Raw genomic sequence first — 121896 nt, 5'->3', positions numbered from 1 at the left:
CACTAGAAAAAGGGTGGCTCTGACCCTGACTGGTGTCCAGGTGTACAGACCAATCATGGGGGGGGGTAGGGCTTTGTGGGTAAAGGACAAGCCTCGGTTTTCCTCCTGCTCTGAGAACCAATGCAGTGTGGATTCCACTAGGAGGCATCTCTGTGGTCTCCCAAACACTGAACTCCGGGATAGAGGCAGGGAACGTTCCAGGCCCGAGACACAAGATGGCAGTATGCACTGCTCTATGGCGAGGGCCACGGGCTCGTGGGGGGAAAGAAAAAGGCAAGCCGGAGGGGGGTGGGGAGTGCCAATTGAAACTGTGAAAATTGAACATCCCGAATATTTTGAATCATTTTTTCCCCCCAGGAACCTATAATCATCGAATCCTGCACATTCCGTAATGGTCTGAGCCTCCCATTCCCGAGCCACCCGGTGAAAGCCCACCACTTGCGCACCCGGCGGGTCCTCGCATTTCACAAAGCCGGGGTAGGACCGGAGGAACCAGCCTGCTTTGCTCTCGGCGGGTCTGACCTTTCACCTTTCCTCAGCCCCAGAACCACCCTCTCCGCGGAGCCGAAGCACCCCGTGCCGCCCGCAGTTTCACGCCATCCCCCGTGTATGAGTTCCCTCACCACAGCTCTTGAGAGGGTGAGGGCCGACACCGACGAAAGTGGCAGGCGGGGACCTGGATAAGGGGGGAAGCAAGCTTGGGAAAGTAGAGGACGATAAACGACGTGAGGGGTAAAGGGATAGACCCGACGAGAGAGCGTTAGGGGAGTGTATGGGGGTGTGGAGGCCAGGGGCAGCGCGGAGGGTAAGAATAGAATGGGGTAGAATGCAAGGAAGGGGAAAAGAAAACGAGGGAAAAGGAGAAGGGATGGGGGAGAAGGCGGGGGAAACGAGGAAATGAAGAGGAGAAAAATAAATAAGGGAAGATGGGGGGGCAAGAAAGAAATGGAAGAGGGGCGGAAACGGGTCACAAAAGAAATACGTTAAAGAAGGAAAATGAAAGAAAGGGAAAAGAGTGGAGAAGTGCCGAGAGAGACAGAGACACACACACACAGAGACGGTAGGGCAAATGGAAAAGCGAGCCCAGGGAGGGAAGGGGCAAGGCAGCGGCAAGCCGGCCGGGGAGCTGGCATTCCCGGAAGCCAGGGCAGAGATCGTCTCCGATGGGGTTCAGGGAAGAGAGGCGAGAGCGAGTGGGGGGGAGAGGGCGAGATCAGTGAGAAGGGGACAGCCCCGAGGCGAGTTTGAGCGTGCTTCCGTGAGTTTTGTTGAAGGCATTCCCCGGGCGCTCCTAGAGCGTGCCCGGCACTCTCGGACTCCCTGCGGGGGGCAACCGTTCTCTCCGCATACCGCCCCCCACCCCCAGCCGAAACCCGCTTGTAGACGGGCGGCGGTTTGAGGCAGCCACGAGACGGGCTCACGCGGGCAGCGTCTCTCCTGCAGGGGACCCGTCCTCCGTGGGACGCGCAACATCTGCCCTCCCGCGGAGCTTGGAGAGCAGGGAGCGGTAGCGTCCCCCCGGCCCGCCGCGGGTAGATTTCTGACGGCGAATGCACCCGGAGCGGCCAGAGAGCCCAAGCGGAGGCTCGTGGCGCGCGGACGGGAGGGGGAGAGCCGGGTCCGGCTCCCGGGAGCGCGGGCGAGGAGGGTGCGAGGGGCGGTGCGGGTGCGAGGGCTCGAGAGTTCTGAGGGGGAGGGGCGGCGGTGGGGGTGGGGGCAGGACCCAACCCGCAGCGGGAGCCGGCGGCCGCCTGGGGAGCTGCGGGGGAGCGGCCCCCTGGGGTAATTTACATGCTGTCACAGCCCCGTGCTGACTCCTGGGCGTGCAGCTAGCTCCCTCGCTCACTCGCTCTCGGCTCCTGCCACCGCGCAGCCGGCACAGCCCAGGGGAGCCCGAGAGCGGGAGAGCTAGCGAGCCGGAGAGGGAGGGAGCAAAGGAGTGAGGGAGCGAGGGCGCGTCCGGGCTCTCCCTCTGCCCTGCTGCCCGCTCTTCCCTCTGCCACAGGTCCGCAGAGCCCCACTGACACTTGGGAAACTTGGAACTGCGCTAGAGCCGCGTGTGGCACCTACGGGCCGGGGGGGGGGGGGCGGGGTGGGCAGCCCCAGCCTCTAGAGGAGGAGGAGGAAGTGAGCCCGAAGGATCCGCTCAGAGCTGTTTGTCCAGCTGTTTCTATTCGCACCCAGAGCAGCCCAGCCAGGAGGGGCCAAGCCGAGGGTGGCTGGCTTTAGGCACTAATTTTCAACTCTTCTCACAGCTTGTGTTTTCCAGACACCCTGGAGTCCCCTCAGGCCAGCCCGGCAGGCGCGCACCTGCCAGCCGACCCTGACCTGGAGGGCCAAGGGGCCCCTGAGCCAGTGAAGATGGATCAGCCCAAGACCGACTGCCGCTCACCTGTTGGCCTCGACTGCTGTAACTGCTGCCTGGACCTGGCCCACAAGAGCGGGCTCCAGCGCGAGAGCAGCGGAGAGAACAACAACCCAGGCAGCCCTACCGTGAGCAACTTTCGGCAGCTGCAGGAGAAGCTCATCTTCGAGAACCTCAACACCGACAAGCTCAACAGCATAATGCGGCAGGATTCGCTAGAGCCGGTGCTGCGGGACCCCTGCTACCTGATCAATGAGGGCATCTGCAATCGCAACATCGACCAGACCATGCTCTCAATCCTGCTCTTCTTCCACAGGTGGGTGCCTGGGCAGATGGGTGGGCACGCCTTCCCAGCTGGCGCCGTCTTCTGCCGGACCCTCACCTCTGACCGGATGGGCGACCGGGATGTTCACCGGGTGGAGGTAGGGGGTGGGCATTGAGGAGGCGGGGCTCCTGGCTGCCGCTGCGACCTGACTCAGATCCTTAGGCTACCTGGAGTCTGATGGGGCTGAGGATGGTCCGGCAGGTGGCAGCCCTATTTTGAAGGGTCCCCGTGGAGACTTGCCTAGGGGAGTGCTGGAGGGAGGTGGACAGAGCCCTAGATCAGTTTGGCCATAGCCGGCGACGCCCCCTCGTCAAATAACCACGTTTCCACCGCCGTTTTGGAGATTCTGACGCGGGATGCTCCCAGGATCCGTCCCACCCTTCTCAGAAGCTCATTTCTAAAATGCAAACTCGGGTTGAAATTGCAAGGGCTTTTAAATTACTGAGTGGCCCCGACTGACATCGATGGCAAGCAAACTGTCAAGACAAATTAAGCTGCTGTTGGTGTGGGGGAGGGTGAAGAATAAGAAAAATTAGGCATCTGTGAGACTTTTTTGCGACTCTGGATGGGGATACACCCCCACCTCCGTGGATCGCAGCCTTCAATTTCCAGTGATGACTAAAGGCAGCCCCAGAGGGAGCATCCTAACACAGGTGGGTAATTGAACACATGTCCGCACAGGCCTGTGTTGAAGTGCAGGTCAGACTTTTTTAGAAATCCTGCTGAAGAGCAAGGAAGGGAGGTGGAGAGGAGAACCAATGGGAAGACCCAGGGTGGCTGCTGTCCTCCAGTCTGAGACACTCTGGTAAGAGCCAGTCCTGGTAGCAGAGAGACAACTGAGGCAGTTTTGAGGCAGCGGAAGCAGGAAACCCAGCCCTGGGCTTGGTGTTCTTAGAACCATCACCACAGGACACTGGATGGAGTATGGGGGATGTGCATGTGTCTATGCCCCTGTGTGTAAGCACACGTATATAGGGGTGGATCTTATTCTCGCTCAACAACAAAGGTTATGTAAGAGAAGGAGAACCCCGCTGTGGGAGACCAGGGTTGTGGTACAAGATATGGCTCTACCTCAGTGTGTGAACCTGAGCAAGTTCCCTGATCTCTCTGGTCTCTTGAGGTTCCTTGTAGTTTTGAGAGTCCAGATCTTGGGCAGGTGGTGTGTTGAGCCAAGGTAATGAGAAATTTTGAGCACCCACAGAATATTGAATCATTGAGTGGCTTTTCAGTGGAGCACACCTAAGAAATTTTCAAAGCAATCCTATTGGCAGGAACTACCCTCCCTTGGTGCTAAGACCCTTGCCTCCTCAGCTGCAAGCAGTGCTGCAGACTTGGTTAGTATTGTCATAACAAGTTGTATTTCTCAGGCATTTTCCAGGCCATCAGAGCCCTTTCTTTTATTGTTTCACATGAGGCATCAATTGTCTGCAAGAAACCAGGCCATACGGAACAGGTTTCGAGGGAATCTTCGTTTCTGGTGAAAGATTACTGCAAGTGTATTCACACCACAGGCGCCCCACAGCCCTGCCCAGTTAAAGCTCTAACAGGCTCTTAATAATCCTCTGCTGCTCCATAGGAGAGTGGTGGTGGGGGAGGGAAACACCAGGAAAGAGCACCTGTAGGTTTTGGACTCTTTCAACTGGGAGAAAGGCTGCCCCCGAAATTGGCCTTACTAAAGTATAAGAGGGGATGTTTCCTGGGCCCTGGCTCCTAGGTTCAGAGCCTAGGAGGGTCAGACCTAGATGAGTGAGGTGTAAGGCTGAGAGCCTGAGATCAGTGTTGCCTTGTGCCATGCCTTGGAATGCTTTCTGGTTGTCTGGGTTTCTGGAATGGAAAAACCTCCTTTGTCGCATAGTCCATGGACTCCTGTCTGTTGACGCTTGGTTCTTGGGAAAGCCTGGAAATGCTATGGGTTGGGCTTGGAGGTGCTGAGGGAGCCAGGAAAATGGTTGAGGAGGTGTACCTGTGTACCATGCCTCCTGGAAGGAGAGCGACTCAGTGTCCCAAACAGCTGAGCATCAAACCTGTAAGCCCTCAGACTTCCGTGAGGCTGGAGAGTGACAGGGTCCTGTGGTCACAGCCCTAGAGTTCTAGCAGGATGAAGCATTTTCTCATTTGCCTTGACCTTTCCTGGGCCCTTAGAGGTTGGAGATTCTGAATGTGGTTTAGGTTTTGCCCAGAATGACATGCTCCTTAGCAAAGTAAGAGACAATTAATGCTGGTCATGGGATTTCTCCAGTATCTGAGCTGGACAGCCTTCTCCAAAGTGAAGATTTCTTCTTCCTTACTTCATTTATTCCCTGGGCATCTGTCTTCAAAACTCAGCCATCATTTTTTTTTTTAACTTCTGTTCCATTTAATTATTGGACCTTTCAAATTCCCGCCTGGACATCTTTTCCTTTAGTTTGGCTACTTTCAAGGCTGCCTCTCCTTCTGCAGCCCACTCCCCAGCTTCCAGGGCTCCTATATCCTGGGGAGGAAGGGCGGGGCACATTACTCACATTTACCTGGTTTGTCTGCTTTGATTGGCCCCTGATTCCTGGCTTACCTCTTGGAATCCTTGGAACACAAGAGTGTAAGCGATTTGAGGGTAGGACCTGTGTTACACTCACTTGGTTTTCCCTGGGCTTCTTGTTATACAGCCAGTCCTCAATAACTGTTTATTATTATTATTAAACCGGATGACTGTTTAATTATTGGTGTGGTCCTCTATAAAGATTTTACAACTTTAACCTAATCTTGGAAAATCCTTATTAATATTTAAGTGTGATTTCTGTTGTTTGAACCACATGCATTTTACTCAGTCCGGTAGAAGTCCTGATGGACAGTGTTGTGTATATACCTATGAATCGGTGGTAATGAGCAAGCAGCTTGTTGGTATGTAAAGGTGCCTCTAAAATACTGGGTGAGGGGAAGATACCATCCCTTCAATCTTGTGTTAGGCAGCTAATAGCAACTATAGATTAATAGCTAACATGTATTGAACTTTTACAGTATGTACTAGCATTCTATCTGCATAACCTCACTTGATACTCACACCAACCCAATGAAATGGGTAATGTTGTTACCCTTCTTTATTTTATAATAAAGGAAATTGAGGCTTGGGAAAATTAAGTAATTTGCCTGATGCCTCACAACAAAGGGTAAAGCCAAAACTCCACCCAAAATCAGACACTAAAGAATTGTCTGCGAAGAAAGAGTTGTTAAACAGAGGTAAATATTAGCCCAGAAACTAATCAAATGGTTAAAATGTCCTTACTAGGTAGGGTGACCAACCCTCCAGCTTGAGGAAACAAGACTTTCAATGCTCAAACCAGGACAGTCCCAGGGAAACTGGGATGGTTGGTCACCCTTTCATTTTATTTTATTTTTTTAAAGATTTTATTTATTCATGAGAGACATAGAGAGAGAGGCCGAGGCATGGGCAGAGGGAGAAGCAGGCTCCTGGCAGGGAGCCCAATGCAGAACTTGATTCCAGGACCCCAGGATCACAACCTGAGCCAAAGGCAGATGCTCAGCTGCTGAGCCACCCAGGTGCCCCCAGTTGGTCACCCTTTTATTAAAGGAACTCTGCCTTATCATTTGAATATGCTTCTAAAATTGGAAAACTTAGGAGGCAGATAGAATATACTGGGCAAACAGCTAAAACTTCCCATTTAAATGTGGCTTCTGAGGGGCACCTGGCTGGCTCTGCTGGTACAACATGTGACTCCTGATCTCAGGATTGTGAGTTCAAGCCCCACACTTGGTGTGGAGCCTACTTAAAAAAACAAAAACAAAAAAACAACTGTTGGGAGGCTCGGGTGGCTCAGCGGTTTAGCGCCGCCTTCAGCCCAGGGTTTGATCTGGAGACCCGGGATCGAGTTCCACGTCGGGCTCCCTGCATGGAGCCTGCTTCTCCCTCTGCCTGCGTCTCTGCCTCTTTCTCTCTCTGTGTCTCTCATGAATGAATAAATAAAATCTTTTAAAAAAAACTGTAAAAAAGTAAAATAAAATATGGGGTGCCTGGATGACTCAGTCAGTTAAGCTTTCGACTCTTGATTTCAGCTCAGGTCATGATCCCAGGGTCCTGAGATCAAGCCCCATTTTGGGCTCTGTGCTGGGGCCTGGAGTCTGCTTGAGATTCTGTCTCTGTCCCTCCACCCCTCCTCCTGTTCATGATCTCTCTCTCAAATAAGTAAATATTTTTAAAAATTAAAATAAAATAAATGTAGCCTATGGAAAAAACCTTGCAAATTTGACATTGAGGGGCCTTAATTCTCTGATCAGTGAGGTGTAGCAAGCTGGAAGGGAAGCTTTTGCCACATTCTGTTATCGTTACAAATGTTGTAACCTCAAATTTATTTCTAAGGTTTTATCCAAAGCTTCTCAGTCAACTCTGTTCTGTCTTTGGCCCTCAAGCACACCTGTCCATTGTGGCCTGAGACCCTCTGAATCTGATTTTGCTTCTAGCTCTAAAAGTCCTAGTTGTCTATCTTTCAGTTCCTAGCTGGCAACAACTGGTTCCCACACTTAGATGCTCAGAAAATAATAATAGCCAAAGACGTTAAATTGCTTTGCATGTGCTAATGACTTTAACTCTCCCTATTAAGTTGATATATAGCAGCAAGGGGGAAAGATAGAGATTCACAGATCAGGTTTCCAAGAAAAATTCACATATAAATTATTTGTGCTTCTCTAAGTGAATCGTAGCACAAATGATTTCATAAGTGTATGTTGTTGGATTTGACCTCTGAGGGTGGAGCTGCTTACGTGGTATGATTTGAGGGGCAAAACAACTCCTGACTCCTACCTGCCTGCTATAGTGTCTAAATTCCTAGTCCAAGATTCAGTTGTGGCCATATACCACCTAAAACCCCTCCTCCATGGTCCCAGTGGTATGCAGACTACACCCTGAGAAACCTCGAATTCAAGATTGTAACCCTTTGTCAACTAATTTGCCATTTGATTTTAAGGATGGAGGGGGGATTTTTCTGGTTTTTTTTTTTGTTTTTGTTTTTGTTTTTTACTGTAGTGAGGTTTTGGGTTTCCCTGTGGTTAAGCCTGTCATTCTTTGCCTTTGTGACGTTTTTTGCTTTTGGTATCAAGCTTTGAAAGACCTTCCCTGGCTGAAAGTAATTTAAGAGAACTATTTCCTGAGTACCTGGTAGTGGTCTGACAAAGAAGGGGCACTCTTGGATTAAGGCCCACACCCGGGGATCCCTGGGTGGCTCAGCGGTTTGGCGCCTGCCTTTGGCCCAGGGCGCAATCCTGGAGTCCTGGGATCGAGTCCCACGTCAGGCTCCCTGCATGGAGCCTGCTTCTCCTTCTGCCTCTCTCTCTCTCTCTCTCTCTGTCTATCATGAATAAATAATAAATAAGACCTTAAAAAAAAAAGGCCCACACCCTGTTAAACACACAAATGCATCTGCAAACTTAACATTCATGGTTTGGGTGCCTCATGAGAATCTTCAACATGTAAGAAAATTCTCTTTTTCTTGAGGCACAGGTGTGAATTCTATGTGATAAGAGGCTTTTGCTGATGTAGGTATATGATATAGTGTATGTATATGTATGTGTTTTATGTGTGTATATAAGGTACATTAGTAATATATACATATATAGCAGTAAAATAGATATAACATAAAATTTGCCATTTTAACCACTTTAAAGTAGACAATTCGGTGGTGTTGGATACATTCATGACCTGGTGCAACCATTATCACCATCCATCTCCAGAACTCTGTCATCACCCCAACAGCAACTCTACCTGTTAAACACTAACTCCCCACTCTTACTTCCCCCCAGCCCCTCTTAAACTCTATTCTTAACTTTCTGTCTCTATGAATGCGCCGGCTTTAGGTATTTTATATAAGTGGAAGCGTACACTACGTGGTGTTTGGGTCTGGCTTCTTTACTTAGCTTAATGTTTCCAAGGTTCACCCATGTTGTGGCATGTGACAGCACTTCATTCCTTCTTAATGACTGAATAATATTCCATTGTATGGATAAACTGCATTTTTGTTTAACCATTCATCCATCCACACACACTTGGGTTGCCTCCACCAGTTGGCTATGGTGAAAAATGCTTCTGTGAATGCTAGCATTCAGGTATTTTTTTTTTTTGAGGCCCTGTCTCTCTGGGGAGAACACCCCCTCCCTGAGTCAGCTGCTAGGACTAGTGGTTACAATGAAAAGAAAGCTAAAAAGTTTAATGAAGCAGTGGAAATAGAAGTTTTGTAGGGGAAATGGTGGGCTTTCAGGATGCTTATGAATTAGAGGACTGGCAGAAGTTTTAGGGCAAACAGCATTCATGTCCTTTCATGAATGGACAGGGACTACCATACCTTCTAAAAGTCACAGGTGACATCATTACTGATCATTGACTACCTTGTGTGAATTTATTGATCAGACCTTCTTTCAGGGAGGCCACTCACTGGGAATAGGGTTCTATGGAAATGACACGTGGGAAAGCCAAGTTTGGAAAAGAGAGATAAAAAGACAAGGCTGGTGTCCATGGAAGACCTGCTGTAGCATGGAGCTCTGAGCAGTATGGGAGCTGGAGAAGTGAGTGTAGCTGGAAGGTTTGTGTTCTTAAAGAAAACTGGCAGGGGGACACCTGGGTGGCTCAGCTGGTTAAGCATCTGTCTTCAGCTCAGATCATGATCTCAGGGTCCTGGGATTGAGCCTCAAGTGGGGCTCCCTGCTCAGTGGGGAGTCTACTTCTCCCTCTGCCCCTTCCCCCCTGCTTGTGCTCTCTCTCTCTCAAATAAGTAAATAAACAAGATCTTTAAAAAAAGAAATAAAATGTTAAGAACAGAGAATGAATTTCACCCACTGCTCCAGTTTGCCAGGAACTGGACCCATGTGAGCCCACAGCACAGAAAATAACTCTTTCCAGGGTGACCTTAATTTCCCCCCTGCCTGAAGAGAAGGTTAACACTCATGTTTGTATTTGTACTTCCAGATAAACTAACACATTCTCAATTCTAGGTTGAGTGTTGGCTTCTTTCCAGGACAGGTCTTGAAGGCTAGGTAGTCTGGATAAATGGAGATAAATGTGTCTGGCCAAGGCTGCCAGGGTCTTCTGTCCTCTGAGTGATAGAGCCCAGAAGAGCGCTTACCCCCATCTTGTGAGCTGGTTGAGGGGAGTGAGGCCATCCCTGTCTGCACCTGGTGGTGGCCGTTGTGCTATGTTTGCTCATTGCGATGCTGCTCCTACCTGAACTTTCTCCTCTTATGTAAGGCATCCCTCAAGATAACTACAAAGCCATAATCTGCCACGGCTGGCTGGGTTTACATAATAAATTGGTTGGTGTCATGCAATAGCCTCTCGAGCCCTGGAGAAGCCAACGTGCTGCGTAGGACTGAAGCTTGGGCCCATTTAGTAGAGCACTCTGTGTGCTTGGTGCACTCAAGGGAAGGCATTCCATGACCACAGGGGTCAAAAAGACGAAATTTCCCTTTTAGATGAAGACGGCAATAATGGCTCAGGACATGTTGTGCTGTCCTGGTGCCTGCAATAATGGGACAAGGGTTAGGACCTCACTGTAAGACCACAGCTTTGGCAGAGCAGGCCCTCCAAAGAACCCTGTGGGCTGATGGAAGCCCCATGGAGTCCAGAAGGCTAGATCCTAGGCTCAAAGCAGGTTTCATGAGAAATCATGGCAGGGGCTTAGGGAGGCCACTGGCTGCTGTGCCAGTTTCATCTGGGCTAAGGAGTTGGACTGGGAATAAGATAGAGGCCTGTGAAAGTAGAAAGCAAGCTTTTTCCAAATGCTAATCCAGGCAGGAAGGAACCTTATCAGTGGGCAAAGCAAATTCACCTGTACCTTCCAGCTGGAAAGCCCTGCTGCAAAGCAGCTATTGCCTTTTTGGAAACAGTATGAGAGGAATGAGATCCCAGCCGGCATGGGAGACCTACTGGGAAGCTTCCCATGGTACACATAGTAGACCAAGGAGAAACAAGAGATAGAAGCAGGCTTGGTCAGTGATGCCCCAAGGCACACCATCAGCCTTCCTCTCCTGTGAGCCACTTTCCTCCAATAGGCCCAGCCTAAAAATAATAGGCCCTGCCTGTGGACAGAGCCCCACAGGGACCTTTCCCATCCTTCCTTGAAGGAAGAATTTATTCATGAAATAGTCTTGGGTATTCAACCCACTTCCTCTTGTCCTCTCTTCAGGGGAGGTGGAGAGCAGCTGCTCACAGCTTAGCGGTCTGGCCATGATTCCCATCAGAGCCGTTTAGGCCATTGGTTGGCTAGGCCTGCCATCCCTGAGGAAGAAGGGGATGAGAAGAAGGGAAGTGGTTCCAGTGGCTCCTTCCTAGCTTACCAGCCAAGCACCACCGCTACCAGCACCCTCTCTCACCTTGCTTAGCCTTACTTCCAGGACTAGGCTGGGCCTTGGCCAGCCTGAGGGCCCTGACTCATATCTCACATAGTGCCTTATGTAACAGGGCCAGGGTACTGAGGCATCAAGCTTCTGCTTGCTCAATGGCAGGCTTCCCTGGGGCCAGGCATTCAGAAGCCTGTTGGGTAGGGGTCTACAGAGTTCATCATGTTTCCAAAGGAAAAGCCTACTCCTCTCCCTCTAGTGTCTGGCAAGCAGTCTGCTCAGAAGCAAGGACCAGGTTGTAAAGGTGATTCCCCACCACCACCACCACCCCACCGCCACCGGGCCCCCACACTCAGCAGCAGATGTAAGCAGGCAGGTGAGCTGCTATGGGCTTAGCGTAGTTTGGGGCATTTGGTGGGGGCAGGGAGGGTGACTTCTTTTAGCACCTGACCCTACACCACTAAACAGACAGCCTCTAGTGTGCCTAGAGGGGCCCCAGGACCAGTCTCAGAAGTCCCTCTTCCCTTTGTATCTGCTTATTGGTTCAGGGACTGCTCTGGGAGCCCACACAGAAGGGTTTACAACAAGCCAGAAGAGCCCTTTAAAAGAACACCAATTCCCAGCCCATTCTCCATGAAGCCTCCCAAGTCCCCAGACTGGTCTGAATTCACAATATCTCTTAGCTCTCTCACTGGCCTATTGAGAGAATTATACTACCAGCTTGGCGCATCCGAGCCCCCAGCACAGTAATACTGGATTCTCTGACATGTTTGTCTCTCTCATAAGCTCATTTGACTATCTACAACACAGAACAGGCCAATCAATCAGGTATTCCCTTGCTGCCAAGTTTGTGCCTAAACTAAGAGTTCCTCTTCTTCTCTTCCCTCATCTTTGCCTGAGCCCATCCCACTGTGCTGCCTGGGCGAGTGGCTCCTAGGCTGGGGGTAGTTGGGGACACTCTTCCTCTTTTTCTCTAACCAAAGAGCAGTGGAAACAAAGTAAAAAGAAAAGTGTGGAAATAACCAGCGGACATGGGTGGGTCCTAAGCTCAGATTCAGGAATCCCCAGACAAGCTCAAGACCATCATCTCGGGGCACAGGAGATATGGGCCCCTGAAGTCCCCCAGATCACACCCAGAAGCCAGTCAATATTGGGGAGCCAGAGGAGTTGGTGCAGAATTTCCCTTTCTTGAGACCTCTCCCGGGCTGTGAACCCCTTGTTTCTCCTTATCCCCCCACCCTTCCCATTCAGAGTCTGTTGCTGTAAACAAAAACAAAACAAAAAACAGAAAAAGAAAGAAAGAAAGACAAAGAGCCCTGCTCTGTTTGACAGCAACATACTCTGCCTGCCCAGGTACCCGGAGACATGAATGATGGCAGCACCTCATTCGGCCTTGTACCAAGTGACCAAGCATTTCAGGCAATCAATTCATCATTTATTGACTGAGATCCCACTGTTGATCCAGAACCCACTGTGGATTTCTTTAGCACCTACTCTGTTTAGCACTGAAGAAGGCAGGCAAGGTGGCAGAGGCTAGGATGGGGCCTGGAGAACTAAGAGTGTAGCTGGGGGAGTGGAGTAGCTGTACCCGAGGCCAGTGGGGATCAAAGCAGTTCCACTAGAGCAACTGCAGACCGAATAGGGACTTCCCTTGAGGGAAAGGCCTGAGGCTTGCTGCACCCTGGGTCCACAGGTCTGGAGCTTAGGTGGTACCAAAGCCCAACTAGGAAGGGAGAATCTTTCTGGCTGCAGCTTCCAGCAGGGCCTTAAGAGTGGGTTGGCTTTGGCATGTGGGAAGCAGCTGCAGGGCACTCTGGTTGGGACAGAGGAGGGAATTCTTTCCAGTGGAGCAGGGATCAAAGGTAGGAAGGGGCTGGCCTGGAGTGGGGACAGCAGCCAAGAACACTTTCTCTTCTTTCTAAACTGAAACGCAGAGTCACCAAGTTTCAGGGGCTAGAGGAAGGCCCACTCTGGCCCTCCTCTCATGGCTCCTCTTTGACTCTGACTGAGCTGGCCCCTAGTCCCCTCTCCTCAGGAACCTGGGCTCACCCTGGGTAGGTGCTGGGGCCTGGGAGCAAGAAGGCACCTCTCTTTTCTGCCTGGAGAGAGCTCATTGGGACCAGGTGAGTTGAGCTTCAGATTGCAGTCGAAGGTGGGCACCAGGAGAGCCTGAGGGGTATGGCTTCATACCTCAGCACCCCTTGCCTTGATCTACCCCAGACCCTTCTGAGGTAGGTGACAGAACCAGAGACTAGTCACAGTGTGGCCAAGAGAATATATACACTATCTGCCCCAGTGTCTTTGAACAGATGTTGCTGGCAGCCCCACAGGAGGCCATTTTAGCTCTGCACCTGGATCAAATAAATCCTTCTTTCCCATATGTCGTACCAGGGAAGACCCCGGAGCAAGGCAAAGGAAGGAGGACAACATCAAGCTGATAGGAAAGGCAGGTGAGGGAGCTACGGTAGTGAAAGGAGGCAGCCTCAGGTCGCCTATGGAAGGGAGGGGTGCTGCTTAGGGTCAGCACTCTTGCTTTCTGGGACCATCTCCTCCAGCTAAGATGCCAGGTGCTCACACTCCTAGCCTTTCCCACCAGTGCTCTGGAGAATTCACATTTAAATTCATCAACAGACTCAGTCAAGAAAAAATATTTCTTGCACACCGTCCCCTGTGCCAGGCTCAGTGTTAGGCACTGGGAAACTCACAAGAGACATGGGTCACAGCCATCACGGAATAATCAGATGAGTGGGAGAGAGAGACATTAACCAAATGGTCACACTAATGAACGCACAATTACAAACGGAGTAAGTGCCAAGAGGGAAAAAGGAACAAGGCTCTATCAGGGAGTTGTTGTTTTTTTTTCTAAGATTTTATTTATTTATTGAGAGACACACAGAGGCAGAGACATAGGCAGAGGGAGAGGCTTTGGCCCAGCGCAGGGGAGCCCAGCGCAGGACTCAATCCCAGAACCCTGGGATCACGACCTGAGCCAAAGGCAGACACTCAACCACTGAACCACCTAGGTGCCTGTCAGAGAGTTTAATGAGGAATGATCAGACAAGGCTACCTGAAGCAGGGATACTTGAGCTAAAGAAATGAATCTCTAATACTGAAATCATCAGCCCTGATCTAATTCTCATCAGCAGACCCAGGCCAAAGGAGACATTTTTAGGCAGAGGACTTTTAGTAAGGAGCTAGAGGAGCTAAGGAGCCCCTAAAATTGTACAATTAGGTAGCGCCTTACACTCTTGGAAATATCTCTAGGCTGTGAGTGGCTGTCAGGTCCAAAAGAGGAAGACTAACAACATTCTGACAAGAGGAAGAGATGAGTTTGAAGCCCATGGGGCGACTAGTACTTAATGTCATCCTTTGCTAAAAATAGCCCATGACAGTATGGAAATGTGTAAAGGCTGGTCCTGGGGACCGGTGATAAAGTGGGTATAGCCTGTGGGGAGGAAAATTTGGTTTTGTAAATTATTTACTGTAAAGAAAAAAAGGAAAGGGGGAGGGTCGTCTGGGTTTTCTTTTCTCCTTGCAGGGCTCCTTCTGAGTTATGAATGCTTCTCATTGTACAGAGGCAGTGGGACACAGAGCTCCAGGCTGCACTCCTTTCAGGAGCCCGAGGTGTAAATTTTCTGGGCTGCAAATGTCAGATATTCATCCAGGCTGAAAAACAACCTGAATGCAGAAGGGGAGGGAGGCTATACTGTGCAAAGGGGCAAAGAGGTTGATCGAGGGGCTCCAGGGAGCTTTCATTTGAGAGATGTGGGTCCCATCATAATGGCAAGGTGCGTGACAGCTGAGAGCTCACTGTGATCTAAGGGATTCGAGTTGGGAGGGGTCCAGATAAGGCCAAAAAGACTTATTTAGCCAACAGGAGGTAAACCTTGGACTTCCGGGGGCTTGTGGGGCTGGGCTAAAGGAACAAAGATGATGGCTCTAAGAGAGTTTGAGGATGGAGTGGATGGAGGCTGGTGAAGAGAGAGAAGAGAGGTTGAACTTCAAATATAAGACAAGTCACAACTCAGGGATGGTAGCTAGCTGCTTCCAAACCACACCAGGAACAGGCCTCTCTTGTAGCGTGAAGAACTGAGATTAGATAATTGGAAGAACTTCCTGACGAGCTAAATGAGGGTACCACGGGCTGCCCTACTGATGTGTAAATGTGGGGAAGGTAGTGACGGTAATAATAAAGAACTGGATAAGAGGGCCGGTTATAAGGAAGGGGACAGAGGGAGACAGACAGGCAAAGAAGGCAGACGCAGGTGCTCCTAAGTTAGAACAAAGTGCGTGTGTGATATGTGGAAGTGTTTCTCATGAGAATACTTTCATAACAAAAATGCCTGTGAGATGTCCGTTGGATATCAGTCATTAAAGCTAGCACACACTCTCCTGGGCCTGGAATGTCTGAGGGGAATGGACTGGAACTATTAGGGTACCTCCCCAAGTCCTCTGGCCTTCTCAGATTAGCCTCAGTGGGGCACCCATCTTCCACTGGCTGAGAATTTGGGGGAGCACTCCTGTGCTGGAGGCCCACCCCACCTACTTGTGGAGGAAGAGGATTCCTCCATCCACACACACAAGGAAGACTAGACACGAGGGATGCAGTGGCAGTCAACAAGCCAGGCAGGATCCCAGTGGCAGGAAACTTACAATCTAGTGGCAGAGACAGAGATTAAATAATAGACAAATAACTGTATCATTGCAATTAATCAGAATGAAGGAAAGGTGCAGAAAGCCATGAGAACACAAGCTAAGGTGGTTCTCCCTAGGATTAGGAGATCTGCAAAAAAGAAGTCACCTTGTTAAGACCATGGGCACTGCATGTACCCCTTTGTGAGTGATTCTTGTCCCATATCAGTAGCGAGGAAAGGCAGAATGACCTCAAGTCACTAAGATGTGGATTGTAAAGTTCCTCTGGCTCACTGAGGCCTTCATGTAGAAGCAAACCCTCAAAGACACTTTCTCGTTGCTGAGATCAAGCAGCCTTGATTTAGGTAGAATGATTCTCCAAGGGCCTTAATAGACTATCATCTGAAAATCAGGATCAGGAAGACTTTGAAGAGCTCACTTGCCAGATGAACAGGATGAAGGGCAGTGAAGAGAATAAAGAACTAATGCACTGAAAATCATACTTGATATTGGCCCCTAGAAATACCAGGTCCCCAAAACGCTGTCTTTACTCTCCTATTCAAACATGGGAGACTTTGCTAGTATATTCTAATATTCACTGCAAGGTGTGCCCAGGGCCGTCAAGTCCCAGGAAACCAAGATTCTAGAGACGCAGGGTCCTCCTCTGCTTTTCCATGTTCTTCTACCAGAGGAGTGGGAGGTGCTGGCCCTGGTAGGCAGCTGAGATGGGCTTCCTTCTTTCTCCACCCACGAAAGACCCTGGAGGGGCCACCAAGAGGCAGAAAAAGACATTAGCCACTGTGTGTGCTCATAAAGCACGGGGGCTTCACATCTGATAAACTACCACTGACAGACTCTGTGACCTTGACAAGTGACTTCCCTGGACCTCAGTTTTCTCATCTAAAAAATGGCAGAGGGAGAGTGTGGTTGGAAAGGTTAAGTGAGAGGATGCTCTAGGAAGCCTTCAGTCAAGAAAAGCCAGCCTTCCTTTCCTTAGGCATGTCTTAAATGGAACCAGAATAAAATCTTCTCTGACTTTCCTTGCCTTCCTCTCTTACCAGTCCCCTCTGTCCCCTCACTGACCCCTCCCCTGGCTCCAGCAGTCACACACCCTCTCCTGCCCAGAGCCAGCTAACACCTGCAACACAGCCTGGCAGGCTCTCTCCCTGTCAAGGCTTGCTCTCTGAACCTTCTTCATTCACATTCATTCAGGTATAAATGACTGAGAAGGCGTTTGGCCTTCCTCCTTCTGAGTGGGGCGAGGGGGGCGGGGCGGGCAGTGTGGGTAAGCAGGGCAGGCTGCCGGGACATTTGAAATTTTTACCAGAGATCAAAACTTACAGGAGTATGAGGGCACTCTACCGGCATTGCTAGCAAACGAAGAAGGATTTCAGAGGGCAGTGAAGCTGGGGACCACCTCTTCCAGTTCCCGAGTCTCCCCATTCCCAGGGTGGGGGGGCAGCTCCTCTCACTTCCACACACATCTTAGAGCCCCAGAGGCTCAGATCTAGGAGGACTTTCATGGCCATTTGGCCCCATCCCCTCCCATTACAGATCAGGAAGCTGAGGTCCAGAATAGGCTGTGTACCTGCCCCAAAACAAACAGCCAATTAGAGACCAGCTGAAAAGAGAAACCATGTCTCCTGATTCTCTGACTCAATGGTCTTCCAACTTCTTGTCTCTGGACGGCTGTGTCCATCCCATCCCAGTAGATACACAATACCTCCATGCCAGGAGACAAGCTTTCGGTCCACGTGATGCCAAAAACAGTGTTTTTTAATTTGGTTTTATTTAATAGAATTGACCAGTGGTTTGGGTGTTATGGAGCCTCGGCCCTAGAATCCTGCTTCTGCTCAGGCGGGGGCTGTGTGCCACAGCCACAGTCATGCAAGGGGGACAGAAAGCCCTGCTGTTCGGGTTGGAAAAGAAATCAGTTGCTGAAACATTGGTCTTTTTGAAAGTTCCAACCACAGGGGCTGGCTGGCAGAGCTGCTGTCTGGGCTCCCCCAGAGGATCCGGCCCTCCCCTTCAGTCTGGGAGTTAGTTTAGGAAGCTGGCCTGGCCTTGGCCTCAGCAGAAGATCCGGAGGGCAACACTCACCCCTGGAGCTCCAGCCTTCTCTCAGAGCCCAGGAGCCCCTGAGGCACTCAGGGCCAAGAACTTCCTCTTGCCTCCACAGCCCAGCCAGCCCAGGCTGGCCCTCAGACTCTCTGAGCACTTTGCTTTTGAGCCTGAGAAAGAGTTCCCAGTTGCTCCTGCCCTAGCTCGGCAGCTACAGAGAGAGCAATTGAGAGATTCCAGAGGAAAGGGAGAGAGGGAGGGGAGGGAGGGAGGGAGAGAGGGAAGGAGAGAGAGAGAGAGAAAACCAACCTAAGCCAGGCAATCGAGGCTTTCCTGGGCAGTGATGAAATGAAGGGGGAAAGGCTAGAGGAGCCCCAGCTCGTGGAGGAGCCCCAGCTTGGGGAGGACCCTGAGCTCATGGAGGAGGCACAGTTCCTGGAGGAGCTACAGCTCGAGGTGGTGGAAAGTGGGTCAGATTTAGATCCAGAAGATCTGGGTTCCAGTCCTGACTTTGCCACCAATCTGATGCTTGAGCTTGAGTAAGTAACTCCGTGCTTTTCTGGGGGGCTGCTTTTCCTACTAACAGAATGGGGGAGGGGAGAACCAAGGTGGTCTATAGAGTCTCCTCCAACTCCGATATTCCGGAAAACACCTCGAAAATCCTGCTGTGTGTGGTTGGGATGCACAGATGCTTTGAATAAGTCATTGGACTCCTAAATGTTGGAATGCTGTGGTTGGGGAGAAGGGGTTCACAGGAACAAGAAAAGGGAAGGAGAAGGTGGTAAATGTGCACAGAGCCTTGACCTCAAGAGGGAGTCCAGGCTGAATAGAACATTGGGGTCAATTTTCAAAACTCAAAGGATGATGGGCTTGGAATGAGCTAGTAAGGAGAACTAGGATGTTTGGGGGTGTGGTCAGTGCGTGGTTGCTAAGGAGCCTCTCTGCTAAATGTCTCCCAGTGGCTCCTTGAGCCCCCAAATTCAGGTACTCAACCCAGAATGCATTTCTTGAGTTCTTCCTATGTGTCTTTGTGGAAATTCTCAATTGAATTAGGAGTATTTTCAGGTCTTGGATGTTCACATCCAGATCTAAAAGAGAGCCTACGAAGAGAGACTAAACTGACCCCTTGTCTTAGAAACCTGTTTTCTCGGTAAACCCTCCACTTTTACCAGACCCACTGCTGCATGACCCAGCACAGGGCCCTTTGAGAATTTAACAACCACTATATATATAGCTACTCTCTCCCCCCACTAATGCACAGATGAGACACCAGAAACCAATCTACTTGGTGTAGAGTATTGGTATTTAGTACATTGCACTGCATTCGGATTCCCTCAAAGTCGGCTGTCCCTCCCCGGATTATATGGTGAAGGTCTGTAAGCCATAGTTGATGACATTTCACTAACCAGAGAGTTCCTTCTGGGGCCAGACATGAGAGTGCAGGGCTCCCCATATGGCAGGTCATCTCCAACATCCTCTGCCAACTGTGCCCCCATCAGCACCTCCACTGCCGGGGAAGCTGCAGTAGGGAAAGTGAGTAGAAGAGGAACACCCCCCCTACACAGACACCTGTCCAGACACCTGCCCTAGTGCCCGCATCCGCGCCACCCCACACTATGCTTCTTTCGACTAGTCCTCATCCTTCTTGACTCGGCACCTTCAACAACCGTTTCTTGCTACTCCATTAATCAATCACAGATTCCTAAGGTTGGAAGGGATCTTGGAATTCTGCAGGAAATAGTGCTGCACTGTCTAGAGCCCTATGGTCTTCCTTGGCGCCTTAGGAGCTGCCCCAAGGGTAGAAGAAGAAAGGGAAGAGAGAGAGGAGGGGAGGGGAGGGAGGCCAGGTAGGAGGTGAATTCGAGAGAGGGAAAGGGAAGAGGAAAGAGTTTAGAGGACAGAAAAAGAAAGAGGGGAGGTATATTGTATCACCACCTGGCCAAATAGAGGTTAACACCTTCGAACACACAAGGTCACAAATAAGAATCTATGCGTGTCCCTTAAAGCTGTAGGGTTTGGGTCCTCATCTGGCTTGATTTTCCTCACCACAGGGTTTTCAAGCTGGGCTCCCCTGAATTAAATAAGAATCTATGCTTGTCCCTTAAAGCTGTAGGGTTTGGGTCCTCATCTGGCTTGATTTTCCTCACCACAGGGTTTTCAAGCTGGGGTCCCCTGAATTCATCCCATGGGTGATGGAAGTTAGGGGGCTCTGGACAACCCTGGCCCTGCCCATGAGCCCAGGGGGCAGAGTTTCCAGTCTCAGAACAGTTCTGCTGCTCTAATGACTTTATATCCAGAGACACTGAGAGCATCCAGCTTCCATTGGGGGTGGGGGTGGCGAGGGATGGGGGATGATTATCTGTTGAACAGCAACAACAAAAGTTGTAAGTCACCAAAGGACCTGAACACTCCAGCCAAAACAGGATCTTTTGTAAAGCATGGGAGGGGAGCACATTGCCTGGACCCTAAGACATCTTAACCCTGATTGTTAGAAAGTCCTGGGGTTTAGCTAATAGCGGCACACCTCTTTTTGGCCAGGAGAATACTTGGCCTTTCAGGTTCCTGCTGCTGGACAAGTTCCTGCTTCGGGCCTGCTTTGTCTCCTGATGACCACCCGAGGAGTAGGCTCTGGAGAGGGAGGGTAGCTGACTTCCCAGGGAAGACAGTGTTCCCAACTAGGGGCACCACATGTTGGGGTGGGGGGGAGTTGGCCAGCCAGAGGTGTCTGTGGCCTTGTGTGAGCGCCTGGCTGGCCAGGCAGTCTACTGATGTGGGCTTGGGGCACTCCAGCCAATACAGCCCCTGGGGCCGAGGCTGAAGAAGTCCACTCCAGAGAGGACACTGTCCAAGTTAAGTGAGATCTAGTGTGGAATTCTCAGCCAGAGGGAAGGAGCACTTGACTGGGAATAAGGGCTCTGTGTTCTGCTGCAAACTCCAGCCTTGGCTGGGGCTGGCACCTGAAAGTAGAAAAATAATAAGGGCCCAGGTCCTGGCCCTGAGAGGAAGGCATGAGGGAGGCAGGCCCAGAAACAGTATTCAGGGCCAGGCGGGCATTCTCAAGCCCTGCCGGCTTTACATTGGAGGAGAAGGATATAAAGCCTTGCTTGTTGGTGGTGGGGACCATCTGCATGCGCTATACAGAGAGTACTGTTTCCCCGAAGTGTGGTAAACATATACTGGTGGTATGCAAGAGGATTTTAGGTGCTCCGTAGACTAACTTTGTTTTTCTATTTTTATAGCTGTTTATTTATTGGACAGGTAGTAGGGGGAGAATGTGTCTAACACATGCACCTTGTGATTTCAAAAATATTCCTAAGATGGGGGTATTTTTAAGAAGTGAATCTACTTAAAGTTATTATTTTAAGATTTATTTATTTATTTATTTGAGAGAGAGAGAGAGCGTGCGCAGTAGGGAGAGGCAGAAAGAGAGAGAGGGAAAGAGTCCCAAGTGGACTCCATGCTGAGTGCAGGACCTGAGGCGGGGCTCCATCTCACCATTTCAAGGTTATGACCTGAGCCAAAATTAAGAGTCGGTCTCTTAACCAACTGTACCACCCAGGCACCCCTAAGGACAATACTGGTGGTACTGAGATGTGGCTAATATCCTGACAGTGGTAAGCATTCCAGGCCGTACTGCCACACTGTGTTAGCAGAGGCGGGCAAGAGGAGACAGAGGATAATAGGGGCCATCCAGTATGATTTGAGATCATCTCATCCATGTACACCTAGCTTGAAGGCCTCCTCTGACAGCCCTATTCCAAGCGTAAGAACACTCTGCTATTTTTATATCCATGGTGTCCTGCTCTGCCCCATGACACTCAACACTCCAGATTACCAACCAGCAGGCCTTTCCCTTGCCCCAGGGCACTGTCTTACCACACTCCAGAACACACAGGGGTGGGGGTGTGGGGGTGGGGGAGCTGCAGGAAAGTTGGTGGGGCTGCCCTCACCAGCTTCCACTGATTTCTTCTCAGCATTGTTCATTGGCAAATTCAGCTCAGATGTAAGGAGGTATTTCCAGGAAGCAGGTCAAAGAAGTTACAATCTTTCTCTGAATGCACAAAACCACAGTAGGACAGGAAGTATGTGACGGTGGCAATTTACATGGACTAGAGCTGATTTCCGGACAGATTTGGACAAGATGTGGTGGGAAATTTGTATAAAATCAAACTGGAGAACAGGGTTCCCATTTCTGCTAGGAGTGTGTGATGAGCTCTGTCTGTGTAAATAAGTTCTGTCCACTTCCTCCTTCCCTTGCCTAGAGATAGGGAACTTGATTCTTAGCCTTGCTTCCTCCCAGAGCTCACCTTGCAGATTATGGGGATGAACCCTGGGGAAGAAGCAGAAAAGTGGTAGTATTATGGGCCTGGTCTCCTGCCTCCCAGCTGGGCTGCACCTCAAGAGCCTTATATCTCTTTCCTCTGTTGTTTGGTCCCTGGAACCATCTTTAGCAAAAGGCCCAGGCAGAGACAGTTGAGCAGCAGACACCTCTAGGAAAGGGAATACCACAATATCCTCTGGTGGTACATTCCAGTGTTTAACAACCTTTGCCCTTGGAGACCGTTCCTCCTAAATTCTGTCCTCCAGCTTTCTTATACACCACTTAATGTGCTTCAGTGGTGGTTATTCCACTCCTTGCCAGCCCCTTTGCCAGATCAGTTTTATCTATTTAAAAAAAAAGACTTTGAACCAGCTTGTATTTCTCCATCCTTTAGACAATGTCCAAATTTTCCATCTGATATTTCATTCTGTCCTCTAACAGGTGAGAATGTAACAGGCACACCTTTGCCTTTAGCCAAACACCCCCCCACACACTCCTGCCCGCTGTTAATCTCTTCTCTGACCAGTGACACACATTTGGAAGATGGCAAGGTAGGAAGGGAGCAAAATTAACTGGACCTCGGAGGACCCAACCACCTGCCCTAACCCCCTGAGCTAGCTGTCCAATAGGAGACGGGAGCAGTATAGAATTTCATTAGTGGACGATGGCCATGGAGTAGAGAAGGAAGATGAACTCAGAGTTCCTACATGTTTCTTTCCTATTTAGAGCATCCAGGATCATGCTTGTTCCTTAATGATACTAAACTGTGTGCCAGTGATTCATTGCAGCCTCTGCCTTTAGCTGCCCTACCCACATAGCCCCATTATTTTATCTAGGTAGAGTTACACTTTGATTATTCCTATATTCAATATCCAGTTTGTGGAATATCCATAGCAGTCACTGAATCTCATGTTGTCCCCGCCCCCCACCTTCTAGCAAGTCTCTGGGTGCTCAGACATGTGGGGTCACTTTGACACCAGTCTATGTTGAGCATAAATAAAGAAGGCTCTTGTGAAAATAAGTTATCCACTCCTGCATGGATTCCAAATACAATCATAGTGGAATTCCATGTGGCTGGGGTAACATCAAATATGGGTATAGATAGTCTAAAATAAAAGGTAATCTGTAAAAAAATTTAAAAATCACGTGTAGCTCACTTTGAAATTGTGCTGTGGGTCTAGTTGTTGTTTTTTTTCCAGTAGTTCTGCCTTCCTCATAACTTGGGCTGATACAAAAATGAGCTTGCATTCCTGGAGTGTGCAGGAACGGGGAGGAGAAGGTGGATGAGGGGAAAGCTGAGGTGAGACCACATATTGCCATGGACATTGTGCAAAGTACACGAAGACACCTAGAAAGACTTGGGAGTTGGCTTTGGGTCACCCAGAAGTCTTTTCTGTGTGGCTTTCGAATGTGTCCTGTGGTGGTTTATGCTGTGGATTTGTCCAGGAAATTCCCAGGGGCCTGTCCCTGGGTACCTGGTTTGACCTGGGGAGACACGGGGTCAAGGCACTAACCAGGAAATCATAAGCCCCTTCTCCCTCTTCACTTCACCATAGCCTGATGGCTGTATTCCTGTGCCTGGTCTGGTCGTCTGACCCATGTGAGTCTGAAGGAGGTGGTGCAATTCATCTGAGGAAAATCATGTCCGAGACAGGAAGGGGCACGGCAGCCTCTTCAGCAACGGATTTATGTATCTGTCATGGGAGGGAAGTGTGAGCTGAGAAATGACTCCCAGAAGTGCTAGAATTGGAGGAGGCAGCACTGCTACCTTTCCCAGTCTATAGCATATTCGTCCGGGATCTCTGCCGTCTCAGGGAGGCCCCACATCCTGGCCCTTCCTCCTGTGCTCTCTCTGGCTCAGCACACACTTGGGCAAAGAGGGCAGACCTGGCCAGGTGTGCCCTGCCAGTGGCCGAGCTGGAGCTGAAGGCTAAGAGCAGAAGCAGGTGCTGCTCTCTATGTATCAGTTAGAGACCAAGTGTCTTGAAGCAACCACAGCAGTGTGCAGCCGCCGCAGCTGGCCTGGTGGCAGTGTGGGTGGATGGGGTTCCTCGGTCCCTGGAGCCCACAGAGGCCAGGGAGGACTCTGTCGGCCGAGAGCTAGACTTCATGCTTGCTGTCTTTGCAAGAATTGATTTTTGCATTTTTGGCCTGCCCTGCATATCTTGGCCATGGGCCTCTGTTGAGCCTGGGACCGTGTCTTTGCTCTGCGTCCCTTCCCCTGATGCGACGCTGCCAGACACGCTCCCTTGGCAACCTCATTAGGCTCCTGTGGTGTCTCTGGAGAATATAAACTGGGCAGCAGTGTTCCATCTTTAGGGCTTTACTTGTCCAGAAGGCTTCTAACCTCTCCAGTGCAAAGGGACCCTGGCACATTCCAGCCCTGCTGTCTTTGGGGGCACCCACTCCACTCAGGTCTGTGCCCAGCACTAGTGGAGACAGACTCCTGGCTTCCACATGCAGGACTTCATGCATTCCTTCTTTATTCTTTGTCTCTAGGGCAGGGGCTTGGCCAACGGAGCACATATCACCCCCTGCCACTCCCCCAGCCATGACGAAGAACTAATGACTGTTTTCATTGCTCCTTAGAGAGCAAGGGGTGGCTCATGCCAAGCCTTGGAGCCCAGTAGGGAAGGTGAATGGCACCCCGGCTCCAGAACTCACCAGCACATGGTTCCTGCATTAGGTGGGCAGAGATGCATATGAATTCTGGGGAAATGCCTCTGTCTGGAGAAGAGCTTGCATCTCCCTTGTTGTGAACCTAGCTGCCAAAATCTGAAACATTTTCAGCCTGGGTAGAGGAAGCAGGCACATCTTTCAGGAAAATGGTGAACTGGGTAGGATTTTTCTCTCATCCTCTTCTTATCTTCCCCTTATCTTTGACACTCTCTCTTCTGCCCTAGACTCCCTTCCAGCACAAGCTCCCTCCAACTACCCTCATCTGCTCAGGGCTCTCAGCTGCATATTCCAGAACTTTCCTGACCCCCTGACCTCTCAGTTGTCCATCCCTCCCTGGGGGAGACCTGCTTTCTGCTACTTCAAAGGGGACACAGAGACTCCAGCTAAGGTATAAACAGCTGGCAGTAGCTGAATGTGCTTCCCTTCCCAAGTCACAATTCTGCTTAAACATGGACCCTCCAAAGGAGCAAGCAAAGTGAGAACTGTGGCCTCAGCTGCAGGCTGCTGGAGCTGACCTTTCTGGGCAAGACTGTTCTGACTTTTAGCCTCTCAAGTCATGCTAAGCAGGCAGCCACCCCTCTCCACCCACGTGTAAGGCCATGTAAGGCAATCCCTGGAGATGCACTCTCCTTTCCCAGAGGTAACTGGGAGAGCCCTGGCTGTGCCCCCTCTACCCACCCAAAAGCCCAGACATAAGGGGCTAGGTATCAGGGTGAAGGCCGGAGCTTAGCCTGAAGATCAGAATTGGGGCCGCTAGGCCTCTGTGCCCTCCCCGCAGCCAGCCAGGCAGGCACTTTTGAAAGATGCAGGGAAGAAACTGGAAACACCCCCATCTCTTGCAAATGTACCTGACTCAGTTAACTTTTTAAGTATCTGAGAAAGCAGGAGTAGTGAGGCAATTGTGCATAATAGCAAAACCATTCTGGCTTGAAGGGAAGGGCTCTAACTGCTTACAGAGCAAGGGTTACAGTCATTCGGAGGGGTCTGTTGTGAAGCTATTTTTGGCTCATTCGCTCTTCTTTTCCTCCTTGAGTTCTGTTCCTCTCAGGCCCCTCCGGAGCCCCCCTTTCCACCTCCTTCCCCGGGTCTGTACTCATACAGGCTTATGCAGGGGAAGTAACCCCTCGCCAAGTGATTCTCTCATCCAACATATTTTCTGAGATGGTCCCACTGCTCCCTTCCAGAAAAGCAAGGACAAAGACTGTCTGGACCCATGTAACGACCTCTTCCCTTCCGCCCAGGCACACCGGAATTCCAAATGTTCTCGTTTCCTTCAAGCACAAATGGCTTTTGCTGCTGATCCTCTGCTCTGGGTTACCCATTTCCTGCTCAGCCCTGGCACAGCAAACATGTCTCTGTAGCAGCTACCTCAGGGTAATTTGAGAAGGAGCTCCAGGCCACCACATGTGGAAAAGGAATCAGGGGAAGACACATGTGGAATAAGAATCTCCTCGAGAAAAGATGTTGGGCTTTTTGGAAAGGGCCTGAATGATGTAGAAATACCAGTACCGGATGTTTCTAGGATACCAGCATCACTTACTCTAAGGTGATTTTGGGTGATGATGGGGATGATGATATCCTCCCCACTGCAGTGACCTCATTGAGAGCCCTGACACCATTCCATCTGCCTCCCGAGTCAGCAACCACCCATGCCCTGCCTGTGCAAAAGTCCTGGGTGTGTATACCCCTATCCAGCCTGGATCCTTCTGCTTTTGCCTGCAGTATCTCATCGGTTTCTGCCTAGTCAGTCAGCTTTGCCTTGTTGCCGAGCCTGTTTGGGTGGGGAGGGTGGGAAAATGGAGCAAATGTGCCAGGAGGGGACTGTTCTCCGCCTCCCTGACCCCTGACTCTCCAGCTGTCTTTGTATTGTGACTCTGCTTGTGGGCTCCCATCCTGACCAGTCCCAAGAGCCCACCCCCCGCAGCCCCGCACCTGGATTGCTGGGTCCCAAGTTGTACACACCAGCAGCACTTCCAACCCTCCTCCCCCTGCTCACCTCCTGGCTGGTGGCTGGTGGCTGGTTTCTGTCTGCCTGGCTGGCCACTGACCCCACCTAAAGATGTCTGGCCAGTCCCTTCTGGCCTTTTCCTCCTCACCATGCCAGGGATGCTAGTTCATGGTGGGGCCACAAGTTAGAAGGAGCTACCACAGTGGATTCCCATGCCCCACCCCCGCCCCCACCCCAGGGAGCAACTCCCCCCCCCCCAGAGCTAAATGAGAAAACAGGAGCACTGTTCAGTCATTTGGCCTGGGCCTTGTTATACCCATTTCTAGATCCGTTTTTTTCATAGGCCTTCCAGCACTGATGGCCAAAGCAGCGACCCCATTCTAGGGTAACCCATGAACACAGGCCTTAGGCAAGGCTGATGAGTACACAAAAAGTGTTGTACCCAACTCTGTCTGCCTTTCTATAGCATTCTCTAACCACCACCTCCTGCTCTCTGCCCTATACCCCTATCCCCCCAGTGCCCAGGCTCTGGCTGTCATCTGGATGCTCAGAGCACTGGGCACCAGACATGAACTCCTGCTCTACACTTTTTAGTTTTCCAGTGTGTTCCTTTGGAACCCTAGGAACCCACCAGAGTGATCTTAAAGGCAAGCAGAGGACCCAGCCAGTGGGGCTCCAATGCCTCCCACCCCAACCTCAACTACTCAACAACTCCGGCAGCTCTGCTTTTTATTCTTTTAATAAATTGGTTTTCCCTTGAGACTCCATTTGAGAGAAAGGGTCTAACTTTAAAAATTATTTAAATTGCTACCCTAGACCTTTCTCTTCTCAATGCCCAAATTAACTCACTCCTTCCTTGTCCTCGTTCCTCTGGTCCTGAACTCTGCTAGGGGAAATGGCAGGGGAACACCAACCAAAAAGCCATTCTGCTGATGCCACAGGGTTGCTAGCAGTGCCAGTGTCTTCACACAGCTAAGATGGTGAGGAGAGCAGGCAAGTTGGCATGCTGCTCCTTTGCATCATGTGGCTGCCTCCTCCACCCATCATTAATAATAATCCCTCGCATTTGCATAGCACTTGACAATTTCCAAAGCACATTCACAGACTTTATCTTATTTGATCCTTTGGAAATCCCGTGAAGGCCGCCAGGGCAGGGGCTGTTATTTACATTTTACGGACTTGGGAGGCTCTCAAGACCATTTAATCGTTGGCGTCTCTGAAGAGCTCGCTAAAGGGAACTAGTTGGTATGAGCTAAAGGGCTGGTTAAAATGAACAAGAGTTGGAACAAAGGTTATACGAGGAGTGACAGGAGAAGGATATGACACAGAAGGGAACAGCAGAGCCCATGCTGTCTCCAGTCCATCAGGCTGGTTTGTGAACCATCTGGGAAGTAGTATGGAACTTGGGCAGGGCAGACCCAAGGAGGCAGGGAATTTCTCCTTCCCTGTGATGAGTGACTGTTCGGGTTCCTGAGCCAGCCACTGCCCCTACCTTGTCTCATTCCCATTTTACAAACCTGACCTGATCACACAGCTCCTTGGAGGCTCAGGAAGCTGAGCATCAAGTCCCAGAACTAGAAAGGCCATAGAGATCTAGTCCCACCCTCATTTTATAAGCAAGGAAGCAGGAGCCCATAGACAAGAACAGTGTTGCCCAAGGTCACACGGAGAAGCAGGGACAGAGCTGGTTGACACCAAGATCTCCTGACTTGCAGTCCAGAATGCTTTCTACTGTAACCCCCTGCTGCCACTGTGTGTGTGTGTGTGTGTGTGTGTGTGTGTGTGTGTGTAGGGGAATATGTATAGAGATGTGAAGGAAGGCTATGTGCAGTGCCTGAATGCCTGTCTGGTGAACTTCTGTGACCTGGACTTTGTACCCACGTGCAATGACTGGAGGTTAAAGCCATTTATGGGGCCTGGGGTATGGTAGGGTATGAGAAAGACAGGGTTTAGGGTTTCTCTCCCAAGGGGATTCACCCATATAAACTGCTCCAGGTAATTAAGATCCCCAAAGAATTGGCAGCTGCTTGCTGAACAAATTAGACTCTGCCTTTATGGGCATGTTCTGTGCTGGAGATCAGAGGGCCCTCCCTGATGTTTGGTTCATTAGTCATTGTTCCCTGTCAGAGCAAGCACTCAGAAAATTGGACGTCTGGCAACAGCCTGTATTCAGAAATTCAATAGCAGGAGCAGAGACGGCAAGAGCTGAGTGTCTGGGACAGTGCTTCATGCACAGTAGGTGCTTGGAAAATGCTTGTTAGCTAACTAATGAACTAAGTAAAGAAAGCTTTTAGTCCTCCATGCTATTCAGAATGAAACAGTGTCAATAGCAGATCCGATTGCTTTTTAGCCGAGCCACATTTGAACTTTCTAATGGGCGGGCTGGAAGGACTTGGATAAAAACTCACTGGACCCCAGATTTCCTATGCAGATGGCACTACATAGATCACACTGCCCACCCCTTGGACCTTAGAACTAGTAGACTCCAAGTTTGCCCATGACCTCTTTTGAGTCAAATCCAAACACCTTTCTCAAGTCCCAGTCTTCTTTGGCTAGAACAGAGTAAGCCTGGCAGGGTACAAGATGAGGACCCAGGACAGGTGGGCTTTAAAATGAACTTTTCCTTCCTCACCATCTCGCCACAGGCCAGGCCTGCTAGGTAAATTTGGACAGACACTTTAGTATTGTTCTTAAATGTCAGGGAAAGATGTTGTTTTTGTTTTGTTTTGTTTTGTTTTATATCTTCTACTGAATGTCGCTAGTTCAAAATACCCAGGATTCCTTGCAAAGGTCAGCTAGCATAGCAGGACTAACAGAGTCTTAGAAGCTTTTGGCAGTCGCTAAAGGTTACCGCTGGTGTCTTGTCTATAGGCCAAGGGAGTGAACTCTGTGAGGGATTTCAAATGTCCTTGATGGACTTTTCCACCATACTAAGAGCCATTATAATAAGTACTTTTCAGATTCACCTAGCTATCTAGTTACTCCTTCAGATCCCCTCTACCAAGGAAGAAAGCACTAGATTTTACTGAGCACGGCCTTCTTTTGCCTTTGTTGGGGAGGAGGATGTGCATGTGTGTCCATGTGTAACTGTGTACGTGTGTCTAGACTTGAGTGTGTGGAGGGGATTTGGGTAGTAACGTGGACATGCATAAAAAATAGGTTTAAGGTACATGCAAAAGAGGTATGAAAAAAATATATGGTAAATATAATTATGTGGGGCAGGGGGAGAAGGATACCTGTGTTTGTGAAGGGACAGCTGGAAGGTTAGTGTCTGGTGGGAAGGTTGGTGTTCTTGTGTGTGTGACATATGTGTGTAACTCCATCTGAATCTGTTCCTATATATGGAACTTGAGAGTCATGGTAAAGAAGGATATGTAAAAGAGGGGTGTGTGTGTGCACGCACGCGTATGTGTGTCTGGTGAGGGTTTGTGAAGGTGTATGTCTGGATTACCCTCAAGTCTTGGGCTTGCCTGGGAGAACCATCTTGGCCTCTATTCCTTATTCTCTACCCCAGACCTCCTTGAATTCTCTGCCTCTGCTTCCTCCTCCTTAGGGAGATACTTTCTACCATGAATCCCCCCACCTCTCTGCTTCATGATCTCTAGTACTGCCCACCCCCACAGTCTCCTCTCCCTGGCCACCTGCAGTTTCTACCAACAAAGTGGGGGTGACTGCACGGTTGAGAAGGGCAGCACTTAATGACTGGGAAACAATCTCTGAGCCAATGAAATGTCTGCCTAAAGATTGTTCTTGGATCAATGGGAATCCTGTGGGTCACCCTTGGACAGATTAACATCATTAGGAAATGTAATATAGATATTCAATCCTAGAATTTGGTGAATTAATTAAATCCTTGTTTTTAGTTCTGTTGAGAAGGAAAATCATTTATTATCTTTAGTCTGACCCTGTGCCTTCAAGAGAACTCTTATTCTGTGAAAATAAGGGCTGAGGTAGGCAATTCACACATACTCGTGAAATCTAAGCAGATTATCTCACCAGTGGCTATACTGTAATAAACTAAAGTGACCTTGGTTTAAACAAACAGATGTTTGGGGCTGATAATTGAAGTGCAAACATGACCCTAATTAATGACTTGGTTAATAGTAAGTAGTTCTTTGGAGATACTAGCTAAATTCTCAGTCTTAGCTATAATACAGGTCTCTGGACAATGTTTGTATTCTTCATGTTGGAAATGAGAGATTTCTAGCTACTTAGTCTGTGAAGCCACTTATGAAACAGGAGAGAAGGAAAACCAGACACAGTTCTGATGGGAATGAGTATTTTAGGAAAAGTATTGATAAATATACATCTCTAAATGTACTCCCACCATCAAAAACCAGTCCCCTTATATCTTCTCCTAGGTGAACCTACAAACAAGGTGTATGTGAATACCCACAAATGAATAAACATGTTCTCTAAAGTCAATAATTTCCTATCAATAACTCACTCTGGCTCTGATGCAGTCATGTGGCTCAATTCAGGGAGACTGCCACTTCTGAAAATGAACCTAGAAAGCAGCCTAACACCCTGTTGCCAAAGAGATGGATGAAACAGAGTAGAGGATGCTGGGAAATAGAATGTATGCAGCTTCTGGGCTTAATGGCCACTTGGTGTGAGGCACCCCACCCTTCTCCCAACTGCTTATTTGTTATTTAATGAAGAGGACAGGGAGGCAGGTGGTTAAGTCAACTGATGTGTTGGATTTGGGTGGCCCTCCCCTCAAGAATAGCACTTTCTTTGCTGCAACGGATACATCCAGCTGCAGATTTCCATCATCACTGAATACAGATGAATTCAGAAATTATACTGGCCTCCTCAATTGTTGCTACTGAGTTGAACAAGCACTATTGGGACTATCTTCTTGGCCACACCACTGTCCTGAATGCCACAGGGGGAGGGAAAAGGGGAGGAAAATAAAAAAACACCTAAGACCTTGGGGGGTGGAATACGTGCAAAGAACTAACTCAAGCATGCCCTGAAGACATACATCCACAAATGCAAAAGAACACATACCAAAACATCTCATAAAATGATGGGCTCTATAAAATGATAGGTGGAATTAAGTGGTGGCTGCAACTGTCTGGAATCTTGGTGCAGAACCTCATGAGTGGAAAGTCAAAAAGGACCTTGTTCTGTTGCTTGTACACCACAGTCCTCAGGAAGAACAAGAGCAGTGGAAGTGGTTAGAGTAGCTTCCAAAGTGTGTGTTTAAGTATTAAAAGTAGTGGGCATGATTGTCTTCCGTGCTGAGCTCTTTGTTTTAATGGAGCTGCTCCCAGATATCCAGGCCACCCTGTCTCAGAAAACAGCATGTGCTATTTCCATGCTGGCCATAGTAAAGCGTTAGCAGCTTCTAGTATTGCAGGGGTGGCCATGTCAGAAAGGGCAGGGCCAACACAGCTTCAGCCCCAGCCCAGGGCTTGAGCACAGACACAATCGATATAATTTTGGCCTAAGCATGCCAGGGTCAGCCTTATGGACTTTGACATTTGCCTACAGTCTGGCCCCTGAGGTGGCTCAAAGTTGAGGAAGCTATCCATGGCTTAAAGCTGGTAAGTACTCCCACCCACCCACTTCCTCTACTGTGTTCACAATTGGCATATTACATCTGGGCTAGGCAAGAGCAGGTGGGCTTTGAATTCCCAAGGATTCATATATCTGGGTTTGCCTCCCTCCAACTCCACCCCCACTCCCACCAGTGGAAAAATTAGGGCTGGGCTTCCACCTCGTTACAGACTTTGAAGCCTCAGTATAAAGAATATTCCAGGAAGGGTAAAGGCAGGGAAGAGCGGGGGTTCCCAGCCCAACTCAGGCTTAACATTGAGCCCCAGGTATGATGCCCAGCTGGCCCAGCAGTGCCAACAGGCAGGACTATTTATCAATAGTAGGGGGTGCTCATAGCCCCTTATGGCCAATAATAGGGGTGCTCACAGCCCCTTATGGCCACCCTCAGTTCATCAGACTACATTGCCCACTTAGGTCTGGGTCTGTAGCTTCCAGGTCCCAAAATGTCTGCTTGTGCCTCAGGTTGGGATATCTTCTTTCAGCCATGGCCAGGACCCAGAAGTCTTTGGGACAGTGCCCTAACTTCCAATGCCAGTTGTTCTGCTAGCTAGCAGAACTCTCTGCCTCACTCTGGGCCTCAGTTTCCCCATATGTAAGATGAAGTGGTGGGACCAGATGATTCCTAAAGTGCCTTCTGGCTCTGATGTCCTGTGACTCTAAATGCCCTCCCTTATTTTCAGGGGGTAAATGCTTTTTAGAGGGGGTGAGTGAGGGCCAGGGGATGCTTGAGGACCTTCAGCGTGGAAGCTGCTCCAAAGTTCCCAGGCTTCATTCTTTTCTGTTTCTCCCATTGCAAAGGGCCCAGGGCCACTCTGGTTTGGGCCACAGGCACGGTGGTTCACGGTCACCCTGAGCGCTACTTCCAGTGGGGCGGCCGCCTCCCCCCGGGGCTGCAGAGGAGGTGCTGTGGCTCCCACTGGACTGGACTGGGCAGGGCCCCCTCCCCTGGGTGGAAGCCTTGCAACCGAGCCCAAGAGGTACCCTCAGAGACCTGGCCTCTAGGGCCCCCCCTCAGGGCTGGCTGAGTGTGGGAGTGGGCTCTGTGCTTGGGTCTCCCAGGGAGCAGGGACTTCTGGGGACCACATGAAGAGCCTGTGCAGGTCCCTGGGTCAGATAAAGTTGCCCTGGCGGATCTGGGAAACCGGGGAGTCCGGTGGAGGCCCTGCGGGGGCTGGCAACAGTAGAAGCAATTTGTCATTAGGCTGTAAATGAGCCTGGCGGGGGCTCAGTGACACTCCATGCTCCGGTTCCTCCATAAGGAACCCAAGAGGCCTTCAAGCCCAGCTCCTCACTTCACCAGGGAGGAAGGAGACAGGCTTCCATGAAGACACAGGACCAGGGATTAGAGGGAGGGCTTGTTATTCCATATGATCATGTGACCCCGGGGACTTCCCCTGTTTTCCCAGTCCTTTCCCGGGAGACTTTAGGGAGCTGGGACCAGCCTAGGCGGGGAAAACAGTGATGACATGCCACACAGAAGGCAGTGTTGGCCACAACAAACGAGCACAGCCTCTCAGACAAACACAAACACACACAGTCTCTCTCTCTCTCTCTCTCTCTCTCTCTCTCATTCTCTGTCACACACACACACACAGACACACACACACACACACCATGCATGTGCACCAGGGCCTCACTGCACACCCATCTCAGGTGCTCCATTGTGGCACTGGCTTTCTGTGAAGACATGCCGGTGGCCCAGCCCACATCACCTGCCAGGACAACTTCACTTTGCCTGGGTGTGAGGAGGGGCGAGGTTCCTTGGAAGGGGAGGGGCATTTTGCAAAGCGAAAGAAAGAGAAAGAAAGAAAGAAAGAGAGAGAGAGAGAGAGAGAGAGAAGAAAAGAAAAAGAAAGAAAGAAAGAAGAAAGAAAGAGAAGAAAGAAAGAAGAAAGAAAGAAAGAAAGAAAGAAAGAAAAGAAAAGAAAAGAAAAAAACAAAGCAAGGCTGAAGTCCTCCCACAGGCAGGCTCATGCTCTGGGTGTGCTTTCGCAGGCCAGAAACTACAGAACTGGGAGTACTGCCAAGTGCTTTATCAAAGGAAACAGCCCGCCCAACAGCTGGAGATGGGCTCCTGCCAGCTGTGTGTGTCTCTCCGTCTCTCCTTCTCCTTTTCTCTCCCCTTCTCCTATCTCCATCCAGACATCTCCTGCAGCCTTGCACTTTGCGTCAGGGAGGCCCACAGATGGAATTCCTTGGACCGCAGAGTACCCTTGATGCTGAGTAACTGAGCATATTGCAGCCCCAGGTGGAGGCAGGGGAGGGCTGTCATTGAAAGGGGACGGGCTGCCCCACTGAGGTCTCCTGGCATTGGGCACAGGCCTGCTGGGTGGCAGGCACTGCTGCTGCAGCTGGAGCCTTGGGGAGACATAGTAAAGTAGTCCCTCTGTGGCCTCTGCTTTGCCCACGGTGGGAGGCGGGTGCCTGGCTGGGCTGTGTGTGTTGGCGGCAACAGGGTGCTTTCCAGCAACCTCAGCAACTTTGCCATCCATATTCATTAATTAGTTAATTACTTGGATTCATTTCTCTAAGCCTTGGGCTTCCCAGGGAGGGAGGAGACAATATGCTGGTGGGGGAGAGCTCCAAAGAAGGGTGCTCTGGTGGTGTGCATGGTGGGGGTGGGGGGTCCACTGGCAGACACTGGGGAGAGTGAGGGCAAGGATAACCTCCTGTGGTTTCACTCCTTCTTCCAGCCCTCACCCATTTCAGTCTCTTGCTTTGCCAGTTAAAGTGCCCAGGACTGTCCTAAAAGATGGCTCTGAGCTGCCTCTGTAGAAGCCACCCAATAAAGAATGGTTCTAGTGGGGCTGCCTCACTCTTGACAGTGGAGCTGAAGGCAATGGCCCCATCCCCGGGGAGGCCCAGGGGCTTAGAATGTACACAGCCTGCCCCCCCTCACCACAATTGACCCCTTGAGGTGACTCAAGGCAAATCTAACATTTCCCTGGCCAGCCTGGCTGCATCTCAAGGCTAGGGTCCCTATTGTGGTCATCTCTTTGTTCCCAATGCCCACCACACGCTGGGGGCTTAAGTAATGCCTGGTGACCCAGCTTCTGGGGAAGCCACTTTAAAGCTTGGGTTTTGAGATGCCTAGGTGTCTCAGTGGTTGAGCATCTGCCTTTGGCTCAGGTTGTGATCCCAGGGTCCTGGGATCGAGTCCCACACCAGGCTCCCCACAGGGAGCCTGCTTTTCCCTCTGCCTATGTCTCTGCTTCTCTCTGTGTCTCTCATGAATAAATAAATAAAATCTTTAAAAAAAATAAAAATAAAGCTGAGTCTTATCGAGTGGGAGGCAGCAACTTGGTCTGTATGTATTCCCCCAAGGTTGCCAAGTGGGCTTATTTTTTATATTCTCTGGCCGTTTTACTGAGTGAGTACCAGTGTCATGGCAGGGCATCACGTGGAGCCCTGTGTCACCAAGAAGCATAAGGCTGCAGACTTAGATGATCTTAGCTCTAGTATCTGGTGGGCATTCTGTGGCCCACCCTCCCTCTTTCTCATCGTCACCCCACCAGCTCTTCCATTGTTGTGGTGCAAAGTAGGCACTCAACAAATGTTTATTGCTAGTGTTCATTACTACTGCAGTGTGTACATGTGTGTGTATGTATGTGTGTATGTGTGTGTGTATTGAAGGTGTTTATCACACAAAGCTGGCCTGATAGGGGTGACTACTTGCTAAACCACTGACAAACCAGAGGCCCTGACCAGGTTGCTCAGAAGATACCCTAGCAGTTTGTTTGTCCAGCCCTGGCAACCACAATCCTGGGTGGAAGTCAAGAGCCTGAGGCAGACTTTAACCCCTTATCCTTGATTCTGTCCTTCCCAAATAGGGCTTGCCCTCAGGCCATAGGCCAGAGGAGACTGGCTCCTGGGCATTGATTGGGTCAAATTCTTCTGAAAAATTTTGCCTTCCCCCACAAATTCGCTGGACTCTGGCTCCCCAACTCCATTTGGGATCTTCTTTGTCTCATGGGTTCACCCCACCCTGCGCTCTAACACATAAATCCTTGGTACATTCTCCCCAGCCTGTTGTCAGCCCTCAGTATATCTGAAAGGACCAGGACAGGACTAGAAAGGAGTCATTTTATCATGGCCTGTTGATGACCATCTCCTTCAGGGTATGGGTGTGAGTGTGTGTGTGTGTGTGTGTGTGTGTGTGTGTGTGTAGAGCCTGCAGACTTGGGGTACCAGCTTCTCTGCAAATCTAGACCTTGTGGCATTAAGATTTCTCCTTCCTACTCCAAATACTGACTGCCTGACCTTCCAGCAGCAGCAGCCTTGGGGAGCTGGGCAGGCAGACAACAGGGTACTGACGTGGGCTTGTACACGAGATCTAGGCCTGCGCGAATGGAGGCTTGTGGGGCTTGCCCCCTCCAGTTCCCTCACAGGGGCACTTCCGATGGTTGGCACCACCAGCACGTCAGCTGCAGGGAGCAAATGGTGCAAGGGAAGAGATTCCAGGTCTCCTTTGGCTACGGCTGATTCCTTATTTCCTCTCCTTTCCCAGTTCGGGAGCATTTGTTGCCGTCTGAAGGGCCGGGCAGTGCCAAGACCACAATAAACAGCTTGTCCAGTACACACAAGCTCTTTGGACACTGAAATGTCAGCTGGCCAACTGGCTCACAGCTAGACCCTGCTGCGTGCCGTTTGCATCCGGCCCCTACAATGCCGCTCAGCACTTGTAGAACCGTGTGTCATAGCAACAAGCCTGGGGAGTGGGGGGCCCCCCCACCATGACCCGGTCCTAGCTCTGAGACACCAAATTTAGGAGCTGCACTAGGGTCCCTGGTGAAAAAAAAATGACTGGCTTAGGGACCCAGGCTCTGCAGATCTCAGAGCAGCAAAGTGGCCTGGCCTTCTCCCCGCCAGGCCTGGCCCCAGGGACAGCCAACCGCCAGATTCCCTATGCCCCATATAGCTGAACCACTGAGTGGTATTAGGCAAGAACATCTCACCCAGTGAATGCTAGTGGAGTGCAGGGCACACGCCTCCAGAGGATGTAGACAGAGTACAAATGGCAAGAGATGAGAGGGAGAGGTAGCGGGGTCTGGTGGCAAAAGTGCCAGGCCAGGATCCAGGAAATCTGGGCTCTGCTCCCAGCCCCTGCCACCAACTCCCTTGGCATCCTTGAGCAAGATCACCCAGAGGGCAGGGTTGGGGGAGCAGGCGCAGGGCCAAGGCCTTGTCTAGGAGAAGGTGAGCTGTGAAACTTGGTTCAGGCATTGGGGGATTGGGGGTGGGGTGTTTAACCAGGAAAACTTTCCACTGAGAGAGGCACCTAGTTGTCTTCAGATGCCTTGGATAGATCTTGACCAGCAAAAGAGCCAAACGTAGTGCCCCGAGGACATATCAGGAGAGAGAGAGAACCACTTCTTCCAAAATGTCCTGTCCTTTGCCTTGCTTGGGAAGACAACAGGCAAGGAACCCTACTGTGAGGACTGAGGGCAGAGGGCACAGTTGTGCTCTGTGATCGTCCTTACGTCTGCCTCTTACAGCCACCCATAATGACTTCTCTGGGGGCGTGTTTGTCCCTGGTCCTCCACGTTTGTATGGAAGAGGCGTCTCCCACTTCACCACCCTATGTGCCCATGCCCCAATGTCTCTAGTGTCCAGAGACCCACACACTAACTCTCAGGACCTGCTTTCATATCTCATCCCTAAGTTTCTTTTGTCTGGGAGCAAAAAATGTGCTGTTTCATCTGGCCCTCAGTGCTCAGAGGGAAGTCATGAGGCACAATAGTCTTCAATAGCACAATACACGGTTGATAGAAGCTACCAGTGTCTGACCCAGGCTAGGTGCTCGATAAATATTTGCCAAACGAATCCAGGCAGGAATAAACTCACAATATTTTCCTATAAAGGACTGCATGTGATAGTGGAAATTTGAGGCTTCGTGGTAGGACCAGTTTAGGGATAGGAGGAAGAAGCCTGTTTGTGACCATGCAAATAACAGCACAGGGGCAGCCACCCTCTGTGTGCAAGGAGGGAAGGTAGGATACACCCGCTGGAGGTGGGGGCAGGATGTCTGGGAAGAGGGCCAACATCCACTCTAGTCTGAGGGCCTCAGACACTTCCCAGGGCAGGAAGGCCCCATGGTGTTGTCTAATTGGCTTTCTGATTGTTCTCTTCTTTAGTGAAGGCCCAGTGTGGTAAACCGGTGTAGGGCTGAGCTTCCAGAATCTCTACTGGAGTTCTGAGCAGCTTCTGGTTATTCCCAACCAGGAGTCAGTTGCCCAGGAAGGCCTTGGATCTTATTAACATCACCTGAGGGAGCCAGGAGGGTCTTGGGGGGAGGGTCTTCACAAACCATTCAGACCTTAACATGCCCCCTCTCTCCCTTAGGTTCAGGGGCTCTGGGAGGTGGGAGCCGGCCTTTGCAGATTCCTGGCTTCACTTGCCAGATTCCTGGCTTCGCTTGCCAGATTCCTGTGTTGTCTGTGCCTTCACAGCAGGGTGGGTGAGAAAGAGCAGCTCAGGAGGAAAACACAAACAGAGGAAAGGTCTCTAGGTCTGTTGACGTTATAAGTGCTATTGATTTTACAAGATTTTTCCATTGGGAGGACAGTGAACTGACCTCGTTTTGCAGCCGGCTCGCGCTTTGACGCCACCGTCTAGGCCATGAACTGAGAATCCAAGAGGCTATGGCTTTATGTCAACACATATTTGATAGTCTCCGCTCTTGGCAAGGCCAGGCAGGGCCTCTAGGGGTGAGATATGGGGATATGGGAGTGGTTGCTGGCCTCTCTGCTCCTTCCACCTTTCACCAGGGACACTGTAGGACCCTGGACCCAAGCATTCTCAGATCCTACTGGATCTGGATGGCAGGGGAGGAGATTGGAATCTTCAAGGAAGGACTCTGGACTTAAAGCTCAGACAGGAAGAGGATAGTTGAAAGAGCACCGAACTTGGCAGTTGGGGACCCAGGCCTTCATCCCAGCTGGGCCCCCAATTAGCTATCCCAATTTCAAGCCAATGACTTCCCATCTCCTGTTGTCAGTCTTCTCCTTTGTTAAGTGATCAGTGGAACTAAATGATCCCTGAGGTCCCGTCCAGCTCTGAAATCTGTCAGGTTTGCAAGAAAGGCAGAAGTTAGGAAGGAGGAGAAGATAAAGGGGAGAGGAAGAGGCAAGAAAGGAAATTTCAGCAGAGTACAGAAGGAGGAGATGAGAAAGCAGCAGAGGTGCACTGCTTCATGATGAGTAGAAGTGGCTAGGAGGCCCAGATCCTGTTCCCAGGTCTCCCACTAATGAGCTGTATGACCTTAAGCAGGTCATTTCCCCGCTTTGTGCCTTATTCAGGTAGGAAGGATTAGTTGGCTCCCTGCCCCCAGACCACTTTTCTGTTGGGAAACCTAGATATATACATGGAAGGCCACCAGGGAATAGAATCAGTGGCGAGTGGTGAGACATGGACAATAGGTACATTTGGAGATGGGGAGAGAAGTGGCTGGTAAGCCAAGGCCTTACCTAAAGGACAGAGAGAATAAGAGCAGTGGCTGCCAAATCAGGCAGACCTGGATGAAGTATTGGCCCTTCCCCCTGCCTAGCTGTATTACCCTGGGCAAGTCATTTGCTCTAGCCCAAATTTCACTTTCCTCCCCCATCAAAGGAGGGAATGGAACTCATTGATCCTCAAGGTTCCTTCCATCTCTCTGAATATGTAGGAAAACAAAAATGCAACAAAAAGAGGCCAGAAATGCCAAATAGGCCAAAGGGGAGGATTGCACATTTAAGGAGGAAGCCAGCTGGTGTGCACAGACTTGTTTGCCAGGAGAAAAGAAGGATGGTGCTCCCAGAGCAATAGTGGGCTGCTGGTGAGGGGTGGTAGGAAAGGAGAGGAAGAAAAAGAGGAAAAGGCAAGTCAAGGTCATCTCAAAGTAGTGATTGGGAAGGTTAGACACCGATGCATGTTCAAGGAGAGAGGGCTTAGTGGGTAAGGAGCCACCTCCTGGCATGGCGGTACCAAGCGGCTCCCAGACCATGTTGAGGGTGGTGGTGAGTGTTACAACAGACTCACCAAAGGGTAAGCCCTGAGTGGACAGTGGGGAGTTGGAACACTTTCAAACCCATGGGGCTTCTTCCATGGAGGCAAGCATGGACAGAGGCCCATCACTAAGAATTTGATAGTCTTAGATCTTATGCATTACTGACCTCTGCCTGGGACCAGAGAAAAAAGTCTGGGCAGGTTATGGAACTGAGGGCCTAAAAGGGGATTCAGCCTGCATGGGATCATGTGACCATGTCATGGCAGGACCAAGAGCAAAAGTTGGTCTCCTTCCCGATTTAAAGCATCGGCCTGTGGTGTGCCCCCTGTCCCATCCATCGGATGCTCTTAAAAGAACCCCTGATTGAAATTGTTGGGCTTTTCAGTGGGGGTGTGTGTAAAAAGTGAGGTGAAAAAACGTCAGTTCCAGGTAAATGAGGTTCTTGGGTCGTTGTGAGGCCCAGACACATTGGAGGGTAGCTGGTGGGCCCTTTGGCCACCAGGGTCATGCTTGGGGCAGGAGCAGTGACAGCTGGCTTAGGGGTGAAGAGTGTTCCAGAGTCAACGAGGTCCTTAAGTACCAGTGCTAGGTGTGTGATATTGGGCTGGTCACAAACTCCCTGAACTGCCATTCCCTCATGTATCATCTGTGAAAACAGAACAAAACAAAATTACATAGGGTTGTTGTGAGAAATCAAGAAAATAATGCATGAAATGCACTTGGCACAGTGCCTGGTACCTAATAACCTCTCAATAAGTAGTAGCTATTATCATCATCATTCTTTCCATTACTGGTTTAACAAATGTGAGATTTGGTGATCTTTCTTACCAACCTCCCACTGCCACCGAAGACCCAGACTCTATGTGGTGGACTCCCCTCTTCCTTCATTTACCTGAGTCCTGCCACTGATTCAGCTGCTTCACCTTTGGGCCTCTGAGACCACCTTTGCCATCTCTATTATGGGACCAGCCTTCTTGGTGGCCTGTAGGGAATCCCACCTCCCCCAGACCTGCCTGCCAACATGGGGGCCTGGCAACAGGCAGAGGCAGGGAGGGCGGCAGGTGGCCAGGGCCAACAGAATGAGGCCATGCTTTGCCACCTTGTCACCAGTCCCTGGCAAGGCCTGGTAAGGTCACCTTTTGCTTCTGATTTCCTCCTGGGAAGGGCAGGTTGAAAGGAAACCCTGAGGGAGCATTCAGAGGAAGGCAAGGGCTTTGCCCCCACAATCTGGGGAGAAACCTTCTTTCCAGTGTTTGCCAGACCAAAAGACATTCCAGCCAAGGGGACTGCCATGGCCCTAGTACAGGAGCAGAGCAAATACATCTGTGCCAAACTGTGGTGGGCATCACTCTCTAGCCTCTAGGAAAAGCTCAGGAGCTCCTGATTTGGGGCAGTGGTGGTGGGGGGAATCCCAGATTTTCTTAGGTAAAGAGACTCATGGGTGAGGTCCTTCAGAGGGAACTGATTGCTTATTCTGGGAAATTCAGAGGTTGCCCCAAACTGCTCCCAGCCTCTCATCCCTGGTGGGGGAGGGGGGGTTCACCAGAGAAACTGTGGCACTAGGCCAGGGAGGCCCGAGATCCCATTCTAGTGTGCAGGTCCTAGAGATCAAAGAGCCCAGCCCACTATGGGGGTTGAGAGGTAAAGGGGAAGATCAGAGGGAAAAGCAGGCAGGCAGAGCCTGGCGAATCTAGAGGTGGAGCAGGCAGTTGCCTATCTGGCTTGATTTCAGGAGGCTCAAAACAGACTCCACCCCCAAAGCTCCACCCCGCCCCCCCACCCCCACATAGCCAAACAATGGTATATTTTTTGAGCACATGCTGGGTGTTCTGTTCTGTGTTCAGCCTCTGTAGCAAATGGTCAAGTTCAATCATTCCCAGCCCCAACCCCCACCCTAGAGTCCTTCCTTTTAAAAGCTTTTGATGGGGATGACTGAGGTCAGGGCTAAAAGAGTGGTCATTCGGCACACGGATGGCTGGAGAGGGAGAGAGAATGACTAGAGGCCCTTGGATGGCAAAGGAAGGCCTACTGGTACATGATGGGTGGTGAAGAGGACAGGGGCAGGGCAGGAGATGTTCTTAAAGTGGAGCGGAGGTGCACAGACCAGACGTGGCTTAGGGCCAAACCCTAGAGGAGAGACAGGACAGGAGAGAGGAAAGGTTCCAGAGGCGCACTGGCATCTTTTATAAGGAGGGCCCTACAGTCCAACCTGAATGAGCCCTTCAAGCATAACAGAAGGGAGACATAATAATTCCTTTTATTTGTCCAGGACCTTGCCATTTAAAAAGCTCGCTCTCTTTCTCCCCCCCCCCCCACACACATTCTCTCTCTCTCTCTCTCTCTCTCTCTCTCTCTCTCTCTCTCTTCTTTCGTCTTTATAGCTCTGTCAAGGTGGGTAGGGCATGGAGTGATTGACGCCCATTTGACAGATGAAGAAATTAAAACTCTGAGAGATGAAATGACTTGCCCAGAGTCACACAGACCGTTTTAATGGGATTGATGGAATCAAAACTTTGGTCTCCCAACTCCCCAAGGAAAGCAAATGCCAGAATCAGCCTAATGAGCATTCAGAGCAGAGTGTGGAGGTAAGCACCTCCATAGTGTTATCTTGGGAATTCTGGGAAGGGCCCCCCACCCCATAGATACAAGTGAGCCGAGTGAGGCTCACTTGTACCTGAAGTGTCACTCTTAAGAGATTCATTCTTTTGGATTGAAACTGTGGCCCCTGTTACAATGTGATGGGTGCTGGAGGAAAGGGTGGGGCCATGGGAGAAAATCTTAGCACCTCTGAATAATGCCCAAGATTCCTCCTAGGAGAAGGCCCTGGCCACAGAGTGGGGGAGAGGACACGGCGGGGGGGGGGGGGGATGTTAGGAGGGGAGAGGAGGCTGTGCAGGCAAACCTCCCCCTTTTGTGTAAGAAGGGGAGGAGTTGCGTCAGAGTGTAAATGAGGGCAACACTGAGAAGGGGGGCAGGTCTGCCCAGAAGTGGGCCTCTGAGAGCTCTGATGGGTGACTGCACCAGAGTCCTTGGAGGGAGGCTGGGGGGGAGGGGGATTCCACATGGCTCTGTAGGGAGGACAGTGGGGCCGCCTGGACAAGGAAGCAGGATAGCCTAAGAAACTGGAATTGTGGAGGGGTGGGTGGGGGTGGGGGAACTATTCAGGGAGCTGGCCTGAAGCCGGGGGCAGTCCCAAGGGGGTGAGCTGAGGCTTGAGAGCTCCAGGCCCCGTTCCAGCTCCTGACCTTGAGTCACCATGCAACTCGGCACTTTTCCTACCTCAGCCCAGACACCCATCAGGTCTCTGTTATCTCGGCTTCCTGTTTTACAGAAAACTGTGTAAAAGTGACTCTCCTGACTCCTCCTGACCCACCCTGCCCTTCCTACAGCCCTTACCACCCTCCCATCCAGCATCCTGCAGGCCTCCTGGAAGCTCTTGCCTGCTACTTAGGGTCCTGAAGGCTGCCCCTGCACCCCACGGTCCTCAGCACAAGGGCCTGAAGGCTTCACCCAGCCCTTGGCCTGGGCCTCTCCACTCAGAGGCATGGCTGCATCTGATGAAGTCAAGGCTGAGAGATGATTAGAACCAGCAGCAACCTCAGAAGTCACTTTTGCCATTCAGTCATTTAGTTCGTTCATTCATTCTATTATTCCATTTGTTGAGCGTTGCTATGTGCCAGACACTGCTCTAAACCTGTGGCGTATGGCTTCATGAAGCCCCCAGTCTAAAGAGGGGTATCATTCACCAAGTAAGCACCCAAGTCAATATAAATTTGCAGCCCTGATCCTGTCTTTTTACATACAGGGGAAACTGAGGCCCAGAATGGTTACAGGACTTTTCCAGGGTTGTTCTGGTAGTCAGGGACAAAACAGGACCAGAACCCAGGTCTCCTGATTACTATTGCAGTGCTCTTTCCACCATGTTCTAGAAATAATAAAGCATCAGTATAAGGACATGGTATTTATCCTTCTCTGTAGAGCCAGGCTTACCTATAGTCAGAGTAGCCTGTGGCCTACTTGGCAAGATTTGAAGATCCCTGAAAAACAATATCCCCCCCTCCCATGGTCATCCTCCCCCCACAGTTCTTTCCCTTTCCATCCCAAGAAGCCCCACCCATGCCTAAAATACCACTGACTGAAATCTATGGGTTAAAGCCCCTGTGGTAGGCCTGAGGAGAACCTATGAGCCATTACCTATCATTGACACAAATACAGTTCTCTGATTTGTCCTTTAGGATTGGCTCCCAAACCAGGTATGTTGCATTTGGTGGAGGGAGACTGAGTCTCCCTTAAAGTGGACACTTCTAGGGAGGGTGGGGCATCCCAGATGGTAGTAAGGGGGGGCCCACGAAACTCCCAGCAGCAGGAGGACGGACACAGGTCACCTGAGGGGACAGGCAGGAGGAAGGTACCTGAAAAAGGAAGCAGGAAGGTTCTGGAGGCAGACACCTGCTTCACAGTTTGGCCCCGGGGGCCAGCCCTATGCCTACAGCATGATCCATGACATTTTGTTTTAAAATACATGTTTACATTTGGTCTTTCCTTATACTAGATTATACTAAGTCTTTTGTCCCTTCTGCAGCCTGGCGTCTGAGTGGTTTGTACGTGCAGTTCCTGAGGGGCCTTCCCTGAGTCTGGTCAAGCAGTTGCCCTTAAATGGACCTCCAGTCCCTGAGTTGATCTGTCTCATCCTGACCTGCCGGGGGGCTCCCCTCTCTTGGGACTACAATGGGAATCAACCAGCCTGCACCCTAGGGCTCCCCACCCAGACCCTGCTGAGGTTTCCAGTTCTCCTGCAGCTGTGATGGTGGAGGTTTCAGTGGGAAGGAACATCTGTGCCTAGAAGGTAGCCTCCACTGGAAATCTCAAAACAAAGCAAAATGCCTAGCTGGAGCCGACCCAGAGCTTTAGAATCAGGGGTTCACGTTTGGCCTCTGCCACTTACTAGCTGGGTGATCCAAGGCAAGTCACTTAACCTCTCTGGGCCTCTGTTTCGTCATCCACAGAATGGACCTAATGACAATATGATACCCACCCCCTCCTGTCAACTACCTCAACTGTTGACAAGGTTCCAAAGGCTAATGTATATAAGGCTCTTCGCACAGTGCCTGCTGAGCTATCAGTACTCAAGAGCTGCTGCTGTTCTTACTCAGACCAGATGTGGCTTTGAGGTCTCCCGGTGATAGGTCAAGACCTAACAGCTGTCCATCACTGCCCCCTTGTTGAAGCGAGGCTTTTATAAGACAGGTTTGCATAAAGTGAGGCCCACCTGTAGGGCATTCTCCCCGTGCTGGTGATTCATGGGTGGGATGCATTCCACCCACCTAATTTAAGCCATTCTACATTTTCTTCCCCCTGACACAGACGTGTTTACAGGAGGACAGTCCCATTCAAAACAAGATGAAAATACACTGCTGGCCCGGAGCCCCAGGCTAACTGGTTTCAGGTCCTCTCCCAGCTGTCAGCACCTCACAACAGGGCCATGGGGTGGGGGTGGGGGCTGCCCGGCCCTATTCCCCTGTCTCCCTCCCTCCACCCAACCTGGCTCCACCTGGTGTGAGGCAGTTAGCCATCACCTGGTTAAGCCAGAGCGGGGGGCTTCAGGGCTGAGGTTCTGCCAGCGTTTTTACAAAAGCAGGAAGGAGGGGTATCAAGGGGCAAGGGCCACCGGCCACCCTGGCGAGCTCTGGTGTGAGGATTGTGCCTGCTGCCAGGGTGGCCCAGTGCAAAGTCAGAGAGGAGGACTGCCAATGGAAATGGCCAAAGAGAGCTCCCCCAGCAACCTGCCTTTCTGCCTGGCACTCCCCTCCCCCACCAACCAGACTCATTCCTTTGGGTTTATAAAGGAGGCTCTGGGTATAAAGAAGTGACTTCATGGGGAGGGGGAACCCAGCGACCCCTTATCAGCCACAGAGCCCACCTGAGAGTCCCCTTCTCACCCATGCCGCTTATAAGCAAGTAAGTAGAGGAGGGTATATGCAGGGAGGATGCCCGAAGAACAAGCAAATGAGATCCCCTGGACAGGGAACGCTGAAGGTCAGTGTTGCATAGTAAGGCTCTGGTATATCCCTGCTCCTCACAGCTTCTTCAGAGCCCATTCCCGAGAAGAGCAGGAGGAGATGATCTCCTTTGTCATAAACTCCCCTGCTCTTTGAGCTGCCTGCTCAGGCACTTTGGTCACATTGAGAGCGAGCCCAGGAATATGTGGGTATATCTGCCTGTACCCCTGAGAGCCCAAAGACCCAGTTAGCCAGGAGCTGTTGTGAGGCTCCTTCGCAGGCAGCACTCCACCCGTCTATACTTAGCCAGCCCCAGGGCAGTTCCCCCAGGAGCCCCCTACTATTCAGACCGCACTAGGCAGGCCACGGTGTTCCTTCCCAGAGAACTGAACAGTGCCCCTCCCAAGAAAGTCTTTTCATTTTAACAGGGATCCTCAACACTTCAAACCCATGGTGACATTAACAGTGAGAATTTCCTTTACCTTGGCCGGTATTGGTTATTTTTGGTCAGGACGGGGTTGTTGTTGTTTTTGCCTGACCCTCCCCCACCTCACCCCCCCCCACACACACACACAGCATTCCAGTTATATGGCTGTCACTCGCTCAGAATCAGGCCTGCTAGCCCCAAATCCCTCTTTGATGTTGCTGCCAGCCGAGACTTGGCTGCCCTGGTCCCGGGCTTCATCACCCTCCACTGCTCCCTGTGGGTGCCCTGTTCCCAACTGACCCAGCCCCTCCAGCTAAAGATGGAAACTGACCAAAGTCCCAGCATTAGTAGAAAACCATAAACGGGTGCACATGCACATGCACACGCACACGCGCACACACACACACACACACGGGTGAATTATCCCTTTTATTGAAGAGGTCGAGCCGTGGTTCCAGGTTGTTAGTGGCTACTTAATTAAATTGTACTTGGGTTAGGTTTCCCAAGTATGTTTGATTTTCACTAGTCTTTCATGTTTTTTAACTGCAGAATTGCTCTCAGACAGTGATTGTCTCCAAATCACAGTGTTAACAGAAGGCGAATTCATGAATTTGCCTATATAGTTCTTCCCTACAGAGGCTATTAGCAAAGTTCTAACACTTGTCCGAACCTTTTAGTTATTCATTAAGCATATATTTACCATCTTGAGACTGTGTGCCAGGCACAGGTCCAGAATCTGGGGGCACAGTGGTGAATAGGATAAACCTCTATGCCTGCAGAACTTGTATTCTCAGTCTAGGAAGCCAGTCCATGCTCGCTGAAGATCTTGTGTGTTGCCCACTTCCAGTCATGGTCTTATCTGGCTGTGCCTTTGGTCCTGCTTGAAAGACTTGAGGTCCTGCCGATTACTGATTGCTTGTGCCATCCAAGAGGCCCTTGAGGCCAAAATGTTATGCAAGTTCAAGTCCTGTGTACTGGGACAGATTGCTAAAGAACTTCAAGAGACTGAATTTACTTTTTTAAAGATTTTGTTCATTTATCTGACACACACAGAGAGAGAGCAAGCACACAAGCAGAAGAGAGAGAGGGGCTTTGACATGGATGGAACTGGAGGCTATTATGCTGAGTGAAATAAGTCAAACGGAGGACAAACATTACATGGTCTCATTCATTTGGGGAATATAAAAAATCGTGAAAGGGAATAAAGGGGAAAGGAGAGAAAATGAGTGAAAATATCAGTAAGGGTGACGAAACATGAGAGATACCTAACTCTGGGAAACGAACAAGGGGTAGTGGAAAGGGAGGTGGGCGGGGGGTTGGGGTGACTGGGTGACGGGCACTGAGGGAGGCACTTGGCAGGATGAGCACTGGGTGTTATGCTATATGTTGGCAAATTGAACTCCAATGAAAAAGAATAAAGCCATTTAAGTATTAAAGATATATATAAAAAAAGAAGAGAGAGGGAGAAACAGACTTCCCACTGAGCAGGGAGCCCAATATGGGGCTCGATCCCAGGACTCCGGTATCATGACCTGAGCCACAGGCAGATGCTTAACTGACAGAGCCACCCAGACGCCCTTCAAGAGACTGAATTTAAATGTTGATTCCACTTTGATACCAGTCCCTCATGTTACCCCCGCCCCCAAGCAGTACTGGTGACTTGTGACACAATGGAAACAAAACTTGGAACCTGGACAAAAAGTTAGAAATGCCAGACTTTGAAATAGCATTGATAGGGCTGCTCACCCAGTGAGCCGTTGTGTCAGCAGTGTTTGGGGACCAGGACCCTTACTCATCGTGGAGCAGTGTTTGGGGACCGGGACCTTTACTCATCATGGTCACACCCTTGTTACTTTCCAAAAAACATGGCTATGCCACCTACAGGATGTCCACCAAGTCTGGAACCATAGGCAGATATATGTCCATGTTGTTGTCAAGACATCGTCAGTCTGCAAAAAAGAATACAATGATATTATCTCTGTTTCCAGACTTTGGGGTGTCTGTACACATATCCACCTTGTGTGGTGTATATGTCAGGGAGAGAAGCATCATTCCTATGTCATGAATAAGCAGATGGCAGCACAGGGGGTTTAGAGCCTTCTAAGCAGTCCACCAGCTGTCTAATGGCCAAGGTGGAGAAAGAACTCTGACCTCCTGATGTACTTTCTTCCTGCTTGACCAAGTTCATATAGAATGGGTGCTAAAGCCAAGTTTCTCAGGGAGCACCTCCCCTGGCATAGGTACTAGGGCAGTCCCTCTCGATTCTTACCATTATTCTCTAAGAGCTCAGGAACCAGCTCAGTGGGCCAAGTCCATTATTGCAGTAGCCTGCTGGAGAAAAATCACCCAGTGACAGGACCAATGCCTCTGGATTATCTCCCAACTGTGCTCGGGCCCCAGTGCCCCAAGATACCCAGGGACTATCTGTGAAACTCCTTTCTTCTCAACTGCTGAGCTAGGAACTGTCTATACTTGGCCATTCCTCAGTTTCCATATTTACTTTAGCTCTTCTACGGATCTGTCAACAAACTCCATGGTATTACTAGTTTTAGCAAATAACAGGATGTCAGAACTGTTGACCAGGACTTGTTACTTTGCTATTGGAGCTGTATCCTGGGACATAGGGGCCAGTGTTCCTCTTATTTTCTAAGATGTCTGAGCTTTGGCAGGAAACCTTTTCCGGGCAGGCCCACCACACTCTGCCCATGCTACAGGCCCTGGAAGGCTACTCCACCCACAAAGACCTGGGCCCTTTGTCCTTGCTCAGTGGTACAGAGATGTCCGAAGGTAGATTCCCCCACCCACCCAAAAAAAATCAATACAAATGTTTTTGAATTTTCCAGTTTGGTGCTTTACCCTTAGACTTCTGCTATGGCCTTTAAAACAAATCTGTACTTGGTAAGATGGTGTTGGGACTTAACACTCATGTTGTAGAGAAGGGTGGGGGAGAAGGGTGATATTTTAAGCTGGCACTAAGAATTTCCAGGCTTTGGCCCCAAAATATCTTTCTCTTCTAACCCCACCCCCCTGCACTGCCTGTCTCAAGGAGCGAGAGGGGAGGTTAAAAGGGTCACTGTTGCTGACAGGCAACCAGGAAGTCCAAGCCTTGGGGGAAGCATAGCCTTTGTTTATTTAAGCCCCAAACCTAGCAGGCAGTGTAAATTAAACATAAAAATAAAATAAAATACCAAAACACAGGCCGGATGCATGCCACAGAGAGCATCGAATTCCCCTTCGGCCCTCCCTTGGGAGAGAGGAGTTGGCTGAGCAGTGGGGGCAAACCTTCTTGCTAGGGAGGAGCTCACAAGCCATGGGAGGGGTGAGGATGGTAGGGGCAGGGGAGCTGAGGTTTGGATCAGGGTGGGGATGAGCATGTTTGCAGAAATCCTGGTGACTCTTTGTAGTCAGCCCCAGCAGGCTTCTGGGCAGGGTGGGGGTGGTGGGGAATTAGTCACACCCCTCCAGCCAATCTCAGAATGGACCCATGTTTGACCTGGTGGTGATAGCCACAAGGCGAGCAAGAGCTGGCTTTTGTGGAAGGGAGGCAGGGCTGGGTTAATTGACCAAACTGCGCTATTAGAAAAAAATCAGCCCTTCCCTGTTCTCTCCCTCCCCCCAGGGTTCTTCTCCTTCTCCATTCTGGGATGCCCACCTTCTGTCCTCAAACTCCCAGGCCAAGAGTTCCCGCCACTGACAGCTGTGAAGTGTCTTAGAAGCAATCCGTTCCTCCTAACAGGCAAAATTTGGCAGAGGTTGATTTATAAATAAGAGCAGGTTTGGGTTATCCTTCTAATAGCATCTCTCATTCATGTTCTGATCAAGTGTTCAGGAGTGAAAGGGAAAGAGAGCGAAAGGCAAACAGACATTAGACCTGGAATGTGCTGAACCCTATCATTGTGTATCATCCAAAGTAGATCTTGGTGACCTTTCCAAAGAACATGGCTATGCCACCTACAGGATGTCCACCAAGTCTGGAACCATAGGCAAATATATGTCCATGTTGTTGTCAAGACATCGTCAGTCACTCTGGGGGCTCTTTGGGTAGACCTTTTTTTGGCCGTCCCCTTTAGGCCAGCGGTTCTCAAAAGCAGTTCCATGGAGTAGAGACAGAGAGTTGCATCCGACCCATCGGAAAACACCCTTCCCAAGCCACACACTATTCCACTGGATCTTCTAGGGCTGGAGTCCAGCCATAAGTTCCCTCTAGGAGATCCTGATGTTAAGAACCCCATGAGGACCCATCCGTTTCCTTCTGCAGCCCACCAGCAAGGTGTACCTGCTGTGTGTCTGGTTGCCTTCCAGTGCTGATCTGCCACTGACCACTCTGTTGAAAGTAATAGGAAAATTGAGTTCATACTTGAGTACTCGTCACTGATAATAGCAGACCATGGCCCTTTCCCAGGGCTTTTGGCAGGAAGAATAAACATTCCTAGTTCCTTGAATTATAAAGCGGTCCTGGAATGATCATTAGAATCCAAGGTTCTGATTTGGATGGTGACGTTTGTAGACACTACAGTAGTCTGGTCGGGCAAAGGACTGAGAGGACTTTTGCTCAGTGCCCTTCAAATCAGACTTCTCAGGTAGCCGGTCACATGTGGCATCTGTGCCAGGGCTGGCTCTAGTTAGAACTGTCCTCATGGGGAGCCTGGGAGAGCCATTTCTTAGGCATTCATATGATTGATTGTGTACACGTAATGCTTGGGGTTTGTTTTTTAAAGGTTTCAATTATTTATTCATGAGATACAAGAGAGAGAGAGAGGCAGAGGGAGAAGCAGGCTTTCCACAGAGCAGGGAGCCCGCCTTAGGACTCAATGCCAGAACCCTGGGCTGATGACCTGAGCCGAAGGCAGATGCTTAACCAACTGAGCCACCCAGGCACCCCACGTAGCACTTGTTTTTTATTTCCCCTTTATTTTAATGTGTGATTGACATCTTTGAAACCTGTGGACCTAGAGGCACCAGGGATTCCTGTTCCTGGTGTACAGGGTGAGGCTTCAGCTGGCTCCCCCTGTACCCCCTCTAAGCTTCCCCTAAGACCCCATCACCTAGGATGTCTGCACAGCACGTGGCCAGCTCTGGATGTTGGAGAGAGCCAGGGCTATGTCTTTTGATACTCTGGCTTGGTCTAGAGTGTCCTCCTGCTTTGCCATATTGCCCTGTCCTATTGCTTTACTGCTTCTTTTGCATCAGGAGGAAGCTGGCAACAGCAAGAGACACACAGAGACAGGGAGGCAGAGGGGGAGGATCTGCATGATGCCCTTCTTCTGCCTATATCTGTGAACTGGACTTGGTGAAAAGCTGAGAGAATGTTTACATAAATGTGTGTGTGTGTGCTTCTGTGCTTCTTTTTCCCTCCTGGTGAGGTGTGTATTCCTTGTCAGCAATTCTCAAACCAGGCCAGGAGGCTTTCCTTAACTCTCCCAACACTCCTTTGAGTTCCCTGGCACTGTTCCCATGGCTGAGGTTGGGGGGAAAGGTGGCCTGCCCAGGAAGGAGCTTGCCTCATTTTTCTTCTTCTTTCCGTTTGGCCAGTATCGTGTCCCCTGCCCTTCCCAGCACTGCCTCACTCCAGGGAGGCTGCCTTCCTTCCATCCAGGAAGCTCTGGGGTGAGGGTAGGTGGCCAGAGAGTAGGAAGCCCTTTTCAGAGCCCCTTTTCACCATCCAGAGTCCTACCACAGAGGATCAGGGAGCTACCTCAAGTGAGCCCTTGGTGAATAGCTCTGCTGTGAGGTAAGCGACGGCCTGAGTCATACAATGCAAGAGCCCTGGGAGGCTCCTCATGCTTCCCCATCATGGCCCAGGAGCCCAGGTGCCTAAAGAGGCTGGCATTATTACCATCATTTTGTTCCCCAGGAAACCTGCACCACTACAAAGGTCACCCATTCTATATAGTAGGACCCACGATGGAGCCAGGTGCTCCACCTTGGCTTCTTCATGGGCCTCTTGTCTGCTGGCTCCACATCCCCAATAGGATCCTCCTCATTCTCATCTTCCAAAAGCATTGCCAATAGCCCTAAGTCTTCCACATACCACTCAAAGTAACCTTGACAACTGCCAGAAAAAAAAATGGGTTGGAATTTCAGGGTTGCTTCAGAGAGCAGCAGGGATGGAGAGAGCCCCTGCCAGTGTCTCCTTGGCTCACATAGGCTGGTGGAGGGCTGGTGCAAACAGGAAGAGCAGCCATGTTCTTGCTGCTTTCTTTCCCTGCCCCTGGAGTGGGCTGTGACCAGGGGTAGAGTGAGGAGTCTGCCTGCCTGAAGATGGCGCAGGTCTGGGAGGGTGAAGTGGAGCAGAGGTGAAGACCAAGAGGAGCTGATCGAAGAAGGAAGACCAAGAAATTGTCAGGTAGAGGTGACCCCCCCACACACCCTTGACACTGTCCATCTCAGAAGGAAGGGACGGGTAGACCAGAGAGAGCAGATCTATGCTTTGTTTCCAAGCAAAGTTTACAAACCCCTCGGTTTACAAACCCTGGGGGTTAAGGAAGAGAATCAGAGTGAGAGGCCCTGGCACTGTTGGCTACCATGTCGGGGAGCCTTTGGTCCCACATAGAAACTCCGAGCCTTGTGGCTGCTGTGTTCTCCCCAAAGGCTAGGGTGAGGAGAAGAAGATCACAGCCAATTCTGAGGAATGAAGTGATGCCCAGGCATGGCAGTGGTGTGGTCCTCCTGAACCCCAAGCTACCCTTCAACCCACCCTCAAGCCCTAGGCTTTCCCCACCTCCCGAAGCAAACATTTCACTGAGATGGAACCAAGTAGGAGCCTCCTGATTTTACCACAGGCCCAGGATATTCTGGAAGGAAGCATGATTTTTAACTTGTACTACCAGTTGGTTGGTAGGTTTGTTTGAATTTCCCCAAAATGGGCCTTGCACTTTGAATGGGCATTCAATCAATTTTGAACTGAATCGAGTGGAACCGACTTAAACTGAATGATTAGGGTGATGTGGAGAGGGAAGAGGAGGAGGAGAAGGAGGCGATGCCATTCACCAAGGTTAATTTTGTAGTCTGTTCTTCAGGAATATCTATTTCTGGCCCAGGGCTGGGTCATGGGAAGGGTGGAAAAAAAGAGGGCTTGGAAAAAGTATGGAGGTAGATTTTCCCAGCTGCGAGGCATAAAGTGAAGGGAGACAGGCATAAATATTGACACAAGGTTCATGAGATTTAAGATCCACCGAGCCAAACAGCATTCCTGGATCATGCTGCCAACGCTTCCAGTCTTGCAGAGGCACCAGGACAAACCGCCTCCCCCCGCCCATGAGTAGCTATCAAAGTTGGGGTGACAAAGATGGTTCCAACAAGGGCCTTTTTTGTACCTCTCTGAATGAGGGGGAGTGGGCGGGCTGCCCTGTCAGAATGGGGTTTGGTTCTGCCTGTCATCCATCGTGTCACTCAGAGATTGTCTGTGAAGCTCACATGGGACCCTGTCCGCGAGGGAGCTGAAAGGCACGATTCATGGCTCCTGTCGTCATTGGTGTCAGGATTTGGCCCAAATTGGTTGTCAGAGCTGCTTCTCCAAGACAGTGTCCATCTTCACTGGGGCTCTCCTCGGGGTCCCTCCCACGCTGGCCTTCTGCTTCTGTGTCTGCATCCTCCTCTCCTGTTTCCTGCTGCCCAGAGTCAGTGTTCTGAGCCTTGGCCATGCAGGGCAGTTCACATGACCCACAGAGGACAAGGCGCTTTCTCTGTCACTGTCTTTCTTTCTTGCTTCCCTCCTTCTGGACTTTGGGGATTTTCCATGAAGCCAAAGTAACCATGTAAGTGACAGTGGCCTTCCTGTCTCTAGTCCTCCACGCTGGAGGGGAATCAGAGGGGAAGAGAGAAGATAAGACAGACGCAAGGACAAATTTAAACGATGGCATTTCAGCCTCCTTATTCCCCCAGCCTCTTCAGAAAAAGGGACACGTAAGTAATTAGAAGGAGACAGAGCTTCAGCCGGAAGGGGGCTTGGGGTGGAGGAGTCAGTGGGGAGGGCTGTTTTTCAGCCATCCCATTAACTGTGCTAACGTTCCAGTGCTCAATATCCTTTTTGATTTCCTTTTCCAGCTCCTAACCCTGTGTTTGCTTTGTGGCTTGTCCCACACCTCTCCCATCGCGTCTTTTTCCGCTTCTCCTGACACAAGGCCTTGTGTTTTGCTGGCAGCATTGCTGAATCTTTGGGTGGAACACTGCCTGTAGAAAATAAGGAAGACTTGCCTATAAAGAGTTTCCTCTGGGCTGCATGGTACACAATGCTTCAAGTGTGACAAAAGGGGAAGTGAGATGTTCCCCCTCGCCACCACCCCCAAACCTACCGCACCCACCCCTCAGCAGCAGCATGCCGAGATCCGGCCCATGGCTTCTGCAGCCCAGACTACCCAGTCTCTGTCCCTCTGCCCCGTGGGAGCCCCAAGGAGGAAGCACTCTTGTCCTAAAGAGTCTGGCTTTTGAAATGGAACAGACCTGTGAGAATGCTGAGACATTTCTCCCAGCTTAAACAGGTCAACTTCCAGGGCCTCCTGAAATGGAGAGGGTTGGCCCTGTCCTCATGATACCACTCTCCGTCTAAAAAGGTCCACCGTGAGAGTGAGGGAGTGGCAACTGCGTCTAACTGCCGAATCCAGTAGCCTGAGGGCTAGACCTGAAAGCCAGCAAAGGATCTGGCTCATTGGCTGGGCGCTGTTGCTGGGCCGGCTCTGGGTGCAGGATGGAAGAAAGGGAATTTAGACACATTCACACAAGGCTGCTGGGCTGTGGATTCCCTGGCGCACTGTTTCCTGCCTGGGTCCCACCTCCGCAGGACATAAGGATGCAGAGAGCCCTGAGGATCAGCAGTTTGCTCAGAAAAGTTAGGTCAGATCATAGATATCTTGTACAGCATAAACTTGCACTGGCTGCAAGGTTTTGCGCAGATATTCTGGGCAGAGGAATTTTCTAGAGTGCCTGGGGTTAAGCAGAAAATCTTTTGGATTCCTCCTCCTTCTTCCCCTCTCCCCCTCCTCTTTGCCCTTGTTCAAAAAATCCCTCTACAAGGACATTTATATGCATTGTCTTGCCTTAGCGAGCTCTGGGATCTGGGGATTCAGCCATCGTTTCGTTTGCTAGTGGTGGAGCCTAAGGCCTCAAGGTGGCTGGCCACTTCTCACTTGGCTATCAGCTGGCAAACTAGAAGTGTAGACAGCATGAGAGATGGACTGAGTGTGGGCTGAACCTGGGACATCCTTTTAAAGTTGTTTTTTAAAACCAAATCCCTGATAGGAGATTGTTTTCTTGTGGTTGGCTTCATTCTCCTAAAAGCTGAGCACAGCAGGAATATGGCATGGGGGGGGGGCAGTTAATTAAGGATGCCAGTTAGTGGGGCCCTAGAAACTGAAGGTTTGATAGGACTACGATTATTATTCTCAGAATGCTTCCCTTATTTGGGGTATCGTATACCACAGGACGAAATATTTCCATTGTGGGAACCCCCAGTTAGATCAGTATCTCCTATTTCCTAGATGGAGTGAGCTTTCTTTGAGGACTGTGTGGCTGCCTTTTGAAATCATGTGGGCCCAGCCAGCACTCCCATAAGGTTCACTTGGACTCTTTGGATATGCTTCTAGTCCCTGATGCTGCTCTTCCCTGCCACAAGGGTCAGAAAAGCCAAGTGTGCTGACAGTCGGCCTCTGGACCACTTGTTCTGCCACTCAGCCTTTCTTCCTCCTCACTGCTTTCCTTGGCACCTCCCACCCAGCCCCCCCACCGCATAGATTTATTTACTCCACACCAACTCCCTACCCCACTACTAAGTGTGGTAGGAACAGACTTGGTCTTGAGGTCAGGGAGACAGACCTGGGTTGGAGTCCCAGATCCATAATTTCTTAGCTATGGTGCCTTGGACAAGGTAGCCTCTCAGACCCTTGGTTTCTTCATCTGTAAAATGATGGTGACAGTGCCACCACCACAGGCCTTGTGGTGCATCTGGCCCAAATGTCTGGCCCATAGCTGATGCTCACTTAGTGGTAGCCATGATTGTCAGTGAGTCTCAAGCTAAGCTTTTTTTTTTTTTTTCAAGATTTCATTTAGTTGAGAGAGGCAAGGAAGGGGAGGAGCAGAGGGGGAGTGAGAAAAACTTCAGCAGACTCTGTACTGAGTGCAGAGCCCAGATGAGCCCATGGGGCTCAACCTGGGGCTTGATGTGGGGCTCAATCTCACGACCCTGAGATCAGGACCTGAGCTGAAACTGAGAGTCGGACGCTTCACCGATGAAGTAACCCAGGTGCCCCATAAAACCCAGCTTATTTTTAATTGAAGTATCATTAACTTAAAGTTCAAACACAGCCTTGCTAGCAGACACAACTTCTTTTCCTTTCCTTTCCTGAACTACCTTGATTTCTCTGCCTCTGAGTCCATATAAGGGAGTTACCCTGGAGAAGGAGCTATGTTTCCTTCAGTCCTGTTCCTCGCCTCCCTAGTGGTGTTTTTTTCTCTGCCAACCCAGTTTATTTCTCCCTCCCTTTTTCTTGTCATAGTCTCCCTTGGAAGTTTGGGGGTGGGTAGCAATAGTTAGTTTGTGAGAACCATTTACAAGCCAGGGAGAGGTCTGAGGCTCTTCCTGGGGCCAAAGAAGCTCTATGTGGTACAGAGGGCAGATTAATATATCAGGGAATTCCAGTAGAGGTGAAGCTTCTGATTTAAGAAAGCTTTTTTTCCCCCTCCCTCAGCTAATGTCCTTAATGACCTATAAACAGAGTCTGCACTCTGTTCTGCTTACCACACACAGCTCCGTGCAAACACTTTGTGGGGAGGGCTTGTGACCTAAAGGTAACATAATATCTTGAGATTGGGATGGTTTCCCGCCTCACCTAGGGTGAAGAAAAACACCATCTTGGGCTCCTGGGTGGGTTTGCTTAGATACTTCTATTGTCAGCCCTTTTCAGGTAGGATGACCTTTGTACATTTGTTACTACCTATGGGACCCAGTAGGAGCCCTGTGTCACAGCAGCCAATGTTGGCTATTTGGTGGTGTAACTGCACTGGCAGTCTGGTGAAAAGCAAGGCCTTAAGACTGGGCTTAACTGGGGCCTTGGCCAGGGTGTCAGTGCCAGGCACCTGGTTAGAAGAAATATCCTGAGGCAAATAATAATTACCTCCTTTGCTGATAAGAGGCCCTAGTACTTTTCCAGTAGCCTGATTACATTAGGGTATTTCTTTGGACCACAGCCTGAGTCACAAACTGATCCATGGGCACTGGCCCTAGCTCCATCCAGACTATTGTATATGTGGTGTCCAATGTTCCCCTTCTGGTCCTGAGTTGGTGTAAATAATACTAGCAGTTGCATCATCACCTGTGCCTTCAGGTTCGGCGGCCCCCTCTGGCTGCAATTCTGCCTCTGTCCACCAGGTGGCCTCACTTAGGAGAGAGTAGGAGCAAAGCACCTCCAGCCTCTGCTGCCGCCTTTTATTTTTTAAGCTTGAAGCTGAAAAGAAGAAAAGTGTATTTTGATGGAAACATATGTAGCTTTTAGTTGTCAACATTATCCTTGTAACTGGGAATCTGTTCGTTCCCAAAGTAGCCTCTTCACCCTACCTATGGCTGGCCCCATCACAGAGCAGGTGTTTCCCTGGGATGGTTTGTAAATAGCCTTGGTTTGTAGTTTTGTTGTCATTTGCTGTTTATAGAAAAGTAACAAGATCTTGTTTTTAAAAACACAGACGTGAAATCCCGGATAATGTTGCATGTATTTTCTCTGCAGAGTAGGGTGTGGAGACCAAAGGAAAGGGGCTGGCATCTTGTGGTTGCTCCAGTGCTCATCCCCCTGCTGCCTCCCCCACCTCTGCCCACCTCCTCTGTCACTCACTTGGCTCCCAGCTTCCCCCTTGTACGTGTTCCCCCACTCGTCTGAGTTCTCAGGAAATTCTCTTCTCCCTCCATGCGCACTGGCACTCACAGAGTAGAGTAGTCCAGCCCTGTGCTCAGGTACTGAGCATGTCACAGATCTGTGCATGTGTCAGCACCCATCCAGAGGAGGAAGTAAGTGGGTATGTGCTGGGGTTGGGGGCAGACCAGCGGGCCAGCTGGCTGAGTGATAGGACATGCAAGTGGCAAAGTATGTGTGCAGAAGAGAGTTTGAGAGGGCAGGCGGCAGGAAGGAGGTGAGCCTCCTGATGATCAGAGTGGGTACAGGGCATGTGGTATGTAATGGCGTTGCAAAGCCATGGGGGTATGCTGGCTGACACCTGGAGAAGAGCTTTGAAAACCAGCGCCCCCCTTTACTGAATGCTCTCTGCTCTGGTTAGGGCATTCGTACTTCTCTAAGAATCCGCTCCAGTTCGGTTTTTACCAATCTCCGGAACCCTCTTTGGAGATGCCAGTTGGCACAAGAAAGTGCTGAACTGTTTACAGCCCTAGCCTAAGGTTCAGGGAGGGGATGTGGTTTAACTGGACCACAAAGCCTGGTATAGGACTCATTTGCATGGCCCCTGACGCCATGTGACGCAGCCGGCTCCTCCTATATAAAGAAGCAGGAGCCGAAATATCTCTGAGTCTGGGTTGGACTGGCGGCTGTGGAGTTTGTGACACACAAGGTGACACCCCTCGAGTCACTTCCCTTCAACTCTGAAGCGTCTGCCTGGCTTCGGGTCCAATCGGCAGCCTTCGCCCCCCTCCTAGCCCCCCGGGCAGGACTTGCGGAGCCCAGACCCGTGCAGCGCGCCAGCAGCCCGCAGCCACCCAGCCCGCCCAGCCCCGCCAGAGCTCCGCGGCCTCCCAAGCCATGAACGCCGAGATGTATCAGACCCCCATGGAGGTGGCGGTCTATCAGCTGCACAATTTCAACATCTCTTTCTTCTCTTCCCTGCTTGGAGGGGATGTGGTGTCCGTTAAGCTGGATAACAGGTAACCGCGGGCCGCAGCTCCTGAGCCCAGGCGCCGGCGGGGACTGGGCTGAGAGCGGGATCTCCGAGTGAGCCGCGCGCTGCTGGTCCCGTTCCCCAGCGGTGCAGCATCCTGGGAAGGGGCGGGGGTGGGGGACGCAGGGAGGAGGGTCACCGCCGCCGTCGGAGCGTCCCTGTGGCCGCTGCGCCGTGAGAAGGAGCTGCTGCAGCCCGAGGCAGAGGGGCGGCGGGGCGGGCTGGGCTGGGCAGGCCTGGGCAGGGGGCTGGCCGCGCGCTGTGCGTCGCCGGGGAGCAGGCCGGAAGCTTCCGAGCCAGGAAGGAATTCCTAGCTAGCTTCGGAGCCCGGTAGGTGCCCCCCGCCCACCGCGCGCGCCCCAGGGGTGGGGAGGCTTTTGGGCCGGCGCGGGGTTGAGCCGCGGGCGGGGGACTCCGTGGGCCATGAGCCCCCATTGTTTGCCCGTCACCCGGGGCGGCTGAGCAGGCCACCCTCGCCTGCGCGCCCCGGGACCCGCGCGCTGCTTCACGCGGAGCTCTGTCTGGGCTGCTGCGGCAGGAGCCAGCCCGGTTGGGGAGGTGCAGGCGGCTTGCTGCAGAGGCCCCAGGGGACAAAGTGCCTGGGACTCCGGGCCAGGGAGGCGGGAGAGGAGGAAGAACCAGGGCAGAGGGAGGACTTTGGCCACAACCGCCAGGTGCTCAGAGTGGAACTGAGTGGGTAACGCGGTGGCTTTGCTTTTTGTCTTGGCAGTGCCTCTGGAGCCAGCGTGGTGGCCATAGACAACAAGATCGAGCAGGCCATGGTGAGTGGCATCACTGCGTCATTCCCCATACCCAGACTGAGCTGCTGCTTATGTAACTTGGGGCAGGAATAAGGGGGTGGGTGTAAAGGCCTTTTGCCAAGAGCCTGAGGAAGCTGCCGGCCTGCTTCTTATCCAATTGGAGGCCCTAGGTAGCCTCCCATCAGAGTGGCACCTTCTAGGGCATTTGCAATCTGCCCTTCCTGGACTCCCTCCTTTCCTCCACCCTCTCTTTGCAACAGCCTCTGGCTCCCTCCTTGGGCAGTGTGCAGGGCAGGGAGCTCAGACACTTGAATTTGTCTGCATCCCTCATTTGGCAGGGGCCAGAGCTCATTGGATGCAACCACACTGCAGTACCTCTGCAGAGTCTGGGCTAGGGTCAGGAGTTGAGAGGAAACAGGAAGCAAAGCACCCTACCCCTTCTCCCTCTCCTTTACCAGGTAGAAGTCATACTCCACTGAGCAGCCAAAATAGCTGCTGGGGGTTGGGGCATCCAGCAGTTAGTCACCACTTATTTATGCCTTGGTGCCCAGTGACCCAGCTCCCTGCCTCCAGTGCAGTACTGAGATTCAAGAGAGGATGCAGCAGTCCTGGCACCTTCTCCTAGGGCCGGTGTCCTCTTGGGCCAGGTGGCACCGCTGGTGCAACTCAGTGTGCCAGGGCATGTGGAGAGGAGGAGACCCCCAAAATGACCAGTTTTGTTCTCTTGGGGGAAGATGTATAGAGCAGATAAATCAAATGGAGTGCCCTGCAGGTCCCTCTTGCAAGGTGGGCCAGCAGCAGGACCTTGTGTGGCATTGGGGACAGAGCTGAATACCAGCAACCAGCAGAGGTCTCGCCCAGAGGCTCCTAAGTGGCCAGCTTTGAAAGTCACTAGAAACTCACAGAAGAATCCTCTGCAGCTAGGAGGGCTCCCAACTCAGGCATGGCCCCCAACTCGAGCATGGCCCAGTCATATAGTGCTCCCAAGTGAAGCTGAAGCACTGTGGAGGGGGGTGCGTGGGGGGATAGGGCCTCGGGGCCAGCGTGCTGAGGGAAGACCCCAGGGGGGTGGTGGCGGCACAAGGCACAGCGCAGGCACCCTGTTGGCAGGTGCTTCAGTGGGCCAACAACGGCTCCTGGACAGCTTGTGATTCCTGCCCCACCCCCCTTCATGGCAGGATCTGGTGAAGAATCATCTGATGTATGCAGTCAGAGAGGAGGTAGAGATCCTGAAGGAGCAGATCCGAGAGCTGGTGGAGAAGAACTCCCAGCTGGAGCGTGAGAACACCCTCTTGAAGACCCTGGCCAGCCCAGAGCAGCTGGAGAAGTTCCAGTCCCGTCTGAGCCCTGAGGAACCAGTGCCTGAAAGCCCACGAGCACCCGAGGCCCCTGATGGTTCTGCAGTGTAAGTGGCTCTGTCCTCAGGGTGGGCAGAGCCACTAAACTTGTTCTACCTAGTTCTTTCCAGTTTGTTTTTGGTTCCCCAAGCATCATCTCACGTGGAGAACTTTACACCTAGCATAGCTGGTGCAAAGAGATGTCCTAAGGACATGGCCACCTGGGTCCACTCCAGTGACAGACCCCTGACAAAGAGCAGGTCTCTGGAGGCTGAGTTGCATGGGGGCCTCATCACCTCCCCCACCAGCCAGTGAGCCTCTAATGCCACGCTCCCAGGGCCTGGGCAACTTAGCTGCAACTGGCAAAGGAGAAAGTAGCATGAGGTGTGATGCCAGTTTACTCCAGAAAGCATAAGGGGTCTGTTTTTTCATTTCCATGGACATCTTCAGCAGCTTCACCTGACGACTGTTCCTTCGGAAGAAGCCACTTGTGTTTTTAGGCAGAGGCAACCTCTCTCTCCTCCCCTGCCTGGCCAAGGCGGGGCCACGGAAAGGAGAGATTGAGCCAAGTCAGCCTTCTGTTGGTTAATATGGTCTAATGCATGGCTTTGTGCACAGCCCAGTGTGGGATTACAGCTTTGGGATGACCGCTTACAAAGTTCTGTTTGGTTAGCATTGGCATAGATTTTCTATATAGCCACACGTGCGTATATATACCCATAGGGCTAGATCTATATCTTAGTGTAGCGATGTATACATAGACACATACACCTCTGTGTTGAAGGGCCTAACGGGTTTTGGGAGTATCAACTGGTCCCTTATCTCTTAAGGCGAATTCTTTGAACGCTGTTCATTTACCAAGTTGATCCAGTGTGTCCTTTCTGTTAAGTAAGACTAAAGAGTAAAGGCGGGGAGGGGGCCAGCCTCCAAATGCAGCCACGGATGTCTTGCTGCTGCAGCCCTTGCCCCATCTGTCCCCTGCAGACAGGTGAGGTCCTCTTTCGAATGCCAAAACCCACCATTCACTGGTGCTGATGACATAGAATGGGGTTGAGAGAAGATCAGCGGGGACTTCACATTGTCATTCAAAACCTTGTGTTTTTTTATGTTTGTGGAAAACCTTCAAGTGAATGGAATGATTGCCTTGCTGGTGTCCCTTTGTGGACCAGGGGTGGGAAGAGGGGATAACTTTGACCCTGATGGTGCCTGGGTGATGTGCTCAGGGAAGCTTGTCTCTGGGGGTTCTGTGGCAGTGAACACTTTCCACTCTCTGACACTTTATCCTGATTTATGTCTCCAGGATTTGGATTTTGATTTTTCAAACGTAGCTTGAAATTTCAATAAACTTTGCTCTTTTTGTTTTCTAAAAATAAACCTGGCATCTGAGTATAAATTGGGTAAGTGGTGGGAGCCCCTCGCATTGCTGGGGGCACTGTTTCCTGGGCTCACTGAACCTGTGTGAGCACCTCCTAAGTAACAGGCCAGCACTATATCCATCCGTGATCCTGCATAACTTGTCAAAATACCCTCATTATATGGGTGAAGAGGCTGGGGCGTGGCCAGTGTAAGTGACTTGCCCAAAGTCACACAGCTTTTATGGCAGATTGGGACCCAACCCCACGTCTCCCTCTGTCTTGCTCCTGCTCTCGTATGATAGCTTCGCAGCAAGTGGCCAGGTGACAAGTAACACATAGGTTCAACTTTATGGGCTGATGTGGGAGGAAGGATACCCCAAGGAGACCCAGAAGGAAAGGGGAGGGTATCCATGTGAAGGAACCAAATAAGTATGAGTGGCCTTCTTCCCCCTTCTGAAAACATCAGGATCCTTTTGCGCATCCTCCTTAATACCAATCCACACGAGACCCTTGACTTTGGCAAAGGAGCTAAGAGGACCCTTATGAGAAAAGGACACAGAATGTATGTGGTGCCCACACCAAATCACCCTCACCCAAGGTAAGATGCTCTGGATCCCTGATGTTGTACTTGTCACTGCTGAAAGTTGACTCACAAAACCCATCCGCTATGTGGGCCTGGCTGGGTCTAAGGATCCTGACTCTACTTCCTTCCCCTGGCTCTCCTTAGGGGCTGTTCTCACCCATCACCCTGGCCCTGGCCCCAAGTCTCTGGCATCTAGAGTCCTGCCATTTTTCTTGATTCGGTCCTCTCCTCTACCACACCCTCACCTGCAGCCACCACAGATCCTAAGCTGTTCACAGCCCTGCCGCATTCCCAGGAGGATGATCCGATTCAATCTCAGCTTCCTCTGGCACCTACGCCTATCCCTTTGCCCCTTGAAATTCAGCAGAACTCCCTGATTTTTCTGAGCCACAAACCTCAAGGACCCAAGAGATCTCAGCTCCCCTCCTTTGTGCCAATTGCTGCCCAAATACATTGAAAAAGCTGAGCCTTCATCATGGTAGAGGTCAGATATGACGGCCTGGTTCCTTTCCAATTGCCAGGACTCTTTCTGCGGAATGTGACCAACCCCGGCTTGCTGGCCTCTCAAGTCCCAATTTCCCCCACCTTCTAACCTCTCTACTCCCGATGTCAAGGTCCTTGTCTACACTGGCGGCGTGCACACATTTCCCAGCTGCCCTCGGCCCATGCAGTCGCCTGGGACCCAAACACCAAACACAGCTCTCCCCACTTCCCGAGCCCCTCCCCGTTTCAAAGAAGTGCTGAGGGACTTTCTGACTCTTCAGTTCATCTGGAGACTTCCCACACTTTGCAGCCAAACAAGAACCCACAGTTGAAAAAAAAAAAACCACAAACAAACAAAAAACCACCATAAAAAACAAAAAACAAACCCAGAAGATGGCTCAGCAAATGCTTGGCTCTCTCTGGTCGTCCAGCTCTTCCCTACAAGAAAGGGGAAAAAACTGGCCCAGTGGTCCCATAGTGGGAAAGAAAACAACCCTGTTTCCTAGGCAACCCCGACTAAACAGAGACAAACACTACAGCTTCTGAGGCCACAGCAGTCGCTGGACTAGATAAGAGGAACTTGCTGGCTGTTTAGTCACATCCAGGAGCAGCTCTTTGTTGTTCCTCAGAAAACCAAGTAGGGGTGTGGCGTGGAGAAGCAAAAGAACACAGGGCTTATAAACCTTCCGGGGCTTGGGGTTCTGGGATTGGCTGGTCCAGCTGGACCCAGAACAAGGGAAAGAACCAGAGGAACAGCAGCGCCAAGGCTCTCCTGCCTGGGCATGCCTCTTCCTCCTGGAACACTCCTACCTCTTATCTCACCCGAGCCCCACTGCAGCCCTCCCCACACATCCCTCAGAATCACAAGCACACCGCTATGTGCCTCTGCTCGTGAATGCAGTACATTCTATTTCTTGACCTTAGAAAAAGGGGTGGTTATGGTTTACCTCAATCTGACAAGACAGGGAAACTGAGAGCCAGAGCATTTAGGGCTCTTCCTATGGTTCCCACATACCCCACAGGGCAGTGGTTCTGGGCCTTGGTGACAGCAAGGGACCCTTCTGAAATATCAAAAGTACGCTCAAACGTTCCCCTCCCCCCAACCCAAGAGTACTTGAACTTTCAGTGTTCACTGAGCCAGGGAACTCATCGTGACAAACAGTGCCTGAATTCTATGGCACTTTTTTTTTTAAGATTATTTATTTATTTACTTACTTACTTACTTACTTATTTGAGACACACAGAGAGACAGAGACATAGGCAGAGGGAGCAGCAGGCTCCCAACAGGGAGCCCAATGCGGGACTTGATCCCAGGACCATGGGACCATGACCTGAGCCAAAGGCAGACACTCAACCACTGAGCCACCCACTTGCCCCTCCGTGGCATTTTTAAAGGAACTCATTGAGTTTGCCACAAAAGCATAGAGGTGGGTTTGAGAAGTAGGGCAGAAATGTGGGCGTAGATTATCTGCAGACAAGGATGACTGGGGTGCAAGGTGCAAAGCTCTTGGGCTGGAAGCTACCACCAAGAAAGGCTTTCCTGGTTGGGCTCCCAGAAGGAACCCAGGGGAATGGGGGAGATGGTGGCAAGCAGATCTGGAAGCTGGGTGTTGGGACTGGGGTATAGGAAGAAGGATTCTAGAAAGATCCTAGGAAAGAAGGCACACAGCCTGTTGTCCCTTTGGGGGTGTTCTGAAGTTGTCATAACCTCATCGTAGGGATTCTGGGAAAATCTTGCTTTCAAATCTCACCCCTTCTCCTCCTAGTTGGCTGGAAATTAATAAACATAATTAGAGCTTTGTAGAAGCCCAGTTACTCAGGTTGTTTCCTGCAAAGAAGCTCACTAGAACCCAAACACTTAATATTTAACCACCTCTGCTAGATCAGGCAAGGTTTGACAGAGGACTCCTTCAGTCAGCCGTTCCAAGCGGAAGCGGTTTCCAAGGAGAAGCTGGTTGGAAGGGGTCGTAATCACAATAATTAGGAATAATAGCTAACACTTCCATGGCACGCACTTTGAGCCAGACACTGTTCTGAGTAAGCCCTTTCCCGTTATATTGCCTATTGGAATCATTTCCACAAGCCCATGAGGATATACCATTAAGATCCCCATTTTGCAGATGGGAAAATGAAAACACCAACACGGCTCAAAAAGTTGAAGCTGGCCCCCAGCCACATGAATCAAGATAGGATCTAACAGGTCTGAGGGAGCCAGGGTAGGCTTAAATGATGTGATGCCAAAGATATTTGCAAATAGATGGGTGCTGGCAGCTGGAGAGGCTAGAGCAGAGAAAGGCTTGCTGAAGGCTGGCCAGCTGTCACTGTAATCCAGGTGTGAGGTGATGAGGGCCAGCCGGGGGACAGGGACAAGAGTCGTTGAAAGGAGACAAAGGGACAAAACTGAGAGACACCGAAAGGGAATGCTTCTCCCAGTGTGGTCTGTGGTGCATGCAGGGGGCAGGGGAGTTCCTTTAAGTACAGCTTCCAAGGCTCGGCTCTCAGACTAAAGAGAGGATCCAGGCTTGGAAACTGATCACTCTAACAAGCAGTCCTGGTAATGCTGGAGGATATGAAAACTTGAAGCGTGAAGTGAAGAAGCAACATGATCTGGTAACAGGGTGAGTCTGGGAGGAGGGAGTGAAGGAGCCCTGAGCTAAGGATCACTTGAGAGGTTTTTGGGGGTTTTATTTTTATGTTTTGGTTTGGTTCTGTTGTTTTTAATCGTGGTAAACCACATATAACATAAGTTAGCACTGTAGGTGTACAGTGTAGTGGCATTCAGCACATTCATATTGTAGTGTCACGATCACCACCATCCATCTCTGGAAACTTCTCAGCTTCCCGGACAGAAACTCTGGCCCCGTTAAACACTGAGTTCCCCCATTCTCACCTCCCCACCCCCAGCCTCTGGTGACCTGATTGATTTGAGTCTGGAGGACTGAGGATTCCAATTCCTGGTTCTGTTCATCCTCATGTTGAGCGCTCTGTCTGATCAGGTTGCTGGAGAAATATCCACCTTTAAAAATCAGCCCCTGGCAGGGCACCTGGCTGGCTCAGTTGGTAAAGCATGTGACTCTTGAACGCAGGGTCTGGAGTTAAAGCCCCACCTGGGGCATGGGGGCCTACTTGAAAAAAATTGCGGGGGCAGCCCGGGTGGCTCAGTGGTTTAGCGCCGCCTTCAGCCCAGGGCATGATCCTAGAAACCTGGGATCGAGTTCCACGTCGGGCTCCTTGTGTGGAGCCTGCTTCTCCCTCTGCCTGTGTCTCTGCCTCTCTCTGTGTGTCTCTCATTAATAAATAGATAAAATATTTTTAAAAAATTGTAAAAGTCAAACCATGCTCAGCACCCCAATACCCCATGTAGTTTTGTAGAGGCAGAAATCATCTACAACTTTATCCCAGCCTTTCTCATTTCTCAAAGCACTTCTGATTGACTGTATTGTGACAACACATAAACTCCGAGTCACCAAACTCAAATGGCAGAGGGTGGGCAAGCTGCGCGGGGGACATCTTTGGATCAGCCAAGGAATAGGGTTGCCTTTGAAAGACTTGTGTCTGATACAGATAACTGGAGTGGGCAGGAAGGGCAGGAAAAAGAGATAAGTCAGACGGGGTGGGCAAAAGAAGACAAGAAACTAGAAGAAGAGGAATGTGAACAAACAAAAAAGGTGACCCCAGCACATTGGACCTTCCTCAGTGGGGCTCCTCTGCTGCTCTGCTCTTGCTCCCACTGATGAGCTTCCTGCGGCCACCACCTAAGAGAAAACAGAATAAATTCCCTACCAAAGACTGGCTCTGTGAGTCCTGACCTGTCCTAAACATCTCTTCTCTGCTGCCTCTTGCCATCCAGAACCGAGTCATTTCAAATGCGAAACTAACCTAATTGTCAGGCAGAAGGCCCAAGTGATGTCCCTGGGAATTCAGGAACACAGGGATAAGAGACTAGAAGTCTGGAGGGGGCTGTCCCAACCTCCTCACTCCAGGAGAGGACCTGGAAGCCCATATAGAGAAACAGGCTTGTCCCAGCTACTCACATGGTCAGCAACAGGGCCAGGATGAGCCCCTTAGTGTTACAGATGGACCCTCTTGCTCTGGGCTTCAGTGTCCCCATCTATAAAATGAACAATTGAACCAGAGCAAAATTCTTTTTTTTTAAGATTTTATTTATTTATTTATTCATAAGAAACACACAGAGAGAGAGACAGAGACCTAGGCAGAGGGAGAAGCAGGCTCCCTGCGGGAAGCCTGATGATATACTTGATCCCAGGACCCCAGGACCACGACCTGAGCCAAAGGCAGATGTTCAGCCACTGAGCCACCCAGGTGCTCCCAAAATTCTTTTTTTAAAGATTTTTAAAATTTATTTTAGAGAGAGAGAGAGAGCACAAGCCAGAGGGGCAGAGAGAGAGGGAGGGAGAATTTCAAGCAGAGTCCCTGCTGAGTGCAGAGCCCTATATGAGGCTCAATCCCATGAGATCCAGTGACCATGAGATCATGACCTGGGCCAAAACCAAGAGTCAGGTGCTTAACCAACTGTACCACTCAGGCACCCCATCAGAGCAAAATAGCTCTTACCCTTGACTGCACGTTGGAGTCACCTAGAAAGAGTTTAATGCAACCTAATGCCTCAACCTCATCCCCAGAAAAGTTGAGAAAATCGGTCTGGGATTAGAACTTGGACATAGGCAATTTAAAGCTCCCCAGGTGACTCTTGGATGATCTGGAAAGATTGTTTCAAGCTTGACATCTGGACCCATTCATTCAACAAACATTGGTACCTACTGTGTGCCAGGTACTCTGTTGGGCACAGACCAGGTCAGACATGGACTCTGTGCTACTGAAGCCCATTTCATGTTTCCCTATGGAAAGAGCCAATGAAACAGCCTGCTTTATGATTAATAATGGCAATATTCTTCTCTTCTGTCTGATGTGTGTGTGTGTGTCGACTGATTCTGACTGCAGGCAGAAGAGAAGGGGTGCTATTCACCAGCCTCCTTAAACTCTAAAACATTCTGTAGGGGATGATGGGCAGCATACGAATAATCCTATCACCCCTTCTCAATCACCTCCACATGCCTCTCCTCCTCTAACTGTTGGAGTGCCTCTGGGCTCCACTCTGCCCCCTCTGCACTCTCTCTGTCTGGTCGGGTCCATCCATTTCCAAGGTCTTAAACAACATCATCTTGCTAGTGACTCCCACATTTACACCTCCAGTGCTAAGCATCTCCTTGAGCTCCAGCCTCAAATATCCAACGGTCTCCTGCAAGCCCCATTTGTCTGTTTCACAAGTGTATCAGGATCTACTGGATCAAAGTCAGCCTTAACTCCCACCTCCCGAGTGCACCCACCTCAGTGTGGGGCCCATCATCTATACAGCTGTTCAAACCAGAACCTTGATTCCTCTTTCCCCCTCAGCTCCCATATTCAGCCCATTGCCCAGCTGGTACACTCCATCTTCAACACGCACCCCCAAATCCCTCGTTTCTCTCCAGCCCTGTCGTCACTCCCTGATCTACACCACCCTCATCTCTCACATGGGCTCCCTGTCTCACGTGGGGAAAAGGCTCACACCTTGGGCTCCCTGCTTGCCTACCGGATCTTGTCCAATTCCACAGAGCAGCAAGAGTGGATTTCTTTCTTTTTTTTTTTTTTTAAGAGTGGCTTTCTTAATGCAAAATCAGATCCTGGTGTTCCCTTGCTTGAAGCTTATCAAAGGCTTATCATGGCACTTAGGATAAAGTCCAAACTCCCTCCCACGGCCGACAAGTGTCTATGTGATCTGGCCTCTGCTGACCTCTCTAGCCTTTTGACATGTCACTCCCCTGCTCTTCCCAAGATCCAACCCCACTGAGTTTCTTTCATTCCTCCAACACCCCACTCTCTGCCCGGCAGTTTCTTTCTATCCTTCGGAGCTCTCCCTTCTTCTGAGAGGTTTTTGCCCATAACCCTGTCTAAAGAAGTTTATTTCATTATTGTTTCTTTTTTTTAAGATTTTATTTATTTATTCATAGACACAGAGAATGAGAGAGAGAGAGAGAGAGAGAGAGAATGAGGCAGAGACACAGGCAGAGGGAGAAGCAGGCTCCATGCAGGGAGCCCGATGTGGGACTGGATCCCAGGTCTCCAGGATCACACCCTGAGGCAAAGGCAGGCACCAAACCACTGAGCCACCCAGGGATCCCCCTCATTATTGTTTCTTTCAGTGCATTTATCCCAGATTGTAATGACCAATTTACATATTTTTGTTTGTTGCCTCTACCTCACCACACTGGAAGCTCCCCAAGGGCAGGAGCCACACCAGTTTTGCTCAACACTACAACCCCAGGATCGGGCACAGCACCTGACACAAACTGACAAATAAATGTATATGAGTTTCAGATACTGTGGCAGGTGATGGTGAGTCAGGGAAGAAATGTGTGGAGGGGGTGGGCAGTGCGGAGCTTTCCCAAAGTCTTTCAAAGCATACAAGTAAATGGTCCGTTGATTGCGTCAATTATGAAAGCAATGAATTATTTCTTCTTTTAATATTTTTAAACTGAATTTGTCCTACGTGGCAGGCAATTCGGTTAGTAAGCACTGAGACGTGAATCTGAGAGATGTGATGTGGGTTCTCATGGGGTTTATTGTGAAGGGGAACTGCATACAGCCCAGTGGTGTTTCCATGCCTCTTGATGAAGAAAATCCCAACTGTTGGGGCACGTGAAGCATCCAACTCTTGATTTCGGCTCAGGTCATGAGATGGAGCACCCCTCCCCCAAGTCAGGCTCTGCACTCAGCACAGGGTCTGCTTGAGATTCGTTCCTTCTCTCTCCCTCAGCCCCTTCCCCCACCGCGCATGTGCACTCTCTCTCTCTCTCTCTCAAAAGAAAGAGTTCTCACTGTTTTCCTTTAAGATATTCTATATGCTCACACTTCTCCATATTCATATTTTAGCCCACAAAACTCCACCTCATTATCTTGAGTGACTTCTCAAGCTAATTTTAGGGAGTGGGTATAAGTCAGTTAGGATCAGCTCTGATTACCATTACAGAAAAAATACTAAGAGTTGCTTCATAAAGGTAGAAGTTTATGTCTACCATCAGAGAAGTCTGAAGGGTCGACAGGGTGACTCTGTAAAGTCACCAGAGACCTAAACTTCTTCTAAGCTACTGTCCCACCTTATTTTGCATGTTGCCTCATTGCCCATGATGGCTGATCAAGCTCCAGACATTGGTTTGACATCTCCTTGGCCAAAACTTAGTCTGGTCACTCTTCCTAAGGGAGGCTTTCTTTAACTGGGTACATTCCCATCCCCAAACAAATCCAACTCTCTATCTTTAAGGAAGAGAAGAATAGATGTTGGAGTAAGCAACCAGCAGTTTCTTTTCTAGGAGTGTGGATGTATTCAAAGGTGAGAAGGAGGGAGAAGAAAAGAGGAAGGACAAACATTATATGTTCTCATTCATTTGGGGAATATAAATAATAGTGAAAGGGAATAGAAGGGAAGGGAGAAGAAATGAGTAGGAAATATCAGAAAGGGAGACAGAACATAAAGACTCCTAACTCTGGGAAACGAACTAGGGGTGGTGGAAGGGGAGGAGGGCGGGGGTAGGGGCGAATGGGTGACGGGCACTAAGGGGGGCACTTGACGGGATGAGCACTGGGTGTTATTCTGTATGTTGGCAAATTGAACACCAATAAAAAATAGATTTATTATTTAAAAAAAAGAGAAAACGTATCATAGAGGGGTCTGTCATGGTTGACTTCCACATAGGGGAAAATGCCTACTGCTCTGGGTCAGAGCTGACAGGCAGTTGTGGCCATCTGCCCTGGGAACAGAGCAAGCAGAGTACTCCCTTGGTTGGGTGGTGGTGGTTGGCAGGGTCTGGGGGGAGTGTCCTCTGCTGCTGAAGAACCATTTTCTCAGAATTGCTCATCCAAGGGGGCCTCAGGAGATGACCCAAGAGGCTTCTCACCAGAAGATTCCAGAAACTGGGAGCCCCAGCTGTCCTTTTAAATGTCTTTATGGAGGTAAAAGGGATAATGATCCTTAAAATAGGCAGCCGCAGGTCAAAATCTGGGGCTCTGGTATCCAAAGTCAACATTCCAGAGAATGCCCTCTTAGATTTTGGTGCTGCAAAAGTTACATCAATATAGGACCATTGAATATTGGGGCTGCAAGAGGCCTTGACAGGCTTACAGTCCAGCCTCATCTCACCACTCACCACTGTCTCCTACCCTTCCACCTCACACACTCAAGACAGACAGGCTGCATTGAGATGTTAATTTGACGTGATTATTTCCTAATAGGAAGGTAGCTTTTTGCAGACCAAAAAGATCTTCGTGGGTAAAAATCACCCAATTATACCCAGTTCCCCAAACCTGGGAATACAAGATCTGTTTCAATAGTCTTTGAATTTGCTGAAGAGCAGTTGCTAACCCTATGAAGAATGACACAGACAACTAAGTGTCACGGAAGGACAGACTGCTCTCTGTGGGTCTCTTCTTCTCACCCCAAAGGCAGCCATAACATGTCAGCAGCCTCTGCCTTGCAGAGGGGTCAAGGAATGGGTTTCTCTTAGTAAAAGGCAAAGTGTTCTTTAGAACTTTGGTCCTAGGGGCTCCCAACTGAATTCTTCAACAAGGCTTTCCTTTGAGGGTCCTACAGCTTATTTACCTTCCATCTCTCCCATCAAATCTGCAAAATGGAACAGCAGGGAACCATTACGAACTGCTGGGGAAACTAAGACTTAAAACATTTCTCCTGGGATGCTTGGGTGGCTCACTGGTTGAACGTCTACCTTCAGCTCAGGGCATGATCCTAGGGTCCTGGGTTTGAGTCCTGCATCAGGCTCCCCACGGGAGATTAAAGATTTTAAAATCTTTAAAAAATAATATAATAAAATAAAACATTTTTCTGACGCTAGGCAGGGCCCATTCTGGTGCCAGGGTGAGCTATGGAAGTCTGTCACCCGACCCTGCCCAGCCACTGAGCAAGAATTCCTCAGGCAGAACATAACTCCTGCCCCTCTCACAAATGTTGAGCATTCTGGTTTTTTGCCCTTAGGAAGAACTGGTACGTAACTGCATTCTCTTTCCCCTGTTGCACACCTTCTTCTTTGCAAAACCAAGGAACTAGGTCACATTACCTAAGTCTATGCAGCTTCAAAGGGCTCAACATCAAGCCTCAAACTGTGGTCAGACACACACATTAGAGAACTGCCTGTGTTCTCCTGGGTACACAAAGGAAAGCTGCTTTGTTCCCAAGTTTGGCAAATTGTATTTTCATACACTTCTGATCATCTTAACCCATGTGACCTATTTGCATTCCTCTCCTAGAGAGGCATTAAGCTCTCTTAGGAGTACATAAAACTAGCCCAGACAGGCACCCCATTAGGGTACGGGAAGAAGAAGGTTCCCAGAAATCCCTGTCATCAAAGGCACCAAGGCAAACCCCCTTCTTCTTTAGACTCAGTCATTCCAGTCATCCATTTGTTCAGCCAACAAACAATAGAATCTATTGCATGCTGGGCTCTCTGGCAAAGGCTACTGATCTCATGGAGTCTCCCTTCTAGTGGAGGGAGGGCAGGCAGCAAAGAAACAAGAACTGGGCACCGGGGTGGCTCAGTCGCTTAAGCATCTGACTCCTGATCTCAGCTCAGGTCTTGATCTCAGGGTCATGAGTTCCAGCCCCACGCTGGGCATGGAGCCTACTTAAAAGCAAAACAAAGAAAAACCAAACCAACCCCCCCCCCGAAAAAGAAAGAAAAAACAAACAAACAAACAAAAAAACAAGAACATCAGATAGAAAGGAAGTTGAGACTGGGAGAGAGGAAGGAACTTGCCCAAGATCACACAGCCCAGGTCTTCTGACTCCCTGGCCTTCATTTTCTCATTGAACATACATTGAGCATTGAGAACCTAACCATGTTCCATGCACAGTGCTAGGCACAGAAGATGGAAGATGAAGAAGACAGACAAGGCTCTTCTACTGACAGATCTTATATATAGTCAGGGAGACAAAATATAAACACATAGAGAAAAACCATAGGGACTTCTGGTTTCCAGTCCAGCATGTAAGGAGCTTAGAAGTCACCACTCCATCAAATAACAAGTAAAAAGCTTAAATCCATTAGAGAAGTGAGGTCACAGGGCAAACATCTGTCTATAAAATTGGGAAGACAGACAATGAGATACAAAGAATCACAACTTAAAGCCAAAGCCCAGAAGCAGAACCTCCATGGGAACCAGTACTAGGGTAGAATAACTGAAGAATTCTAAACTATAACTGAAGAATTGCTGGTGGCTCAGTGTGAACCAGCCTTAGATTTAAAATTAAAAAAATCTAAGCTTCTACCATAGGAAGCTAGATAAAGAAGAGCAAATTAAATACAAAGTATGCAGAAGAAAATAAGTAATAAAAAAATAGGGCAGAAATTAATGAAACTGAAAACAGGAAATCAACAGAGATAATCAACAAAACCAAAAGCTGGTTCTTTGAAAAGACTAAAATTGCACCTGGATGGTTCAGTTGGGTAGGCATCTGCCTTCAGCTCAGGTCATAATCTCAGGGTCTGCTTCTCCCTCTCCTTCTGCCCTTCCCCCCAACACATGCTCTCTCTCTCTCTCAAATAAATAAATAAAATCTTTTTTTTATAAAGGAAAGATCAGGGGCACTTGGGTGGCTCAGTGGTTGAGCATCTGCCTTTGGCTGAGGTCATGATCCTGGGGTCTTGGGATCGAGTCCAGCATCAGGCAGGGAGCCTGCTTCTTCCTCTGCCTATGTCTCTGCCTCTCTCTGTGTGTCTCATATGAATAAATAAATAAAATATTTTTTTAAAAAGAGATCATTAAAATCTATGTCTCTAGCTAGGCTAAGAAAAAAAGACATAAATTACTAATATCAGAAATGAAAGAGGAGCCGCTGCTACAGATCACACGGACATTACAAGGATATCATGAACAATTTTTTGTGACCCAAATTTGATGACCTAGACAAATGGACCAATTCCTTAAAAGACAATCTTCCAAAATTCACACAAGTTGAAATAGACAATCTGAATATACATATATATATATATATATATATATATATATATATAGCTATTAAAGAAATTGAATCAGTAAATAATAGCCTTCCAAAACCAGAAGACATCAGGCCTAAATGGGCTTACTGGTGAATTCTATCAAACATTTAAGGAAGAAACTATACCAATTTTCTACAATCTTTTCCAAAAGACAGACGTAGAGGAAATGCTTTCTAACTCATGATATGAGGCCAGTAGTATCAAAAACCCAAAACCAGACAAAACTTTATGAGAAAAGAAGACTGTAGACCAGTATCTCTCATGAACATAGATGCAACATACTGTTTCAACAATATACTGTCATAGTTAATACAATAAGATGACCTGAAAGAAAAAATATACAGGTTGGGAAGAAAGAAATAATAATAATAATAATAATAATAATAATAATAATACCATCTCTGTTCATAGAGGACACGATTGTCTGTAAAAAATCTGATTGAGGAGCACCTGGGTGGCTCAATGGTTGAGAGTCTCCTTTGCTCAGGTTGTGATCCCAGGACCCTGCAGGGAGCCTGCTTCTCCCTCTGCCCATGTCTCTGTTTCTCTCTGTATGTCTCTCATGAATAAATAAAATCTTAAAAAAAAGAAAAGAAAACATGTTCAACATCATATGTCACCAGGGAAATACAAATTGAAACAAGAATGGGATACTACTACTTACCTTTTATAATGGCCAAATGCTGGTAAGGATGTAGAGTAACAGTAACTCTCATCCATTGCTGGCAGGAACACAAAATGGTACAGCCATTTCAGAAAACAGTTTGACAGTCTTGTATAAAACTGAGCACAGGGGCGCCTGGGTGGCATCTGCCTTCAGCTCAGGTCCTGATTCCAGGGTCCTGGGATTGAGCCCCATGTGGGGCTCCCTGCTCAGCAAAGCATCTGCTTCTGTCTCTCCTCCTCCCCCCTGCATGTGATCTCTCTTTCACTCTCATGCTCTCTTCTCTCTCTCCCTCTCTCAAGTAAATAAATAAATCAGTATCTTTTAAAAAACAAACAAACAAAAGAACCTGAACATATACTTACCATACAATCTGGCAAGCATGCGTCATGGTATTTCCCCAAATGAGATAAATACTTATGTCCACCTAAAATTTTTTACGTGGATGTTTAAGGCAGCTTTATTCATAACTGCCTAAACTTGGAAGCAAGCAAGATATCCTTCAGTAGATGAGTGCATAAATAAACTATGGTACATCCAGACAATGGAGTATCACTCAACACTAAAAGGAAATGTGCTGTCGAGCCACGAAAAGACATGGCGGAATCTTAAATGCATATTACTAATTGAGAGAAGCCAATCTGAAAAGAAGACTCACTGTAGGATTCCAATTATAAGACATTCTGGAAAAGCCAAAACTATGGAGACATTAAAAAAGATTAGTGGTTGCTAGGAGCTGAGGAGAGGGAGGCATGAATCAGTGGAGTGCAGAGGATTTTGGGGGTAGCGAAACCATTCTGTATGATACTATGATGATGGACACATGTAATGATATATTTGTCGAAACCCATAAGACGGACAACCCAATGGATTTTGGGTGATCATGATATGTCAGTGTAGACTCATCAACTGTAAAAAATGTCCCACTGGCGGAGGATGTACATAGGGGAGGAGGTTGTGCTTTGGAAGGAAAGGGGGAGCTCTCTACTTTCTGCTCAATTTTGCATGAACCTGCAACTGCTTTAAAAATGAAGGTTGAGGGACACCTGGATGGCTCAGTGGTTGAGCATCTGCTTTTGGCTCAGGTTGTGATCACAGGGTCCTGGGATCAGGTCCTACATCGGGTTCCCCAGGGGGAGCCTTCTTCTCCTCCTGCCTTGTCTCTGCCTCTCTCTGTGTATTTCTCATGAATACATAAATAAAAATATTTTTTAAAAAATAAAAATGAAGGTCGATTGAGGCACCTAGGTAGCTCAGTGGTTGAGAATCTTCCTTTGGCTCAGGGTATGATCCTGGGGTCCCAGGATCGAGTCCCACATCAGGCTCCCACAGGGAGCCTGCTTCTTCCTCTGCCTATGTCTCTGCCTCTTTCTCTGTGTCTCTCATGAATAAATAAATAAAATATTTAAAACAAACGACAAAAAAACCAAGTCAATTAATTTAATTTTATTTTTAAAAGATTTTACTTATTCATTCGATAAACAAATAGAGAGAGAGGCAGAGACACAGGCAGAGAGAGAAGCAGGCAGAGGGAGAAGCAGGCTCCATGCAGGAAGCCTGACGTGGGACTCGATCCCAGGTCTCCAGGATCACGCCCTGGGCTGAAGGCAGCGCTAAACTGCTGAGCCACCCAGGCTGCCCTCAATGAATTTTAAAAAATGGAATGTTGGGGTAGCAGTTCCCTTAAATATCATCTGTTCACTTATTTGGCATACAGGACAATTGAGGCCCTGAGAGCAGAAGGTACTTGCCTAAAGTCACACAGCAAGCTTGTAGCTAGGGCCCGTGGGTCAAAATCAAATGTTTTGTTTCTCTGCCTAACATATATCATGCAAGGGGCAGCACATCCTTTTCTCAGTTAGACAATGACTTGCATGAGCTCTTCCAAAGCCACTTTACAGGCCCTATTGTCTGCAAAGGGACAGAACGTCTTAGCCCACAGTCCTTTGCCCTTGGAGTGCAAAGCTGGACGGATGGGCCTCCACTTCATCAAAGATCAGTGCTGATGTCCCACCCAGACCACACTTCTGCGGCAAATTATGCTGAATGTTCATGGCCATTGGGGGGTGACCTCAGTCTGAGTGGAGAACCAGGAACTGTGCCTGGGGCCTCTCTCCCTGTCCTGGTCTCAGCCCTCCAGCCCTTTGGGTCAAAGTCCAGAGCAGGAAAGAATAATTGGTGAACCCATCAATTAGGTCCTATTTATTCATTGTAAAGTCTCCTGCTCTGTTTTAAGGGAGACTTTTTTACCTTGCTTATTAGCCTAGACCCTTATGCGTACACGTAGCTGTGCTGGATGGAGTCTGTACAGATACATCCCATGTGTGGACCGTTTGAGGTCCACAGTGGGCCAACCAGTGCCCCTGTAGAAACTGAACCCTCCAGATGCCTCTGAGCGAAGCCCAGGAGCCTGTTTGAACAAATACGGGATCATGCCTGTGCTCTGCAAGTTTGCAAAGAGCCCCAATTCATGAGTGAATGATTGGTCTTTGCTGCTTCCTTCACATGAAAACTGATTTCATGAGAAATAAGCCTTCAGACAGAGAGGTCTCCCTCCTTCTGCTCAACCCTAACCCCTCTCCTGGGGCTCTCCACGCCATCTTAGCACTACCCCCCCCCACACCCATACCCCCTGACTCCACTGAATAATTCTTTCCTCTTCTGGGTTATCAGCTTTGTGTGTCTACTAATGCTCCATAGCTAAAATGGGCTGTTTGGCAAAGGTCCCTGAAGAAGCGAACGCCAGACCCAATGGCCATTTTGCAGCCCCAGGCACTGCTGAACACATTCCCTTGGCATCTATCTTCCCCTGGGCCTTGGTAGCCCTTGGCTCTCCTAATTCTTCTGTTTTTTTTTTTTTACTTATTTAAAATCAATGAATTAACATAGAGCATGTTATTAGTTTCAGAGGTAGAGTTTAGTAATTTCTTAGTTGCATATCATACTCGGTGCTCATCACATCAAGTGCCCTCCTTAATGCCTGTCATACAGTGGCCCCATCCCACCTCCCTTCCAGCAATCCTGTTTGTTTCCTAGAGTTAAGGGTATCTTATGGTTTGCCTTCTGTTTCTATTAACACTCCTTTAAGCTAACTTTATGGGCTCTTACTCGTCTGCCTATTCCATGTTGGTGCTCCCTAGGACTCCATTCTTGGACCTCTTCTCTTCTCACTATAGTACATACACTCTCTCGTGTTGGCCTCATCTTTTCAACCTCCATGTATATGGTCCTGCACCTACGGTCCAGGCCCGGATCTCTCCCCAGAGCCCCATACTCATACCATCCAATTTCTGAGCGTCCCATGGACACCTCACACTTGACACATCCAAGATAACTTACCACCTTTCCCCACAAATTCTGCCCCTCCTAACTGTGCTCCCCATCTTGCATAATGGCTCTATCAAACACTCAATCAAAAGATTTGGGAATTATCCCAGACTCCTTCCTCTTTCTCCTTCACACCCAATCTGGCAATTTATCACAGCAGCTATACCTTTAAAATACATCCAGAGCAGGACCTCTGCTTTCCATCCCTAGGACTACTGGCTTCCATGTCAATCTCTCCCCTTGGGTCCATCCCCCACACTAAAGCCAGAGACACAGATGCAGCATCAACTGGCCCATATCATTCTTCGGCTCAAAATATTCCAGTGGTGGGATGCCTGGGCAGCTCAGTGGTTGAACATCTGCCTTGGGCTCAGGATGTGATCCCAGGGTCCTGGGATCAAGTTCCGCATCAGGCTCCTTGCAGGCAGCCTGCTTCTCCCTCTGCCTGTGTCTCTGCCTCTCTCTGTGTGTCTCTCATGAATAAATAAATAAAATCTTAAAAAACAATTCCAGTGGCTCCTTGTCACCTGGAATAAAATTCAAACTCCCTGCCATTGCATAAAAGGAAGTCCAGGTTCTGCTTTCTGCCTTCCCTACCTACCCGCCCTTCAGACCTCAATGGTCACCCCACCCACCGATGTACACACACACACACACACACACACACAGTGCCCCAGCCACTTTAAATACCAGACTTTCTCCCCTTTCTGGATCTTTGCTCCTTAGCTCAGAACCGTCCCCTCTACCTGGCCAATCTTGCCAGCCAACCTGGCAACCACATACTCATCTTTGAAGTCAGCAATGGAAACCTTTCCTGGGACCCCAGGCTGAATCTACTATTCCCTCTGCCACGTCCTCTACAGCATCTGTAAGCCATTGTCAGAAAATATCTCTGGAGCATCTGTAATAGTGTGCTGTTCCCACCCACTTTCGTAGGTCACAGATTCTATTCGTTTCTGGTTTATTCTTCTTGTGTTTCTTTCTGTACATGTGTATGGAGGCATCTGTATCTTCCTATGCTCCCTTTTTCTTCCACAGAAGGAAGAATTCTACAAATACTTCGTTTTTCATTTTGCTTTTTTCCACCACCCCCACCCACCAATAACATCCAAGAAATCACTCCATCAGTTCATAGACAGCATCCTGATTCTTTTTATCCAGAGGCATAGGACTCGATTCTGTGGCTGTACCAAAGACTACCCAATCTCTCAGTTATGAATGGACATTTGGCTAAGTTCCAAATATTCTGCAATTATAAACAACACTGTAATGAATAACCTCGTGCATACGCATTTCCAGATCGTTGGAGGCACACCATCAGGATGAGCCCCTAAGAACGGTATTGGTGAGTCCAAAGGTAAAAGGGCATATCTGATTTTGTGAGATAAGTTTCAAGCTCCCCTCCAAATGCTGTAATCAATTTTCTTGTCCACCAATAATGTATGAGAGTCACCCTAAGGAATTTTTGGAAGACAATTTGCTCAGGACATGAGTGAACTCCATTTCCTAGCTGTCCCATCTCTGTGACTGATCCACCCCAGTATTCAAGAAGGCACCTCCACCCCTCGGCACAAAAACCTTCCCCTTGAGAATTCCCATCCTGGGTGGGGCAATGGGCAAACCCAAGGCCTGTGTAGCTGGAAATGCTCCTTCATCTTCTGCCTTTCAGGGTCTTTGTTGCAGAGAAACAATATGCATATTATACTGCCTCCAATCGCACAAAGCAACAGGCCCATCAGAATATTTTTAATCAAGTGTGAATTAGCTTGAGGAACGCAAGAGGAAGCACAAGGAAAGTTTAGTACTTTTCCATGGCCAACAAATACCAATTTAGTTTGTTCAAAGGCTCCTAATGATGACAGGCATCCATTCTATAAATAAATAAACCATCTTATTGAGAGAAATAATAATACAAGTAGTTCACTGTGCTTCAAGGATCACAAAGTGCTTTCTCTCTCTTTCTCTCTCTCTCTCACTTACTTACACACACACACACACACACACACACACACACTATCTCATTTGATCCTTACAATAGAAGCATCCATGCTGGAGCAATTGCCTTGCTTGGCCAATCTTTGATGTACATTAAGTGGTTCATGGACTTGAATTGTGATTTATCCACCCAGACTTCAAAGGGTTAATGAGAACTGAACTCTGAACAACCTGAACTCATTAAAGGCATAGGGTTGGAAGAAGCCTGGGAGCAGGAAGTGGTCAGGAAGCCGAGTCAGCCCTAGGCTCGAATTTCCCTGACTGAGAGCCTCGGATGAATTATGGTGGAAAACCCCCAACTGCACTGTATCCTCTCCCTTTAACTTACGCATTTAATAAACAGATCACATCGTTCTCCTGAAATGAGGAAGGCAAATAATTTCCTTGGATGGAAGGCTCCAAGAAGCCCTTGCAGTTTTGTGTAGACCTTCAAAAGAATTTTTGCAGACAGAGTCTGTGAAACTTTTTATACCGATCTATTAATTTTTCACTAGGCTCCCCTGCCCTCATTAATAGCATTAGCGCAGAGGCCAGCGAACCTGTCCAGTATTTGTCAAACACCCCAGAACCCCAGGGAGGGATCCGACGCTATAAAGCAGGTGATGCCCTCATGAGGCATTTCTCCTGCCAACTTTCCCAGCTGGCAGTGCCCTCCTGCTTCTCTCTGAGTGCCCAGGACCACCCCCGCCATGGCACCATTGTCAGGAACAAAGCGAAAGAGACCTGCTCTGATTCCTCTGCTCGCAACAGCAAGGCGTCCACCTGCTTCTATCAACATGGCAGGCTGGTACTCAAAATGTAAAATGGGGAGGCAGAATCATTTTCTTTCTTGGGCATTCCTAGCTTGTCAGAGAACTTCAAGGGCAATATGGACAGTGTAGTAAACTTGCTCCTTTAAGGAAGCAGTTATGAGTGCAGGATGTGGGGTGAGACAGACCCAAATTTCAATCCTGGCCCTGTCCTTTGCTAGCTATGTGCTCTTTGTCAGGTCACTTAAATTCTCTGAGCTTCATTTTCCTTATCTGTAAAGTGTATCTACCTCACAGGGGTTGCTGTGGGGGTTAAATGAGATGGGGACTATAAAATTCTTAGCCTGGTATCTGCTGCATAACAGCTACTAGACTCTTTTTTTTTTTTAAGATTTTTATTTGTTTATTTGAGAGAAAGAGTGAGCACAAGAAAGAGAGAGCACAACAGGGGGGAGAGGCAGAGACATAGGCAGAGGGAGAAGCAGGCTCCACGCAAGAAGCCCAACACGGGACTTGATCTCAGGACTCCAGGATCATGCCCTGGGCCAAAGGCAGGCGCCAAACAGCTGAGCCACCCAGGGATCCCCTAGAAGTGCTTTTAAAAGAGCATTTACTCCGACCCCTCATTTTCTAGATGAGGGAACAGACCTAGAGGGAGGTTATCCAACCCGTTAATGAGAGAACCAAGATCAGAAAGTTTTCCTGATCCTTTTCAATTTACTGGTGCCTCTCTTGCTTTAAGAACGGCACTCTCAAAGCAGATAGGTAGGTGGTGAATGGAGGCCTGACCTGCTGGAACCCAGGTGGAAAAGATGGCAAATGCCCTTTGGGCTGGGTGCCATGTAAGTGGATACTAATGCCAAGTAGCAAGTGAGGACTTGTGAGATTATTTTCATGATTGTCTACACCCAAGGCTATTTCAGCAAAGCCTTCACTGACCATTCCTTTGGTGTCGTTTCTTCTTAATTGGTCTTCAACAACGTTCTCCCCCCAAAGTAAACGTTTCTCTCTGGCAAGCAAAGTGTTCATTCTCCTTGGGCTGGGAGCAAAGGCGCCTCTCCCCACGGCCTCGGGCTGGGTGTGGGGCGAGAGAGGGAAGAAACTTATCTCCTCAGCTCACTTTGTGGAGTGGGAAGCTCTAAGGCTTTCACAAGGACAAGTGTGGGGGGGGGGGTGGAGCAAGGATGCAGTGGTTCTTGTGATTGGCCATCCTCGGATGTGGCGTGTGAAAGAGCAGCCAATCCTATGAGAGCTCGGGCGGCACGCCCCGCCCCCCTGACCTCACGTGGCCCCGCATGAGGTTGCTCCTTGCCTGCTCCGAGACTGAGAAGCTTTGGGAGTTCTGCCCAGCTCAGCACTTTCATATACAGTGGAAGCAGGAAGGAACTGGCCAGTAAGTACTTAGCTCCTGGTTTGAGCTATGGCCAGACTAAACAAGGCCGGGATGTGAGACTGAGGGCTGAGAGGGGTTCACCACACCCCACCCCATCCCACCAGGCAGGGGAGCTACAGAGCCTCACATCAGGGACACTGACACCAGGGTCCCTTTATTTCCTTCCCACTCTGAGCATCTGCATTGCCTTCCAGAACTCCCGATGCTCCATGAGGCATCAATGAATTTATCCAACCCGTATCCACATAGCCTTCCCTACTTGGTTTTCTATCAACCTCCCTCTTGTGGGGAAAACGGCCAAGAAGCAGTGTGACCTAGGGAAGAAAGTCATCCCGCTGGTCTGGGCCTAGGTTTCCCAATCTGTAAAATGTGCAGGCTGGACCCGTGCACGAAGTCTCCACAGCTGCCATCCTAGGCGAGCTCACCATGGTAACTGCCTGATATGTCACTCTGCTTCCCCCGTGGGCCCCCTCAATCCATTACATCGCAGCAACCAGGGGACCCTCAACCATATATCAGGTCTCTCACTACTCCTTGGCTTGAAACCCTCCCATCCCGCTTTATTTATTTTAGAGATTTCATTTATTTATTCATGAGAGACACATGGAGAGAGGCAGATACATAGGCAGAGGGAGAAGCAGGCTCCCAGTGGGGAGCCTGATGCGGAACTTGATTCCAGGATCCCAGGACCCCAGGATAAGGCAGCCGCTCAACCACTGAGCCACCCAGACGTCACCCCCTCATCCCACTTTAAATAAAATTCAAACCCCTTTCTGTGATTCAAAAGACCCTTACCTAGCTGCCTAGTCTGGGCTCCTGCCTTCCCAACCCTCACCCCTCTGTTCCAGCCACACACCAACTTTCTTGCACTTTCCACAGGCATGCCAAGCTTGTAACTGCCTCAGGCCCCACCACCTGCCTGAGATGCCTTCCTCTAGCTTTGTGCCTCCTTAACTCCTTGTCTTGCCTGTGGGTTTGGCTCAAGGTCACTTGGGTATAAACCTCCATGAGTGGCAGCCCCCATCCATTCTTGCCAGGCTAATTCAAGTTCTGCTGCTATATACTTTCACTAGGACACTGTTCTTTTCTTGCATAGACTTCTCAGAGCTATACTAGTTTAATGTCTGTCTTCCCCCACTAAACTGTAAGCTCTGTGATGTGGGAGACTTGTCTGTCCTGTTCACTGTATTATTTTTGGTAACTTGTGCAGTGCCTGGCATATGGGAAGAGCTCATTAAAAACTGATTGGTTGAGGAGCACCTAAGTGGCTCATTTGGTTAGACATCAGACTCATGATCTCAGCTTGGGTCTTGATCTCAGGGTTGTGAGTTCAGGACCTATGTTGGCCTCTGCACTGGGCGTGGAGCCTACTTAAAAAAAATGGTTGGGGGCACCTGAGTGGTTCAGTGGTTGAGTGTCTGCCTTTGGCTGTGGTCATGATCCCGGGGTCTTGGGATGGAGGGATCCCTTCTCTCTGCAGGGAGCCTGCTCCTCCCTCTGCCTATATCTCTGCCTCTCTCTGTGTGTGTCTCCCATTAATAAATAAATAAAATCTTTTAAAAAATTGTTTGGTTGAATAATGAATGAACGAATGAATGAATGAGTGCATGAATGAATGGATAAATAAATAAAGGTTCCTGCCAGCTCCCACCCTCTCTGGGGCTCTAACTAGTAATTTTGACCATTGACCTCCCTGTTAGGCAAGCCAGTAGGGCCAATCTATCTCTGGAAGACTTGGAATGTGGTCTCTCATGAAGCCAAATGCAAGGACTTTCATTTATGTTATTCATGCCTCTTGCTACTTTCATTAGTGATTCAGCACCGAAGAAGCTACTGGGCACCTACAGTATACCTGGCCCTGTCCTGCACGCTGCTAGTCAAAAGAAAGGCATTCATCTGCCCAGACTAGGACTGGGCTCTTCAAGAGCTTGCATGTAAATAACCAATTCTCTTGTGCCGGGAGCTAAATGCCCCAGAGGACAGAGGAAAGAGCAATTAAGCACTGATTGTCCTGTGGAAATTTAGTAGAGGAAAGGGGAGGAGGAGAAGATTGTACAAGGGGGTAATCCGATTAAGGATTATCGGTGGTGCTGGAGTGCCTTTCCCAATGGAAGGATGAATCTCAGGGAAGGCCACCCAGGTGGTGGGGAGCCCTTAGGGGGAGGGCTCTCTGTTCATCATGTGGCCACCAGGGGCTCTGCCTGGGCCAGAGAGAAGAAACCAGAAGAGGGTTTCCTACAGGTGCATCCAGGAACAGCAGAATCCGCAGGTCACACTCTGTGCCTCCAAACTGGGCGGTGCTGGAAATAAGCACTCTGGGGCCAGAGGACTAGCCTGTAGGTGAGAGGGAACCACAGAAGGGGAGATGATGACCTGAATACATGAAATGCATCATTTATTTATTATACAAACATGTACGAAGGGTCAGGCACTAAGTATTAAGTGCTGTGAGGTTTGCTGGTGCCATCTGCCCACCTGTCAAAGCCAGAAACCAGAGTCTCATCCTGGACTCTTCCCTCTCTCTTACTTATCACCTCCAGGCAATGCTTCTTTTTTCTTTTTCCTCTTTTTTAAAAAGATCATTCATGAGAGACACAGAGAGAGGCAAAGACATAGGCAGAGGGAGAAGCAGGCTCCCACAGGGAATCCAATGTGGGACTCGATCCCAGGACCCCAGGATCACGACCTGAGCCAAAGGCAGACGCTCAACCACTGAGCCACCAGACATCCCTGGGCAATCTGCTTCCCTGGAACCACACTGATTCAATCTCCTGTCTGTTGACTCCAGCTCTCCTCCCCAGCCGCCCTGGCCACTGCCTTCGCTCCAGAGCTCACTAATTGCTAATTCTTGCCTGGACCTCTGCAGAAGTTTCTTCACTGCCCTGGCCACACCTAGGCTTGCCTCACTCCAATCCGTTTCCCACACTGTGGCCAGACTGATGGCCTCTTATTTTTAAACAGCTTTATCATGGTATGGTTTGTGTAACATGAAACTCACCTATTTTAAGTGTACAATTCAATGATTTTTGAATATTCACAGAGTTGTTTAACTGTTACCACAATCCAAATTTAGAACCTTTCCATCACCCTGAAAAGGTCCCTTGTGCCCATTAGCAATCACTTCCTGTTCCCACACCCCCAGCCTCAGACAACCACTAATCTACTTTTCTGTCTCTATGGATTTGTCTTTTCTGGGCGTTTCATATAAATGGAATCGTGCATTGTGTGGTCGTTAGTGCTAGGTTTTGATTGTCTCTCTTAACACCGATGTCTGCTCAGCTAAAACCCTAGAATGAAACGGTAACTGGCTGATGGATGTGTTAACCAACCTAACTTTAGTCCTCATTTTACAATATATATATGTATCAAATCATCACAGCTTAAATACACACAATGTCATATGTCAACGTTCTTTGTCAAACTCTCTTTAATGGCTCTCTGTCATCCATCATCCAAACGTCTCATTGTACTGTTTCAAGGTCCCTCATGCCAGACCCTGCTTTTGACCTTCCAGTGGTTCCCAAAGACACACCATGGTCTTTCTCACCTCTATGCATGTGTGCTTATGGTTCCCTGCCAGGAATGCCCTCCACCTCCCCTCTAAGGATGCATATAACCTCTATTATAAGGTATCCAACATCCCCTTTCCCAAATTCCTTATTTTTATTATTTTTAAATTTATTTATTTTAGAGAGGAGGAGCATGCAAGCAGGGAGGAGAAGCAGAGGGAGAGGGAGAGGGAGAGAAGCAGACTCTCTACTGAGCACAGAGTCCAAATCGGGTTTGGATTTCACAACCCTGAGATCATGACTTGAGCCAAAATCAAGAGTCAGTCACTTAAATGACTGAGTCACCCAGGTCCCCCAAATTCTTTTCTTTTTAAGACTTAAAAAATTTATTTGAGGGAAGGAGAGGAAGAGATGGAGAGAGTGCAAGCTGGGGGAGAGACAGTGGGGGAGGGAGAAGCAGACTCCCCACTGAGCAGGGAGTCTGACACAGGGCTTGATCCAGGAACCTGGGAAACACCATCTAAGACTGAGCCAAAGGCAGACGCTTAACCCATTGAGCAACCAGGTATCCTCACCATATCCCTAACTCTCTTCATCCCTTATGCTTCTGTAAGCATGTTGTACCCTGTACATTCTTTATTCATTGCACAACTCACTTTGCCGTGTGAGCTCCTTTGCCTAGGAGCTCCCTAGGTAGCCTGTGAGTTCCGTGAGGGCATTGGAAACAGATATCCTTACCTTAGAAACAGATCCTGGCTCAGAATGGGTGCTCAATAAATGTTTATTCAAAAAACAGAACTACACAAGGTTCGGCCCAGAAACTACCCTATGGCAGCTCACAGTCTTGTGAGAGAGTAAATAAACCATTGATCAGCCAACTTACATTGACTGAGGCCTCACTACCCAATGGTGGGAGGAGGGAGAGAATGGAAAAGGATGAGGCATCATGCCTCTTGATGCAGTGGAGGAGAAGACACACTCTCCACAGATCAGCAGGTTGCCATTCAAAACATGACATCACCAAATGTTAGGTGGGACAGTGGGATGTGTCATGATCCCAGAAGAGAGGGGAGTAACTGCTGTTGGGACACCATGAGTAAGTGTCATGGAGGAAATTGAGGGTGGCAAGGATTAGAACAGAGGTGGAAATGTAAATAACATTATTGGTTTTTTGTTTTGTTTTGTTTTTTAAATAGGCTCCTTGCCCAGCCTGGAGCCCAAAGCTAGGGGCTTGAATTTAGGAGCCTGAGATCAAGACCTGAGCTGAGATCAAGACCTGAGGTGAGATCAAGAGTCAGATCCTGGAGTGCCTGGGTGGCTCAGTTGGTTAAGCTTAGTGTCTGGTTAAGCATCTGTCTTAGGCTCAGGTCATGATCTCAGGGTCCTAAGAAGGAGCCCTGCATCGGGCTCTCTGCTCTGCGGGGAGTCTGCTTCTTCCTCTCCTCTCCGCTCATGCTTTCTTTCACTCTCTCAAATAAATAGAAATTAATTTTTTTTTAAAAAAAGAGTCGGATGTTTAACATACTGAGCCAACAGTGCCCCTGGAAATGTCATTAGTGGATGGCAGTGAGAGAATGGCCTGGGCAACATCTTGGGGCAGAGTGGTGGATGGTCCCAAGAGGGAGGGCCCAGGGGTAAAGGACTCAAGTCAGATGCTGATGACGCGTTCCAGGAGATGATAAGGACCTGAAGTATAGCTGTTATCAGGAAGAATGGATACACAGCTGGAGTAGGGGTTCCCGACTTAGCAGACAAAAAATCAGGACACAGTGCAAGAGACATACTTAAACTAAAATATTACTTGTCAGACATCCGAAATTCTATTTAGCTGGGTATCCCTGCGTTTTGTTTGCTATCGGTACACTGGTCGAGAGCAAGTTTGAGCCAATCCATGAAGGCCTTGAATGCCATGCCAGAATATTTACTCTCTGCCCTGAGAGTAATGAAGAGCCACTGAAGGGTTTTACTTTGAGGGTTGACATAATCACATATGCCTTTTAGAGAGATGGCTCAGGTTGTGGCAAGGAGAGTGGATTGGGGGTTGGGTTGGCTAGAGGCTGTGACAGCAATTCAGGGGACAGAGGATCAAGGCCTGAGTCAGAGAAGAGGCAGTGAGCATAGAGCAGAGGGTAGAGTCCAGGAGCAACCCAGCTCCAATCAGATGATGCTACATTAATTCTAAGTACACACTGAGGGGTAAGGCATGGGGGTTGTGAACAAAGGGCCAGGGCCAGTGGAGAAGCAGCCTACTAGCGGGGAGGGGCAAAACATCATGTGATTTTTCCCACTGCCTCCTGCCACCCGAGGAAAGGAGGAAAGAAAGCAAGCACGACTGGTAGCTTAGTTGGAGGAACTTGAGCGGCTGCCATAGGAGAAACCCCTCCCAGTCTCTCCCCTGGCTGGTCAGCCCTGAACACTTCCCTTTCCCCTTGGGCTCCGGCGTTGGTCCAGAGAGCACACAGTGTTCTCCCAAACAGATGCATGCACTCTGCTCTGGGTGATTCACTGTCCCTGGCCAGAAGGGCCTGCCTGCTGGGGCAGGGACCAAGCAACCTCTAAGAACATTCCAACAGGCCCCCTGTGCAAACCTTCATGGAAGGTTCGCACCAGGGAAAACAACAGGTGTCTAAACAGCACTGCCTTTTCTGGGGCGACTTTTAGCCTGGCTGATGAAAGAGAGGCTCCACCTTAGCGCTCCTGGGCTCAAGCCTAACACTCCTGGGGGATGCAAGAGCCGAGAAGGCAGAGCCTGCTTCCATGTGCTGATTGGTTCCACTGTAGCCCAGACCCTTGTGCCAACATCAAGTCCCACCCATATCCCATGATCCTCGAGGCTGCACATGGACCTGCCCATGGCGCAGACCGGGACCACAGGCTGATAGCAGGGAAGGGCTCTCCTCTGCAGGCTGCAAAGTTGGTCGCAGAGGATGGGGTGAGCCTTTTCCCACGATCCCTGCTGTCTTTCCCAGGCTCTGAGGGAGGCCCTGGTTCCTCAGGGCCTGGGGTGGAGTTGCCAGAACCTTCCTGGGTAACCTCAGAGGTCTTTAGGCTATCAGTGTGGAGGGGGCTGTGGCTCTAGACTCAGATGGAGTAGAGTTCTCGGCTTCACCCCCCACCCCGCCCCCAGGAGTTACTCTGGTTCTCTGTGCCTGGATTTCCACCACCAATGTGTAAACTGGTGGTGATTAGGGCACTTGAGAGGACTAAATGAGATTATCCCTATAAAGCATTTAGCCTTGGGTCTGGCACTTAGAAAGCATTCAGTACATGCTAGCTTATAATAATTATGCCCCTCTGATTTCTCCTTCTCCCCTTGTCAAATTCTTTTCCCCAAGGTCACAGCTCAGGACTATCCCCTCAGGCCATCCTTGCCTGATGACAGCCTCACCTTACCTCTCCCAACCACCAAGCATCCTTCTCTGAGGAACTCAGTCCTTATTCCCCAGATGGTAGGTCTCCCAGGGCCTCTCATCCTAATTCAGAACCACTTGCCCTCTATACCTCAGCCTTTTGCCTTTTGTCTCCTGTGTCATTGTGGGAGAAGGGGCCAGGGCCAGAGGGCAAAGAGCAGGGGCAGAGAGCAGGCTGGCTGGGCCTTGGTGGGGCAGAGATGCTGAGAATCTGTCCTGTCAGCACCTTTTTCGTGTGGGGAGGCAGGCGCTGCCAAGGGACTGAGCTTTCTGAGAATGTCCAACACCGGCTTCTGTCCAAAGCTGGCCTGCCCTGGGGCCACAGCCCCCACTCCAGCAGGTTTTCTGATCTTTTGGGTGGAAAGAAGGCACAAGAAGCTCAAAGAGCTCAAAAGATCAAATCCTATATGGCGGTGTCTGCGGCCCCTCAGCCCAGCCCAATGCTGGCATCCTCCAGGGCTCTCTTGCAGGTGCCTGTGTGCTCTGATTCACAACGCTCACAGAAAACGCAAGGGGACAAAGCTAGTCTTGGAAAGGGAAAGGGTCCTGGAGAGCCCAGCAGTGAGCCGCCACCAGAGGCATCCAAACTACAAGAGGCCCCCAAAGGCACTTTCGGCGCCCCCCGCGCCTCCAAGGAATTATGAAGAGCAAGTGTGAATGTGTCCCCGGTGCTAGATTAGGAGAGCCTCCACGATCAAGGCTTTCTTTGATTTAACACCAACTTTTCCCCAGCTTTTACTGCACCTTCTAGGTAGAATCTCATTAAACTGTCTCCAATCTCTTGGGGAGGGGGGAAGGCAAGCAAGCCCTTGAGAAAAAGAGGACGCGAATCGCCGCATTCAAGCCGACTGCAGAGAGCAAATCAGTAGTGGGGGGGGCGGCGGATAGAGATGTTATGCTTAAAACATCTGGGAAGTGCTATCAGTCCTGTAAAAGCAAGGCTGCCTGGGGGGCCTTTCCATTGGCCTTGCCCATCTGTCTTCCTCCCACTCAGAACGAAATGTTCTGTCTTTCTGTGGTTATAACCTCTTTTCACTTGGAATGACTTGCCCACGTCTGGACCTTGCTCAGGGTTGCAGCTCCGCCAGGTTCGCACGCAAGAGCGGATTACCCAGGGAGCCCCGGGGGAAGGGCCCCGCCCCGCTCCCGCCCACTTTTCTGCCCCGCCCTCGCTCCCCCGCCCCTCGACGGGAGAGGAGTACCCGGCGCCGCGCGCTCTCAGGCGGCTGCCCCGCCACACTCGCCTCAGCTCACCCTCCCCTGCGAGCACATGTCTTCCCACACGCTGCCACTCGAGGAGGCGGGGAGCCAGGAGCGGGCGGGCATGTGGGCTGCCTTGCTGCCGCCAGACAGGGGCGTGGTGGGGAGGTCTTCCCGGGCGGCGAGGCGGCCCTGCCTGGGCTCCCGGGGAGTCCCGGCTTGCTTACCGGAGGCTTCTGGGAGAATGGGAGTTCTTTAGATTTTCCAAAAACCTCTGACAAATGTCCTCACCCCAGCTCTCCCCAAGAACCAGAACAACAGCCACCGACTGTTGGGGAGGGGACAGGGGAGGGGGCGTAGGAAATGTTGGGCTTCAGAAACCCAGAATTTGGGTGGGATTAAGGTCAAGGGTGGCAGCGCCAGGCGGGCGGGACAGGACCTAGGAAGCCAAGCTTGGGGGCTTGTAGCCAAGCCGGGGTCAAATGCGTCTGGTGCACCCAGATAACGGAAAAAGGTTAAGTGGCCTTTCAGTTTTGGCTGCAAAGTAGAATCAATCACCTATGGAACGTCAAAATCCTGATGCCCAGGGCCTCATCCAAGATTCGTGTTCTCAACCAGATTCATGATATCAGAAGCCCGGGGAGGGGTGGAATCCAGGAAGGGTAGTTTTAAAGACTCCTTAGGTGGTTCCAGTGTGCAGTAGAGGTTGAGAACCAGGGGTTGCAAGGGGAGGCAGAGAGCTGGTCCCAGGACCCACCAAGAGTGTGGAGCCTAGGAGTAAACCCTGGAGCTTGTTAGAAATGCAGACTCCCCTGGCCCCAGGTCAGCCCTAGGGAGTCAGCATCTGCATTTTTAAAGGAACTGCTTTACTATCAAAATTCACCCTTTTAAAGCATACGGTTCCATGGGTTTTATAATTTTGTGCAGCTACCACCTCTATCTATCTGATTTCATTTCCCCATCCCAAAAAGAAACCCCATGCCCATTAACATTATGAGTCTGCATTCCCTGCTCCCTCAGCCCTGGGCAACCACACTTCCTATCTCCCTGGATTTGTTTTGGATGTAAGCATCTGCATTTGAACAGAATTCGTCAGCAAAGTACAGTTTGAGGAGCACCAGTGTGAGAGACCTAAAAAACCAGCAGCCCTCACTCCCCTCCCACACTTGTTGGCATGCAGACACGTGAGTGCTAGATTTTCTGCTTTTTCAAGAAAAGCCAGAACTCAGGATTTTTATGCAACATCTTCCACTTTTAAAAAGGTTGACAACTAATTCAGAATTTTGGAAAACACTGTTGGGCCAAGCAAATCCTGCCCCTCAGGCTGGATTCAGCCTGTTTGCTGCCACTTTTGTGACTTCTGATGGTCACCAGGTTCTTACCCACCCCCACCCAAGTCCTTCCTATTCCAGCCATGGTCCATTTCTCCCTGATCCAGTTTCCATGGAACAACCATTTATTTAGTAGCCTCCTCATAAAATCTTCTCACATATTATTCTTCCCCTTCTCTAAACTGACAATGCATTTATTGAGGACCTACTATGTGTTTGGTCCTTTATGCTTTTTGGGATCATTTATTAAAAAAAAAAAGATTTATTGATTCATGAGAGACACACAGAGAGAGGCAGAGACATAGACAGATGCAGAAGCAGGCTTCCCGCGGGGAGCCCAATGTGGGACCAGATCCCAGGATCCTGGGATCACGACCTGAGCCAAAAGCAGACACCCAACCACTGAGCCACTCAGGTGCGCCACTTTTTGGAATCATTTAAATCTTTACAACAATCTTTTCTTAAGACTAGGCTTCCCACCCAGCTCAGAGCCCCATGCAGGGTTCAAACTCACAACCTTGAATCTAAGAGTCAGCTGCCTAACTAACTAAGCCACCCAAGGGCCCCCTTCATGACAGTCTTTCTGGCAGATATTATTATCCTGGTTTTAAAGACCAGGAAACTGGAGCTCAGAGAGGTTAAGTAACTTTCCTGATGTTGCACAGCCACTCAGTGTCCAGCTGCTGGACATTTGTACCTGAGCCCTGTCCACCTCCTCATGCAGCTTCTACTTTACCTGCTGTATTTGCCTGCAACTTTTCATCTCCTTCTTCCTCTTCTGAACCTTCCCATTTGTCCCCATTTCTAGATACACCTCTGACTCTGTGAGCCTAGGACCTAGGTTTGCTGAGGAGTGTCATTTGCAAACAGCCTTGTTTCCCCATAAGTACGCTCATTCTTGTCAAGTATGTGTCCTGATCTTCGGTTTGGAAAATGTGGCCAACATGAGTGAGCCATGCTCTATTTTAAGGCTGATTCATATTCAACTTGTGGTCAACTCCCTCCTTCGCTTGGTGTTTTTCTTGTTTATTTGTGTTGAGCTAAATTATGCTGTTAGGTTTTGTCACTAACAAACCCCTTGCACTTGTCTCCACTGAATTTCATCCTGGTTTCATCGGACCTTCTTCCTCCAACCTGTCCGACTGGAAGGTTGCTGCGGGTTTGGCCCCCTCCCAATCTTTATTTCCAAGTACTTCAGGCTTCAGGGAGCTGTCTCCACCTTCTCGGATGTCCCATCAGTCTCTCTCACTTCACTGCTCTGGAAATCTTAGATAGGCCTCCTGTGTGATGGTGCAGACAGGTGGGGGGAGGCAGAATCCATGCCCCCAAACTGGCTAGGGGGTTAGGATGGTTTGGCTGTGGCTGGGAGTGTCCCTTCCTGGTGGCCTTAGGCTGGAAGCGCCAGCCCGTGCCAGCTCCAGACCTAATCTGGCACCAGGAGGGGGTGTCAGGGTTGTGTGGGCCTCTCTTCAGATCAGAGAGATCCTCAGTCCTGGGAGCCCCTCTGGTAAGAGTCAGTCCTGACCCCTTGGGACATCCCATTGTCTGAGTGCTGTGGAACCCCAGCCGGTTGGTTGCTAGGCATGGGCACTCAAACAATGTAGTGTGACAATTCGCCAGCCTGCCCCAGGGGCCTCCCCAGGCCACAAGGGTGTGGTTTGCAGTCTGGGTACATTCTGTACCCTCAATCCGGGGGCGGGTTTGTGGTTCCTGGTGCTGCAAAGCACAGCCCCGCCCAGGCCTTTCCTCTCCAGCTACAAAAACAAAGCTTAGACATCAAGAAGGGAGGAATTGAAACAGAGGCTGGCACTGTATAGCTGGTCCCCGATGACTCCAAGGCAGACCTGCCCCCTTCCCGTTCCCTGAAGGCGTCCCACTTGTGGAAGGCCAACAGTGTCACCGCTTCTCTACAACTGGCTTTTCGCTTCTTTTCTCATGTCTCACTGAATGACTGCCTGAGCCCCTGAACAATTCCCCGGGTGTGGAGGGTGAGATGGGGAGGTGCAGAGCAGTGCTCTTTGGGGACCAGCTGGCACTGTCTTCCCCAGAGACCCCAAACCATGGGTTTCCTTTCTCTGGCAGGGATCCGTGGCTCCACATTCCTCTGTCCATTACTCTGCTGAGAGTCCTGGGTCTTTGGTATTAACATTAGTAGTAGTAGTAGTAGTAGTAGTAGTAGTAGTAGTAGTAATAGTAATAGTAGTAGTAGTACTAGTACTAATACTATTACCCAGCACCATTCACAGGGCCATGTAGTACTGGGTGCCTTTACCCTTTTCTGTGTAATCATCACAGCTACTTTGTGAAGGGATTGTTGCTGATACCTATTCACATTCACTGTGGGCAGGCACTGTTGCAAGCACTTGACACATCTCATTTAATCCCCACAACAATTGTAAGATAAATCCCTGTGCTATTATTATTTTATTTTTAAAGATTGTATTTATTTATTTGAGAGAGAGAGAGCACAAGCAGGGGGAGGGGCAGAGGCAGAGGGAGAGGGAGAAGCAGACTCCCCACTGAACAGACAGCCCAACACAGTACTTCCTGCCAGAATCCTGGGATCATGACCTGAACCCAAGGCAGAGGCTTGACCGACTGAGCCACCCAGGCGCCCCAGTCCCTGTGCTATTATCAATCACATTTTAAAGACAAGGAGACTGAGGCACGGAGAGGTCAAATACTGTGCCCATGGGTAGAAGCAGAATTCGAACCCAAGGCTGCAGCACTGGAGAGTCCGTGATCCTTCTGCTGGCCTGGCCTGCTTCCCTCCCCCCATCTCCAGGACAATTCTGAGGACTTGACAGATAGCACCTCTTAACAGTCTTTTTACTGGAGCATCAACTAGCTTAGGCCTCAGAGGGGAGAGAGTGTTCCCCGGAGAAGCTGGGAGAGGCAGGTGTGACCTTTGCTTGGATGTAGGGATTCCCCAGGACGCCCTGGGAGCCAGGCCACACCCAGCTGTTGCTTCTGCTGGCAGTGTCAGCTCTGGAGTGGGGTAGGTGAATGAGTCTGTGTGTGCGTGCGTGTGCGTGTGTTTGTGTGTGTGTGTGTGTGTGTGTGTGTGTGTGTGCAGGTGCTCACATACAGACTGGAGGGGTGGGGAAGGAGGTGACCAAAGAAACTCCCCATCCCAGGGCTCTCTGGCACCCTCTTCAGGCGATGCACACTCACTGCAGCTCCTCTCTGAGTGACCAGTTTCAGCCACCTGAGAGGCTCTGTTTAGGGATCTCAAAACCCACCACCTTTCCCTGTGGGCTGCAAGCTCTGTGGACTAGGCCGCTGCTGAGTCTGTTTTCATTCTGTTCTATTCTTCTTTTCTATCATTTTAACCCCTTTGAAGTGTACAGTTCAGTGGTGGGAAGTAGATTCACACTCTTGGCCACCCATTCGCACTGTCCATCTCTAGAACTTCTCCATCAACCCAAACTGAGACTCTATACCCACTAAACAGGGATTCCCCTTTCCTTCCTCCCCTCAGCTCCTGGTGAGCACTAGGATACTTTCTGGCTCTAGGAATTTTACTATTCTCTGCAACCTCACACAAATGGAATCTTATGGTATTTGTCCTCTTGTGTCTGGCTCCTTTCACTTGGCATAATGTTGCCAGAGTTCATCCATGTTGTGGCATATGTCAGAATTCCGTTCTTTTTTAAGGCTGAGTGGAACTCCACTGTACATGTACACCACATTTTGTTTATCCATTCATCCTTTGAGAGCCATTTGGATTTCCACCTTTTGGCTGTTGTGACTAATGTGGTGAGCATGGGTGTACAAAAATCTGTCTCAGCACCTTCTCTAGGAAAATTCACAATCTATTACCAACGGTTCCGAGCACCAACTCTGGCGAACCTCTCTGGGCTTCATTTTCTATTTCTGCCCTGTGTCGTTATGGTCATATTCTCTCTCTTTGAGGGCATGTCAGTCTCCGGCTACCATCTTTGTCAGCTCCCTGAGTAACAGGACCACAGCTGCAATTGCCTTTGTGCAACCAATGGGGGACAGTGTCGTGCAGTGGTTAAAGATGTGGGCCCTGAAAGGAGACTGTGGGAGTTTGAATCCTGGCTATCTCCTGTATAACCTGAGGCAAGCTACTTGGCCTCACAATGCCTTAGTTTCTCCATCTGTAAAACGGGAGTGGAGATAGCCATATTCACCTCAGGAGATTATGAGGAACTAAGTGACACCATATATAGGGGCGCCTGGGTGGCTCAATCGGTGAAGCGTACAACTCTTGATTTTGGCTCAGGTCATGATCTCAGAGTTGTGGGATCTGGGCCTGAGTCGGGCTCCACACTCAAAGCAGCATCTGCTTCTCCCTCTCCCTCTGCTCCTCCCACTGTTCGTGTTCTCTCTCTCTCTCTCTCATAATTAAATAAAATCTTAAAAGAAAAATAAATGACACCACATACAAAAAATCATCGGTACAATCCCTGGCACACAGTAAATGCTAAATAAATAGGAGCAGTTATTTTTAGGTCCCCTTTCTCCCCTTCACTACCTTTTTTTGAAAACAGAACAAACAAAAACAAAACATCAAGGAGCTGGAGGGAGCCATCCTAGTCTGTCTTCCAGGGAGGGTTGGTGTTGAATTTAGAGACTTCCCTTCTCACCATCACTCACCCCCTTCCCTGTGTTGGTAGTCTGTTCAGGCTGATGGCCCTCCACTGGTGTGAAATGCTTTTGTGAAGTTCGTGTAAACAACATAGAGACTACAGAAATTGTTCTCTTTACTCCTGCAATCCAGCACATTGTAGCCATTGTGGGCTTGATAACCTGGAGGTCCTGTGGGGCTTCCATTCTGGCCAGAGAAGGCTGAGGAAAGCTGAAATTGCAGCTGGCTCTAAGAAACCTCTCCTCCACCCCTCGGGAACCTGTGACAGAGAGGACACATTGTTTATGGCTCCCAGGCTTGAAGAGAAGAAAGTAAGCCACCAGGCTCAGTTTTTTTTTCCATGCTTATCAGTCAAGATAGCCCTATCTGGTTAGTCCTGTTGCTTAAAGCGACATATTAATAGGGTCCATTAATAGAGTCAAAACCATCACTTCAGTCTACTCGATCATTCTCTAAACATTGATTGGGCACCTGTTACAAAGCTGGCGCTGTGGTATCCAGAGATAAGCAGAATGAGATCCCTGCCCTTGAGGCACCCAGGCCAAGAAAAGGCAACTCTTCGACTGCTCTGGGAGAGTTTGAAGAAGGCCCTCCTAGGTTCTCCAGGAGGAGCCAGGCAACATTTTCCAGAGGCAGTGCTGGCTTTTGCGTTGACTCTTGAAAAATGAGTTTATCAGAGCAAGAGGCATGGCAGGGAGGTGAGCACATTCCCCCAGGGGACACTTGTGCATCAAGGGTCTGAAACTGCTGTGGGTGCCGAAAGACATGCCACTGGCTGGCGGTGGCCGAAGCATGAAGAGCACAGGAAGGTGGTGAAGATGTGAGACAGGCAGGGGAGCGGGACCCAGAGCATGGAGAGGTACTGTCTTACTGTTGGTATTTTCTTTGTGTTGTAAGAATTTGGACTTTATCCTGTGGGTTTTCCACCTGTGCTTTCTGGAGTACTCAAGTTCCACAGAGTGGCCTCTTTGGGGCTAACCTAGTAGCCGCTAGGGGTGAGAAGGGTGGAATGTGGGAGGACGACATTAGGTGGCTAGAGCTATAGGAGCTCCACCCTCTCCAGTGAGAGTAGTTCCACATTTACTTGTGTTAAAAGTTTAGTTTGTTGGTTTCAAAGATTATTATTATTTTTTTTTTTAAATTTTTATTTATTTATGATAGTCACAGAGAGATAGAGAGAGAGGCAGAGACACAGGCAGAGGGAGAAGCAGGCTCCACGCACCGGGAGCCCGATGTGGGATTCGATCCCGGGTCTCCAGGATCGCGCCCTGAGCCAAAGGCAGGCGCCAAACCGCTGCGCCACCCAGGGATCCCTCAAAGATTATTTTTAAAGTGACATTTATTTAAGAAAAAAATTTTTTTAGAGTGAGAGAGGAAGGAGGGGCAGAGGGAGAGAGAGAGAGAATCTTAAGCAGGCTGGAGTCCAATGCATGGCTTGTCCTCATGACCCAGAGATCAGGACCTGACTCTTTGTTTCAGACACTTAACTGACTGAGCCACGGAGGTGCCCCGAAGTGCCACTGTTTTTATTTTTTATTTTTATTTTTTTAAGACTTTATTGACTTATTCATGAAAGACACACAAAGAGAGGCAGAGACATAGGCCCGAAGGGAGCCTGATGTGGGACTCAATCTTAGGACCCTGGGATCACGACCTGAGCCAAAGGCAGACGCTCAACCACTGAGCCATCCAGGTGCCCCAAAGTGCCACTGTTTGTAAAACAAACAAACAAAAAAAAACAAACAAAAACAAAACAAAAAACACCATCTACACACAAGTTTGAAAACTGCTGCTGTGGACAATGGGCATATATCAAAGGATTTGGAGTAGAGGAGTTGATCCATTTATGATAGATAGATAGATAGATAGATAGATAGATAGATAGATATTTGATATGTCACATATAGTTGTCATATATATAAGCCCCAAACACTCCAATATTTAGAGATCATGAAGATGAGAAGGACCATGCACAGCAGACTGAGAACAAGCAACCTGTGAGGTAGGAAAAAACAAGAAACTGTGGGGGAGTCCCAAATAAGATGTGATGAAGAGTTTAGAAGAGTGAGTGATCAAGATTATAACTGGTGTTGAGAAGCCTAGCAGATTGAGGACAGACAATTGGCCATTGAAGTTGGTAACTCCGAAAGAACCAGGGGCCTTGACAAGAACGATTTGGTGAGTTGCCAGTGGGTCTCAAAGCCAGCTGGGCTGGGGGCCACCCTCTCCCAATAGCATGCCAACAGCAGTTGTGGCTAGGCCTTGCAGCTAGCCAGGCCAAGGGCCAGTGCTTCCTCCAGCTCACTTACAGTAATCACAGCCCTGCCACAAAAGGATACTGCATGTAGCCCACAGAGGGGGACAGCCCTACAGCACCTGGCTCTGGTGGCTGGGGGAGTATTGTCCTTCTGGGCCTCAAAAGGACATCTCCTAACTCTAAGACTACCCTTTTCAAGACAAAGAGATCTACCTGAACTACTTAATACACAGAAACAAACACAGAGAGTTAGGTGAAATGAGAAAACAGATGAATATGTTCCAAATTAAATAACAAGATGAAACTTCAGAAAATGAATGCGATGAAACAGAGATAAGCTATCTACCTGATTGAGGATTCAAAGCAATGGTCATAAAGATGATTACTGCACTGAGGAGAAGAATGCGTGAACACAGGGAGAACTTCAATCAAGAAAGTAGTAATCAGAACTAAAGAATACAATGACAGAAATGAAAAATATAACCTAGAGGGAGTAGATAGCAGATTAGATAATACAGAAGAATGGATCAGGAATCTGGAAGACAAGATAGTGGAGATTACTCAAATTGAACAGCAAACATAAAAAAAATTGTTTAAAAAATATTTTATTTATTTATTTATTTATTTATTTATTTATTTATTTATTTATTTATTTGAGAGAGAGAGAGAACACAAGCAGGGGGGATAGGCAGAGAGAAAGGAGAGGGAGCCTGATATGGGGCTTGATTCCAGGAAGCTGGGATCACGACCTGAGCCAAAGGTAGATGCTTAACCAACTGAGCCACCTAGGTGGACCAAAAAAGGAATGTTTAAAATGAGGATAGTTTAAGGGACCTCTGGGACATCAAGCATATTAACATTCACATTATAGGGGTCCCAGAAGGAGAAGAGACAGAAAATGGTGCAGAAAAGTTATTTGAAGAAATTACTTTTGCAAACTTCCCTAACCTGGAGAAGAAAACACATCCAGGTCCAGGAAACACAGTGTTCCAAATAAGACAAACCCAAAAATATCCAGATGAAAACATATTATAATTAAAATGTCAAAAGTTAAAGAGAGAATCTTAAAAGCAATGGGAGAAAAGTAATTAGTTATACCTGAGAGACCTCCACAATACTTTCATCAGTTTTTTCAGCAGAAATTTTGCAGGTCAGAAAAGAGTGGCATGATATATTCAAAGTATTGAAAGGAAAAAAATTATAACCAAGAATACTCTACCTGGAAAAATAATTATTCACAATTGAGGGGGAGATAGTTTCCTGGACAGTCAAAATCTAAAGGAGTTCATCACCACTATCCCAGCTATATAAGACATATTAAAGGAACTTCTTTAACTAGAAAAGACCAAAACCAGAAATAGGAAAATACATCAAAAATCCCATTGGTAAAGGCAAATATACAGTAAAGGTAGTAGATCAACCACTTGTAAAGCTAATCTGACAGTTAAAAGACAAAAGTTGTAAAATCAACCATATCTACAATAATTTGTTAAGGGACATACATGCACAACACAAAAAGATGTAAAATATGACATCAAAACCATAAAACGGGGGGAAGGGGAGTAAAAGTATAGTGCTTTAGAATGTGTTCAAACGTAGGGGTTCCTAGGTGGCTCAGCTAGTTGAGTGTCTGCCTTCAGCTAAAGTCATGATCCCAGGGCCCTGGGATCTCAGGGTCCTGGAATCCGAGCCCAGCGTTGATCTTCCTGTCTAACTAGGAGTCTGCTTCTCCCTCTCCCTCTGCTCCTCCTGCTCATGCTCACATTCTTTCTCAAAATAAATAAATAAATAAAATCTTAAAAAAAGAATGTGTTCAAACTTAAGTGATCACCAACTTCAAACAGACTGCTATACACATAGGTTGTTATACATGAACTTCATGATAACCGCACACCAAAAACCTTTTTTTTAAATAATAAATTTATTTTTTATTGGTGTTCAATTTACCAACATACAGAATAACACCCAGTGCTCATCCTGTCAAGTGCCCCCCTCAGTGCCCGTCACCCATTCACCCCCACCCCCCGCCCTCCTCCCCTTCCACCACCCCTAGTTCGTTTCCCAGAGTTAGGAGTCTTTATGTTCTGTCTCCCTTTCTGATATTTCCTACCCATTTCTTCTCCCTTCCCTTCTTTAATAGATACGAAAAAAATAAAGGGAAAAGAATCCAAACATAACACTAATGAAAGTCATCAAATTGTGAGGTAATAGAGCAAGAGAACTACAAAAATGACCAGAAAATAATGAACGAAATGGCAACAAGTGCATACCTCAATTTTATTTTCAATGTAAATGGACTAACCACTCCAACCAAAAGACATAGAGTGGCTGAATGGATTTTTAAAAAAGAAAAATCCATTTGTATGCTGCTTACAAGAGATTCCCTTCAAATCTCAAACATGGACAGACTGAAAGTGAAGAAAAAGATACTCCATGCAAATAGACGCAGAAAGCTGGAGCAGCAATACTTATATCACACAAGAATGACTCTAAATCATAGGGTGTAACAAGAGACAAAGAAGGGCATTACATAATGACAAAGGGATCGATCCAACAAGAAGATGCTAACACTTGCAAATATTTATGCACCTAACCTAAAAGCACCTAAATACATAAAGCAAATATTAACAGGCAAAGGGAAAGATGGGCAGGGATACAATAACAGTAGGGGCCTTTAATACGCCACTTACATCAATAGGTAGATCATCCAGACAAAAAATTAATAAGGAAACAGTGGCCTTAAACAAACATTAGACCAGATGGACTTAATAGACATATACAGAACATCTCATTTAAAAACAGCAGAGTCCGTATGATTTCACTCATATGTGGATTTTAAGAAACAAAACTGATGGACAAAGAAAAAAGGAGACAAACCAAAAAACAGACTCTTAACTCTAGAGCACACACTGATAGTCACCAGAGAGAAGGTGGGTAGGGCGATGGGTAAAACAGGTGATGGGAAATAAAGAGTATACTTATCATGATGAGTCCTGAGTAATGTATAGAATTGTTGAATCAGGGGTGCCTGGGTGGCTCAGTGGTTGAGTGCCTGCCTTTGGCTAAAGTCGTGATCCCAGGGTCCTGGGATCAAGTTCCCCATCAGGGTCCCCTACAGGGACCCTGCTTCTCTCTCTGCCTATGTCTTTGCCTTTCTGTGTGTCTCTCATTAATAAATAAATAAAATCTTTTAAAAAAATTGTTGAATCATTATATTGTACACCTGAAACTAATATAACACTGTATGTTAATTATAAGATTTTTAAAATTAGCTAATTAATTAAATTTTAAAAAGCTTAATTAATTAATTTTGAAACAGCAGAATACACATTCTTCTCAAGTGCACATGGAACATTCTCCAGGATAGAGCATGTTAGGCAACAAGACAAATCTCAATAAATTTAAGAAGACTGTAATCGTATCAAGCATCTTTTCCGACAACAACACTATGAAACTAGAAATTAATTATAAGGAAAAAACTGGAAAAAACACAAAATGTGGAGACTGAACAACATGATTCTAAATAACCAATGCGTCAATGAAGAAATTAAAAAGGAAGTAAAGAAATTACCTTGAGACAAATGAAAATGAAAACACAACATTCTAAAATCTCTAAGACACAGCAAAAGCAGTTCTAAGAGGGTAGTTTATAGCAATACAAGAAACATCACCTCAAGAAGCAAGAAAAATCTCAAATAAACAATCTAACCTCACACCCAAAGGAACTAGAAAAAGAAAAAACAAAATCCAAAGTTAGTAGGAGAAAGAAATAATAAAGATCAGATTGGAAAGAAGCGAAATAGAAAAACACAGAAAAATCCATTAAAACTGAGAGCTGATTCTTTGAAAAGTTAAATGAAATTGATAAACCTTTAGCCAGACTCATCATAAGAAAAAAAGAAAGAAGGCCCAAATAAATCAGAGATGAAAGAGAAGTTACAACCAACACCACAGAAATGCAGAGGATCATCAGAGACTACCACAAAAAACTATAGGCCAATAAATTGGACAACCTAGAAGAAATGAATAAATTCCTAGAAACATACAATCTTCCAAAACAGAATCAGGAAGAAATAGAAAATCTGAACATATAGATTACTAGTAATGAAATGGGATCAGTAATTTAAAAACCCAACATACACAAGACTAAGACCAGATGGCTTCACAGGTGTATTCAACCAAACCTTTAAACAAGTGTTAATACTTGTCCTTCTCAAACCATGGCAAAAAAATTTAAGGGGAAGGAATGCTTCCAAACTCATTCTATGAAGCCAGCATCACCCTGATATTTAAACCAGATGAAGACACTGTGAAAGAAAAAGAAGGAAAAAGAAAGAAGAAAGAAAGAAAGAAAGAAAGAAAGAAAGAAAGAAAGAAAGAAAGAGAAAGAAAGAAAGAAAGAAAGAAAGAAAGAAAGAAAGAAAGAAAGAAAGAAAGAAAGAAAGAAAGAAGAAAGAAAGAAAAGAAGGAAGAAAGTTACAGGTAAATATACATGATGAGCATAGATGTAAAAGTCTTCAACAAAATATTAGCAAACTGTATCTAATAATACATTAAAAGGATCATCCACAACAATCAAGGAGGATCTATTCCAGGGATGCAAAGATGGCTTAATACCTACAAATTAATCATCATGATTCACCACATTAACAAAATAAAGGATAAAAATCATGATCCTCTCAGTAGATGCATAAAAAGCATTTGAGGGGCCTCTGGGTGGTGCAGTAAGTTAAGCATTTGACTCTTGGTTTCTGCTAAATTTGTGATCTCAGGGTTATGGGATAGAGCCCCACACCAGGCTCTGTGCTCAGCAGGGAGTCTGCTTGAGATTTTTTTCCTCTCCTTCTCCCTCTCCCTCTACCATTTCCCCTATTTCTCTCTCTCTCTCTCTCTCTCAAACAAATATTTTTTAAAAAGCATTAGACAAAATCCAACATCCATTCATGATAACAACCCTCAACAAAGTGAGTATACAGGGAACATACTTCAACATAATGAAGACTATATAACAAACCCACAGCTAACATCACACTTATTGATGAAAAGCTCAATGCTTTTCCTGTACAATTAGAAACACGACAAGGGGAATCCCTGGGTGGCGCAGCGGTTTGGCGCCTGCCTTTGGCCCAGGGCGCGATCCTGGAGACCCGGGATCAAATCCCACGTTGGGCTCCCGGTGCATGGAGCCTGCTTCTCTCTCTCTCTCTCTCTCTCTCTCTCTCTCTCTCTGTGTGACTATCATAAATAAATTTAAAAAAAAAAAAGAAACACGACAAGGATGTCCCTCATGACATTTTTATTCAACATAGTATTGGAATCCTAGTTACAGCAAGTAGGCAAGGAAAAGAAATAAAAGGCATCCAAATTGCTAAAGATCAGGTCAAACTTTCACTATTTGCAGGTGATATGACACTATATACAGCAAACCTAAAGACTCCACCAAAAAACTATTAGACCTGATAAATGAATTCAGAAAAGGCCCCAGGATACAAAATCAGTATGCAAAAATCTGTTGCATTTTTATACACTAATAATGAAGCAGCAGAAAGAGAAATTAAGAAAACATTCCCATTTACAATTGCATCAAAAAGAATAAAATACCTAGGAATAAATTTAACCAAGGAGGTGAAAGATCTGTACTCTGAAAACAGTGACATTGATGAAAGAGATTGAAGGTGACAAAATAAATGGGAAGATATCCCATGCTCAAGGATTGGAAGAATTAATACTGTTAAAATGCCCATACTACTCAAAGCAATCTACAGATTCTATCAAAATACCAATGGCGTTCTTTCCAGGACTAGAATAATCCTAAAACTCGTATGAAACCACAAAAGACCCTGAATAGAAAAAGCAATCTTGAGAAAGAAAACCAAAGCTGGAGGTTATCATACTCTCAGATTTCAAATTATACTACAAAACTAGAGTAATCAAAGCAGTATGGTACTGGCACAAAAATAGACACATAGATCAATGGAATGGAATAGAAAGCCCAGAAATAATACCACACTTACATGGTTAATCTATGACAAAAGGGGCAAGAATATGCAATGGGGGAAATACAGTCTCCTCAATAAATGCTGTTGGGAAAACAGGACAGCTGCATGCAAAAGAAAGAAACTGGGCTATTTTCTTACACCATAAATAATAATAAACTCAAAAAAGATTAAAGACCTAAATGTGAGACCTGAAACCATAAAAATCCTAGAAAAAAAAAAAACACATCAGGAGTAAGCTCTTTGATGGTGGTCTCAATAATATTTTTTTGAATCTGTCCCCTCAGGCAAGGAGAACACAAACAAAAATAAACCAACTACACTAAATTGAACTAGAAAGCTTTTGTGGGGCACCTGGGCAGCTCAGTCAGCTAAGCATCTGACTCAGGCTCAGGTCATGATATCAGGATCCTGTGATGGAGCCCCACATCCAGCTCCATGCTTAGCAGGGAATCTGCTCTTCCCTTTCCCTCTGGCCCTCCCTACGGCTACTGCTTGCTCTCTCTCTCTTTCACACACACACACACACACACACACACACACACACACACACACACAAATAAATAAAATCTTTAAAAAATAAAAAGCTTTTGTATAGTGAAGGAAATCATCAATAAAATGGAAAGGCAACATACTGAATGGGAGGATATATTTGCAAATAATATATTTGATAAGGGGTTAACATCTAAAATATATAAAGAGTTCCTACAACTCAATATCAAAGAAACCCAAACAGTCCAACTAAAAAATGGACAGAGGACTTGAACAGACATTTTCCAAAGAAGACATCCAGATGGCCAATGGACACACGAAAAGATGCTCAACATCAATCATCATCACGGAAATGTCAGTGAAAACCACAAGGTATCACCTACACTGAAATGACTATTATTAAAAAGACAAGAAATCACAAGCGTTGGCAAGGATGTGGAGAAAAGGGAACCCTTCGGCAGTGTTGGTGGGAATGTAAATTGGCGCAGCTACTATGGAAAATAATATGGAACTTCCTCCAAAAATTAAAAGTGGAACAACCATAGGATTCAACAATTCTACTTTAGGTATTTGTCTCAAGAAAACAAAAAACAGTAATTCGAAAAGATATATCATTCCTACGTTCAACGCAGCATTATTTACAATAGCCAAGCTGCAGAAGCAACCTAAATGTCTATTAACAGATAAAAGGATAAAGAGGATGTAGTAGGGACACCTGGGTGGCTCAGTGGTTGAGCGTCTGCCTTTGGCTCAGGGCATGATCCCGGGGTCCTGGGATCCAGTCCCGCATTGGGATCCCTTTCAGGGAGCCTGCGTCTCCCTCTGCTTATGTCTCTGCCTCTCTCTGTGTATCTCTCATGAATAAATAAATAAAATCTTTTTTTTTAAAAAAAGAGGATGTGGTAAATATATACAATGGAATATTACTTGGCCATAAAAAATGAAATTGTGCTATCTGTGACATGGATAGACTTAGTGTGTATTATGCTAAATGAAAGAGGCCATACAGAGAAAGACAAATACCATATGATTTCACTTACATGTGGAATCTGAAAAACAAAACAAATTGAACAAACAAAACAGAGATACAGAGAACAAACTGGAGGTTGCCAGAGAAGAGGAGGGTGGGGGGAAAGATGAAATTGATAAAGGGGATTAAGAGGTACAATTGTCCAGTTATAAAATAAACAAAACACAGGGATGTAATGTACAACATGGGGAATGTAGCCAGTAATATTTTAACAACTTTGTATAGTGACAGATGGTAACTAGACTTATTATGGTGGCCATTTCATAATGTACATAAATATTATATCACTGTATTGTATACCTGGAACTAAAATTATATGTCAATTTTTCTTCAATTTTGTTTTTTTTAAAGATTTTATTTATTCATGAGAGACACAGAGAGAGAGGCAGAGACATAGGCAGAGGGAGAAGCAGGCTCCCCATGGGGAGCCCGATGCGGAACTCGATCCCAGGATCCCAGGATCACGACCTGAACAGAAGGCAGACACTCAACCATTAAGCCACCCAGGTGCCCCTTCACTGGGTTTTTATGAAGAATGAGTTCATTCATTGAAAGTGGTTTTTTTTTTAAGTGTTTTGAACAGTACTGGTTCCTGATTGCACTCCAGAGTGAAGTTTGAGAATCGGCTATCATTTCTGTATGTTTTAAGGGTCACTGAATTTTAAAAAATATATATTTAAGAGAAATAACCACTTCATGGAAAAAAGCACCTATGAAATTCTGAGCACTGTCGGTTCTTTTTTTTTTTTAAGATTTTATTTATTTATTCATGAGAGACACGGAGACAGAGAGAGGCAGATATACAGGCAGAGGGAGAAGCAGGCTCCATGCAGGGAGCCCAATGTGGGACACAATCCCGGGACTCCAGGATCACGCCCTGGGCCAAAGCCAGGCGCTAAACTGCTGAGCCACCCAGGGATCTCCCTGAGTACTGTCAGTTCTGATGGGACTGGTCATTGTGCTAATCAGGACCACAGAGAAGGGCATTCATTATGATCCAAACCATCCACTAGCCAGTGCGTGGCAGTGTGAAATGGACAGTCCTGCATTGCCCATCAAATGGAAAATCAACTAGCTAAGCAGTGGTCCTATCAGACCTTCTATCTGGCTTGCCCTTGAACTTCTTACTATGTTAAATTTACATTCAGGCTACCCTAGTCTACAGGGGCATCTCTGCCAGTTTAGAAGCTTGGTAATTGCAGGAACCTCCCTCCTATGGCCAAGGACTAGAAATGTCTTGTTAGTGAGCCCAGTACAGGCAGATCTGCAGCAGCAAAGGGATGAGCACATCCTCCAGCATCTGCTGAGATCACTAGACTGGCTCACAGAGCTGGGAAATCCATAGGATGGAAGGGAGTGGACAGAAGCCATGACAAGAGTGGTCAGAAGCATGTGCCCAAGAACCGCCAAAGCTGGAAGGGCCCTTAAAGATCCCCTAATCTTTCTATCTTTAGAGATTAAAAAACTAGTGTCAGAGAGGGTACAGGACTGGTCCAACATTGGCCAGCCACTCAAGTAGTGGGTCAAGGAACAGAGCTTGGAGCTCCTATGTTTTCTGTAGGGTCTTCATGCTTTTTCCAGAGATCACTCTGCCTTCCCGGCCCCTCAAATCCTTCACCTGTGAATCAAGGTTAGCTGGGATGCAGCTCCCTTTGAAAAGAATTAATCTCTTCTATGCAAGCCTTTCTTGGTCCATAGACATAACATGACATTTAAAATATTAAAAAATATTTTATTTATTTATTCATGAGAGACACACAGTGAGAGGCAGAGACATAGGCAGAGGGAGAAGCAGGCTCCCTGTGGGGAGCCTGATGCAAGACTTAATCCCTGGACCCTGGGATCACGACCTGAGCCCAAGGCAGACACTCAATCGCTGAGCCAACCAGGCATCCCAATGGCCCTGTTCTTATAGCACGTAGTACGGACATTAGCAAACAGCAGAACCAGCTGGAACCTTGGATGGATGAAGGATGGTTCTGACGTGTGGTGAGCGGCCAGAGTCTTCAGTTCTAGAATGATTAAATCAAGCTGCTTGCAATGCATACGGAGATGAGGATGGTGGCGAGAGGTGGGGATGGGGGCAATGCAAGAAAGTGAGACCCCCCTCCCAAAGCCCAAGACAAATGATACCTGGCTGGGATAGAAGGATGGAGGGGAGTGTCTTTGACAAGCAGACCAGAGGGGAGCCCTGGGAAGCTGCTGGAAGGATATAACAGGGGATAAAGGAGGGGTGGTTGGGAATGGGAGAGAGTGAGTGAAGCCTGGCGGTTACTGAATTATTCCAACTTCACCTTTTCTCAGAAAAGTCATTGTCTGCTTACAAGGACGCACAAGGTAAGTCAGGGCAGGATACATGAAAGCTCGCAAAGCAAAGGCAGCCAGAAAGCTGAGCCAAGAATAAGGGTAGAAATGCATACTATAAAAGCCTCTGCTCCCACCAGGGGTGGATCTCAAAGTTGGCCATAAGCTTTCCAGCAGCCAACAGGAAAGGGGAAACCTTGTCATTACACAATTCACAATGTCCAGAAGATAAAAACAAACTTGTTGCTCAGAAGGGCAAGTGTTCTTAGTACTAAGATCAGACAGGAATTCCTCCCGGGGGTCCTCAGAGAGGATGCTGTGGGATACAATGAACGACATCCTTGACAACATCCTTACAATAGCGGTAGCAACGTGTTTCAAAGGGCTGTTTTTCCTAAAGACCCGCAGAATCAACAGCCTGTATCCCACTGTAGCCAGGCAATTTGGAGCTGAAAATAGCGCATCAAGGTGCAAATCAGTACATCTAGTATGTTCACACTGGTGGGAAAAAAGGGTTATATATGGGCATGCATATGCATAGAACTTTTCTGGAAGGATAAAATGGTAACAGTGGTGGCCTCTAGGGAGAGGAAGTGGAGGACACTGGCCTGGGATAGGAAAGATATTTCCTTTTTTTGGCGTATACCATTTTGTACCACCTAGATTTTTGTTAACTGTTTTTTTTTTTTTTTTAGGATTTTATTTATTTACTCATGAGAGACACACAGAGAGAGGCCGAGACATAGATAGAAGGAGAAGCAGACTCTCTGCGAGGAGCCTGATGCAGGATTTGATCCCCAGACCCCAGGATCACACCCTGAGCAGAAGGCAGATGCTCAATCACTGAGCCACCCAGGCACCCCTGTTAACCAGGTCTTATTTTTTCAGTAAAATTTGAGTTACTGAATTTTACTTCCAATTTTAGTTACTGCGAGAAAAATCAACCTCGTGGACAATCAACTCAGTTTCCTTGGCGGGGATGCATGAGTTAAACTGCTTATTTTTCCTTCCACTATTGATTTGTCAGAGAAATGAAAAACTGGTAAGGAAATGGCGGCTATGGGGACTTTAAGATAGCTGTTGCACAGAACGTACTTACACTTTCAGATTATTTCCTGTTTATCTGAAATTCAAATTTATCTGTGCATCCAGGATTTTTTTAACTTTAAAAAATTGATATAATTGACATCGAACGTTCTAGTGGTTTCAGGGGCACAACATAATGATTCAATACATGTGTATACACTGCAAAATGATCACCACTGTAAGTCTAGTTACTATCAATCTGGTATATCTCACCATGTTTTAAAAATTTTAGAAGATTTTTAAATTTGTGAGTATTAGTTTTAAATATTTTATTTATTTACTTTAAAGATTTTATTTATTCATGAGAGACACACAGAGAGGCAGAGACATAGGCAGAGGGAGAAGCAGGTTCCCTAAGGGGAGCCTCACACTCAACGTGGGACTTGAACTCACAGCCCCTAGATCAAGAGTTGAGTGCTCCACTGACTGAGCCAGCCAGGCATCCCCGAGAAGATTATTTAAATTAAATAGATTTGGCATACAACTTTCATATTTTTTAAGTCCACTATGCCGGGATACCTGAGTGGCTTAGCAGTTGGGCGTCTGCCTTCAGCTCAGGGCATGATCCTGGAGTCCTGGGATCGAGTCCTGCATAAGGCTTCCTGCATGGAGCCTGCTTCTCCCTCTGCCTGTGTCTCTGCCTCTCTCCCTGTGTCTCTCATGAATAAATAAAAAAAAATCCACTATGCCAATCGAAGGCTTTTAATTGGAGTATTTAGACTCCAATTACATCAAATGTAATTATTTGCTAGATATCCTGGAGATCAAGACCACCATTTTATTGTTTGTTTCCTGTTTGTTCTGTTTTTGTTTCTTTCCCTTTACTGCCCGTGTGTTGCTTTTACCATTTTTAGAATTCTCTTTTATTTTATTATTATTATTATTATTATTTTATTTTATTTTATTTTTTTTATTTTTTTATTTTTTTTTTAATTATTTATTTATTTATGATAGTCACAGAGAGGGAGAGAGAGAGGCAGAGACACAGGCGGAGGGAGAAGCAGGCTCCATGCACCGGGAGCCTGATGTGGGATTCGATCCCGGGTCTCCAGGATCGCGCCCTGGGCCAAAGGCAGGCGCCAAACCGCTGCGCCACCCAGGGATCCTATTATTATTATTTTAGAATTCTCTTTTAATTCTAGGCACATGTCAGAAGGCATTGTGGGTTCGGTTCCAGACCACTGCAAATAAAGCGACTATCACAATAAAGCGAGTCAAATGAATTTTTTGGATTTCCTGGTGCATATAAAAGTTATGTTTACACTAAATTGGAGTCTATTAAGGGTGCAATAGCATTATGTCTAAAAAAAGGTACACATCTGAATTTAAAAAGTTGTTGCTAAAAGTTTAACCACCATCTGATCTTTCAATGAGTCATAATCACTGATTACAAATCATAATCACAAAAAAAAATCATCATAACAAATAATTACAAAGAAAAAGTCTGAAATATTGGGAGAATTGCCAGAATGTGACACACAGACACGAAATGACCATATACTATTGGGAAATTGGCACCTGTAGATCTGCTCCACATAGAGTCTCCACAGAACTTCAATGTCCTCAAAGCAAAATAAAGCAAAGCACAATAAAAAAGTATGTCTGTATCTATAGTGCTTTGGGATGCATCTCTCCGTACAACATTTTTAGTGATTCCTCTAGGCATGATATAAAATATGCATAGTTTATCACAGCCTACTGCTGCTATCTGTGTCTTACCATTTGGAGTGAAACCTTGAAACCTTATCTCCCTTTATGTCCCTTTACCCTCCTTCATTCATAATTGTCTTTTATCCTATTTAATTTTTTTCTAGATTTATTGAAGGATAATTGACCAACATATAATTATTTTAAATATTCTATATTAATGTGTCTCAGTGTAGATTACATTTAGTTTTATCCTGCTTGGGGTTCACTCAGCTTCTCCAATCTGTTGGTTTATGATTATTTTGGGTTAGGGGGGGTATTTTTGTTTTGCCAAATTTAGGAAGTTTTCGGCCATTATTTCTTCTAGTACCTTTCTAGTCTCATCCTCTTTCTCCTCTCCTTCTAGAACTCTGAGGTAATGATTGTTAGATTTTGTTGTTGTTCTTAGAGTCATACTAGTCCTCAAGTTTCTTTCTTTTTTCCTTTACATTTATATTCTCTCCGGTATTCAGAATGAGTCACGTCTGTTGCTCTATCTTCAAGGTCATTCACTAAGACTTTCCTCTGGCTAACTCCATTCTGCTGGTGAGCCTAGCTATTTGGATTTTTGTTGTGAGTTTTTTTTTTTTTTTTTTGGTATTTTTCAGTTCTAAAATCTCCAATTGTCCTTTTATATCTCTATTTCTTTGCTGAGACAATCTTTTTTTTTTTTTTTACTGGTTTCAAGTGTGTTCATATTTGCTCATTGAAACAGTTTTATGATGGTTGCTTTAAAATCTTTGTCAGATGATTCTAATATCTTTATCATCCTGGGGTTGGCATCTACTGATTGCCTCTTCTCGGTGAGCCTGAGATCCTCCTGGTTCTTGGAAAGACAAGTCATTTTTTATGGCAGCTTGGACATGTGGGGTATTATGAGACTCTGGATCTTACTTAAAGTTTCTATTTCAGCCAGCTTCCTCAGACACCATGCCAGTGAGAGGAGAGCGATGTGGTCTCATGATGAGCCAGGTGAAATAGAAGTCCAGGATTCCCATTCAGGCTCCAGTAACACCCAGAAGCTGAACAGGAGTGGGAGTTCAGGATCCCCATGAGGCCCTCCCTTTGAGGGACCGGGAGTACTCCTACTTGACTACACAGAGTGAGGGGCCTTGTTAGGGCCTGGTCGTGAAAGCCAGGGGCCCATGCTAGGCCTTTTCTGAAACTTCCTTGGTGGGAGGTTGGGACACCTCCTTACAGCTTAGTGAGAGTAGAAATCTTGGCTTCCCACTGGGTCTTTGCTGGCTGGGGGCAGGTAGAGCTGGTTTTCTTTGCAGTATCTGGTTGCCCTAGAGCAGTTATTGTCTATAAGTTTTCTGTCTTGTTAGGCTGCCTCCTTCCTGTTCCTTTGCCTAGAAAGAGCCAGATTTTGTCAGGGCTTCTTTTGTCTGAGGCCCTTTGGTTGTTCTGGGTGGCCTCTGTCTCCAGTGCCCAGTCTAGGATATGCAAGGCAAAAGGAAAAAGTAAAAAATCACCATTAAACTGTTGCTCAGGTCATGAGGACCCTAGCTACTCTGTCTTCCTCTCTCCATCTTTCAGAGTCCTATTTTTTTTTTAAGATTTTTATTTATTGGGGCACCTGGGTGGCTCAGTGGATGAGCGTCTGCCTTTGGCTCGGGTCATGATCCCAGGGTCCTGGGTTCGAGTCTCACATTGGGCTCCCCACAGGGAACCTGCTTCTCTCTCTACCTATGTCTCTGCCTCTCTCTGTGTGTCTCTCATGAATAGATAAATAAAAATCTTTTTTGAAATATCTTTTTTAAAAAGATTTTATTTATTTATTTGAGAGAGAGAGAAAGTGAGAGAGCAGGAACGAGGGGAGAGGCAGAGGGAGAGGGAGAAGCGGACTCCCTGCTGAGCAGGAAGCCCAAAACAGGACTCAATCCCAGGACCCAGAGATCATGACCTAAGCCAAAGGCAGACACTTAACCAACTGAGCCACCCAGGTGCCCCCAGAGTCTTATTTTTAAAATTATAGAATGCTCTGTGTTTGACATCCTGCATTTTTATTTTCTAAGGCTGGCAACCCTACCCAGGATCCCTATTACTCTTGTTGAGGCCATGAAGACAATGTGGGAATTTTGGATGCTTTTTCAACTACAAGGAATGGAATAATAAGGTTTGCTCAGTCTCTATTAATTCATAAAATTATTTTTTTTTTGAGAGAGAGAATTCATCTGAACAGCCAATTTTTTTGCACATTTCTGTTAATCAAAGTTTTATTGTACTTCTAGAACCGTGGCCAACTTCCCTTCCCATATATTTGCCAGTGACATTGAGTTTGTGCTAATGAGGCCCTCTGCTGTCTGCAGAGAGAAGGGCAATGCCATAAATCTGGCTGCTGTAGCAAATTTCACTGCAGTGGAGCAAGGTGGATCGGGAGTTCATAAATTACATTCAATGATTAGTGCAGCCGATCCCCAAACTTTGGGGAGCTAGGATGCCCTAGCTCTGTTTGACTCCAGAATACTCTTTCTCTCTTCACAGAGATGTGTAGTGACATAGGTTAAAAATGAAGGCTACGCCAAAGTCCATTTTTGACATTTAGTAACAAGCTCTCCCCTTAGCACCCAAATTGGTGTCTCCGGGCTTCACTGGAGCAGGCCTGGGCATGGCAGCCCATCCTATTTGCCAGAGAGAGACAGGACTCACAGTGGCCAAGCTAGGGCATGGGTTTGTGCTAGTGTGGAAATTTCCAGGGCCCTTTACTCTGCCAGACTAAGAGGGCAGTAGAACAGTATTAGAGCTAGGGAGGCAGGCAGGCCTCAACCTTTGGAAATAGGATGGCTATGCCTTCAGCATCGCCTTCGGCTCCATCCAGGCCTTTGCTTGACAGCGTCCTGAGTAGGAGCATGAAAGGAGGCAGTGGGAGTTAACCTTGTCTCTCAGCGGAGGAAGGAAGTCTGTCAAAGGGAACATGTTGGGGCACCAGGGTGGCTCAGTGGTTGAGCATCTGCCTTTGGCTCAGGTAGTGATCCCATGGTCCTGGGATCGAGTCCTGCATCAGGCTCTCCACAGGGAGCCTGCTTCTCCCTCTGCCTATATCTCTGCCTCTCTCTGTGTCTCTCATGAATAAATAAATAAAAACCTAAAAAAAGGGGGGGAGCATGTTGCATATTCTCAGGAGGCCCCAAGAAGGACTGCAGGACACAGCTACTCTCTCCACTAAAGCTTTTCCTTCCTATCCTCCAACCCATGGGAACCGAGTGACAGTGAGCACTGACTCTTTGCTTTTCCCAGCAGGGAGGAACGAGGAGGACTCATCCCTCTCAAGTGCCAGGAACCATATCAGGGGCTTGATAGAGTTTCTATCACTATTCCCAGCAGCCCTACTACTAATAATGGTGACACTGCCATCAACTGAGGGCTGGATTATGTGTCAAGCACTGTTCAAAGCATGTTGCAAGAGTCCTTTCATTTCATCCTCACACCACCACCACAAGGCCTATGCTGTTACTGCCCTTTCCTTTTTTTTCTTTTATTTTTAAAAATATTTAAATTCAATTTGCTAACATACAATAACACCAAGTGCTCATCCCATCAATTGCCCTCCTTAGTGCCTGTCATCCAGTTACCCCATTTCTCCTCTCACTCGCCTTCTGCTACCCTTTGTTTCCCAGAGTTAGGAGTCTCTCATGGTTTGTCTTCCTCTCTAATTTTTCCCCACTCCTATTCCCCCATTTCCCTTATGGTCCCTTTCACTATTTCTTATATTATATTCCACATATTAGTGAAACCATATGATAATTGTCTTTCTCTAATTGACTCATTTCACTCAGCATAATGCCCTCCAGTTCCATCCATATCCAAGCAAATGGTGGGTATTCATTCTTTCCGATGGCTGAGTAATATCCTACTGTGTATATATACCACCTCTTCTTTATCCAGTCATCTGTCAAAGGGCATTGAGGCTTCTTCCACAGTTTGGCTATTGTGGACGTTGCTGCTGTGAACATTGGAGAGCGGGTGTCCCGGTTTCACTACATCTGTATCTTTGGGGTAAATACCCAGTAGTGCAATTGCTGGGTCGTAGGGTAGCTCTATTTTTAGCTTCTTGAGGAACCTCCACACTGTTTTCCAGAGTGGCTTCACTAGTTTGCCTTCCCTTCAACAGTGCAAGAGGGTTCCCCTTTCTCCACATCTTCACCAACATTTGTTGTTTCCTGTCATGTTAATTTTAGCCACTTGCACCAGTGTGAGATGGTATCTTATTGTGGTTATTTAAAAAATATTTTATTTATTCATTCATGAGAGACACAGACACAGGCAGAGGGAGGAGAAACAGTTTCCATGCCGGGAGCCCAATGTGGGACTCGATCCCGGGACCCCAGGATCACACCCTGAGCCAAAGGCAGACGCTCAACCGATGAGCCATCGAGGCGTCCCATCATTGTGGTTTTAATTTGTATTTCCCTGATTGTTACCAGCCTTTTCTTGATCCCACAGCTGAGGAAGGGTAGAGCTGGGATTTGAACTCAGGTTCGACTTCTAAGCCCACCCTCTCTATCCTCTTAGTCACTACACTCAACTCTTAGTAAATAATGGAAATCACATTTGAATCCTCATCTATGAAAAACTTTCAAACCTACAGGGCTAAGCAAGGAAGTCAGATTGATAAAAGCCATGTGACAAAACCCACAGGCCTTCACGCAGGAGGGCTTGTGACATGTGTACATGCACACATGCACACATATGTACACATGCATTGGAGAGATCTTAAGCAGTCAGAGTGGGCCTCAAGGTATTGATCCCCTTCTGCTAGGCCAGCCAGGTGAGAGCCACAGAGGTAGTAGCAGCTCAAGCGTGGAGAGCAGTGGCTGGAAGGAGCCAAGAGGGGACGGCTGGGTTGCTGGTCATGTTCTGTTTTTGTTTTTGTTTTATAAGATTTTATTTATTTATTTATTTATTTATTTATTTATTTATTTATTTATTTGAGAGAGAGAGCCTGCCGAAGTTGGGGGAGGGGTGGAGGGAGAGGGAGAATCTCAAGCAAACTCCGGAGTTTAATCCCATGACCCAGAGACCATGATCTGAGCCAAAACCAAGAGTCAGATGCTCAACCACTGGAGCCACCAGGCACCCCACATTCTGTGTTTTGATCTAGGTGCTGGGTATGTGCAGTTGGTGAAAATTGAGTGACCTATACATTTGTGAACTGTGAACTTCCCTATATTTTATAGGACAAAAAACTTTTGATTTCTTCAAAGACCTATGAAGTTCTGGGAAAATCAAGTGATGTATTTTTCTTACTCGTTCTGGTGAGTACAGCTAAAAACTCTGGACATTATATATGAAACAACCATAGAAGACTCTGGAAGGGGGCACCTGGGTGGCTCAGTGGCTTAAGCATCTGCCTTCATCTCAGGTCCTGATTTCAAGGTCCTGGGATAGAGCCCCGTGTCAGGCTCCCTGCTCAGTGGGGAGCCTGCTTTTTCCTCTCCCACTCTCTCTTTCTCTGTCAAATGAATAAATAAATAAATAAATAAATACATAAATACATAAATAAATAAATACTTAAAAAAGAAGAAGATTCTGAAAGGTCGTGAGAAGGCAGACCAGCTAGAGGTTTCTAACTCAAGAAATAACATGGTTGTGAGTTCCCTGGGTTTTCTTTTTGCCTCATATATTCCAGACTTGGAGCTGAAGAAGCCAACAACTGGGAACCGCCAATGGGCACAGACAAAAGAACCCCAGCAAAAGACATCTCTCTAGGAAAGGGGCAGGGTAAGAACACATAAAATTTTAGGTATTCATCTCTCTACTATAGCCAAACAGCACAGGAAAAATTGTGGCCCCACCCCCATCAGCAAAGACCAAGTAGGGAGCAGAGACTTTGACTTCAGGCTGTAATGAGAGAGAGACAGGGCTTTCATCAGTGGAGACGACGTGGGGAGCCCAGACTTCCATTCCTGCCAGGCAGTAATAACTACCCTTCCTGGTTGGGTAGTGTCAGATCTGGTGGAGACTTTAAGATTTTCACCATTACCTAGCAGCAACAAAACCACATTCCTCTGACCTTGTGGTGTCAGTGGGGGTCAGGTGCAGAACAGAGACAAGGAACTAACTCCTACGCATCCCTCGCCAGGAGGTATCAGTGGAGACCGGGTGGGAGCCGGAACTCCAAATCCTACCCTGCAGCTCCCTAGTTGTCAACAGAGGCTGAGTGGGACCTGTACTTCAAACTGAGGTGATGCCACTTTCCCCTTCCAGAGCTGGAACAGTGTTAGAGGGAGCCAGCTAAATCAGAGAGCTGGGAAAGACTTGATGAGACACTTCAGCAAAGAGTATATAAGGGTGACAAATAAGCACATGAAAAGATGTTCAACATCATTAGCCACTAGGGAAACGAAAATGAAAACTGCAATGAGCCATCACTACACACCTATCAGAGTAGCTAAAAAAAAATGGTGACAACACTGAATGCTGGTAAGGATGCGGAGGAACTCATGCTGAAAACCAATCTCTGTTCTCTGGAGTCAAAATAGAACACAAAGACAGAGTTTGGGGATAAGGAGGAATGAAATGATAGGGATGCCTGGGTAGCCGGGAACTGACTCTTGATTTTGGCTGGGGTCATGATCTCAGGGTTGTAGGATAGAGCCCCAAATCGGGCTCCACCCTGGGCATGGAGGCTGATTAAGATTCTCTGTCTTTCCCTCTGTCCCCACTCCCCATTCACTCACTCCCTGTCTCATAAATAAATAAATAAATAAATAAATAAGAGGGGCAAGAGTTTTATTACTTTTATTACTTTGAAGGCTAATGCCTCCAAAACTGTAGATCCGCCTTGCTGGGATGTTAGTGTGTCCATCTTAATTTCCATTCATCTCTATGTTTCTATAATGGCTTGAAAACTGGATCACTCATACATTGCTGGTAAAATGCAAAATGGTACGACCACTCTGGAAACCAGTTTGGGAATGTCTTAAAAAACAAACAAACGTGCAACTACCATGCAACTCAGTGACTGCATTTCCGGGCATTTGCCTCAGAGAAGTAAAAAGTTAGGTGGATGGCTCAGTGGTTGAGCATCTGCCTTCGGCTCAGGTGGTGATCCTGAGGTTGTAGGATCAAGTCCCGCATCAGTCTCCCCACAGGGAGCCTGCTTTTCTGCCTATATCTCTACCTCTCTCTGTGAGTCTCTTAAGAACAAGTAAAGTATTTTTTTTAAAAAAAGTTAGGTTCACACAACAACCTATACATGAATGTCAACAGTGGTTTTATGCTTGATAGCCAAAAACCAGAAACACTGTCCTTCATTGGGCAAATTGTTAAACTGGTACATGTATACCATGGAATTCTACTGCTTGCTGAAAAGGAACAAACCATTGAAACATACAGCTTGGATGAACTTCCAGAGAATCAGGTGGAGTTTAGAGAAAAAGCCAGAAGTTTACATGTTGTATGATTCTATTTAAACAGCATTCTTGAAATGACAAGATTTTGGAAGTTGAGCATAGGTTAGTTAATTGCGAGGGGCAGGAGGTGGGTGGGTATTGAGGGGGCCGGGCTGGGAAGGAAGTGGCTGAGGTTATCCAAGGCAATGGTGGGCTCCTTGTGGTGACATCACTGTGTCTTGTTTGTATCAATGAATCAATTTTGGTTGTATATTACACGACAGTTCTGCCACATGTTACACTGGGAGAAACTGGGTGAAGGGCATATGGGATTTTGTTTTTTACAACCGCGTGTGAACCTGTAATTATCTCAAAATAGTTTAATTTTTAAAAAAGGCATAGGGACTCTTTTTAGGCTCTGGAGCCCTGGCCCTCCTTTGGATGAGTCTCTGATTGCCATTTCTATCGGGGTTGCTGACGTACATAGCCTTCCAAGTCTGCCCTTGGACCCGTTCAACTGTTACTGTAGATATTTAGTTAACCTGCTGCTGCAGCAATTGCTTCACTCAGGCAAACCTCCTAACTACACCAAAATAATCTCATTGTGTTGAGGTGACAGATGATGAGTTAAGGCTTTTCACACACATTTCTTAAATTGTCTGTAATGTTGCTGTAAACTGTCTATAACTTTCAAAAGACCCCCTCTTCCTTTCTGTTTCAGAGCCTTCTGTTGGCTTCTACTTATTTCCCTCCTTCAGATAACCTATACTCCAGATTTTATCTTGTGCATTTAAAACCCTTTATACCTTTCTCCAGGACAGCCCACCTTTCCTTGGGTACATGACCTCCCACACTTCTCCTTGTCCTTTGGATTCCAGCACCCAGAAGTCTCAACGCTGGCCTAGTTTAGGGCCCCACCACTTCATGACTATCTGGAGAGAGCATTTGGGCAAAAATGTATTGATGGCCACCTGTCTTCTGGCTGCAATGGCTGCCCCTGAAGCCCTCCTGGGGACGTGCCCTGGGGTACCCTTGACTGAGTAGTTCCTCAGTAACCTTCAGCCCCTCATCCCCCATACTCCACGGTACCGGCGTCTGCTGTGTACCTGGGCCAGAACAATGGAAGTTGTCCTGGACTACTCCTTCTCCCTCAATCCTGAGGTCAAAACGTCACCAGGTTCTCTGTTACTTTCGTCCCCGATCGACTATAAATTGGTCTTCTCTCCACCAGCACCTCTCTCACCTTGGCTGTCCTTAGCACCTCCCCTCGGCCAACTGCACAGCTTCCTACCTGACCTCCCTCTTTCACTCTCGCCCCCCCCCCCCGTCCATTCTTCACATCACTGCCAGTCTGTTTTTTTTTTTTAAGATTTTATTTATTTATTCATGAGAGAACAGAGAGAGGAGTAGAGACACAGGCAGATGGAGAAGCAGGCTCCCTGCTGGGACCCCGATGCGGGACTCCATCCCAGGACTCTGGGATCACAATCTGAGCCAAAGGCAGATGCTCAACCAACCCAGTGAGCCAACCCAGGCATCTCACTGCCAGTCTGTTTTATTTTTTTATTTTATTTTATTTTATTTTTTTGCTAGTCTGTTTTAAACTGTGACTCCAATCCAGCCAGCACCCTGCTTAAATTCCTCAGTGGGTCCTCTTTGCTGCCAGGATAAAAGTTCAAACACGATAGTAGGTCTTCTGCAAGTAGGGTTACCATATGATAGGCTTGCCTTGTTATCTGAACCAGGGTACTTTTGAGATCAAAATGTGATGCCGTCAATAAATACACTGGGACAGTAGGTGTGTGTAGTCACTCTACTAAGATCTTTCATGATCTGGTCTCACCAGCCCCATCCCTCATCACAACTCCCCATCCTACCCCCAAACACACACCATATTCTTTAGGGTGCCCACGTAAGCACATGCTAGTCTGTCTGCTGGAAAGACCCTTCTCCCCATTCCCCTTTGGAGAATTTCTAATCAACTGCCTCAAAAGTCAAAATTATTTTCTCCAGGATGTCTTCCTGACTCTCGACTCTCAACACTGGCTTAGGTGCCCCCCTCCTGCACTCCCATTGCATCTTGCTCTTCCTCTCCTCACAGTCCTTATCACACCCAGTGGTAATGCCCCATCTTCCTGTCTAGACCAGAGGGCCCCAGGAAGGGGGATGTGGTCAGATCCGTTGCTGCGTTCCTAGCATTTAGCACAAGTGCTTGGTTGGTGAAAACATCTCTAGTTACACACTTAGACTGTGTGTGCGCCCCTTCCCATCTGCTGAATGAACGGGAATTGGGCACCGTGTGGTTCCCTTGGCTGCTGGAGACGCTACAGGGAAGAGGGGCCCCGGAGGGCCAGCGGGTGCACAGACTCCCACTCCTGCCTCTGGAGTCGGAGCCATCTTCCCCAGGTGTCCTTTCCTCCAGCGTCCGCGTGGCTCCC

At 48.3% G+C, this 121896-nt stretch overlaps 1 protein-coding gene across 10 annotated transcripts; it reads left to right on the top strand.

The window, feature by feature from the left end:
* The first annotated feature begins 620 nt into the window (after positions 1-620).
* On the top strand, positions 621-62964 carry TSC22D3 (TSC22 domain family member 3). Of its 10 annotated transcripts, none has more exons than XM_041740740.1 (4): positions 621-639; positions 2256-2681; positions 60223-60274; positions 61432-62964. In XM_041740740.1, the coding sequence occupies exons 2-4, from the start codon at positions 2362-2364 to the stop codon at positions 61660-61662; spliced, it is 603 nt and encodes a 200-aa protein (XP_041596674.1). In that variant the 5' UTR covers positions 621-639; positions 2256-2361; the 3' UTR covers positions 61663-62964. The 10 variants fall into 10 exon arrangements, with proteins under 10 accessions (XP_041596674.1, XP_041596673.1, XP_041596677.1 ...); XM_041740739.1 differs by lacking the exon at positions 621-639 and adding an exon at positions 1149-1258; XM_041740743.1 differs by lacking the exon at positions 621-639 and adding an exon at positions 1223-1238.
* The last annotated feature ends 58932 nt before the right edge of the window (positions 62965-121896 follow it).

Source organism: Vulpes lagopus, chromosome X, assembly GCF_018345385.1.
Source record: "Vulpes lagopus strain Blue_001 chromosome X, ASM1834538v1, whole genome shotgun sequence".
Lineage (NCBI taxonomy): Eukaryota > Metazoa > Chordata > Mammalia > Carnivora > Canidae > Vulpes > Vulpes lagopus.
The sequence above is the reverse complement of the archived record's forward strand: the minus strand, read 5'-3'. Positions and strand labels throughout refer to the sequence as shown.

Excerpts from the sequence above, each read along its gene's own strand:
- TSC22D3 (XM_041740740.1), top strand. The coding sequence starts at position 2,362 with ATGGATCAGCCCAAGACCGACTGCCGCTCACCTGTTGGCCTCGACTGC. Across the intron at positions 2,682-60,222 it reads ATCCTGCTCTTCTTCCACAG|TGCCTCTGGAGCCAGCGTGG; the intron begins GTGGGTGCCTGG and ends TTGTCTTGGCAG. Across the intron at positions 60,275-61,431 it reads ACAAGATCGAGCAGGCCATG|GATCTGGTGAAGAATCATCT; the intron begins GTGAGTGGCATC and ends CCTTCATGGCAG.